Genomic DNA, 144,179 nt, shown 5'->3' with positions numbered 1-144,179 from the left:
CCAGATCTCTTACCCATTGCTGCACTGACTCTACGGTGGGTAGGGTCTGGTCTTTCAGGAGTTTTTTGAATAGCGCTTCACTGATGAAGCGTTCTTCGCTCTTCAAGTCAACTTGGGTGAGGACAGACTCCTTCCCGTCATTTAACTGAATCAGGAGGAAGCGCTGTTCACCCTTTTTCAGAATGCCAGCTAAATTCTGCGCTGGTTTGATGTCAATTTTGGCTATGAACTTGGGATTTTTGGATGGTACATTAGTATAAAATTTCAATGTATCTCACTCCAGGGTGGAATGCCACTTGAGACTGCAATGGAGGCTGATTTGCAGAAATGGAGAAGAGTTCACCTCACCGTTTGGTGGTCCCATAGATATGACGGTGACATGGGGTGTATCATTGTTCTGAAAGTAGAATCTAACTAGGTCCGGTTTTTGCTCAACCATGTGGCATGTGCCATTTAGACTCACATGGTTGATGCTTTGCTTTAATTTAATTGGCCTGTGGGTCTGAGTAGAGAGGACCTTGTTGAGACAATCTATGAGGGGAGATAGCCTGCAGAGGATGTCATTCCCTAATAGACAGGGGTTTCCCTCTGGCACCACAACCAAGAATGGGTGCTTCATTTTGGGTCACCCAATTTTAATATCTAAATCCTCAGTCCCCTCGACAGGAATTTCATTCCCATTGAAGTTCTGAAGTTGTCCAGGAAGAGGGGTGAGAGGGATTTGGTATTTCTCCCCCTTCCCGAATTCAGCTGATCAAAGGCATTTTTTGACAGAAGGGTGGCTTAGGATCCAGTGTCCACCAGTGCCCAAATTGTACATTGCCCTGTATTTGGACCGGGGCATAAAATTGTCCCTCCTTTTCCATAAGGGGGCAAAGATAATGCACATTTATGGCCAATTGGTGGGTTAATTTCTTTGCTTTGGATTCTGACAGAGGGGTGATTAGGGGAGGATTTTGTTTGGGATCCTGGGCATCTGTAATACAAAGGTGGAAAATGGATATTGGGGAAGTTTTGGGCTCCCCTGGTTGTGATTCTGGGCTGCCCCCACCCCTTTTTGGAGGCAGTCACCAGAATTGTTTTGCACAAGGTGAATTTCTTGCTGGTCATTCTGGGGTTTGATGATGGGTGGTTTTAACTCGGTCCCCACATCTACCCAGTCTTGATCAGGATTTCTTGAGACCCATTTTTCTTTGGGAGGAGTTCCCCCATCCCTGAAGATGAAGATCCTTTTCCCAGAATCCTCTGAGGACCCCTCTCCTTCAAATTGGAAGATTTGCACCTCCTCCACAAAATGACCCTTTTTAGGCTCTTTATTTCTACTACCCACCCTATGTTCCTGGGGTTGCAGACTTTCGGGGGCTGGAAATTCTGGTTCCAGTTCCTAGGTTTCCAGGGGCTTTCCACAAGTGGGGAAGGAAGCTTCCTCTAAGGCTTTACACCCCCTTCCCCTTGTGCCTCCTCCGTGGGAACTGGTGGGTTGTCAGGGTTCTTCCCCCGTCATTCTTCTGGAGCACCAGGCCCTTGATTTGAGGAGTTCTGAGTTGCCATGTCCATTGGAGGGTTTTGCTGCACCCTAAACATGTGACCCAGATCCTGTGCTATGTTCTGGACCTGGCAACCGCTCTGGCTGGTACGGGGTCCTCTGGTATACCCATGGTTGATCACGGGAAGGGTAACTATCCCTTCTCCCATAATACCCCTGGTTAGGATAGTTTTGGTACCCCTATACCCTTGGCCTCCCCTCTCCCGGATTGGGCTGTCTGGGCTCAGGAAAGTAGGGAAAGAAAGAAAGGTTGTTTTGGGGGTTTGGCTGGTGCCGGGGAAAGAAATTCAACCTGGCATTTAGGGGATTACTGCCCTCTTGTGTAAAGTGAGGAGGGAAGTTTCCTGGGTTGCCAGCTGCCTGGTTGGATACCCCCCTCTTGGGCTGGAAGAGTCCACACATAGCCCATGATGGGTCTGTTGCCCTTGTAACGGGGGCTGATGTAGTCAGGGGAGTTAGGGGTCCCATTTGTGGGGTTACCTTCCTGACTCCCTGTTTGGGATTTGCCTCAGGGCCTTCTGGGTCCTGGGTTGATAAGATTCTGTGCGGGAATGTTTTAGGCCCCCCCCATCTCCAGATCTAAAATGGGGGCAACCTTCACCTCCGCTACCTTAGCAGCAGCAGGGTTGTTGGTTGGTGTTGGGCTTTTGTTAGTATTTTTACTTTCTAGTGGCTTCTGCACTTCGTAGATGTGAGTTGCTTGTTCAATGACCCAGTCTAGTGATCTTTTCTCATGAAAATCCCTCACTAGCCGGGTCATAATGTATTTAGGGAGGGCATGAAAGAAGGTATTAATAGATTCCCTACTATCAGTGCGCACCCTTCTGGTGATCTGCACAAAGGCGCATTTCAGTTGTTGGACAAATTCTTGTGGGGCCTGGTCTTCCCCACATTGCAGGTTGTAGGCTTCCTTACAGGCCTCTTGAGGGTTTCTATGAATAGAAAAATGCTTTAGGATGGCCGCCCTATAGGAGAACCATCTTGAATGGTTCTCTAGCCCCTCAAAGAAGCTGGAGTATTCAGGTGAAAATGTCCACTTGACATACTGAATACAGCGTTGGCTGTCCTTTGAATATCGCGCACGGAAATGTTTGCTGTGAATTCCCATTTTGAGAAATTTCTACATGTGTGAAATAGCTTCCCTTTGTTTCCGACTTGGACCTTACGATTTCAATTCTTTTCTGCTGACCAAATCATTGCTTGTGCTTGTGTGCAACTATTCAAAGTGGCTCCCATAACAATTTATAACAATTTCAATATTTTTGACTATATTTGGTGTTTTTGCCCAGTCCATTCTAAAGAGAACTTGAAAGCCAGTCTGACAGCTGAAAGTCAATTCTGTTTTTCTCTTGTGTTTGCTGGGGGAAAGTGGGACCGATATTCTGTTTGATTAGTGCTATTCCTGCATACTTGCTCTCACCTCCTATCTCCTTACATTGCCTATTGGTGGGGGTGAGGGGTGTTTCAGGGATAACTGCTACCCACAGTGCTATCTGATCTGAACCAACACAAAAGTAGTATTTTCTGTGCTGCATTGGTGTTGCTCATTACTTACTCCTCATGTATTCAAGATAATATTCAGTGTTCTGTCACCCCATTGGTGATAGTTGTTTATCTATTAAAATATATTGTGATTAAATCTTAAATACATAAATAAATATGTACCTTTGCAAACGAGCCGGATTCCTGGTTCAGTGTGACCGGGGGGGGGGGGGGTTCCAGGAGAAGGGTGTGATATGAGTGGTATATCGTTCAGAATATTGAACTTTTAGACAAAAATAAATAAGGATTTCAGTTGTGCATTACATGCTGAGCTTTGACTTGTGTGTGTGCTGGATTGAAATCACTTACATCCCTCAATTCCAGTCCGGTTCCCGCACCTCCCACTCTACTGAAAGCACCCTTCTCCATTTCTCTAACTCTCTTACTCTTTTCTCTCTGCCAATCAACTTAAACTCTCTTCAATACTCGTTTTCTAAGAACGATCTGTAACTTTTAATCATGTTGATCACTCGTTGCTCAATACTTACCTCTCTAGGACCTTCTGGCTCAGTACTTCACTGGTTTCACGTTGGTCTTGTTGGGAAAAAGTACTCTGAGTAGGGGGCTGGTCACATCTCCTCTGCACATCCTCTTCTATGTGGTGTCCCACCAAGCTTTATACTTGCACCTCTTCTGTTTTCTCTTTATGCTATTCCTCTTTCTTACTTATTTCCTCATGCAATCTTTTCTTTCACTGCTATGCAGATGAGTCCCGGATCTTCTACTTGTCTTATTTATTGACACTCTGCATACTACTGTTTTTAACTCGCCCTCTACTATGCAGACTGATACGCTTTTTCATTTTCTTCACCTCAACAGTACTAAATTAAAACTAAACTTGTTTTCCCCATGTCCTCTCATCCCCCATTAACCTCCATATGTTCCATCCTTCCCTCCCTCTTCCTTTCTTTCTTTAAATTGACTAACATTCTTGGTGTCACTTTCAACACTTTTCATCACATATTCCCAATACCGCTTGAACATTTTTAAATTTACTACATTTGTTTTGCTTGCCCTCCTCTGTCATTACGAGCTACCAAACTTTGTATTATTTTTTTTTAATTTTCACTTGTCTCATCTATTGCTCTGCGCATAAGTTAGGTCTTCCTGCTTCTTACCTTACCCCTCTTTGATCTGTCTATTACTGTCATATCTGTCTCTTTTTATCTCTCCTCTCATGCTCTTTTCTCACTTCTTTGCTCTACTTCTGCTATGTCATTCGTCTCTCATCTTCTGTTTTACTTCCTCTGCATTGTCTATAAGTGTAACCCTGCTCTATCTTTCCTCCTTGATCTTTCTGTAGTCCCATTGTTGTGCCCTTCCTGCTCAAGCTCTATATCGTCTTTCCTTTCCTAAAACACTCTGTCTGGCTTTCGTTTCTTTTTCCTCATGGCTCCTAACTGTTGAAATACCCTTCCTGTACCTACTTGTCCTTCACCTTTTTCTGTTCATCTTCTGTTCCTGTCTCTAATCTCATCTACCTTCATATCTTTCTAACAGATGCCTCTTCATTCATGCCTGCTCCTCTGATTATCATTTGCCATTTACTCCTGTTTGGGATACCACATTTTTGTTGTATTTCACTATACAAACAACCTGTACAGCACTTTGCTGTGTAAATCTCAATAAATACAGATAGAAAAATACAAATAAAGATATACTGTGAAATATGGTGCAAGTTATTTATAGGGAGAGAGAAACAATATGAAGAGAAACTGAGAAATTATAGGTTTGTATTGCAAGAGCCAGCTCAGAGAGAGCATAGCTATGATCAAGTAAGAGAACAATAGACTTTATGAAAAAAAACTTTTTTATCTGTAAATTAAGATTAATAATGTGTGATTAGAATTTAATGACACTAGTGGCATCATAAATTAAGGCCATCCGCCACAGTAGATAACCCCAAGAGCTCAGACCCAGGGCAAGAGGTGTGAAGCCTCTCACGCTCCTGTAGCCAACGTCATAAAGCTTTTAGTAGAGCTCAACACCTTCCAGGATGCCCGCTCTATTGCATGCTTACCAGAAGGAGCCAGAGTTTAGATACAACCCTCATTTAAGAGCGCTAACAGTTTTGCTCAGATTTCCTGCCTCTGGGACCTAGACATTCACAGTCGAGACTAGCGATTAAGACGGAGAGTTTTACTTTTTCTACGCTTTGTGTAGTACAATACCTACACATCAATGACTTCCAGACTTTGCAAAAAACATTAAACCCTGACAACCATTCAGCTACAGATATACACTGATCATACTGTAGACACCAAAAGCTCAGGGATGTAAGGTTGTGAACATCTGTCAGTCTATAAACAACGCTGGCACCTACCACACGCAATCACAAACCATAAGTTCACCCATCACTGTGTTTTTTCCTCGCAAAATCATAACAGTGGCTGAGTGCAACACACTGAACACAGTGAAGTTGTAATTTTGAAGTTGCAAAAAGAACGTACTTCTGATTTAGTAAAGTTTGTTTCTTATTCCTGGTGCGAGCAAGACTTGTTATCAAGCCTGCCTTGCCTGAACCAGAACCCAACCCCTCTGTAAGTCCAAACAGGTTGTTTTTTTGTTTTGCCGTTTGCCAGCAGACTGCTTGATACATGGTTGTGGAACAAAGTTTGAATGCCATGACAGCGTAGGCAGAAAGAGCAAGAAAGTGGCTGAAGAGCAGAGCATAATGTCTCGGCAGGGCGAAGAGCAGGGGACAAGAGGTACTTTTCAAATAACAAAGCAATAAGGAAACACAGGAGCACACAAGTATCGTTTACTAAGGCTGCCAACCCAAAGTTTCACACTTCTCATAATGCAGGATTAGTCTCCACTGAACTCAAAACCACCCATTCCAGACTCCTTTCATCTGAAATCTGTCCCAGTCATAGCAGCTTTTCTGAATCCCACGCTGTCATTTTTTTTTGTTCTTTTTGTTTTGTCTTGGAATGGCAGTCACTTATTGTTTTGCCGCCTTACTCCTATTTTGGAGAAAATGTAAGTGTTTTGCTTAAACGAGGCATTTGCTCTGAGTGGATGCTGATAAGCCGGCAACGAGGCTGCTGTTGGAAAATTAAATTGCCAGGAGATCCCCCCGGCGCTGTTTCCACTCATTTAAGAGGGCTGTTTAATCTGAGCTCTTCGCAATGTTCTTGGAGCCCTGCTACAGTTTAAAGCTGTATGTCAGTATTATTGTTCTTAGAAAATCAAAGGAGGCATTGGGAAACATTTTAAAATCTCTGAAAACTGTAAAGGATCCAGATATGAAGCTCTACAAAAGTATTGGGGGATAATTAGCCTACAGAATGGACAATATCACAGGAAGTGGCATCAGAAGAAGGGAAGTCATAGCAAGGCAATACATACTATCCCAGTGTATTAAACGGGGGTGCATCTGCCTGTCTCGTATCAATTTGCTTCGTTGGCAGCAGAAAGTGCCTTGCCTTCTCCCACACAGTCCTCTACTTGAGAGCAACATTTGTACATAGCGTTTTTTTTATCAGTCGAATCAACCATCTCATTAGCACAACTGAGTCTAATTTGTCTCCGATGCACGCTGGCCACAGCTTTCCAAGACACTGTTAAATCACTTCACAGGCAGGTGGCTACTTTTCAGTTAATGGGCATAGAAAGAGCTGCATTCACATGCCCTGTGAGAGGGAGGAGAGTGTGATGTAGATGTCCGCTCAAGCCTATGGGCATCCAGGTGCTCTTCGTTCCCCGAAATACAGGTGGATGTGAGATCGAGCACCTGCCTGATGTTCTCAGACTAGATTTAGAATTAGGGGTCGAGTCCAGTGAATCCCTCATAACTGTATGAACACCCCAATTGTTTTGGAAACACATTTCCATACGTCCCACCAATTTGTTTTGTATACTTTTAACACTGCTGAACAATTGGGTGTTTTGTTTTATATATTGTATTCTTAATAATGTATGCTATATTTTTTTTTTTAAATCAGCTACAACAATGTAAAGCCATTACTCTATTCAGTACTCTATTTCCCAGTGTCAATCGGAAACTGAAATGTGGGGACATAGGCAAAAAGGCACACACTGTGATCTCCATATTCATCAAAATCAAACCATTCATCAGCCTGCACGGCTTCTGCAGGATGATAGTACCCATTGTGATCGCACACATCGACAGGGGAATCACCCTCCTTACTGGGCTTCAGTCACACACCTGGCCCCCCTATGTCAACCCACCACACTGCGGTCCACCTTATTACAGATGTCTATAAATGGAACTGTATCTCTCCAGTACTGCACACGCTTTCCTGGCTCCGCTCCCTGCCGGGATTCTATTACAAACTGCATGAACAATCAACTTCCTCTGTCCTTTGTGGGATGTATTTGGCTGCAGAAATGAGGTATTTCCCCTTTTGTAATGGCAGGCGAAGAGTGATGGTCAGGAGCATTGCCCAGAGGTTCAGGTTAATTCGAAACCTTCCAGCCATCACCTTTTTTGTTGGGCTGACCTGCACCATGAGATGCAGAAAGGGAGACATTTTTGAGGTGGGGACTGGGTGAGCTTTGTTTAATTTTAAAACTTGTTTTGTTTTTAGCTGACAAATATGCATTTTTGAATTCTTTGTGCGCCAGGCACACAGGCAGTTAATTTGCAAAGTTGTCTTTTCTTCCTCCCTTAAAAGAAACACAAATGTTACAAAAAAAGAAATTTTAAACTTTTCACACATTTGTTTGGTATAATAATTTGGGTGTTGAAGAAAAATCAATTAATTGAGGGTAGACATTTAAAAAGCAATTGTACTACTTCAGTTTTCAGGATGGAATTATTTTGGATAAGCATGGAATCATAAAACACACACTGATACTTTAGATTCTGTATTTTCTTTTTGATAGGGGTTTACCATTCAATTGTCTAGGGAGAGAGCCTGTAAATACGCACAGTTATTGTTAGTCAGGATGCTTGAGAGTCTACCCCGTGGCAACAATGTAGTATGCCTTGCTGAAATTTGGTAATGATGTTTTGTAACAAGTCTCATCTTTCGAAGGTACTCACACTTGACAGTTGTTCATCAAGCAACTCTGTCTAATCATACTCATGTACCTTAAAAGTGACGTAAAATTGTGTGTGTGTGTGCCTTCATCCCTGTGAGGCAGGAGAGATTTAAACATTGAAAGTGTGACTTCAACTCTGTGCGACAGATGAGTAATGACAGTGCACCCTGTGCCCTCACACCGGTGAGACAGGAGAACATTCAAAAGTCAGCCTGTGCTCCCACTCTTGAGAAAAAGGAGAACCATAATAATTGAGTATGTGCCCTCACCCCTGTAAGACAGGAGAGATGTACATTTCAAATTATTCCCTCACCCCTTTGAATCAGGAGACATGTACTATTCAGGTATATGCCCCTCTCCTGTCAAAGAGAACATATATAATAATTGAGGGTATTTCCTCACCCCTAAAAGCCAGGAGAGATGTAAAAAAATGCATACTGTACAGCCACTCCCTAGAGTGGAAGGACTTTAAAAGTGAATGTTTGCCTGCATCTCTAAAAGAGAGGAGAGATTTAAAATGTGAGTGCATGCCCGCACCCATGTGAGACAGGAGATATGTAAAAAATGTATGTGTGTTTACACCCCTGTCAGACAGGAGAGATGCACAAATTCAGTGTGTGCCCTCAACCATTCATGATAGGAGAGACATACAAATTCAGTCTTTCCCCTCACCCCTGCAATACAGGAGGGACATCAAAATGCAGTCTGTGCACTCACCCCTGGAATGCAGATGGGACCTATAATTTCAGTTGTGCTCTCACTTAGGAGAGACAGAAGAAATGTAGAATGCGTTCTCAACCCTGCGAGATAGAAGAGACATAGAAATTGAGTATGTGCAGTCAACCCTGCAAGATGAGAGAGATAATAAATTGAGCGTTTGCATGAACTCGTACAAGACTGAAACAACATAAAAATGTGGGCCTGATTCAGAGAAAAGTGTGAAGAGATCCCGCAAAACCTGCTTGCCCAGAACAACTGTGCATGCTCTGCATATTCATGGAATTGTTTACGCAAAGTAACTATATACGCAAGTCGCGGCCGTAACTCTCCTAGCACGCCCCCATGAAAAGCAAAAACAGCCAGAAATGTCTACCTTTGGGTGCTCCCCAGGGCGCGAATACATGCACCCTTTAAACAGCGCATGGGGTCACCCGCAAGAAGGCCTGCATCTCGGCACCCTGCGCAGGGCCCCACATACCTGTTACTGGCACACTGACAACATGCGTATGATTTATTGTAACTTGGGTAAAACTCAGAAAATCTGCGTGCGAACCCTGTTAACCGTTCCTGCACCCCACTACACTGCATATGCACACACTTTCATTAGATCGGCACTCCAGCTGCCTACACGCACCCATAAATCGACCCCAAAGTTATCTCGGATGGTGAATCCTATGCGCAAGTGCCTGTACAACTTCTTTCGGGTGTCGGATAGTATGAGGGCTTTGCGTGGACATTTCCACGCCAAGAGATTGCGTGATTGGGTCCATGAATACATATCGTTATGCGCAATAGCAGGCGTGCTATGAACTGCCTGCGGGCTGTCCCTCGTAATGCCCACATTTTCCCTTGTTCTTTTGAATTTTTCGTGTTGCGCCCGGTTCTCTGCCCTCTGCACAGGCCACGCCCATGATCTGCGTGGTGGCTTGCACAAGGCACTCGGCCTCTTGCAGTGATGTGCTCAGCCTGCGTGAAGTCCATGCAAAGTACAAAACAGTTTGGTGTGAAAAGACCTGATTTTCTGTGCAGATAATTCCATGAATCGGGCCCTTAGTGTGTGCACTGTCCCTCGTGAGAGAGGACAGATGTACAATATCAGGCTGTGCACACACTCCTGTGACAAAGGAGAGATATACAATTTCAGCTTGTGAATGACTCTGTTCAATCATTTGAATATGTACAGTGAATTGTTCATGCACATTTGTGTTATGCTCTGATAGTAAACACCCAAAATGCAGCATACTTGGTAATTCACTCTCAGGGTAGGTGAGTCTTCAACATTATTGTTCGTCATCGCCTTGGTCACCATTACCCCCATCCTTTGCCATCACCCTGAACTGGTAGTATCAATGTGCCACAGTAGCCACAGACCCTGCTCACAGCACAATCTGCTATGTCATCCTCTGACTCATCTTTGATCTGATGCTGAATTCGAGGATCCTGTGTCTGTGCTGTCTAAAGGCTCTCAAAACTTGGCTTTTCCCTTCCCCCTCCTGAGATCCACCCCACCTACACTCTGAATAGGCACACAGAAACACTGACCTAACTTAACAACTCGCCTATCAACCCACTCCCCACAGATAGCGGCAGCATTAGCAGCGGCACTCCACAGAAATCTCCTCCTTTCCAAGCACAACACTCCTACCAACCAATTCCCCATGGACACTGGCAGTGTTCGCTGAGGCACTCCGCAGTTACTTCCCCGTCATCCCCTGGGTCTTCTGCCACTACTCAGACCTTTGTACCAGAGAAACCACGAATAACGAGAACATCCTATTGAGGGTAGGAAAAATGATGCACTAAAATGGAATTCTGGGGCAGGAAATGTATTGCACTTTGATGGACCTCGAGGGTAGAAAATGGGATTCACTTAGATGGATCTTTGTGAGGGAAGAAAATGAGACACACTTAGATGGAATTCTGGGAGTATGAATCATACTGCACTTTGATAGACCTTGATGGTAGGAAATGTGATGCACTTAGATGGAATTCGGGGGACAGGAAATGTATTGCACTTTGATGGAACTCGAGGGTAGCACATGAGATGCACTAAGATTGATCTTCCAGGGGAAGGAAATGTGATGAACTTAGTTGGACCTTCAGGGGCAGGAACTACGATGCACCGAGATGGTCTCTCAGAGTAGAAAATATGACACACTAAGATGGAGTTCATGGACAGTATGTGGTGATCTCGAAGTCTCAACCTCTACTGCGTTACCTTTAACTAAAAGCTTTCCGTGTTTATGCATTACCCAATCTAATTGTCCACCCATTTTAGCTGTACAACAAACCAAATGACCGCCCATAAACTACAGGCATCACATTGGACTAGCCAGTTCATAGAGCCAAAGCATACCATGCCCCATAAGGTCCTACTTTGCCCAAACCCTGAAACTTGGAAGACAAATAACTTGTGGCTCCAGCTTCTGCACAAAGCTAGACAGTGCCTGCTAGAGTAGCTAGACTTCTCCTCCCTACAAAAGACCAGATGGAGGTTGCAACCTCAAAGAACACCCTGTTTCAAGCTTCAGGTATGGATAAATGCACCACTCAGGTGGACATACATCACAGGCACAGCTCTTCATCCATGTGCTCTAGAATGCAGCTACGGCTATGCCAAATACAGTCTAGCTTGTCACATAACTTTTGCACTGAAACATCAGACCTGCCTCAACATCTCTTCCACTAGTATACAGCAGAAACCCAAAAAAACAATTTGGTCTAGCAGGAACATATCGATTCTCACACACTAACATGTATCTGACCTCCTGGAATGCTAAAAGGAGCCTAACCAGCCAACATAAGTCCTAGCACTTGTCAAAATGCACACACGCATCTTAAACATCCCCTTAGAATATCCTCATTACCTGGGCTTCAGACTTTGGGGGTGTTCCACCCACAAAGCGCTTTGAGGCCATGCAAATGGGGAAATAGTGCTATATAAATAACAATTACAATTGCTTGTCATCCTAGTCCATTTTCCATCCTTCTTGTTTTCACATAGGTATCTTCACATGGAAATGGCAATTTTGATCGCCATTGTAACATAGCCCATTTTCCTTCAAATTGTCCTTTGGTTGTGCATACTGCTAGATGACCAAAGCATTTTGCATCATGTGAAGACATTTCTCTTTCTATATTTCTCGTTCTTGCCGCATTCATGGCATACGGTATTAGGGCACAAACATAACACATTTTGTCTAACAATCTTTCGCCCACCTCTTTCATGTGCTGGTACCATAGGTCATTTTTTAAATTAATCGAATTTTCAAGATATGTATTTATATCTTCATGGTTCTCCACAATATCACTTTAAAATCAAAATAGACTCCTAGTTATATTATAAAACAGGCTATTTATACTCTTAGTGGGGACAATAGTAGATGTTTCATTAAGGCTCTCCATATCAGTGTCATTTTTTGCAACACTTCATAATGCCATAATAATTAGGAGAAAAACACTAATCATAATACCAGCTGATATCACCATCAATATTACATGAAAACCTATCGATTTTCTGGATGGCAGTTCATTTCTGAAATGTTGAAGCCTCTCCATTTTGTATTTTAATCACTTTTATATCAACAACTGGAGTATTACTGCAAATATCACTCTCCAGACAATCCAGTTATTCTTAGCGTTCTCCAAAAACGTGATAATATTTATTCCTCTTTGTACTAGGGCTGGATAAGTCTAATAAATAGGAAAGAAGAACAGATAAGAATGTGCATTCTAGTCTGATATCAGGTATCATAAATGATGGTCTATACTCTTCTTTCTTCTTCAAAGTGCATACTCTTCTCTCATTGCTCCGTTAAGCCTGAATGTTCCAAGGTAACTCTAAGTCTATTTCTCTTTGCCAACTTTAAGAAACAAGAATCTTCAGTTAATTTGAAAAACGTTAAACCCTACTCTATACTGCTTATGTGCACTTCATTCTCCTTGTTCTCGTTTCTGGCTATCTGACGAGTATGAATACACGGAACTACTTCTCGTGCTTCTCTTGGGATGTCTTCTGAAGAGGTTCATGTTTCACCTTTATGAGGTTTGAGGTCATGTAGATGTAACCACACTCTTCGTCTCTTCAATTTAACTGCAGTAAGGCTAGCTTCCTAAACCTCATGGGTGCTTCAAAGCGGGGTGAACTCCAGGTGCGTATACATTTGCGCACTAGCACCTCGTCTCCTGGATATAACCTTGAATGCTTCAGCAAATCATCTGTTTCATGGACTTGATTGTTTTTGTCACTTCTTTTTGATCCTTCCCTTCTGTTCTTGATCTGTTGAGATATGAAGGAAATGCTTGCAATCATAGTTTGAAAAAATTGTACATATCACCACTTAATGCCTTCGCTACACTGTGGGCATCAGATCTTACCCAAGTTGGAGGAGTCAATGGGGTTCTCATACAGCGTCCAGTCACCAACTCATGAGGAGTTAGATGGATATCTGAACAAGACTGCTTTCTAAGGGCATATAAAGCAAGAGGCAGGCAATGTAGCCATCCCTTGTTCAACGTAATCTTTAACTTCCCTATGCACTCCATCAAAAATCCATTCAATCTCTCACAGACGACATTTGCCTTTGGGTGATAAGCAGAGAAGAACTTACATTTTTTACCTAACAGAAGTACTATCTGCTCAAAAAACTCATTTCCAAAATGCGGTCCATTGTCAGCCGCAAAACCTTGCACACCCCCCACTTGGGGAACACCTCGCATAGAAGGAACTTGCCAGAGCACAGGGCATCAAGGTGTGTGCGTGGACATGCCCCTATCTATTTAGTGAAAGGACATACCCTGAACAGCATATTTCTGTAACAGGTGCATATGTGCATATTTTATTTTCTATAGAATTGTGGGCTCATTTGTGACAACATTTTGAATAATTTGCAAAACTGCTTTTTATTTAGTTTCTTTCCTCCAATTATAGTGCAGCACTATCGCACTTCAGGGCAGCTTTTGCCTCACTGTTCCTGCTGCATTGAACATGGATAAGGTGCTTTTAGGGTTTCATCTGCCTACATAACTGTGCACCATGCTGTGCTTTCAACATGGCCGCCCGGGCCTTCTCTCCTTGGGAAGCATTGCTGTTTGAGCCATCTGCCTGCATTCTGCTCACTGATTGGTGGGAGAGTGGGCTTTTCACCACCAACCAGGCACAAGCAGGCTCCTGTCAGCTTCCTGTCCTCTGAGAGGCCGCTACATGTGGCCACTGGACTACCATGTCTTTGCTACTGCATTCTGGTTGGGTTAGTTACATCCTCCTGACTGCCCTGTACCCTCAGCCTCTCCCTGTTATGAATTAACTTAAATTGCCTCTGTAATCTCCTTCACCCTCTTAGTCTCACCTCTTTACCTTAACTACAGTGCCTTGCATTAATATTGAAAGTCAATCTTGGGTGTATTTTGCATTTGAATTAAAAGTCAAACATGGGTATATTTTGCATTTATTTTGAAAGTCAATCTTGGGTGTAATTTGTATTTAACTTTGCCCACTGATTGTAACCTGCTAGCCCAGTGACTGTTCCATACCGCTGTACTTGTATGTCTCCCTCTACCTCCTCTCTCTTCTCACTCATGGCGCTTTCTGTTTCTCCCATCTATTCCAACTGCTTCTCTATCAACTATCCTTCCCTTCTCACTAGGTCTGGAAATAAGAAGTTTAAATAGGATATCTTGGCCTCTAACCCTGGTCTCCCTATCGCTGATACCTATTCCACCCCCTCTTCCAGACAGACCCTCACCGACATCCTCTTTGACGTTCCTTCGCCAGATCTATGGACCCCGCATATGATCTCTGTGCTCTGTCCCATCGCCTCTTCTCCCATTAACGGTGGCACTCGCTGGGAAGTCCTCATGGCTTCTTTCGACTCCTCCAGAGTCATCCTTAATGTCTACCTCAATGGCACTGTCATGGTCCAAGGTCCTCAGGCCAATCTCTTCCTCTTTGATAGGCACTTCCCTCGCCTCATCAACTTCCTCTCATCTCCTTCTGTCCCTTCCACTCATTCCTTGGCTACCTGCCCACTCCTCCCTTCTCCTCTGCCCCACTTCAGGCTACCTCCACCCCTCTGCCCCACTTCAGGCTACCTCCACCCCTCCGGAGAGTGGACCTCTGATCTGTACCCCTTCCCGGGAAGGTCTTTAAGGCTGGCAAACTTCTGCATCTTGGCAATCTCAACTCTCGCTCTGCTGTCAAACACTCCTCTGACATATGCCACCTCCTCGAAGAACAGGTCCTTGTTGTCCTCGGTCTTACTGAGACATGGTTCATGGCCAGCTCTGTCATGAGTATTGACACTTGCCTCCATGAGGGCTACAAGATCCTCTCCGCACCCAGATCCACTCAACCTGGTGGTGGTGTAGCTCTCATCTTTCCTGAGTGGATTCCTGCCACCATCATTCCCACTCAGATCCACCACTCTTTTGAATGCCTTGTCTGCAGGCTCTCAATCTCTCTCCTAGCCACTTTCTTACTGTTGCTATTCTCTATCGGCCCCCTGGTCAAATCTCCTCTTTTCTCTCTGAGTGGGCTGACCTCTCCTACTATCTCCCTGCCTCAACCAGTCAACTCCTCTTCCTTGGGGACCTTAACATCCACCTTGATTCTCCGTGTCCGTCATCTTTGCTCTTTCGCGTCCTATGCAATTCCCTCACTCTCTCTATCCTCCCCTTCGGCATGACACATTCGGCCGGTCACACACTTGATGTCTTCATCCCCTCTGGCCTCCCCCTCTCGATCCCTCTGACCACTCCCCTCTCCTGGAGTGACCATTGCCTCCTCTCATCTCTCACTCTCTTCCCCCCAAGCCAAGTCTACCCCTACACTGCCACCTACCTTCTCGGACATCCAGCCCATAAAGCTCGTGTCAGGTGAGACTTCCGCTGCCACTTTCTCTCCTCCCCCCCCTCCTCCTCTGGCTGACTCACACCCTGACACAGCCCTATCCCTTCTCTATTCCTCTATTTCTGAGACCCTTGAGGCTCTTGTCCCTGTCATGTGGATCAGCTTTCAGTCCGAAGCCAAGTGCAATTCCTGGTATGACTCTGACCTAGCTACACTTAAACATAAGTGTAAGGCGGTTGAGAGGAAATACAGGGCTTCTTGTTGATCCTCTGACAAACTGGACTGTCACCTGCTCCAAAGGCAATACCGACTCCCTGTCCTCGCCAAGAAGAGAGTCCATATTCAAGCCTGTGTCGCTGTGGCATCAAACAACTCAGCCGAATTCTTTAAAATCTGCAAGGAGCTGGCCAACCCTGCTGCAGTCTCTTCCCCTCCTGTTGCCTCCCAGGCCCTTTGCAATGACCTTGCCTCTCGCGTTATCTCAAAAAGCCAGGACATCCTGTTCACCCTCTCCTCCCCTTCACCTTCCTCTCCTCTCCCCTCTTTATCTGTGCTTGCTGACCCACCATCAGCTACCCCAAACCGCTTTCTCCTCCTTCCCTCTTTTCACCCCCGATGAGGTTGCTAGACAAGTCCGATCTATGAAAGCCTCGTCAAAACAGGTCCATCCCTGTTCCTCTAAAACCATCAAGGACCACATTGACACCCTTGCTCGAGCCCTTGCTGATTTTTGCTACCACTCCTTTGCCTCAGGTTCTTTTCCCTCCCCCTCCCTTGTGCACCCTCTTCTTAAGAAATCCACAGCTGATCCTTCCTGTCTGGCTAACTATCGCCCAATCTCAATTACTCCCTTTCTGGGCAAACTCCTGGAAAAGCTGGCCATCTCCCAGTTTAACCTCCATTCTGATTTTGTTGGCTGTTTTCATGATCACCAGTCTGGCTTCAGAGCTGCCAGTGTCGAACGGAAAATGTATCGTGCCTCCTATAGTGTATGAATATATGTATATTGACCTATGCCAAGTCGCTTTGCGAAGAAATCCGCGTTACAAGGTCCTGACCTTATATTTGCGCAAGCCGCCATTTTAGGTCCATCCACCATTTTAGATTCTCTCTCTAAAGTCACCCTGTATTATAAAATGGTGGACAGTGTTATTCCGAATGTAACAGGGCCATTTTGACCTCTGTGTACAAGCTAATATGTAACTTTGCCTGCAGGCCACATGTTGGGGTTATGAACTGAGACCTTGTCCTTCGTTGACCTGTGTATGATATGATATGATATGATATGATATATGATATGATATGATATGATAGGATATGATATGATCGTTTATTTATATAGCGCCTATACACAATGTGTTTCAAAACGCTTCAAGGCAAAGGAGGGAACAAGGGTAAATACAACCACTTTCTTACAGGCCATGAACAGTAAGGATGTGAAATTAACTATTGTACTCGGCCTGACGTCATTTCAGATAGTGCAAGAGCTAAGACATAGATAAGGAAGGGAGGGGGAGAGTGGGAAGGAAATGGAAACAGACAAGCGACTACCGTACTAGGCCTGACAACATTTCTGGTAGAGCCGGAGAAAAACAAAAGGTGAGGGAGAGGGGTGCAGAAAGGAAGAGGAGGAACAAAACAAGCGACCATCATACTAGGCCTGACGACATTTCAGATAGTGCTGGAGGGATGGTGGGGAGGAAAAAAACAGTAATGGGAGGGTGGAGGAAACAGACGAGGTTGCTATCATATTAGGTCCAGGGACAATTCTGATAGAGTAAGTGCATAGAAGAAAGTAAGGGGAGGAGATAGGAAAAGGGAGAAGGGAAAGGAGGAGAGAAAAGAGAGTAAGCAGTCAAACAGAGTGGAGAAGCAAGAATGGAGAGTGAATACAATTGCAGAAGTCAGTAGTAACACATAATGTTGCAAGCCAGGATACAAGATGAAGATGGGAACAGCATGATTCAGGGCCACCATGAGTACAAGATGCAAAGGAAGTCTAGCATGAGAGTTGAGAAAGAGTGACACACCATGAATGAATGAAGTCCATAAAAGTCAAATCCAGCATTGGCCATAAGACAGTGATGGTAAAGGAAGGCACCAGGTGGGCGGGGCTTGCTAAGTGGTGAAAAAGAGCAGCAGGCAGGAAGGTACCAGATGGGCGGGGCTTAGGCCAGGTGACCTAGATCCACTTGCACATGCTCCCCATCTGCAGAGGAAAAGAAGCTGAAGGGCTCCTTAAGTAGGGAAACAGAGCGGCAACCAGGAAGGCATCAGGTGGGCATGGCTTGCTAAGTGGTAAAAAATAGCGGGAAGCCGGAAGGCACCAGGTGGGCGGGGCTTACTAAGTGGTGAAAAAGAGCGGCAAGCAGGAAGGCACCAATTGGGCGGGGCTTGCAAAGTGGTGAAAAAGAGTGGCAGGCAGGAAGGCACCAGGTGGGCGAGGCTTAGGCCAGTTGACCTAGATCCACTTGCACCTGCTCTCCATCTGCTCCCCATCCCCATCTATAGATGATTACCTATGCCAATGAAGCTAATCCGCGAGCACATGTTAAACATAATGTAGTCAAATACCGAAATGTGAACACTTGTTTAACTGCATTGTATAGAAATGTATGAGAAGGCTCAATGAGAAATCCAAAGACATACTGTTGCCATTGTAACTTGTTGGTAAATGAATTAATGGTAAACTCTAAATGTATAGATGTATGAACTCGGCATGAACCCTAGATCCGTGATGTATACACTTGTAGGTGGGCTGGACATCATGTTTTGGACTGTATAAAAGGTGCGACTATTCTAATGTACAGCCCCACTCACTGAGCACACCAAACAGGGCTGGAGTTCGCTGTGTTGTACTGAGGGCCTGATAGCTATCTGTTGCTTTGTCCTTTGAAACTGTTCAGTATAGAATAAAGATTTCTGTATCTTTCATAGTAACCTGCCTTTGGTTTATTTCCTTTTGGGGTACTCAGCCTCGATATCTTCTTTTTGATTTCACAGTTGGTGCCCGAATAGGGACCCTCAAGATTGATGCTAGCTCGTTGAAGGTTGACGCAAGCTATCGGAGCGGGATCGGAGGGTTAAACAAAAAGGGGCCCCTTTCTGAATGAGAAGCGACACGTCAACAGCGCTGCACGGCCCGATCCCTGGATGGTGAGCTCGCGGTCTGAGTCGGCATCTTGTCGAGGGTCCACATATCAAGGCGGGCAGATTTGCTGAAATCACCAAACACGAGGTAATATTCATTAGAAGAACTTTGTAATCCGATCGGGCCTCATTAGGATTGATCCGATTCTTAAGCATGCTGATAATTTGTTTTGGCGCATTGTATCTGCAAATACAATTACTGACCAGGTAACACCAGTATTCAGATATGCCTGGGAAATTATCTACCTGCTTCAGGGTGTTATTCCGCAGTGATAGACAATCTTTGGAATTTAGCCATCCGGCACCACAGGAGGGGTCGCCGGCTTGTACTATGTGCTGTAAGCATGGCATTGGCAGTATAGTGTTTAATGATATTTGGCACAGACAAACTAGAGATGCTTCCGAACTTCAGTGGCCGATCAATGGTAGATTTGAAATCCCTCATATTGAGTATTTAGAGTCAATTTTATTAAAGAAAAAGGCTAGACCTGCAGCATTGGATGTATTACAGAATTGGAAAAAAGAAGCTTTACAGCAGCTTAAAAGTAGCGAAAAACATGCGTGCCATCATAAAACAAACGCAGAAAAAGCGTTGTTATATGACCAAGATAAACAGTTTGAGTCGGCTAGGAATATGGATAGGGCTTTCTCACTTGGCATTCAGAAAATCTATCCTTCCAAAGACTTTCATGGTTCCGACAAACTTAATGACAACTTGTTAAATGAACGAAGGCCTGGTGCCAATGCGCCAGCTCCGTATGTTCCTCTTCCTGCTGGTTTGCCTCTTCCTGCTGTTATTCCTCCCCCTGTTCCTATCATTCCTCCTGTTATTCCTCTTCCTCCAGTCTTTGTTCCTCTTTTTGTTGCTGCTCCTCCACCTGCTCCTCCATTTTTTCCTATTGCACCAGTGGTAGTACCTCCGTTGAACTTGCCTCCTCTCCCTCTTCCAAGTGGTCCTGCACCTCTTGTAGTATATTAGGGAGCAGGATCGAGGGTTGTCACTCGTAAATTTTGTATGGAGAAGGATGATCAAGCTAATGTTTTTGCCACACTTTCTAATATGGACAATCTTACTGAGAAAAATGTTTTTATTGAAAGATTAGGGATTCATTTGTGTGTAATGTGAGACAGATTAAACAATACAGATCTCCCACAAGGATTGAGGGATCTGAACACCTTATCATTCTCTAGAGACACCGTGGAGAAAGTACAAGAGCATGTTGAGAGGGTATTTGAGTATAGAAAAGAGTTGGAGAGATTACGGATGAAGATGAAGAGAGTATGTATGTAGAGAAGCGGTGCCTTCCTTGTCGTAAATTGATATCTGAGGAAATGCAAATTTGTACGAAGGATGCGATTAGATGGATCTCAGACACGTCGATAACTCCAGTTGAAGTATATGACACATATAGTCAGTATACACCAGAAATGCAGAGGAAAGTGATACAGGTAATGGTAGAGTACCTACAGGATTAGTGTGTAAAAAGAAAAATCTGTGTCCAACAGAGTTATTAAGTATTTATAAGAGAGCTTTTTCCCTTGACACTTCTTCGGCTGCTTTAGCGGTCGATTTGGCTCTGTTGCTTAGTAAGCGTTCGGATTTGACTACTTCTCAGTTGCCTATGAGAGAGGTTCCTCCGACATTTGTCCCAAAGGTTAAGATCCCTGCTAATGTTGCAGCGGGTACAGCTGCTGTGGAAATACCTGAACATTATGTGTCACAGTTTGTTCACGTCCCGTTTTCGAGACAGGAGGTGAACACTATTAGACAATCTATTCCGGACATTAGGAAAAATCCGACAGGGTTCTATAAAGAAATAGAGTCTGTTCTGCAATCCCCAGTATTCAGTGGATTTGTGGAAACAGGTTAGGACTATAGACGATTTAGCGGGGCTAGGAGATACATGGGCTAACATAATTAGACTTAATGGAGAAAGACCAGCTGCCAAGAGACCGCCTCAAGTGATATTAACTTTACCTGACAGAATAATTACGAAATTAAAAACTCTAATGCCTGAAAAGAGAATTATTTGGGACGAGCTTACGGCCTGTGTCCAAGGGAAGTCTGAGGGTGCTATCAAGTTCTTTAATCGGTTCAACAGGTATTCTTGGATTTCAGTCATCAAGACTTGGGAACAGAGTTGGGAAAAGGTTATTCGTAGACAAATGTGTGCGTGGATTGTTGCCTGACATCCAGTCGCAAATGATGTCTTCCGGGAGCGCTTGGCAAGCGAAGTCTCAATCAGAAGTAATGCACATGGCTCAGTACTATGAGAATCGTGTCAATAATGAAAAGGAAAGAGTTTAAAAGAGAAAAGGTGATTTGAAGACTAAAGTATTATTACAGCAAATTGTTAGAGGCCCTAGAGGGGATAATTCACAAATTAGAGGTCAGTACGTTCCACAAGGAAATGTGCCCTTGGGTCCTGTAAACATTAACCAGTGTCCTATTGTAGGCAAGAGGGTCCTTGGCGTGCACAATGCCCGGTCCCTCGACAAAGGTCGAATAACACATTTGGGAATATGGGTAGACCACCCAGAGATCACCCAGGTGTAGGGGTCCCTGGTAGAGGTCAGTTTGCACAGGATCACCAGCAACCTTTTTCGCAGGATAATCAGGCACTGAGTGTGGATACTAGAAACATATTTGATCATCCTTCTGCCGCTTACCTCTCTGAAGAACTTCCTTTTGACAATATTCTGTTTCGCTAGGATTGCCCGATGCAGGGTTTGGAACCTACGGCTATTCCCGTTAATCACAAAGGTTCCTACATTGAAATGTTAGTGGGAAATAGGACGTTTGTCCATTCCTTTTGACTTCAAATTGTGGAGAGAATCTTCTGGGGTTGAATCTGTTGAAGGAATTAAATGTGGTAATTCATTGTTCTTCGGATGGAGTGCGTTTGACGATTTCACCACAGCAACTTTCTATCTCTGAATTCTTGACCAGACCTTTGCCGCCAGAATTTAGTGATGTTCCGGAGTGTTTGTGGGCAATTGATGACAATGATGTCAGTGTTTTGCAAATTGAGCCTGTTCAAATTGTCTTGAAACATGGAGTAAAGCTGCCACGTATTCCACACTATAAGATTTCAGTTGAGGGTGAGCAAGCTTTGAAATGCATTGTCTCCGATTTTGTGCATCGAGGGATGATTGAGGAAATTTCAGGTAGTTTGTGCAATTTACAAAAAAGGCGATAATGCAATTCCTTTTCGTATTATAATTGATTTACGTGCCATCAATAAGATTGTCGCTCCGCAATTTCCAATTGTACCTGATGTGACGACAATATTGACTATGATCCCGGCTTAAGCTACTCACTTTAGTGTTGTGGATCTGAAAAATGCTTTCTTTAGTATTCCTATACACAAGGACAGTAGATACCTGTTCGCGTTCACCATAGGGGGACGCGTGTTCACCTTTACCCGTGCACCGCAAGGTTACATGGAAAGTCCTAGCATCTATAGTAGGGCTTTGAAAGAACAGCTTGATACTCTTGAATTGCCCTCTACCTGCACACTGCTTCAATATGTTGATGACCTGCTCTTAGCTGCTGACTCAGAGAGCGCTTGTAAGGAGGGCACTGTGTTGTTGCTTATTCATCTGGCTAACCATGGTCACAAAGCTTTGCTTAAAAAGTTTCAATATTGTTGCCAGGAGTTCGCCTATTTAGGCTATCTCCTGTCAAAGGAGGGAAGAAGATTGACACCTGAACGGATAAAACTAATTTCTAGCATGTTTGTCCCAAATACACAGAAGGAAGTTAGAGCCTTGATAGGTATGGCTCTTACTGTAGGCAGTGGATCCCCAATTTCTCGTTAACGATTAAGCCGATGTTGGCTCTGACGAAGAAGGGCATTTCTTCGCCATTGCCGTGGAACATGGAGCACCAGCGTGCATTTGATTTGCTCAAGACTGCATTGTGCTTGGCACCGGTTTTGGGCACACCAAACTATGAAAAGGCCTTTGTGTTGTTTGTGCATGAATGTGATGGATGTGCTTTGGCTGTATTAACGCAGGAACATGGAGGGAAGACTAGGCCATGCGGTTACTTTTCTTCCGCCCTTGATCCTGTAGCATGCCTTTTGCCAAGATGTTTGCGAGCTGTCACTGCTGCTGATGCTGCGTCTGTAAAACAGAGTGAGGGAATGGTCCTAGGCCATGCTTTAACCCTGATGGTACCTCACTCTTTGGATGTTCTACTGAATAGAACTCAAACGCAATACCTCACTTCCGCACGGTCGACGAGATATGAATTGATCTTATTTGCTCCACACATACAAATTAAGAGGTGTTGTGTTCTTAATCCGGCTAAACTCTTACCTTTTCCGCAAGGTACTGCTTGCAGTGACGAAGAGTCACATGACTGCCTTTACACTACCAAACAAGAGACAAAGGGTAGAATCAATCTAAAAGATACTCCTTTGAACAATCCACAAGGGGAGCTGTTTTGCGATGGCTCCTGCTTCAAACTTCCGGATGGTACATCCACAGCTGCTTATTCAATCACCACATTAAGCACGGTCGTGGATACCAAGAGAATCACGCATAACTCTGCGCAGGCCGCAGAGATTATAACATTGACCCGAGCTTGTGAACTTTCCAAAGGGCTTACTGTGAATATATATACTGACAGCCAGTATGCATGTGGGGTGGTTCATAACTTTGGGAGACTTTGGTCAGAAAGAGGGTTCTTAACTTCACATGGTACAAAGATCCAGCATGGCTCCCTAATAGTACAACTGCTCTCAGTGCTTGCACTGCCTACTCAGTTAGCTGTCGGAAAATGTGCAGCACATCAAAAGATTGTATATGATATAGGAAAAGGGAACGCTTTCGCTGATCAAATAGCTAAACAGAATGCCACTGATATCTCTGTAGACATGTACACTTCAAGGGAGACTGTAAATGCCAATGCAATGGATGAGGGTGTTGATTCTGTAAGGGATATCCAAGCCAATGCCACATTAGAAGAGTCCAAGAAATGGGCCGAGGGCTTGGGGAAACTCGATGTTGATGGGTGTTGGGTGGACATAGTTGAAGGGAAATGGTTACTTCCTGATGCGTACATCATGATGATGGTCGTCATGGCTCATGGCCCTACACATATATGTGCCCGCCCGCAAGATTACAAAAATGCTGGAAAATATATGGGTGAATGACAACATTTCTAAGGTAGCTGATCGTTTTGTCCAAAACTGTATGATCTGTTTACAGCATAATGTGGGAAAGGGAACATCAACCCCTAAGGGAAGTTTCGGTCCACCTTCTGTCCCCTTTCATTTTATCGAAATGGAGCGGTGCAATAATTTGAAATACGTGTTAGTTGTCATCTGTGCTATTAGCAAATGGGTTGAGGCTTTTCCTGTTAAAGACGCTACAGCCATGACTACTGCGAAAATTATGTTAAAGGAATATTTTCCTAGGTTCGGGGTACCAAGAGTCATCTGGTCGGACAATGGTCCACATTTTGTCGCTGCTGTAATTCTGCAATATGCACAGGATTACAGATCGACAAACGGTTCCATTCAGCCAGACACGCTCAAATTGCCGGACTAGTAGAAAGACACAATGGCATTATCAAGAACAAGCTCGCTAAGACGTGTGCCGGCACAGAACTAAAATGGCCAGACGCCTTACCGATCGTGTTGTTATCCATGCGCAAAACCCCTCAAACTAAGACTGGACGCTCTCCCTTTGAGGTGGTAATGGGGGGACCTGCTAATATCTGGAACCTTCCAAAATGTCGTTCTTTGAGAAATGTTGAAAATGTACTTCTTTCAGATTACTGTGCCAGTTGACTAAAAACCTGTATTTGATTTATCACCAGGTGCGAGAGGCTTTACCTGTACGATACGAGGGTCCCAGTCATAGCATTCGGTCCGGTGACTGGGTTTTGACAAGGGCATTTGAGCGAACCTCTTGCCTTGCACCTCGGTGCCAGGGCCCTTTCCAAGTCCTGCTGGTCACACAGACTGCGGTGCGGGTCGCAGGGTGGAAAAACTGGATCCACGCGACGCATGTCAAGAGGATTCCACAACCAGTGGCATATGATACAGAAGAAACAAAACCCCTCACCAGTACTGCAACCAACGATCCTGAAGCAGTAAACAGCATTGAGAGGGCATCAGAGACTCTCTCTGAGCCCGTAAGGCCAGGGGAAGCAACCATTTTGTCTCCACACACCGCAAAAGTTTTGTTTCTGGAAACTGTTGTTCCAGATCTTTCGCCTTCACTTGCTCTTGATACGTCACTTCGAATGGGAAGTGACGACATGCTGTTCTCGGATCAATCAGTACCAGGGACGACGAGGTATAATCTGCGTCCAAGAAAATAGATTTACGGCATGGTTCGGCTGTGCATTTGGAGAAGAAGGGAAAAAATATCATCAAGGGCTTGCTTTCGGCCCAAATAATTGTTTGAAAAAGGGGATTGTGTTGGCTAGGGTTTGTGGAAGGACTAAGAAGTCGCTCGGCCTGGAGGTCACCAGCAAAATAACATTGGCGTGTTCGTTTGAAGATTACAATGCATGCAAACGCTACCGCTCGCACAGGACTGATAAATGGACGTGTGACCAGCTGTGAAAATGGACAAACTGTTTGGGCCCCAAAAACGTACTGCTGTTTTTTTTATAATGTTAATTGGTTTTATAATAGTCATTGTTTTAGGCTTCTGGTATCTAGAAGAAGTGCATCCGTTAGAAAATTTGCTACCGACTGAAAATGTACCCACTGTTTCTACTCCTTTTGTGCATCTGCACATTCTATCTCCTAGGGACTCTCAGCATAGACAGAGATACCACAATAATACACTATTACTCATCATGAATGCTACGCATGCTATCTTTAATAGGTCTGTTCACATTTGCTGCAACACGGGGATAAGGGGCTAGGTTGGTCAATTCGCCCTTTACCTTTGACAACTGCTTGTTATGCCTCTCTTAGAGCACTGTTCTTTGGCCGATGGAACGATAGCATCTCGGGGAATTTTGAGAAGCGTATTTTAACACCCTTGGGATGCTCACTTTTTGCAAATAGGAGCAAGCTTAATGTTCCTTCTATTAGGCCTTCTGATAGACTGTCTCGTCCTTTCCAATCTTTGATTTCGTTTAAGATGGCTCCTATCATAGCCCCGATTCAGTTTCTTTCTGCATACAGAGGAATGCTATTGTGTTATTTGTTATGTTATTTTTCTTATACCGCGCCAAAGCCCGTAGGCATCCAGGTGCCGAGAGACAGAAGTCGGCGGCTACCAGTAAGAGAAATGTACTAATAGAAGAGGTGACTCTTCAAAAGTTTCCGAAACGCAAGCAAGTCCAAGGTTTTACGCAAAGTAGCTGGTAAGGCATTCCAGGCCTTGGCGCCTTGGATATGAAAAGCTCTGCCAAGCCCGCGGGCTTGTTTCAGTCAATGGGAGATTTTAAAGGTTGCACCAACGTTGCGAATTTGACTGGGGAAGACAGACCTTTGTATGTAGGCAACCTGTCTACTTTGTTTGTGGTAATGAAGCATTTCCATGGTTACCCAGGGATATATAGGGATCCTGTTACCTGGGGTATTCATAGCCAGTACTGGAGAGGTTTCAAAGGGTTGTCCACTGCGGGACAAGGATGGTGATACTCCAGCACAAGTTTTTGGAGATGTAGCAAAGTTCTTTGTTCCATTTTGGGGACAAATAATGAACTCTGAAGATATCAGGAGACTAGCGAGAGTACTGGAGAGAACCATCAACCTGACCACGGACATACTCTATAATATGACGTTAGAACAGAAAGCAATAAGATTAGTAGCACTTCAGAACCGGATGGCATTAGATGTCATTCTGGCTGAACGTGGTGGAGTGTGTAAATTACTGGGGTCCCCTTGCTGTGTTTTTGTGCCAGATTCCTCTCCATCTATCTTCAAGACAATACAGAATCTGCACATCCTTAGCTCAGAAGTGCACATTCCCGAGGGAAACTGGGATCTTAGCGCTTGGTTCTGGGACTTCTTGCGATTTTGGGGTTGAAAGGTGCTTCCGGTCTTACTGATCATTTTGGGAATTCTGCTGTTCCTCTGTTGCTGATTACAGTGTCTACCTAGTATATGTTCGATGCTAGGGGGATGTTGCGCACAGGCGCTGGGAATATTAGGACACAAGGTACACGCCCCAGACAAGAACTCCAATGAGTATGTGTTGAAAGAAATGTTGATAACTGATCTAATGGCAGTAGATATTTCCGATAGTGATTCAGGGTGTGTGGACATTGAGACATGGAAATATTCGTAAAATGATTAGAAGTAGTTTAGCGCCTCGGCATAGGCCAAGAGGAGGGTTTGTCGAATGGGAAATCATATCGTGCCTCCTATACTGTATGAATATATGTATATTGACCTACGCCAAGACGCTTTGCGAAGAAATCCACGTTACAAGGTCCTGACCTTAGATTTGCGTAAGCCGCCATTTTAGGTCCATCCGCCATTTTAGAGCCATCTAAAGTCACCCTGTATTATAAAATGGTGGACAGGTCATTCCGAATGTAACATGGCCGTTTTGACCTCTGTGTACAAGCTAATATGTAGCTTTGCCGGCAGGCCACATGTTGGGGTCATGAACTGAGACCTTGTCCTTCGTTGACCTGTGTATAGAGGATTACCTATGCCAATGAAGCTAATCCGTGAGCACATGTTAAACATAATGTAGTCAAATACCGAAATGTGAACACTTGTTTAACTGCATTGTATATAAATGCATGAGAAGGCTCAATGAGAAATCCAACGACATAGGGCCTCATTCCGAGTATGGCGGTAAGGGATAGCGGCCACCGGTAATGAGACCGGTGGCGGTGATCCCTTACCGCCATACTCCGAGTTCCCTTTGCGCCCTCGCCCTTAACGCCTGCTTTGAGCAGGTGTTAAAGTCGAGGGCGCAAAGGGGCCTCCAAGCCAATAACGGTGACCGTAATGAACGGTCATCGTTATTTGCATCTTCCCCATTCCCATTGAGCCCTATGGGGGCTCATTTGGGAATGGGGAAGAGCCTTGGTGAATGGTGAATTACTGCCCCGCCAACCTTATAATGGGGTGGTAATTCCGCCATCCACCAAGGCGCTGCCGGTCCGGGTACGGCGTCAACCAAGGCGTTAATAGCGCCATTGGTTATCGCCGTACTCGGAATGAGGCCCATAATGTTGCCATTGTAACTTGTTGGTAAATGAATTCATGGTAAATTCTAAATGTATAGATGTATGAACTCGGCATGAACCCTAGATCCGTGATGTATTAACTTGTAGGTGGTCGGAACATCATGTGTTGGACTGTTTAAAAGGTGTGACTATTCTAATGTACAGCCCCACTCACTGAGCACACCGAACAGGGCTGGAGTTCACTGTGTTGTACTGAGGGCCTGATAGCTATCTGTTGCTTTGTCCTTTGAAACTGTTCAGTATAGAATAAAGATCTCTGTATCTTTCTTTGTAACCCGCATTTGGTGTATTTAATTTTGGGGAATCAGCCTCTATATCTTCTTTTTGATTTCACACCAGAAGCATGGAAACTGCTCTCCTGAACATCCATGAAGATCTGCTCTCCAACCTTGACTCTAACATTCCCTCTGTCCTCATCCTACTTGATCTCTCCTCTTCCTTTGACACGGTCAACCATACCATCCTGATCCATCGTCTCTGTGATAACCTGGTTATCACTGACCAGGCTCTGGGCTGGCTGACCTCTTTCCTCTCTGATTGACCCTCCCTGGTCATACTCAGGTCCTTCCTATCATCTTTCTCCCTCTCTTCCTGTGGTGTTCCCCTGGGGTCTAGTCTCTCGCCCTGGTTTTTCAACCAGTACCTGGCAACTCTTGCCCACTGCATTGCCATTTTCTGCTCAAATTTCCAGTGCTACGCTGATGACACTCAACTCATTTTCAGGCTGCCCTCGGCCACCTCCTCCCCCTCTCTCATCTCTGAGTGCCTTACTGCCATTTAAGACTGGTGTTCCGCCAATGATCTTTGTCTGAATGCCAGTAAGACTGAATCCTCCTCATTGGCACACCTTCTCCATCCTTTCCCCTCACTCCCTGGCCGGCCTCCCTTGGCCCTCCTCCTACCCCTGCCTGTGAGGCTAAGAACCTCTGGGTCATCTTTAATTCCACACTTTCCTTCTCTGCCCACATCTCTGATGTCTCCAAAAAGTCTAACTTCTGCCTTGGCCCCCCTCTCCTCTGCTGATCTGTGCTCTCAGGGCACTTTGCATCTGGCCACCCTCAGTCCTACGGGCCAAGGTTCCTGCTCACCATGCCACCCTCCCGCACTTCCTCTAGGCTACCCCTTGCACTGGGGTCTGTTTCTGTACCTATACACCCACCCTTTTTTTTCTGCACTTACCTGGCCTACCCCGTCTGCTGTCTTAAACTCAGCACTTACCACCTTCTGGCGGCACCACCGCTTTTGTTGCTTTTTATTATTTATTTTATTTATTATACATTATTCTGTTTTCCTTTTATTCCACACTTGCCATCTCTCCCCCCTCCTGGCACTTTTCCCCTCCACTCCCCCATGCACTTGCACGTTCTCAATGTCACTGGGCCTAGTAAGATTGTTGTTTTGTTCTTCCCTGTTCCTCTCCCTGGCCTTGACGCACTCTGAAACACTTGTGTATGAGCGCAATATAAATAAAACATCAATTCAATTCAATATTTGTAGCATAACAATATAATCTATATGTAAATCCTGAAATGGGCCATTGGGACTAGGTATGTCTCCTCTCACTGTTCACAAAGTATGCCCTGCAGTGAATTTCTGGCGCACTATGCAATTCACAATGAACTTTGCCACATGTTCCAAAAGATTGTTTGAGACCCACTCTTCTGCAATTGTTGCAGCTCGACTATCTAGAGCCATGTGCGCCGGGTAGTGTTGCTGCTGCAGCGCTACTCTCAATGATGCCAGAGGCATTACCTGCTTTCCAGTGCTGTTCTGTCTCCAAATTGCCTCATTGGGAGATAAAGAACACCCAAGCCTGTAGTATGCCAATGGTTTATGTCCATGTCCTAATGTCGATCTGTGTAAAAACTGCTGTCATAACTTATCCATTTAAATGAGAGAATGAGAGAATAAATAAAATTCTTCATTGTGGTCTGGGATCCCTAACACAGGAGCTGTACTAATCACCATTTTCAATTAGTTGAACCCTTCAGTCATCTCATCTGTCCAGGTTATTGTGCTCTTATCTACATGTGCTTCTTTAAGACATTTTAAAAGTGGTCAAATATGCATACGGTAGTTGAAAACCCAGGCACTGCAATAGTTGCATAAGCCTAGAAACTGCTGCATTTCCCTCACTGTTTTGGGTACTATGGTTTTCATGATTGCTTATGTTCATTCAGGTGTCACTTTTCTCACTTTGTGAGAGATCAACTGTCCTATCTACAAGACTTCTTCCTGACAATATTGTAATTTCTCCTTGTCTACCTTATATCCTTTCTCTGAAAGTATGGACATGTGTTTAACTGAGTCTCCTCTACACCTCTCCTCAGTACACACCAAAATGTCATCCACATACTGAATTATTGCATTTCAAGCTGGACATTACCCAAGTCCACCTGGATGACTTTGTTAAAGAAAGAAAGGGACTCACAGTACTCCTAGGGCAAACAAGTATTTTTTAGGCGGATCGTTCCATAGCAAAAGGAAGTAAAATATTGTGAATCGGCATGAAGGGGAATTGAAAAGAATGCATTTGTTAAATCTATAACTGTAAAATATTTAGCATTAGATGGGATAATACACAATAGTGTTGCAAGAGTTGGAACTAAACGAAACTCAGTTTTGACTATATTGTTTAGGGGGCAAAGGTCCCAAATAAATCTCCACAACCCCCCTTTGATTTTTTCACAGGTTCCCGAGCCGTGTTACATGACAAATCTGATGGCACCAATATGCCTTGCTTTATTAAAGCGGAAATGTTATCAAATATACCTTCATCCGCCTCTCTGCACATGGGGTATTGCTTTTCCCATGGAAAAAGAGTTCCTAGTTTAATTTGATTTTAACTGCACCTATCTCTTTTAAGAAACCCACATCATATGGGCTTGTGGTCCATAAAATCTCTGGCACTCTCTCTAAGTCTTCCTGAAAGAATGACAGTCTTCTTTTTACCAACACCATTCTCTGCAGTATTTCTATATTCTTTATTTTAATCCAATAAGTGATACTTATAAAAAACACTAGTTCCTTGTCAGAATAGTCATCTCTAAAGATGTCTTTGTCAAATCTGTCAATAGGCATCCGCTAAGAGCTATCACTGTCCCCCACCCTGTTCCTTCATCATCTGTCCCATGAAGCATCACTCTTTCTTCTCTGACCGCTGGTGCTTTTAATTCTAAGGGAATGACCTTCCCTTCCTCATCGTCCATGGGGAATTCTGGCCTAAACACAAATTCATCAAGTATTCTCAATATTTTACCTGCCAACCTGGGTAACCATGACAATAAAAAAAGTCACTTCATGCAAAAATACTTCTGAATCTAAAGGCAATCCTTGTAATGCTTTATGGCATTTAAAGGATAATATAAACTCGCCCTCATCATTTAATGTATCCCTGGAGTAGAGCACCCTATTCCTTTAGTAAAAGATATTGGGCCTCATTACACGGTAGGCGGTAAGGGAAAAACGATGCCAGTAAAGCATTACCGGCATTGCTAACCGCTCCTGCCAATTACAACCCACCTACCCGCTATTAGCGGCACTGCTAAGAACGGTGCCTCTAATAGCGGCACGGTCGCAGGCGCGCGACCCATCATGGCGGCAATAGCGGCATGGAAGAAATAGGAGTCCATCACAAGACATGCGGACATGCAAATAGCTGCATGGAGCAGGCGCAAAAAGCCCATACCGGCATGGCGGAAATACTGGCATCGTGAACCACCCGTAAAGGGCCATGTGCAGTGTTCCCAACTGCCACAGATGCCCACAATCACCACAGGTGGAGGCAATGGAGACTGGGCAGCACAAAAGGAGCACACCACACCCCTTCCCACACCCATTCACACACCAAAATGATTCTAATACTAGTAGCATTACATGGGCTGGAGGACATGATTGCATTGAAACAGCTACAACAACAGGCAGCACAGAGGAGGAGCAGGAGGAGGAGGAGGGCGAGACAGGCCCCTGAGCTAATACACACACTGTAACGTCTGGTCCGGGATACCATCACCACCATTGTGGACATGATACATAACAACATTGTCAGCCTCATAGACATCCGTAATGCCACCCCCCCTCCACTGAAGGTGGTTACTGTGCTCCACTTCCTGGCCACAGGCACCTACCAGCGTACGGTAGGGCAGATGCATGGCATATCACAACCAGTGTTCTCACACACGCTGAACCAGGTGCTCGATGCCCTCCTGAAGCACACAAGTGAACACATATCCCTGCCACGGACTGCCAGGAAATCTCCAACACCAAAGTTGGCTTCCATTCACTGGCAGGCATCCCAACTGGCATTGGGGCCATCCACTGTACCCATGTGGAATTGGTGGTCCCACATGCCAATGAGGCAGTCTACCGAACAGAAAGCAATACCACTCCATCAATGTCCAAATGGTATGTGACTCTAACAAGATCATCACACATTGTTGTACCAGATATCCCAGATCAACCCATGATTCAATGGTCCTGCGGAACTCAGCGATATCATGCTACATGGAGCGACATGCTGGACAACGTTCTTGGCTACTTGGTGAGTAGCATGACAAGCACATGGCAGTGTGATGTGGGGAGTAGATTTGGGGGGGAGAGATGCATACTCCAACTGGGTGTGATTGGGGGGGGTGAAATGCATACTCCAACTGGGTGTGATTGGGGGTTGAGAAATGCATACTCCAACTGGGTGTGATTGGGGGTGGTGAAATGCATACTCCAGCTGGGTGTGATTGGGGGGGGAGGATGCATACTCCAACTCGGTGTGATTGCGGGGGGGATTGCATACTCCAACTGTTTGAGAATAGTTGACAGGATAAACAATGCTCATACAGAAATACACCACTGTCCCCCAAGGCAGCCCAGACTGGACCTGACATATGTAAACCACATGCAAGTAGTAAGCTGCACAACAATGGAATGAGGCCATTACCCGAACCATGCCAAATCCATCCACATGCACATTGCACATCAGACCATACCCTCTACATCACAATGCAGCAACATGCAGCCAATATGGACAATGGAAATGTACGCTGAACAGCATCACAACGGAAATGTGACCTTGACTGCATACAAAGTCATAACCTGTAGCCATTATACTGATTCACACCCGTACACTACTACAGAAGTGCCGCATGACAGCATGGGGACATCAACTTTGGAATGGCAGTTCACTAGCAGTGTGGTTCAAACGGTGTGAGGAACAAAGGACACGAATGACTGGACCTCACCCAGTACATGGCAATAACTGCCGTAGGCATGCACAGTGCATGTACACTTGCAAGGACTACATCACCTTCCCACATTGCGGTTACTTTGATTACCTCCATGCATGTAGGGATTTGTGGATGTCATTCACAATGCCAAGTTGACTTGTGTGATAGTTACTGGTTCCACTTGATGTAATCACTTACACATACCCATTGTTGCACCCATGCAGGTGATACAGGCTATCCTCTGAAGAGGTGGCTCGTTACCCCTGTACGGAACCCACAGATCAGGCACGAAGAGGAATAAAATCGTGCACATACCCGTACCCGTGTGGTAATTGGGCAGACATTTGGCCTTTTGAAGACACGTTTTCGGTGCCTCAGCAGGTCAGGTGGGGCACTCCTGTATGGCCATGAGAAGGTGGCCAAGATCACCATGGCATGTGTCATGCTGCACAATATGTGCATCAGACGGAATGTGCCACTGCCCCCTGACATTGAACTGCAACCACCTGGTGAGGATGAGGATGAGGAGGGAGAAGATGGGGCTGCACATCATGCAGGTGGCGATGCACGGGAGGGACGTGCTGTGCGCCAGCATCTGATAGACCAATATTTCTAATACACATGGATGAAGAGGGTGCGATGGATGTGGGTATCGGGGCACTGGGTTTTGTGGTGAAATGTACACTGTGCTCTGCCCACCAGTAAATCACACATACACAAAGAAAATTGTCCACTCCTGTGATTCGTCATGTCACCAGTGTGTATTAAGTAACGTAAGTAAATGAAGTGCATGGACCCGACACCACGAACACCCTTTACCCCCTCCCCCCACAACTCTCCTAAAAAACCTTTACCCCTGCCCCCCCACAACTCTCCCTAAAAACCTTTACCCCCTACCCCCACAACTTTCCCAAAAACCCTTTACCCCCTCCCCCCACAACTCTCCCAAAAACCCTTTACCCCCTCCCCCCACGACTCTCCCAAACCCTCCCAAAAAGTCCCAAACATGGCTTGCACATCAGTGCAGCATTGCAGTACATGTGTCACCAACATCAGGCTGGACCTACTTCCCACCCCCTCTGCCACAATTGGGGGGTTGTGAGGTTGTGCGCCGCATAGCCCGCATGGACCTGTGCAAGAGGCTGGTCTGCCTTGAGCTGGCAGAGGAGGAGGTGCTCGGTTGGTCCGGTGCCGGTGGGGGGTTCTATCTGTCCATAGCATCTGCAATGCGTCTGAGGACCTGCCTCACAGCTGATATTTCCTCACATATGCGGTTGGTGCTGGCTTCTATGGCTTGTTTGATGCCCTTGGCATGTTCCCTGCACTCCTCCCTCGCCAGGGCAGCCTCACCCACATGCTGGCCGACCAGCGCAGTGATGTGTTCCTGGCGCTGTCGGATGATGGCTATGTCATGGCCTCTGTGTCTGAGTTGTATGGTACCTGCCGCACCTTGTGGCATATGTCCACCATCAGGTGATGTCACCGTGGGACGCCAGCACCCTGCCACAATTTCATCCCCAGACTGCTCATGCCTGCTGGCATGTGATGTGGGGGCGTGGGCTCTGTTGGTCTGACTGCTGCGGGCTGGGTGTATGGTGTTCACTGGCCGAGATACAAGTATCCTCCACATCGGACATGGGTGACGTGGCAACTGCCTCGCCGATGGAGCTATTAGCGGCAGACAGTGTCCCTTCCGCAGGTGGATCCTGCGTGGTGGGAATTGCTGGAGTGGGTGCTCCAATTACATCTGGCGGACTTTCACGTCTTGGTGACGTGGGTGGCTGTGTGGGTTTGGCCCTCTGCGGGAGTGCAGTCTTTTCAGTGCCCCTCGATGTGCTGGCCATGGTGCCTGCTGCCATTCCCCTGCCCTGTTTCTTAGGAGGTGGGGCATGCATTGCAGTGTCCTGCTCCTCACTGTCAGATTGTAAGCCTGTGGGGGACAAAGAGAGGGATAGCATCGGTGATGGGTCAACGTGCATCATGCAGATGTTGTTGTTCCTGCTGTTGTATGCATTTGGACTTCATGTTTGGCCATACAGGCTGTTTGACAGATGGATGGGTCATATATGCGTGAATCTGGGTCACACGTGTCTGGGGTGCTGCATGCATGTGTTTGTGTGGGAATGTGCACAGCATATGGGCAGGGTTGTGTGCATGCATGTTTGATGGACCCATCCATGAGCTAATTTCAGGGTCACATTTGGGGGATTAGCTCATGTTTCGCAGCGCAGTGTTTTGTGTGGACACTCACCTCCATCTGACGATGACGTCACACCGCGTTACATTTTGCCAACTCCCTCAATAGATTTGACCCCAATGGTGCTGGCACAGGTCTCTTCCCACTCCTGCAGCTTTATTGGGGATCCTCCACCGCTTCCTGTGCCCATGGCCAGGCTCCTGTTAGCTGCTAGGATACTGCGTACACGGAGGCGTAGATCGTCCCACCGCTTGCGTACATCTTTCACAGTGCGGGGGGTGGAGCCCACTGCACTGACTTTATGGGCCACCTCTGCCCAGATCTCTTTCTTCTTAATTAGTGTGGGATGCTGCATGTCATTTGCAAACACAACCTCTGCGTTGGCAGCAAGTGTGTCTGATAGCATTATCAGTTCTTCATTTGAGAAGCGCTCCTTACTCTGCCGCGCTGCTCCTTTTTTTATGGCCATGGGCATTCTCAGTGGTTGTATGGATGATTTTGCCAGGCTGTGGTATAACTGTAGGTCCTGGGGGCAGAGGATGGCAATGGATTGTGTTTTTAAAGATGGCTGATGTGCTCCTTCCCGTTCCTGTGCGATGACGCTACTTCTGGTTCCGCTTATTTATGGTCACCGCTATTAGCGGTTACCGCTAATAGCGGTGACCACTTTTAGCGGTCAACGCTAATGCCGTATTATAGGACGGCGGAAGTGCAATCAGTGCTTTCCTAGGTGCCGCTAAGGGACTTTTTGGGGCCTTTAACGGCATGGCGGTAAGGTCCTTACCGGCATGGCGCAAAGCTCATGGCCGTGTGCTCGTGCAATTAGCGGGCTGCTTCCTACACTGACACATTATTGGCGCCATGCCGGTAAGAACCGTTACTTACTGCCTATCGTGTAATGAGGCCCTTTGTCATATTCAGATTTTTCATTCAGTCACGATCCAATATGTTAACTGGCATCTGCCTATAGTATAACAATGGCCTTGACATATCATGTTCTCCTATAGAAATTGGTAATTTGTCTGCAAAAGGAACTAAACTCATCGCCCCAGAGAACCCTTGTGCATTCATGGCAGTACCTGACATTGGTTATTTCCCCTCACGGACACAGGAACGAGCGGCTCCATTGTCTACTAGAAAATGTCTTGCCCCCTGTCGTCACCTTGTCCCATGGTGGTGTCACTGATAGTACTGAACAAATCAAGTTACTCTGCGGGCTGTCCTATTGTTGATATAAATGAATCCCCGTACTTGTGAAAGGATTTCATCCTATCACAGTCACACTCCCCATTTTGGGTGTGGGTGCCTTGTGGACTCCAGGGGTCATGTTCCATTGTGGTACAATAGCCTGCTTTATCTGTGCTTGCTGTGGTTGTGCCTGTTGTATTTTCTTGGGTGCCTGCTGTGGTTGCTCTTGCAGAAATTGCTTTTGCAGCAGTGCTGGCTGTACTTGTTGGGTTGTGGTGCATATGTCTGAGCGTGCGTGTGATCTTGGGCATAATATTCCTGCAGTTCTGCATTATATTGTGGAACATAACCCATCCCCCCTCTTGGAGCTTGTCCAAGCTGTTGCCTGCCTTCTCTGCTTCTGCATGTCCTAGCTAGGTGTCCCATTCTTCCACAATTCCAACATTGTTGTGGCTGACCACCATTAAATCCTCATCTTCCCTGAGAGATTTGAAATCCACCTCGTCCCAATCCTCTAGACCCATTCTGTCTTCCTCTTGGCCAAAAACTTTACCCACTCTGATCTGCAGGATATTCTGCGTTATTTTGCTCCCCAGAATGTGCCTCCTGTGTCACCCCTCCTTCATTACTTGTCAATGCCGCTCCGTCAATGGCTATTTAGGACAATTTCTTCTGAACCACCTTTACTTCCTCCTGCTTTCTGTTCTCAGCTTTCCTCTTATTTTTCTCCTGTATTAATCAGCAGTGATGCATGATTCTTTCTGTATTGTATTTCTGCCCATGGCTTCACTTCCATTCTCACTTGCTTTTTCAATTGTCTTTGCACTGGCTCAGGCAGCCCCTGACACAAAATACGGTAAAGTAATGCTACCGGTTTATCCCACAGTTTACGAGTCTCCTGCTGCCATATGCCCTGAATGGCTTGAATAAAGACAACAGGATCTTCATCCTCTCCCTTTTTCCTAGTTGTAACGGCACCCATATCCGATTTATAGGAATATTGTACTCTGAGTGCTCACCATATGTTTGCTCTGCAATTAATAAATGGCAACCATCATGTGTTGTGTTTTGCACAGTCACACCTGCAAATCCTGTTCACTTTCAAATGTCGTCAGCTCTCTCCCCTTGGCTAGCTGCTAGAAACCCTTTTATGTCACCTATAGCTAACGTCATTCCTGATGTTATCCTTTCAAACTCATGAATCAATTTTCCCACACCGGAAGTTAAACTCAGCAATTTGCACCTTAAACTGTATCCATCTGTGGCCATGATATATATTGTGGTTGACCTCCCTCTCCTCTAATAATGGGAATTGTCTTCACAGCAGAGCTAGCCTCGCCCATGTGTTTCCTTCCTGATAATGATCTTATCCTGCTTACATATGGTAGGGATATATCCCCTGTATTACGCGGTCATGCTGGTGGTTGCTCAGTGTATGGTGTTGGATCTAGTGTCCTCTCTTTCTCTGCACTTGATTCTTTTGAAAGCCCTCACTGTGCGCCGTCTCATTCTCCTCCCTCTATTCTCTAGGGTTTTGTACCTTCCTCTGTCCGTCATTTCCCTGTGTAGATTCCCAAGCCTTTGCTCTATATCTTCTGTATCAAGCCCACCGGCCCATACTAATCTCAGTATTCCTTGCAGCTTCCTTTGGGTCTGTTGTGACCCTCTCTCTTCCTCCATTTGTTCTTGTGCATCATTTGGCACTATGCTCCTATGGCATAAATATTCTATTGTATTGTATTGTATTGTATTGTATTGAATTGTTTATTTATATAGCACCTATACACAGGAAAGTGTTTCAAAGCGCTCAAGGAGGGTGGGAACATGGGTAAAAAAACTGAACATTCTCTCAGAGCCCTTGACATTCTGAGATGATAATAGCAGAGTAAGGGCATAAAAATAAATTTAACAGTTGAGACATAGCAAATAGGCCTGGCGACGATTCTGCAGTTTTTCCATTGTGATTAAGGGGAGAAGACAAGGGAGAACAGACAGGCGATCTTCAGGCACATTGCATATGGATCGTGCAAATATCTAGACGGTCACAGGGAGGGGGATGTCCAAGTGCACTCAGTCATCGGAGACTGGGGTAAGTGCAGAAAGAGCCACTCTCATTGGTTATTTCTAAGTGCTGTGAAGGTGGGTGGGTGTAGGGACCTGTGGCAAGTGAGAGAGAGGACTGGTGGGCGTGCCCAGGACCGGTCAGACTCTGAGGTACACCAGGTGGCCAGTCAGCAAGTTCTAAGGAAGAGGAGGGAGAGATGGGGAGAGCAGAGCGCTAGATAAGCAGGGTAGAGGGAGGTCTTGAAGAGTTTCTGGAACTTAAAAAGGTCAGGTTCAAAATGGAGGGCGGTAGAGAGGCTATTCCAGAGGGAGACTCCTGCAGAGGATAAGGATCTCCATCCAAATCTCTGCTTGGAGAACTGGCTCACTCGCAGAAGGATGGAGGTAGATGAGCAGAGGGCTCGTGAGGGACAGTTTTTAGGTAGGCAGTGTTGCAGGTAGCTAGGTCCCAGGCTCAAGAAAGGCTTGTGGACAAGGCAGAGGGTCTTGAACTTGATCCTTGCAGCCACAGGGAGCCAGTGAAGGGATTTCAGCACTAGAGAGATGCAGTCCCTGGGTTTGAGGCCAAGGATAAGTCTTGCGTTTCTGTTCTGGATGAGTTGCAGAGGGTGCAGGGCAGAAGAAGGGAGGTGGAGGAACAGGCTTTTGCAATAGTCCAGCCTAGAGAGAACCAAGGCTCTGGATACAGTGAGCCACTGGAGGAAAGTGAGAAAAGGTAGAGTACCCTTGAGGAGGTGTAGCTGATAGTTATATTTTTTAGAGATGTCAGAGATGTGAGAGGAGAAGGAGAGAGTGGAGACAAAGATGGCACTGGGTTTTTTTGCCTTGCAGATGGGTGTGAGCACAGGGTCAAGGGAGGACCGCCAATTAAAAGTGGGAAAGCGGGAGCAGGGGTCCCACGCGAACCATCTCAGTCTTACTGGCATTGAGGCAGATGTCGTTTGCAGCACACCATGACTGAATAGCTGACAGACAGTCAGATATGAGCGAGCAGGAGGAGGTGGCTGAGGGTAGCCTGAAAGATATTTGCGTGTCATCTACGTAACATTGGAAGTTGGAGGTGAAAGTGGCAGTCACACGTGCCAAGCCTGCCATATAGACGTTGAAGAATCAGGGGAAGAGGTTAGATCCCTGAGGAATGCCACTGGTTGTGAGAGCAATAGTCAAGAAAAAGGCTCTGAGTTCCACCTGAGATGGGTGGTCGAGAGAAAGGAGATTAACCATGCCAGAGCCTGTCCTGTGTTTCTCAGGGTGTCATGGAGGCATGTGATCAGGATGTTGTGGTTAATCATGTCAAAGGCAGAGGAGAGGTCAAGGAGAATGAGGACAGAGGGAGTGTTGGTGTCCAGATTTGAGAGCAGGTCTTCACGGGTGTTCAGAAGAGCAGTTGTTGGGCATCTGGTTGCTCTAAAATCAGATTGATGGTCATGGAAGCAGCCAATGGATTCAGTGTGGAGGGTCAGCTGAGTGATTGTCAACTTCTCCAGGAGTTTGCCCAAAAAAGGAGTGCTGGAGATAGGGTGGCGGTTTGCTAGAATGGAGGGGTCAGCAGAGGGTTTTTTGAGCAGAGGGTCCACAAGGGAGTGCTTAAGGGCAGTTGGAAAAACTCCAGTGGAAATGGAGAGATTGCAGAGATCCGCCGAGGCTGGGCGAGGGAGTCAATATTGTCTTTAATGGTTTTAGAGGGGCAGGGGTCCACCTGTTTAGATGAAGCCTTAATAGAGGAGACTTGTCTGGTGACCTCATCAAGTGTGATAGGTGAGAGAGAGGAGAGGGTAGGAGGAGGGGGGCAAAGGGAGGCTCCGGTGTTGGTGTATGCTGTGAAGTGGAATAGAGGGAGGAAAGAATGTCTTGGGCTTTTGTGATGAAGTGTGCAGCCAGGGCCGAGCAAAGTTTGTGGTGGGTGTGACAAAGATGAGGCTGCTGCAGGATTGGCCAGTTCCTTGCAGACTTTGAAAAGTTTGGCCGTGTTGTTTGATGCCACAGAGATGTGGGCTTGCATAAAGACTTTTTTTTGGAGCAGATGCAGAGTTGATATTGCCTTTGCAGGAGGCTGCAGGCCAGTTTGTTAAATGATCGGCCCAATGAGTTCCATTTCCACTCAGCTTCCCTACATTTGCATTTAAGGGCAGCCACATCAGAGTTGTACCAAGAATTGCACTTTTTGGAAGGCTTTAGTCGGACCCTCTTGGCAGGGGCAAGAGGGGCAAGAGTGTTGGAGATAGAGTGTTTGAGGTTAGCGAGGGCTGTGTCATGGTGGGAATCAGCCACAGGAATGGGTGGAGTAGAGTAGGTGGCAGCAAAGGCAGCCACTGTCACTTTTTTCATGGCTCTGCTGATTTTTAAGCCAAGTGTGTTGCTACAAGATGAGAGGAGAGCTTCAGGTGTGCTGAGAGAAGTGATTGGTCAGTCCAAGAGAGAGAGGTAGTGAGAGGGGTAGAAAGAGGGATCTCAGTAGAGATGAGAGCATCCAAGGTGTGGCCCACAATGTGCATGGAGCCAGAAGGTATGACAGATAAGGAGAGAGAGTTGCAATGGTTGCAGAAAGGACCTGAGGAGTCAGGAGAGTGCAGATGGATGTTCAGATCACCCAACAGGAGGAGTTGAGATGCGGAACAGAATACGGAGGAGGCCAGGTCAGCCCATTCTGACAGGAAGAGAGTGTACTGACCTGGTGGCCAATAGAAGGTGGCCATAAGGAGAGAAGATATAGCGGAGAGTGAGAGTCTGCAAACTATGCACTCGAAGGAGGAGTAGGCCTGAGTAGGGATGAGGGACACAGGTATCCCTTCAAGGAAACCTTAGTGCCACTCCACCACTTGTTTTCTTAGTCCTGGGCACAGAGAAGATTGTGTAGCCTTCAGGGAGGAGAGTGTCAATGCTTGTGACATAGCTATCCTTGAACCCTGTTTCTGTGATGGTGAGCATCCAGATCCATGAGTTTGAGCAGGTTGCAGATGTCAGACCAGTGTTTGATGGGTGAATTCTGAGAGTGGAAATGTGGAGCATCTTGAACCACAAAAAGCTGGATGGAATCACCCAGCTAGTTCTGGCGCTCTATCAATTGCTCCAATTGAGCTAATGATTATGTCTTGTGTTATATTCAATCAATTAGATTTCTTTTTATGCAAAATGATTTCAGTAATTATCCGAAAAGTTTGTTTTCCATTTCAAGTATACATCTTCCACAAGATTTCTTGATTGTAGAAATACATAATTTTATTTAACACAGATTATCTCTTTGCAATTCTTTAGCAATATTCATGGAATCACTTCCCAAGTTTAAACATAGCTATATAGCCTATGCATTTTGGGGAGTTTCTCCATCTTCAGGGCTTCATCTCATAGGCTTGTAGTTCTCGTGGATCTTAAGGTTCTGCTTGTCCATGTAAGCGAGCTGCTCCGTGCTTCAGCGTCTGTTGTGAAAATCAGATCTGCACGCTTGAAAGGGAGAACAAACTTTTGGGATAATTACTGGAAACATTTTGCATAAAAAGGAAATCTTATTGATTGCATATAACGCACAAAATAAACATTAGCTCAATCGGAGCAATTGAGAGAGCGCCAGATCTAGCTGGGTGATTACATCCAGCTTTTTGTGGGTTTCTGTATGTTGTGGATCCTAGTGTCAAAGGATCGTCATATGGTTTGGAAGCTCCTCATACTTACAACAGATTTCAATACGAGATTTTGAATAGCAAGTAACTCGAGTGGTTACCACCTCTATCTTTGTTCTTCAATGTGGAGCATCTTGCCATCTTTGAAGGTCTTCCTCGGGGGGCAGAGGGGACAGTGGTCGCCCCCAAGGGTGGCAAGAGGGTACGGGGGATAGTGGAGGATGGTGAAGGAGCCGAAGCCGACAAAGGAGCTAAGACAGTACAGCAAGGTAGGGGCACCTGTACGGAGGAGGATGAAGGCATAGAAGGTAACAGGGCCTGTGCAGAGGGGGAGATAGACACATAAGGCAAGGGAGCCTGGCCGGAGGGAGAGGTGAGGTTAGAGAGGCAACAGAGGAGCCTGTTGAATACAAGAAGGTTGGGTTGAGGACCCTAAACCATTATGGTTCCATTGAGATAAACATGACTCTGGAAATGGCGAAGAGGTCAGTGTCACCATTTATGGGAGAAGAGGCAAAAGGAGAGAGAAAGCCGAACATGTAGCGGGTCCATAGGTAAGGTGCGCATCGAAGAAGAGGATGTCAGTGATAGTGTGTCAGATATAGGTGTCTGCAATAGGAAGGCCTGGGTTAGAGCCCATTATCTCCTTCCTAAGATTCTTCCAGACAGATTTAGTGATGGGAGAAGGATATGAGATAGTGAAGCAGTTGGAGAGGATAGGAGAGATAGATAGTAAAATGGTAGGCTGTAGTGGAGGGTGAGGTATCATCTAGTAATCCCCTACTTGTATCCATTTCTTAACCTCTTCTTATCTCGCCTTTGTTGCAGCCTATGTATTTTCGTTCTCGTTTCTTCTCTTCTAATCACTCCTTTTCTTTCTTTGCCTCATATTGTCTTTTCTCTTCATGCTCTTGTTTCTCCCTTCTCTTTCTGATCCTGCTATTCTCGCTCCTCTTTCTCGAACCCCATCAATACCCTTATCATCTAGGCTAATCAATATGTGTCCCCATCCATTCATTATGTACTATTGTTATTCCCTTAGCTTTATACTTTATTTATTTCTACTTCCCTATTTCTTCCTCTATCTCCATTTGTCTGTCTGGCCTGTCTTTTCTCTCATCAAGCTGTTTACTTTCATTGCATGCTAATATATCCTTGCGTTCTCTGCTCTCGCTCCCTTCTGCATTATCTTCACTGCTATAAGCAGGGGCGCATATGTTGGATTAACATTCTCCGTTACTGCTTTTAATTCTTTTAAAGGGTAAAATCCCTTCTCCTCTGTATCAGCACTATTTCTTTCAGGAGGGGGAAGAGGAGCCAAATACATTTTATGCTCCCCTTTATGCTGATTGAGCATCCACTCCCTATAGGCTGGATCTTACTTCTCACTCTGGTACATTTTCCAGAGTGCTAAAATGGTGTTTTCCACAGCTTTTTTGCCTTATATGTGGCATGCAAGTATGTTATCATATGCCGTAATGCGTCTTTTGACAGCGAACTCTCTGAGACCATGGCATGAGTTTCTTATTAGTCGGGCCTCCAGCCCATTCCGAATAGTATTTTCTCTGTATTTTCTCTGTGTATCCTGGTAATGTCTTATATACAGGTAAAAGAGATGTATCCCCCATGATGACAGATAGATTTTGATTGTCAATACTTACCCATTGTTTTGTTTGGTTCTTTATTTTATTAAATTATTAAATATACCATGCTGATCAATTGGCACAGGCACCATCAATCACTGTTTATAATCCCAATCGGGATATATTTTAACTGCTCACTTTATTATATATATATATATATATATATATATATATATATATATATATATATATATATATATATATATATATATATATATATCTTTGAGAAACGATTCCTTTGCACTTGTACAGAAGAAAAAGTCAGAATGCACCCCCAAAAGCAGCACAGAAATGCTGTGCTCACTTCCGGCAAAGAGGCAGGGACACCATTGGATTTCCTGGCAAGCATTACATGGCCTAGGGTTAAATTGGTAGTCCCATAGGAAGAGCACTTTTTGGGCGGCTTATAACTTCGCTCCCCCTGGATGAATCCTCACCAAACTTTGCAAAAGAAGTATAGGCCCACTTTGAATTTCTTTTGCAAAGTTTTGTGAGGTTTGGTCCGGGGGGGCAAAGTTATAGGGGGGTCACAAAATGTTTTTGTTTTCCCATAGACATAATTGGAAAAACCTTTGCTCACGCCTACAGCTCAACCCACTGGACGGATTTCCACCAAATTGGCGGCAGGAACGACGGCTTAGTCCTGAAAGTGTTAATTTGGTGTAAATCCGTCCAGTCGTTTTTTTTTTTATAAGACCAAAATGTAAAGCGAATAAATGTGTGATATCTCTGTCCGCTCCGTGGACACAGTTCCCTGTTCGCTCCGCAGACAGGACACCAATTCGCTAATAGACTTGCGTTATGTCAGCTGACACACAACGTGTTCGCTGATTGGCTGGAGTGAGGCATGAGGTCCGTCACATTGTATCGATGCACCCGCCATCTTGGATCAGGGGACTTCTGCGGACAGCGCAGTGGTGAACAGAGGCGAAATGCAATTTTGGGGAGTGTGTTGGTGTGCATGAGTGCCTGGCAGGGTTGTTGAGTAAGAGATGGGTCAAACACTGTATTTGTTTAGGTGACAGGTGCCCCTGAAATGTTCTCCATGTCCGCGGTCTTTGCGGCAGTCTGCAGACATTATAAATGCACTACTAGCAATTTTACTTTAGTATGGTGTTGGTTTTGGGTTGTTAGTAGTGCATTGATTGTAATTAATATCCCCTATAAGTAGCCCACATACCACAGTCAAAATGTTTGGTAGAATATGTGTTTTTATGCTACAGTGGTTGTGGCCAGGGCCTAGAGTCTAGGCCCATCTAGGCCCTGGCCACAACCACCGCAGCATAACACACCCATAGAATCAAACAGCCATCAAATATCCACAACCCAAAAGTTTGTGTACTGTTTCATTTGTAGAGTTTGTATGTAGAGTTTTGGCTAGGCTATGCAGTTAAGATTGTAGAGTTTGTAACAAGGACTGCATCATAGGATACCCATGGAAGTAAACATTTTGGATTTGGTGTATGATTAGATGTTTGCTTGAATGGGTGTGTTATGCAGCAGTGTTTGTGAGTCCATTTATTTAATACTCACTGGTTGAGTTTTTTGTGGTTGTATGCAGTTTTTTCATGACATGGGTAATTGGACTAAACATACTTTTTCGATCTCTGTGATAAAAGAAAAGATCATATGTTAGAGTAGATAGTTCATAATGAGTTATTGCATTGCATAATACACATGTCTGTATCTGTTTACCCTCATATTTAGTACTTTACAAGTACTATAGTTCAAATCAGTGTACTGCGCAATTTGCTCAAATTCTGTGTTTGTTTTCTAAATCATTGGGGCTCTGGGAAAAAAAAAACATGCTGGATTAAAATAAAAACCTTCTATGTTGTGGTACAATATATTTTTTTCATTGTTTTACTGTTTATTTCTTGTTTCTTGCTAATCTTCTATCTGTTGGCTTTTTGCAGATTTTTGGGGCAATTAGATACCTGTTGGTGTATTCTAATTGTTTATTTCTACTTTTATGCTATTCATCTATCTGTTGGGTTGTTGCAGATATTTTGGAGCAGTTAGATACCTGTTGGCGTATTCTAACTGTATATTTCGTATTTGATTTTAGTGGTATGTATTTATCTGTTTGCTTGTTGCAGAATCTTGGGGCAGTTAGATACCTGTTGGCATATTCTAACTGTGTATTTCTTGTTACATTTTAGTGGTATTTATTTATCTGTTTGCTTGTTGCAGGATCTTGGGGTATTTAGATACATGCTGGCATATTCTAATTGTGCACAGTTTTCAAGTTGAAGTTTTGCTTATGTTCATACACAGATTCCGTATTAAATTTTGGTTTTAAGAATGATAAGTAAGCGTTTACAAGATTTGCTAGTAAACTCTGCTTTAGAGTATTCGTACTATCATTACATTCAAACCATCCACAATTCTTTTTTATATATGCAGTTTAGTGACCTGCATTGGTTGTGGCTCCTACCGTGGTAGATTATACCTATTGTTGTGAAGGTTTTCTTACCAAGTGGTACTTGACCATGTGTGAATCCAGTCAGCTTACAGTTGTTTTTGGTACCATCTGCATTGTAACATAAAAGCATTACTATTATGTATTTACTAAGGGCCTCATCACGAGTTTGGCTGTAACCCTTAAATCCAGCAGTAGCGCTATTACCGCCGGATTTAAGGGTCCGCCAAATCAGGGCATCGGCAGATTTCTCCATAGCTCTGAGCCGGGGGAAATCCACCGAAAATGTGTGCTCATACCGCCGGTGGGAAATCCACCGGCGGTATGAGCGCGAAAATTCCCCATTGAGAACCAATGGGGAATGGGGCATTACCGAATGGGCTCAGTGGGGAATGGGGACTTCCATTACCGCCAAACTCGTGATCCGGCGCTAATAGCGCTTGGGGTTTGGCGGTAGGGCAGATAGCGCCAGCGCTATTAGCACCAGCGTTACCGCCCAACTCGTGATGAGGCCCTAAGTGTCTGTGGGCCTCATTACACGGTAGGCGGTAAACCATGGCGCTATGAGCACCATGGTTCATGCCGGTAATTTACCGGTACCCCCTTGGAGGAAAGGGGAATTACCACCCTAATCCAAGGTTGGGAAGGCGGTAATTCCTCCTTCCTCCATTGCCCTTCCCCATTCCCATTTTTGCCCCATAGGGCATAATGGGAATGGGGAAGGCGCTAATTACGGTACCGCAAATTGCGGTACCGTAATTAGCACCCCGGTCCCTTCGCGGGTTCGTTTTTTAACGCCTGCTAAAATCAGGTGTTAATGTACCAACCCGCAAAGGGACCTCGTAGTAAGGCAGTAAGGGTTTACCAGTACCGGTAAAATACCGGTACCGGTAAACCCTTACGCCTACCGTGTAATGAGGCCCTGTATTTGTGGAGCGATTATCTAAATTGCAGGCAGTACATAATCTGCCATGGTTTGCATTGTTTAAAAGTTGCTGAAATGGAATGGATTCACAGTTAGGTATGGATACATACATGAAGCGTTCATTAGGGACTTGTTCCTGTGCCACATGGCTGCAGAGAGTGCTTGTATGTTTCCACATGTATGAAATCTGTACGATTTCATTTATAGGTATGTTTTTGTTTTCCAGAACTTGTAGTATGTACATTAGAAATTATTGTGGACCTTCTTGTGAGTTTATAGTGAATTTGACCATTCCAACACAGTAGTACAATTCTTGTCTTATTCCATGAACACTGTAAGTGTTGTCAGGATTGTTGGTTGCATTTCTATGAAGGACTAACATTTGTAAACACAATTGGTCTGTACTGTGTAAGTAAATGGTGTCAATAATTGGTGGCAATTGGAATAGAATATGTATTGCTACATTTGGTTAGCAATTTACACCAATTGTATTTGAAAATTTGAATGGATCTAACAGTTCTGTGTCAACGTCATTTGTCCGGAGTGTGTGTTGCTTATTTGAAGAAGTAGTTGAGTTACTTTGACCAGTAGATTCACCTTTGGTTGGTACTTGATGATGTATTAGTTTCTTTGGAGGAATTTCAGTGGTATCCTGTAGCGTTTCAGTTTGAAGTCATTTTCTTTTACAACGTTTTGCTTTTTGTGGAAAAGGATAGATTTTTAGATGGGGGTGTGTAGAGTGAACGCAGTCTATTGTATTCTAGACTGCAAGGAATATCAGAATTTACTTTATTTGCATCTAAGTTGATTAGAAATAGCCTGTCAAGTGTACATAAGTGTGATAGTGCTACATTTCTCATGCCTTCTTTAAAGACTGTGCTACCAATATCTATCAATGCTTTATCTAGGTTAAGACCTTGTGATTTGTGAATGGTAACTGCGTATGCTAGAGTTAGTGAAAATTGTTCTATGCGTACATACATGTCTTTGAAAAGAAGGAAGTGGGCTGTTGAGTGTCCTATCCTTTTAACTTCTGATAGTTTGTGAAAGAGAATATTGACAAATTGAATGTTGTTGTCACGGGGTATGTTTGAAAGCCAACTACTGTACCAAGTGCTCCATTAACTAGTCCTTGCTCCACGTCAAGGTTACGTTTAAGCATTACTCTACAGTTTAAACATAATGTTAATATTTTCTCCAAACCAGCTGTGTTACAGATAGAGTTTTCTAAGCTATTTAGTCTTGTTGTGGCTTGTTGACACATGGGTAGTGTCATACCATGTACGTCCAGTTTATCTGTGAAGCAAATTTCAGTTATTGGTTGCATTTCTTTTTTCAACATTGTTTCATTGAATTTTGAAGAGCTTGCAAGAGTTAGCATCAAGGACATACAATTGACATTTGTGTGTGCTAATTGTTCCATGACATCAGTAGCAAATGAGTTATGACCATAGAGTACATGGATGTGCCTGGATTTTAATATTGATTGTGCTTCTTGAGATAGTACACCAACTCTAATACTTTTTTAAAATGTTGGCATATTTGTGGTCTGCAGATTGGCACATGGTTTCTGTTAATTCTCTGTATTGGAAATGTTGCCAAAAGTTGACATTTCCTATGCTGCCAAGAGTGTTATGGCACAGTTTGTGCCCTAAGGTTTTAAAAATAGGTTCACCTTTCACTGGTGTGAATTGAAGAAGATTTGTGTGTGCTAATTGTTCCATGACATCAGTAGCACATGGTTTATGGTCATAGAGTGCATGGATGTGCCTAGATTTCAATATTGATTGTGCTTCTTGAGATAGTACACCAACTCTAATACTTTTTAAAATGTTGCTGTATGTGAGGTCTGCAGACTGGCACATGTTTTATGGCACAGTTTGTGCCATAAGGTTTTAAAAATAGGTTCACCTTTCACTGGTGTCAATTGAAGAAGATATCCGAAAACAATAATGTGTACAATAATGTGTTTTCCTACAAATAGCTCTTTGCAGTCTGTTTTGAGGACCTCTTGTAATCTGAGGTAAATCAAAGCCAACATTAGGTTGGAGACCATGCTCACCTCATCTATTAGCAGCATTTTCATTTGATTGAAAACTCTGCGTAGTTCTTCTGTGAAAAAGTTTGTAATAGTCTAATTTGTTTTGGTTTTCTACTGGACAGACTAGTAATCTGTGTAAAGTAGCACCACCTATGTTGTAGGCAGATAAACCTGTGGGGGCAGTTACAACAGCTGACAGTTTGTTGTTTGTCAATTGTTGGACAAACCTGCTGATGATTTTAATTAAGAAAACTTTGCCTGAACCAGCTTGACCTTTCATGTATATCAGTATAGGTTTGTAGTCTTGGCAGGTACAGTTTTTATTTTCATGTTGCACACCATGTTCAATTTGTTTTGTTATTTCTTGGAAAATGCTACGCTGCTCATTGTTCAGTTGTTATTTCAGTACAGCAAAGTCTTCTGTAGCTTGTTCATACTGACATATGGTGTTTTCTAATTCGGTCATGGCTAGTTCTACCTCATTTGCTATTAGTGGCTGTCCAAGTGGTCCTTGGATTCCTATTACAGAAGGTTGACTACTTTCGGGAGTGTAGTTGGGCTTGGAGTTCTTCTTCATGTTGCTATTCATTGTGCAACATTGTTTGGTACTGTGTAAAGTTTATGTCTGTTATAGTGCTTTCATTTGCTTTGAAAGCGTCTTCATAGGAGTCATATGAATCCAGTAACTCTTCTTCTTTTCTCCATGGTTTAAAAAGTTGCAGCAGGGACATGTAATACAGTTCTTTATGTTGAGGAGTTTTTAATGACAATTTGATATGATTAAATAAGCTGTGTTTGGTAAGTTTCACTAAGCTGCCTTCACAATTTACAACTCTGTATCTACCTTTCTTTTCATCTGGTTTAATATTATTTTTGTATGTGAAGTTTTGGGCTATGTGGTAGAGACACATGGCAGGCAATTCATGGATTATTTGTGCCGAAAAAACAGGATTTGTGAGCCATTCTGCCCGCAAATCCCTGTTTAACAAATGGGGATTTGCGAGCAGAATGGCGCACAAATCCCGTTTTTTTCGCCACAAATAATCCATGAATTACCCACTTGGTTTCCAAAGTGGTACTCCTTTTTTGGTAGTATGTGTCTAGTGAATTACTTTTCAAAATGTCTTGGCTGTTGGGATAATGTTTGGCTATTGTTTCTATGTCCTCATATGATTTGAGAACTCTTTTTCTAGATTTAGCAGGACCAAGACTTAGCCATACTATATTGTCAGATTTTCCATATAAGGCAGCACCGGTTAAACAGTCTGCAGCTTCATAGCAGCCACATTCTCTTTGGGAGAGCATTTTTATGCCTAGGCTGTACAATTTCTGAGATAGTGTTTTGTCAGATGATATGTCATCCCACAGTTTCTGAAGTTCTGTTTTCTCTGCTTTGGTTAAGTAGGCTGTGACATATCGTGCAATTGCAGTGGAAATGTCTGCACATGTATGTTTGCATTCCATAGGAGGGCAATGATTGCATTGTTATCATTGATGTATTTTGATTCTTCTGTTCTTTTTAAGTAATATGTGTTCTTAGGTGATTTACCGTTGACACTATGCCTGACTGAAGACATGAAGTTGTTTACTTGGCCTGTTGCTGAAACTGGTCTAGGGAAGCCAAAGCAGCATTTGGTGTAGTATTTCCCTTTTTTTATATATTTGCGACAACAATATTTCCCAAATTTGTGTCTATGAAATTGTACAATTTGTGAATGAAGGTCACTATGTGTTGTTTGTGAAGGGATTTCACAAGTGACATATTTTTGGATGAACTGCAACACAGTGGCATCACTGTCTTGACCAAATTTAGGAGCATATTTAATCCATAATAACATGTGGATGTGTGGTGCTCCTCTGGCTTGGTATTCTTTTCTCCAAAAGAAGTGATGAACTTCTCCGAGGGGAGTAACAGTTGTATTACAAATAAAGTATAGCATAGCAATGAAGCGATGATGGAAATATCTTGATACATTTACAGGATTTAGAGAGCAGAGTTCTCCTGGTGTTTTTATATCTATTTTGTTTTGTTTTTGTTTGCTATGTGTAGGAAATCGTGTAAATCTTCCCATGCATATTCTGCACAACTTAATATAACAAATCAAGTGGGTGGGCCAAGGTTTCTTATCCTACAGCGTACATCTCTGTGACGTAAGAACCAGTATTCTTTTGTACCACGCTTATTTGCTAAAAGATTTGTAATACTTGACTGTAAAACCTCATCTTTTTCTTGCACTTATTGCAATAATTGCGGAGCTGACATATTTTGAAAATGGGTGCCTGATTTCAATGTGAGTGCATCTCCATAGCATAGAGTTGCTAAATCACTTTCAAAGAGAAGGTGGAATATGTATTACACATTTTGTCTGAATCTGGGGTCGTGAGAATACATTCGTAAATAGCGATGTTCTGATGCTGTTATCTGTGTGGGTCTATCATCGTACCTTCCTCCTTTTCCAGTAGGAAAGAGTAGAGGACAGGCCCGTGCTTCTATACTTTTTTCCCATATGCTGATTGGAGATCCTTTGGCTTGTCGCATTTGGTACGTTTCTAGTGCATCATCTATAGTGTCTTTAGAGTGTAAAGGATGACTTATATAATGGTCTAAAATATTGGATTTTGTAGCAGGATTTAGAAGTTGAAATTGACCACTTTCTGGTGACTCTTGAATTATTTCAATGGTTTCTCTCAGGTTTTCTTCAATATTAATGTATTTGTAGTATTCATTGTTGTTTTCTTTTAGTTACTGCAGGGCTTGTCTAACTTTATGTAAGTCCACGAGTTGTTGCCAATTTTATTTTGTCTTTTGTAGGTACACCATTTACTAAGATAATAAGAGATTGGTCTATTGGCTGTTGCACTCCTAGAGTGTGTACATTTTCTTTGAGATCTAATGGTAAATAAACTACTTTTCCACAAATGCCTTTCACTAATACAGAGGGAGGTGATTTTGCTGTTTTTGGTTGAAGGCGTATTATTGCTTGAAACGTGTGCACTGTTTGAATTATGATGCTCTCATTTAAATTTAGTTGTTGCAGGGCTTTTGGTAGTGAGAATAATTCCAAGTTATTTGTGATAGCATGTGAAGGTGTTTGGTTGTTGTCAAGTTTTGCAGTGCAGTAATTGCAAAGTATTATGGGGTCAGTAATTTCGTATTTGTTTTCTGTTCTAAGGTAGACATCTAATTGGAACCATTTTGAATCTTGATTGTCTTCTATTTTGTACGTTTTGTCTGGTTTTTGTGCGACTTTAATAAAAAGTCCTGCGGCATCACACACATGGTTTGGTACTTCAGCGTAGGTACTTTTAAACTTTAGTATTTCTTTTTTGTATGTGTTTAATAGAAGGTTGCTATTTATACAATAGTTGCTAGTTTGTTGTAAAGCTATTGCATTTTGTAAGTTTGTGGGAGTGAGAGGTCATTTGGACCCCCCATCATACATTCAGCACGATGTGGATCACTTGCTCGACCAAGGGTGGGGGATGCCTCCATTGCCCTTATGCTAACAACAGCCCTTATGCTGGGATTGGCATTGATGGGGCTGTTGCAAGAGACACTTGACATCCATTTTGTGTACCCTCAACTCCATCTTTGGACTAGGCCTAACTGCGATAATACGAAAAGGCTTCTCTCCCCTTTTCTCACTGTGCCTGAAAGCTTTTGCAGCTCCATTCTCACGCTCGAGCCAGAGGTAATAGCAACAAAAACAAATGTAACATCTCGCCCTTCCTCTGAGATCACTGTCCCATGTTTGAACCAGCCTGAACCATGCCTTGTACCTCATCCATCTCCACAAACCTGCCTTTGCCCTCTTAGCCCCAATGTTGGAAAATTACTGCCAGTATAACCCTGTGTTCCTGCAAGGTATTCTCTTGATGTACCAGACACACGACCCTGCCATGAAGCCCACCCTAGTGTGCCCCAAACTAAAATCAGATCTCTGTCACAGTATATTGCACCCTAGAACTAACAAATGTCAACATGCCCCCTGGTTTCTTTGATGTGCTCAGACCCACCCCACGATAGATGTTATTACCTTTGCTAAGACCCTTAAGCCCGGTACTCCATATAAGTCCCAACGAGTGATGGTGTGATTATATGTATGCAATTTATAGGCTTATAATGATTGCTCAAAGGAGCTGTAGTGACTATTATTTAGTGCATGTCTAATGGTAGTATCTCATGTTAGTTTAGTTAGTGGCCATTCTGCTTCACAGCGACCTGACCCTCACCCCGCCTGGACACAGGCAGATGGACCTTGTGACGCTCACCCTCCCACCATCTGAACAACCAATCCGGAGGGAGCAGCACCTACAGCTACATATGTTACTTAATTTTTATCCAATCCTGTGTCCATGTAGTCCCTAATATAATGACGTCACCAGTGATGATTTTTGCCTTGATAAGTTCATGTAATTGTTATGTTTGCAGGAGCGCTCTTGGGCAGCAGAGTTAAATTTAAATTTAAATTTTACATAAAAGAAAACAAACTCTCGCAGCCTGTTTTCTTAGTCTCATTTCCCGTTGGGGTGTGTCTTATTTCTTTGGATTGCATGTTTAAGATGGGGATTGGCCTTTACATAAGTGGCTTTCACTTCCAAAATATTTTCTCTGGATATTATCTATTTATTTGAGTAGTTGTTTTGCTGTACCATGCAGAAGATTGTTATTTAAATTGGCCAGTGCTAAATCAGGACTTTTAGCATAGTAGAGTATATGGACCAGATTTCTTATAGTTGAATAATCGGTTGATATCATTTTTATATGATGGAAGGCGCTTTTGCAAATAGGTCCTGAAATGCAGGCTAATGTAGGTCCTTGTAGTCCTGTGTATTTGCGCCATGGACAGGCATCCATATTTTGTAGTAGTTTCATTTTGAATTTGTCTTTGCTTTTTACATACTGATTGAGGAACTGATGTAAAGATTTGAAAGATTGTTTGGCAATGTTACACATTGATGTGCATTGCCATTTGTAAACTGAACGTTTTGGTTCAGTAGAATGGAGAGGTGATACTGAGTTTTCTGGGGATATTTTTGTGAGCAGAGTTTCTTGTTCCATAATGATGTTATTAAGTTTTCATACCCTCGTCTACTGCTATGTATGGCAATTGGGTTTGTTTGCTTTTGTTTATATGCTTCTTCATTAAAATATGGTTCTGTGCTCATGGTGGGACTCCATTCACCTCCACAGATGTTTAAGAAGCTATTTTTCTAGATATTCTGTATATTGAGAAGTCTTTTTTGTAGTTTAGTAGTTAGTTTTTTTAGTGGTTTCATTCTGTTCAAAACTAAAATAAATAACTTCCTTTTGAGAAGGATTGCATTGTCTATGAGAGCTTCAAGGATACATTGTCTACGGTAGGTTTTAAGGGTTGTGCATGATATCTCTCCTGTTTTTATAAGGTTCTGAAGGACTCTGTGGCAGAACATTTTTTGTAAAATATTTTTTGGGTATGGTTACTTGCCACTACCTCAAGGTGTATAGGTACAGCTTTAGCAGTAGTGGTAGCTGAAGTCTTGTTAATCACTTTCAGTTTTATTTTACATTTTGATAGAGGAGGCAAAGTTTCTGTACTGGAAGATTGTTTTGTTTCACTTAATGACTGTATTAGCTGTTTTGTTTGGACTTTTTGTACAAAATCTGCTAGAGATGGATGCTTAGTTTGGACACTTTTATTTTGATTTGCTCTACTTCTGCGGTGCTTTCTACAGAGTTACTTTATTTGGCATTCTTTGGGGTCTGTTGGAGAAAAAAAAAGTGTGGGTTGGGCTGTTGTGCAGTGCATGCGTGCTTTGTGCATGAGTGTCTGAGTATGATGGTAAGGATGATTGTGGAGGTGTGTGATTGTGCAATGGGCAGCTTCATCAAGTTGGGAAGGCTATTCTTGTATTAGTGTGTTACTATACTGGGCTTCAGAGGACAATATAAAGTATAGAGCTGGCAAGGGGAAGCTGTTTTGGAAATAAGGGTTGCTTTGGAGAGCTAATGTGAAGATTTATGGAGGTCAAAAACAAAAAAAACAAAAAAATATACAAAATAAAAAGTGTTTCTGAAGCATCTGCAAAAAAAACAAAAAATACGCTTTTCAGAGCCAACCTCAAAGGGGAAATGGGGCACACTGTTTAAATGTTCATTCCCCACGTTCAGATTTTTTGATTTGTCCATGGACACCGTGGTTGTCTACAGACAACGCGTATTACATACAGGGAATTTGGGGTTGAGAGGCATGCAAATGAGACTGAGCAGAGCAAGGGCTTGGTTAATAAGGTTTACTGGGTGTGTTGTATAAGGAAAGAGTTTGTCATAGGTATTTTTAATGAGAGAAGAGCAGATAGCTATGGCTGTGTGTTTCAGAAAGCAGATTGTTTGGATTTTGGGAGATTCATGGATTAATTGGTTGGAGGTGCACGCAGATCACTGTGAAGTGGCTGCACATCTTGGATTCTCTCATGTGGAAGTTAAATGTTCGGGGGCCCGGACAGTGTCTGCAAATAAGGACACACGCTCAGCGTGGGTGCGGTCACATGATGACATCACGGACACGTTCGCGAATGGGACGGCTATCTGCAGGGCACCAAATGCACAGGGATGGTTGTGCGCATGCGCGCGGGTATTCGACGGACAGTGTTCGGGTGTGTGATGCGCATGTGTGCGGGTGTTCTACGAACAGTGTTGAAGTCCCCGAATAAAATAAATGTGTGTCAAAACTTTGCAGACAGGTGGACAGGATATGTGTTTTACAGATATATTAATTCTGGTTGCGGACATTACGAACAGGTATATTGTCCTTAGGACAGCCCCATTTGGGTTAATTGTGGACAAGCATACATCTAGTGTGTTCTAAGGACACTGCCATTTTAATTACGAACAGTACGAACAGGTATATTGGGCCTCATTACGACCGTGGCGGTCCGGAAATAACGGTGGCGGTAAACCCGCCGCCACCATTGTTTCCGGACCGCCTGATCCCGACCCCTGCAGGCGGGAGGTGATGTTCCCGCCAGGTCTGACCTGGCGGGTTTAACACCGCCCGCCTGCAGGCGGACGAGGAAACACCGGCAGCATTACAAGATGCTGCCGGTGTTTCCATGATCCCGATTCTCGTTGAGTCCCATAGGACTCAATGGGAATGGGGATTTAAACCATTCCGCCTCCGTGATTCCCGGTAAACCGGGGTTGTGATGCCCCGGTAATTCCGGGAATCACGGAGGCGGAATGGTAATACGAGTCCGGCGTTAACCAGGCGGTTTTACCGCCTCGGTTAACGCCGGACTCGTAATGAGGCCCATTGTCTTTAGGACACCCCCATTTTGGTTAATTACGGACAGGTGGACATCTTGAGTGTTCTAAGGACACCCTAACTGCCTTTAAAAACAAAATTTAAGACACAGGCATATACTAAGAACACACTTACAATTTTATTATTGTTTAACAGTATAAACATTACGAAAGAGAGGGGGAATCAGGAACTGAAACAAACACAGGGGAATTAGGGGTTTGGACATGATGTAATGGAGAGGAGGAAGGGATGGAAGTCTCATCGTAATGTTTTTCTTGCTGGGGAGGTTTTGGGGATAGTTGACTGGGACATGGAGAGGGGGAACAGGTACATGTGGGACAGTGATATTTAATGTTTTCTTTAATGTGGTGCTCAATAAACTATTTTATAAGAATTAAGTTTTCATTAACATATCAATTTTTAGTTCCATTCGTTTCAGAAGATCTTCTAATGTCTCTTTTGGTATATCATACTTATTGGCCCTCATTACGACCCTGGCTGTAAGTGAAAAACGATGGCGGTAAATGATTACCGGCATCGTTTTCCGCTAGGTCCGATCATGACCCGTGACCGTTAACTACGATGCCATTTGCGGCATCGTAGTTAATGCTGCCGCTAACTGCAACAAGGTTGCGCGCAGGCGACCCGCCACGCCGTAAATACCAGCATGGCACAAAGCTGCGCGGATCACGACCCAAGCGGACATGCACCTAACGCCATCACTAAGCCCGTTAAGTACCTTAACGCCATGATGCTAATTACGCCATTGCGAACCAACCGTAAATGGCCATGTGCAGTGAATCCAGCTGCCACAGGTGCACAGAATCAGCACAGGTGGAGGCAATACAGACTCAGGAAGTACAAAAAGAGCACACCCCACCCCTTCCCACACCCAGTCACACTCTACAATGATACCAATAGGACTAGCAATGTTGGGGCTGGAGGACCTGATAGCAATGCAAGTGCTACAACAACAACAACAACAACAACAACAAAAACAACAACAACAACAGGCTGCACAGAGGAGACGCAGGAGGAGAAGGAGGGCAAGGCAGGGCCAGCAAGCCCCACCAGCACAGCCAGTGGCACCACACAGGCAGCCCACAATCCCACGCATCAGAGCCAGTCCATTCAACCTCACTGCTGAGCAGATCCACACCCTGTACCGTTTGGACCGGGACACCATCACCGCCATCGTAGACATGACACACAACGACATCATCAGCATGATAGAAACAAAAACCGCCAACCCACCCCTACTGAAGGTAGTGTCTGTACTCCACTTCCTGGCCACAGGCACCTACCAGCACACAGTGGGGCACTTGCATGGCATTTCACAACCATTATTCTCTCGTACACTGATCCAAGTGCTCGATGCCCTCCTCAAGCACACAGACGACCACATCTCATTACCACGGACTGCCCGGGAGATTTCAAACACCAAAGTGGGTTCCCATGCACTAGTTGCATTGGTGCCATCGACTGCACCCATGTGGAATTGGTGGTCCCACATGCCATGGAGGCACCGTACTGCAACCGTAAACTATTTCACTCAATCAACGTGCAAATGATCTGTGACTCCAACAGGATCTTCACACATTGTTGTACCCGATTCCCCGGGGCAACCCATGATTCAAGGGTCCTGAGGAACTCCACAATAGCACGCCACATGGAGCGACATGCAGGCCCACGATCCTGGCTACTCGATGAGTCTAATGTCATGACCATGGAATTGCGAAGTGGATAGGAGAACGACGTACCAATGCATACTCCACCTGGCTGTGAGTAGCAAAGACAACGGAGCCAGATCATACCCTAATGCATCACAAACCTCAGCTGACACCAGTAAACCTAAGGCCTGATGAATGCAGCCCTACCATGTGAATGAAGGTGTGTCCCAACCATAACACAACCATCTGCAAGTGCATTGAACCAATTCAGACCACAATGACTTCAACAAAATGCACCTACATGCACGTCACCAAACACCATCAACTGAAAGGCCTGTCCCCCATAACTGTGCACGAAGGAGGCACATGACTCCCCTGCATACATTGGTTGATGGCATGCACAACAGTCCATAAGAGCCATGAGCATATTCCTGTCACATAGTGTGAATCAATTAGTGCATTTCAAAGTGGTCCGAAGTAACAGTTGGATGCAAGCCATGGTGGCACGTCAAGTTTTGAGTTTGACGTCATGACTGACACATACATTCTCGCCCACATACAGGTGATGCAGGTTATCCCCTGAAGAGGTGGCTACTTACACCAGTCCGGAACCCACAGAACCAGCACGAGGAGGACTTCAAGCGTGCACATACACGTACCCGTGTGGTGATTGAGCAGGCATTTGGCCTATTGAAGGCACGGTTTTGCTGCCTCAGCAGGTCTGGTGGGGCACTCCTGTTCCGCCATGAGAAGGTGGCAAAGATCGTCATGGCATGTGTCATGCCACACAATATGTGCGTCAGACGAAATGTAGCCCTGCCCCCTGATGCTGAACTGCAACCACCTGACGATGAGGATGAGGAGGGTGTGGATGGGGCAGCACCTCATGGAGGCAGCGATGCACAGGAGGGGCATGAAATGCGTCACAATATCATTGACCAATGCTTCTAGCACACACGGCTGGTGTGTGTAACATGGAGACGGCACTTGGGGCACTGTGTGTGTCTGGGACATGCACACTGTGGACTGTACACCAATAAAGCACACATACAAAATGAGCAATGTCCACACATTTGATTTGTGCAAAAGGAAAAAGTGTATTATGAATGTGAATAGGTTTGACAGACCCAATCCACCCTCCCGCCTCCCCCCTGAACTCCCCAACACACCCAATCCCCCCTCCCCCCTGAACTCCCCAACACACCCAATCCCCCCTCCCCCCTGAACTCCCCAACACACCCAATCCCTCCTCCCCCCTCCCCCTGAACTCCCCAACACACCCACCCCACCTCCCCCTCCTCCCTGAACTCCCTGCAAAGGTGTGACGGTGCCCGTGATGAAGTGGGTAATGTTCCATTCATCCACTGGGCGGCCACTATTGGAAGCCCCCTCTCCCGGCCCATGGGGCCCCCCTGCCTGTTTTCCGCAGGTTCCTGGCTGACCTGCAGACGGGGCTGGTTGCGGCAGAACTGGCAGTGGAGGAGGTACTGGGCTGCTCGGTACGCCGCGTGTCCCTTATTGTCTGTACAAGCTCACCGAGCACATTCCGCACCGCGGCTAGTTCCGCACATATGTCTTTGCTTGCGGATTGGATGGCTGCCTTGACAGTCTCAGCACATCTTTCCATGTGTGCACTGGCACCTCCACAATCAGCCACATGCTGCGTGAGTAGTGAGGACAGTTGTTGTTGCCTCGTCATTATTTGGTCCAGTGACTGTAGGAAATCTGGGGCATTTGATGTTGCATTTGCCGGGGTAATTGGGCTACTCCTCTCCTCCCCTCCTCCCACTGGGCTGGGAGTGGCTGGCCATGACTCTTCAGGGGATAGCCCCTGTGTGCCGTCTCCGTGCAGGCTACTTAGGGACAGGTGGGGGGAATGAAGGTGGGCAGTGGGGGGACCTTCTGTGTCATCCTCCTCATTCCCCACGTCGCTGTCTCCCCAATTGTACTGCTCCCCGCAGACACATTCCCCTCAGTGGGCAGCAGTTGTTGTGTGTCTCCTGTGGGTGGTGCCATGCTGCTTGCCTCGGGGATCATTGCTGCCCTGGGCTGTTTTGCGACAGGCAATTTTGGCTGCTGTGGTTGGTCTTTGGGTCCAGCAGAGGTGGAGGGTTGGTGGGCTCTTGCCTCTGGCATGGCCTTCTTGGCAGGTGTGGTGCCACTCTCGTCCATGCCGGTGTCCGATTGGGAGCCTGTGGTGGAGCAGAGGAGGGAAAGTGTTATTGATGGGTCAGCGGACATTGAGCAGGCATTGTGATGACTGCCATGAATTTGATGGATAGATGGTGCACTTTGTAGGCTGTGACATACAGGTTGTCTCCCTTTTGGGTGGGTTGAACATGCAGGAATGTGGGTGCCTGCTGTGGAGTGTGCATGCTGCATGTGTGCAGGGTTTAGGTCTTCTGCTGATGTGTTGCGTTAACCATATAGGGCAACATTGTGATGCACATGTAAGTGGAATTCAGGGGGTTTCGCATGGCTAAATTAGAGGCACCTACCTGTGTCTCCTGATGTCGGGGCTCCTCTCTCCATTCCACCGACCCCCTCGATGCTCTCCATGCCGATCGTCGAGGCACATATCTCCTCCCATGGCTGCATCTTAATTGGGGAGTCTTCTCCTCCGCCAGTTGCCATGGCCATGTTGCGGTTGGCCGACAGTATGCTCCTTACTCGGAGCCGGAGGTCATCCCACCTTTTGCGGCACTGTTTTGAGTTGCGTGGGATGGTTCCTACAGCGCTGACCCATTGTGCTACGAATTCCCATACAGCCTTTTTGTGGGCTATGGCTGGTCTTGTCATTTCTGTGGAGAAGACGATGTCCGCCTTTTCCTGTTGCGTTTCAGCCAACATTGTTAGTTCCTCCCTGCTGAAGCGGTCCTGCCGCTGCCGATCGCAGGCTTTTTTAACAACTTTTGGCATTGTGGGGATGCGTGGATGTGGCTGTAGCTTTCTGCACGGTCTCGGGGTCAGATGTGCAGTGGTAGTGGAGGATTACAATGGATAGTGTTTTTAAAGATGGCCGCCGTGCTCTTTCCCGTTCCGCCGCGATGACGCTACTTCCGGTTCCGCTTACTGGCGGTCACCGCTAATTACGGTGACCGCTAATTATGGTCAGTGCTAAGATCAGTGGCCGGGATGGCGGTAGTGCACCTTACGCGGCATTAGATGCCGGTAGGTGCTGTTTTGGGGGCATTAACGCCATGGCGCTGTTTACATTACCGCCATGGTGCAATGCTCATGCCGATGGGTCGTAATGTCCCGCTTTTTACGGCTTCGACCCAGCACGGAAACGTTAATTACGCCATGGCGGTAATGTACTTTACTTACCACCAGGGTCGTAATGAGGGCTATTGTCTATATGGTCTGTTAAAAAAATATGTTCACTACACATAAAGTAATGGTTATTAATTCACTTATATAGAGAAATGGTGTGTCTACCATTAGTATCACTGCCTTCACTCATTTCATCTCGTGGGAAATTTTCTTCCAGCCCTTCCAAAGTACTGGACATTTATGTGTAAAAAAATAATATATATATTAGTTTTAGTGTACCCAATACAGAAAATGTATTAACATATGAAATAAATATAGTGTACTTACTAGTTTTTTACAAACGTTTGGTGTTACTGCTGTGTAGGTTTGCTCTTGCTTTTTGCTGCACAGTTTCTGTGAGGTAACTCTGTTGGAGGCATATATTCCATTATATTGGAAACGCTATTTCAGTGGATGGTTGGTGTCTTACATATACAGTTTCCACTCCTTATGTATTATTAAATGTAATGTATTTATATGGTGTTTTTTTAACATATTTGGTGTTTTTATTGTATGATACAATAATGTAAGATATCCCCTGATGTTTTGGATAGTGTTGATGGTGACCACATCCGACTGCGGAAATGCGCACGGTCAGCGGACATCAAAATCACTAGCGAGGGCAGGGGGTTCAGTATTTCCTATGTTTTATCTATCTAAGCTAAGGGAGTCTTGGTAAACATTTATCACATTTACATTATCTATATCTATATTCAGTGAAAAAAACTTTGTTAAAGGGACATTATGGTTCAGTTGCGCTACTAAAAACCTATGAAATTCAGTGAAAAAAACTTTGTTAAAGGGACATTATGGTTCAGTTGCGCTACTAAAAACCTATGAAATTCAGTGAAAAAAACTTTGTTAAAGGGACATTATGGTTAAGTTGCGCTACTAAAACCCTTGAAATTCACCATTTATGGTAAGCTAAACAACCATAACTCACACCACCACCGTGCACTGCTAAGACTAACACCGAGGACATCAAAGATGACATCACAAATGTCATTGATGACATCACATGTGCATTTACTTTTCATGAAAAGTATGTACAAGGGATTCTTATAGTAATTTTGTTTAAAAAAGTGTGAATGATTATTGGAATAAATATCATGAGGTATGTAGTGCATTAAGTAATGCATTGATACGAATACCATTCTATTATCAGGTTCTTTCCAGTATATTAAACTACTCATGTAGAAACATAGGCATTGAGCGCAACACACATGATCGATGTACAATATTATTAATCTTACCATATTGAACAGTAAAATGATACATGCTTTTTATTACAGGTTTGTCTACTGTGCATCATTTAATAACTAGCTAATAAAACCCACTTACCACATAATTGCATTATTCAAAACAAAACACAAATAATAACAACACAGTCAAATATGAGCATATACAGGGAAAATGAAGTAAACAACAGTATTACCAGCCAATCTTCATACCCCAACTGATTAACTTTATACACAGAAATTATCGCTCTGCTTCAAAGCTACTACTTCACTGTGTATAACTATCATATAATGTGACTGGAACCTATGGAGAGTAGTGTGCATACAATGTATACAAATATGAGCATATCCGGGAAAGTAAAGTAATAAAAAAAGTCAGATCTATAAGAAAGTGTTGATTACCTTACTGATTATATTTATACACACAAAGCATTTCTGTTTTCCAAATGTTTTTTCCCCTATCTATATGTTTCATATGCTGTGAGTGAACCCCAAGTGATTTATTGTAAGATCATTTTTGAAGTATAACTCTACAAATATAGTACTTGAATATGAATTTTTTGTTCCTGATTGTTACTGGCCTAGATATGTCCGTAAAGGAAAAAAGAGGGAGCCAGACATGTGATGTCATCAGTGATGTCATCAATGACATTTGTGATGTCGTCTTTGATGTCCTGGGTGTTAGTCTCAGCAGTGCACGGTGGTGGTGCGAGTTATGATTGCTTAGCATACCATAACTGGCAAATTTTAAGGGTTTTTCTGTTTTACTTGGAACCATAACGTCCCTTTAACAACATTTATTTCACTGAATTTCATAGGTTTTTAGTAGCGCAACTTAACCATAACGTCCCTTTAACAAAGTTGTTTTCACTGAATATATATATATATACATATATATATATATATATATTCTTTTTCAATCTATGCAATGACAGTTTGTTTCCTCCTTCATTTACACTTTGTATCGATTTTTATTATATCATTCTTGTATTATTTGTATGTTAGGAGTTTTTTCTTTATTTATATAGTACTCTCCTTTGATTTTTCCCTTCATGATTGGCGTCAATCTCTTGGTCTACATTTTTCACCAATCTCTTTAATATTTTACTATTGTTTCATATTCATCAGTCTAGACACAAAAAATATTTATATTGAAGGTTTTATAACCCCACACAGGTGCCCTTTATTTTTTTTTCACTGTGTACAAGTACTTTTACTATCTTAGTAAATGTATCTCTTCTCTGTCTCACTTAATTCTGAAGTATGATACGCACTCTTCTGCGGATCTCGCCTCAGGAATCCTTAATATCCTTTACCTTAGTGCGTACCCTTTGGTCCCCTTAGAATCGAGATATGTATTTCTCATTATAATCCCCCCAAAAAAATCCTGTTTCTTTTTACACTTATTATTTACAACACAATCCCTCTCCCTATTTTGCCACTTTTGTTGTTCTACTTATATCCGTGACTCAGTTCTAGGTCTCCGGCATCGACTCTCCCTCAACCGATCAGTTTGCCTTCCATTCACGGGACACCTGTGGGTACCGGACAGGAATTTCATCATAGGCGACCTGCCAACCAAATCATCTTCACTCGTGACTCTGTGCACCGATCTCCACAGAAAACTCTGTGGTCTTCTGGTTAATGGCAAGAGTAATCGAGCATCCGGAGGTCTGATCTGGCCTAGGTTGACTAGATCGCAATCATCCACACTGCTACCAAATGTGGTATAGAATCTTGAAGTGTCTTTTGTGATAAATGGTATTACAATAATAGATCTTAGACCAAATAATCATACAGACTCAATGAGTATGGCAAAGTACTACTTAATTATCAATTGATTAAAGCTGAATCCACTTGCAAACATTGGACAGATCCTTGCACACTCAAAACCAATTTGATTACATGGAGGTCTTATAACCAAAAATCTGTCATATATGATGTCATTCTACGTGGCAAATTACAAAACCGATCAAGGGAAGGGATTGGTGAAGGCAACATATCTACTTAAAGAACATATAAGAATGAGTGCATCATTGTCTACCCCTTATCTGTAGGACACACTTTGAATTACCTCTAAATATGCATACTACTGTTTATAGTGGACATAACAGTGGATTGGCTCCTGCAACATTATATGTTAGCTTGCCCCCCAGTCCCACTGATTGGTTGGCATATTATTCCAAACATGGACTTTTAGTTCCTTAGCAGCAGATACGTGAAACGAAGCCTAGCTGTTTAAATTCCAACAGACTACTCCCCTTTTTCCCAATTAGTCCATTATCTCTCATATGTAGGCTATCAGCCAAAGTCTTCAGTTTGTAGTTGACCTTGTGCTTGCTCACTGTCATGGAACATTCAAGGGAGGGTGAGCAAACAACTATCTTGGCTTTAGGCTCTAATAAATAGCCTTTGTTTTCGATTTAAGTCACATGTGAAGAGACCACAAAGGTGTCCAGGTCATCCTTCCATTACTACTATTTTATTCAATGTATGCAAGGTGTTGTTGCTCCTCTTGTCCTCTATAGACCTGCCTACTCTATCTCATATGAACTTTATACGCTTTTAATTGGCCAACAGTTTGGCTCTCACAGATGTTTTCGTCTTCTTCCAACTATTGAAGAATGTCCCACATTGAGAGCTCATCCATGTACTCCCTTTCTGCCATGTGCTTTCCTTTGAAAATAGCATTGCTAACTCAAGGCTTACCTTGACTCATCGTCGGCTCTGCATACCAAACTGTTTTCATGCATCTTGGTTCTTACAGCCTTGGCCTGCCTCTGAGGTAGCTTGGTTATGTTCAACGTGTGCCAGCGTACATTTTCCTAACATGGCCGTCCATGCAATGTTATATATTCCTCGATAGCAAGCTTCTATATAAGGGCTTTCTACCTTGCATTACTGCTTATTTACAATTATTGGTCAGTAAGTTACTTTATTTTTATTTTTTTTAGATCCATGATTACCTTCGCTTCAGGTACATGTTACTCTTAGTGTTTCAGTTACATCGTTACCTAGTATGTTCATATCGTTCCAACATGGGTTCAAATATATTCTTTATGACATCACTTTATCCTTTTTAGATTTCATCTTAATGTATGTCCATGATGTCTACAGATTCGTTCTGACATCTTGGCAGGTGACATCCTTCCATGTAGCATTCTTCCATGCGACATCCTTCCACATTTTCAGTGCAAGAATACATTCTCTATGGCTCTCTGAGTGCATAATGTCTCTCATGCACTCAATGCGTTATAGGAACCATGTAGGGGGTCCCATCTGCATCTCTTCTCTGACTGTTCCAAGCAGGTAGTGTGTTGGGTCACACAACCAAGAAACCTTCCACTAATGCCTAGGGCCTGTGATCACCACTATGTCAAACATGTTCACATGTCCCATAACAGTTTCTCTGTTCTCCTAAACCTATTCAAAAGCATGTTTTGGGTGTGAGTGCACATGTTTTCAACAGCTGCCCAGTGCAACTTCTTCCTCCATTCCGTTGCTCACTCAGTGTACTCAAGCAGGTGGTGTTTTGCATCACACAGCCAATCAGCCTGTCACTAATGCCAACCACATGTGATCACAAAACACTTCCAACAATTTCTCAACTGTTTTTTTCTTTTCCCTCAAGTCAACTCAACTGCATGGTATATCTGTGAATGTGCCTGTCCAATCAAGCTGCCTCAGCACAAAGTCTTCCTCCATGCTACTGCTTACTGAGTGTGCTCAAGCATGTTTCATACTGCGTCACACAGACAAAACAACAGCCATTATTACCAACGTCTTGTGATTACCACCACCACACATGATTTCCCAGCACACCCAATGGTTTCTCTGCTCCCCCAAAACAATTCAGCTACTTGTTTTGTGTGTGAGTATGCCGGTTCAAATAAAAAGGCACAGCTCAAATTCTTCATCCATTTTTCTGCTCAATCAGTGCTGTCAAACAGGTGGCGTGTTGCATCATAAAGCTAATCAACCTGCCTCTAAAGCCCACCATATGTGATCAACACCACCTCCAGCATGCAAATATCCAGCAACATGCACAACCTCATGCAATTTTCCCAGCGCCCATTTCTTTTCTGTTCTCTGAAAAACACTCATCTGTTTGCTTTCTGTGTGACTGAGCCCATTCATCAAGCAAACACATGTTGTGTGTTGTGTCTCAGAGCCAATCAACCTGCCACTAAGGCCCACTAAATTTCACAACCTCCAACAGTTTTGACATCATCCTCATTTTCTTTCTGTTCCTTCACAAATTTGTGACATACACATTCAGTTCAACGGCTTATTTTTGAGTTTCTGTCCAATTAAGGTGCCCCAGTGCATACATATAAATTAAAGCATACATATGAATTACATTTCAGTTGAAGTGATATATCCCAAGGATCCCAAAGGCTAGGTTTATTGTATGTGAACTACAGATTGCTTTTCAATGGTGACTGCCCAAGGGGTGTTATGAAAATGGGATTTGGCCTGTATGATTTTTATATTGGGGAAATAATCAGTGACAACCACTAGGGCATGATAAAGATGGAATGTGTATTGTGTTACTGGTCATGATGCCTCATTGCCCTCTGGTGTGATTAAGATGACATGTGCATTATGTGCTGGAGACAAATGATTGATTCCACTAGGGAATGATGAAGATGGCACATGCATTATGTGCTGGGCAGAAATTATTGACTATCATCTCTTTGTGGGACGGGTATGCCTATATGTGGGTCTCTTGTCTGCTAGGTCCAGAGACCCAAGCTATTCCTCACTGATGATGCCCAATGAGGCCGAAACATATCGGGGGATGCTGGAGGTCTTTTGCAAAAAGGAAATGATTTAGCAGTCCAGGCTGGACTGCCCCTTTGGGTGTGGGAGAAAGCCTGATTTTCATATGGTCTTTCCCCTTTCTGTAGAGGCTTGGCAGGCAAAGAACAATGGTCTGGAGGGTTACAGCTGGAAAATTGAGGGAGCATTGAAAAGGTCAAATGGCATCAACTTATATTTGAAATGTCTGAAGGGGGTCTGAACACTGTCATCCATTCATCGCCAGCTTGTATGCGAAGTAGATGATATGGCCCTCTTAAGTCCAATTTAGTAAACAAAGAAGCACCCCAGACTTCTTCAAGTATGTATGAAATAAGGGGAAGGGGATATTTATCCTTAACAGTGAATTTGTTGAGGCCCTTATGATGCAGACATGGCCTGAGGTCCATGGTCTCCTTGCTAGGAAATAAAAAGAGACGCTTCAGCTGGGGATTTAGATTTTAATATAAACCTGTTTTATGGATTAGTCGGTAGGTAGTCCAACAAGGATTTCTTCTTGGGCAAGGATAGGACATACATCCATCCAAATGGCACTTGAGCTCCCGGGATCAGATCTATAGTACAATCTTCAGGATGGTGTGATGGTAGTTCTGATTCCAGAGCATTCGTAAAGAAATCCTGGAAGCCTTGGTTCTGATGAACTTCATAGAATTGACCTTTGTGACCTCCTTTTTATTTTAACATAGTTCTGCTAGAAACCATGGAAGAAGAATGTGGCGAAGTACGTATACATCAAGGTATGCAGTGCTCAGAACCAAGAAACAAGGTCCCTGCAGTCCAATTGATGTACGGGTTGTGTTTCTTTAGCCAAGGTATACCGTGTAAAATTAGGAAATGAGTGGCCTTGATGCGATCAAACATTATTTCTTTTTCTTGAGCAGCGATTTTAAGTCATAGCAGCTGAATGTTTTCGGCAATGGTGCCTGAAAGCAAAGGGCATCCATCCACACCCTCAACTGGTTGGCTGAACTCTTTAGTGATTTGGGAAATGTCATTGCTATCTGACCATAAATAGTCCATAACATTACCCTCAGCCCCACAATTGACTAAAGCTGGAACCTGAATCTTATCTTCATGCATAGTTAAGAAAGCCAGCAGAAGCACCAACTGATTCTCTTCTACATTGGAGTGCACCTGTGAGATGGGACCTTTAGCATCTTTGTCATCCTGGGTTGTCGTCCCTGTCATCACCAGGAGCTTGCATTACCCCAAATGCCTAAGGGGTACCAACGGACAATCCTTCACCAGATGTTCGCGGGAGGCACAGTATATACAAAGATATTGGTTCTGTCTCCTCCAGCATTCTTCATTAGAGAGAGGGCCATGAGCGGTTCTGATTTGCATCGGTTCAGATTCTTCTGTTCTCTTTACAGATAGTTGACTATGTATCAGGGTTCTTGATTGTTGATCTCAGCATTTTCTTTTCTGGATTTGTAACTCCTTGATACGATAGTCCAATTGGAGAACTAATGATATCAGCACAGTCAAATTGTTGAGTAGCTAGATCCGGGCTTACACATTCTTCGGATCATCTTGGAGGCCATGATGAAAGATGGTGATTTTCGCTTATTCTGACCAAGCCGTTTCAGCTGCCATATAGGACAGCACAGCTTTGGCACCTTGCTGTAGGTCCAACAGACATTCCTGGGCAGAGTAGACAAGTTCTACCCTACAAAACATGGATTTTAAGCTTGCAGTTAATCAAGCAAGTTTATCTAGAATGGTGTTTCTGGAATTAACAAATGGTGTAGCCCATGGCAAGGTGTTTCCTGACAGATTTCAAATGAGATATCCCACTTTCGCTCGGTTTGCAGTGAAGTATACTGGATAGTGGTTTAAAAGTATGCTGCACTACATAGGCATCGAGAAATCTCTGTAACTTCTCCATCGGCTGGGAATTGCTATCTGCCACTATTTGTCTGAGAGTGACTTTTCAGCCTTTAGCAATTGCACTTCTGTGGTTAGAGCCTGTACTGCTTTTACCAACTGTTGTATCTGTTCCATGGCTCAGGAATTCTGGCGTTACAAACTCTCACAATGGAACAATTGCAGGCACTGGCTTGTTCTCTTGATGGAGCATGGAACAGGTAATGTCACCTCTGTAAACCATAAAGTGTCCCCAAAAGCACTGGGCAGACACTGTATGGGTTCCAGGAGGATGACAAGGGAAACCCTCAAGGTGAAGAAAACCCTTGGTAAAATGATAAGGTCAGCAGCAGCAGCAATAGGCACAGATGCTCCAGCTTCTAGGAAAGTCCCAGGAGGCAGAGCCAAGAAATGGAAACAGGTAAGATTAGACAAAGCAGGAGCAAAGGAAGTACAATAACGGGGCAATAGAAGGGGTACTTAAGAGTAGGAAACCAGGAATGTAGGCAAGGAAATGGAGCATCCGCTAAGATTAGCATTGTGACACACCTACTTGCAGAAGTGGAAGTCCAGAAGAAGCGCTGGTTCTCTGCGCATTGAATGGCGAAGGCAAAATGATGTCCCACAGAGGCCACCATCTTGGAAGGGGACGAGCAGTACGACAGCAAGTGCGGCCGTTCATGAATGGGAGAAACGCCACGTTTCCAGAGGGATCAAGGAGAGTAGGTCCTGGGCGGCACATGGCATAAGTGGCTTATCATGTTATCCCGGCAGTCTCTACTTAGGAGGGAATTCAAAATGGTCGAATTGGATATACTATGCATTCAAGAGACACATTAGGTAACTGGTAATAACGCATGAATTAAGATGGAGGAAATGACAAGTTGTACTATGCATCCAGTGAGAACAAGAAGAGTGCAGTGGTGATTAATGTGTCTATAAGGTGTCCACTTGAGGTGACTATGATTAGAAGGTATAGTGAAGGTAAATACTTGTTCCTTATAAGGATTTACAGGGGCACCAATTAACAAATAACTCCATCTACTGGCCAAATGTAGGTCAAACAGTTTTTGAAGGAAGACTCCTAAGTAAATATGCTGGAGTCCATTGGTGGTGAGCAGAGATTTCAATATGGTCATAGAACCAGAGGCCTGGGAATTTGAGGCACTTGAATAAGGATTGATTATCTCATGGAGGGAACTTAGAGGGGAGACAAATAAATGTACAATGACCTCCTGAAAGCATGAAGCATTTGCAAGAATTGATCTTGTTCTGGTGGATAAGATAATCATGCCCTAATTAAGAGAGTTGGATATCCACTCAAAACCGTGCTCTGGCCACGACATGATACATTAAACTATAACTGGTTTGGTAGGCATCAAGAGTTAAGGTAGATGGATATGCAATGTTTCCTTATTGAAAGACAAGGTCAATCCATACTATGAAGGGGATGAGATGCAGAAATGGTTTGCACTGAATGAAAGCGGACAGGTTAGTATGTCCACAATATGGTATGGGTTCATGGCAACCATAAGTGGTGTACTGATAAAATTGGGGACAGAGAAGAAGAGGGACAAAAAAGAAAAATGAAATACCCTTACAGAGGATCTTGGGCATACCCAAGAGCCCTTTATATTGGATGGAGGACACAGGGCAATATTGATTAAAGAGATTAAACTGAAAAGGCCAGTGTTAGGAATGTTCTTGGCCCACAAACCTTAATGGGAGTTATGGTTTTTGCAATAGAAATAACATTAAAAGGGGGAAATGACTCATAGGATACTGGTGGTTAGACTGCAGTACTGACAGAAGGAACATGTCGCTGAGAGCATTGTTGGGAGCATAGAGGATGGGCAGCGGAAACGAATGACAAGAACAAGAAGGGGATTTCAATGATTCTATGATACACTGTTCTTGTTGGAGAATCAGGGGATAAAAGGAAATTGAGCATAACTCAGTAGGTAGACTCAATCTGCCACAGCTGAGGGATGATGAAAGGGAAACCATTTAGGGGTGGAAAAACAATTGAGGAAATAGCATGGATTTCAATCAGTAATGTTACCGGAGAAGATGGATACATTGTTTATTTCTATAATGTGTTTCTATTTCTATATGTGGCACCTCATTCTCGCAAGGCTATTCATAGATGTTTTATGTGGCTTGTACATGGCCCTGGCACTGATTTCAGTGCTTCAGCAGAAAGGCACAGATACTATGCGTTGTGGCTCTTTTAGACCAATCTCTCTTCTAAATATACATATATCGATTTTACGGAAGCCACTGGGGAAGGGGTTAAATAAAGTTCTACCTTCAGCTGGGGTTTATTAATGGGAGGCAAAGGTCCTATGATTATAGGAAAACAATTGATCTAGTGCTCTTTGAACAAAGTGAGAGGAGGGATGAGCATTTGGTCTCATTAGATGGATAAATTAGTGGTTGATCATGTGGAATTGCCCTTCTTAGAAAAAATAGGAGTGGGCAGCCATTTTAGAAGGTGATTTGACTCACTATACAAGCACCAGATGGAGAAAGTGTTGGTCAATGGAACTCTGGCCAGAGAATATAATTTTGGCCAAGGGGCTCACCAGGAGTGTCTGTCCCCCTCCCCCGCTGTTTGTATTAAAACTGACTTAAGCGATTCACCATAACCCAGAGGTGTGAGGGATACTATGTGATGGGAATGTGTTCAAATCTCACTATTTGCACATGACATCAGTTTATACTTGTCAAATAGGGGGAGGGAGGTTCAATGGCAACAGTAATGTTCGAGTTAAGGACATGTATGGTAGGAATCTCCTCCAATCTTCACTTAGGGAAAGGTGTTGAAGGGAATGAGGTGAATACTAATACATATGGGATGATAACGGTGGGGCATCAATTAACTACTTGTGCAACTGAATGCCCGCTACACTTTGAATTTTGAGTCTAACTTATATATGTGGAAGGGGGATCTGTCCAGATGGGGAGAGCTCTCTGTCTCTCTTCTGGGAAAGTTGATGATCATTAAAATGCACCTGCTACCAAGGGTGTTGTTCCTCGCTCCAATGCTCCCTTGATAATTCCTCAAACTTTTTTATTTTAGAGAAATTAACTATGAAATAGGAAGATTTAAATGAATGGCAAGGAGGAAAAAATCAGAGCGGTGATTTGCTCTCTCTTCCTAAAGATATGGGGGGTTGGGTTCTTGGATCTGTTTGCTATAAAATCGTTTTGGAAGAATATGAGGGAAGATCTTAGGACGTATTGTACCTTTGGGAAAATTGCGCAACACATACAAAGAAAGTGAGGGAATATTTGTGGTCTCCGAGGAAGTATATCCCCCAGAATATCCAGAGGCACCCAGTTTTTGGGGTCATCTCAGGCATTTAAAGTGAGGTAGTGGCTACTAAATGTTTACCCACATGCCCATCACCATTGTTTTGTGAAAGTTGAAAATACAGGGTTTGCAGGCCTGGTCGAAAAAAGGATTGGCAAGAGTACATCAATTAGTTGAGGTATTTATTTAAATCTTATGAAGAGATTAAAGGAGATGGTAGAAGTGGAAATGTAGGGCTATTTGGGATCAAGGGCATTGTCTTGGACTCTTAGCATTAGTGGTAAGTGGTTCGCAAATTGACCCCTTTTGAGAAGGCTATTTGCACTGAGAAGACTAGGAAGGGAACGACATATCAACTAGGTAGAGCGATCCTGATGAGTGGACAGAATGAGAAACGTACTGTCATATCCTCCTGGTAAAACATTCTAGGGAGCGAACTCAAGAACGAGATGTGGAATAATATATATGATGCAATATTACAAATCTCTCTTCCCATGCTAGGCTCCCTAATTTTAAGGTTCTTTAGAGATGTCACTTAGACCCAATGAGACTCTTGTGGATGTTTCATGGCTCCTCTCCGAAGTGCCTGAGAGGGTGTGGATGATTAGGGATGTATTATCATAGAGAGCCTGGAGATCCAGATCTGTTGGGTGGAACTTCTCGGCAGCATGAAGGACGTAGTAGAAATGCTGCTTGAAACAGAAGAGGCTGAAGAGGGTTTGAGGAGCATTATGGAGAGCAGGGAGACTGCCAGTATTGCAGACACTGCAAGCTTCTCTTCTTCCAGATAAAATGGACTTGCTTCAAAAGGTAGGGAATATTTATATGACGGAGAAGATGACGTTATTGGTTAATGGTGATTTTTGACATCTTGTTGAGGAATGGTGGGCCTACTTAGAGAACCCCTCAAAACACAGAGGGTTGCTTCTGGTGCTGAACAGCCTTACCTCGCTTCTGATATTTTAAAATCAAAATAGGTTGAAGGAACATTGCCAGGTGGGGCTGGAGCCAACTATGGTAGGGAATAGAATAAGGTGTTGAAAAAAACACCACACAGGTGCAAAATGGCGTTTGGTGGTGTGTATACTTTTTCCCCTCTAGGTTGGCTTTTGTTCCTTTCTTTGTCCCTTTCTCAGAGACAATGATAAGGTTGGTGGTGTGATGAAGTTAAGGGGTGGGGAGGGGGCAAAAGGAGGGTGTAAAGATAATCAGAACAAGAAGGGGTAAGGGTGCAGGAGAGGAGGGGAAACCACCACTCTCCCAGAGACTAGGAGAATCATGGCACCAGTTGTTAAGGGAGGGGGAATGAGGTGGGACAAGGGGGTGAAGTATATGGAGGGGCTCAAGAAAAGGTGATGAGTAAACGGCTTAGTTGTTCTGTACCTTGTGGAAATGTTAAAGGAGTCAAAGGGTCATACAGCTTACAGGGCGACACATGTTTAATTGAACTGTTATATGTAGGTTTGGGAGGGTGTGAAGGGAGGCGGAGTCGAGGAGTGGAGGAGGGGAGAAAGAGCAAGAAGAAGGAGCTGCTAGGTTTCTTGCTCATTCAATATTATAACCTGTGATGCAAGGAACAGGGAAGGCAACAATGGCATTGCTATTGGTTTCTTATGCTTCTGTTATATATGGGGATTTTGTTTTCCTTGTCCTTATTGTCTTTTGTAATGGTGTTCATGGTTAAAAAAAAAGATGCTCAAAACAAATTACATTTTTAAAAGAAATCACTGACTGCCACTATGGTATGATGAAGGTGACATATATTTGGAGCCGGAGAGAAATTACTGACTGCCCTAGGGCATAATGGAGATGGCACATGTATTTTGTGCAGGGCATGATGAACATAGACTGTGTACTGTGTGCTGGTTTCGTAACGACTGACTGCCCCTAGGGTAGGATGCAGATGGGGTATATTTTGTGCTGGGAAGTGATGATTTCCTGGCCATAGGACATGATGGAGATTGCAAGTGCATTGTGCGTTGGCTATTAATGAGAGACCTCCGCTGAGGCCTGCTGAAGATGGCTTCATTACTGCGTGCTGAGTATCAATGACTGATTGCCTCTCGGACATGGTGAAGAGGGTACGTGCATCTTGTGCTCGGCAGTAATGATTGACCGTCTCTAGGGCATGATGGAGATGGCACAGAAACATGCACAGTGTACTGGAGAGAAATTACTGGTTTTGGGCGGCCCGCTGGGACAGAATTTGATGAGTACCTCTGTTCTCCACAGCACTCTAAAAATCAAATCAGCGTAGCAAAACTCTCTGCAGCTGGCACGACCGGACATTTTCATCCTTCCCATCTCTCCTGTGAGGGGAGCGCAGACTCGGCAGAACAAACGGGGTTTCATGTGGAATTACAGTCTGCCTCTGCCGTGAGCAGCAGCCGCGAAAGTAATAATCAAAAGCTAATCTCCCGCAGCCCACGCACGGCGCCTGGTACACACCAGGGAACTCCGCCGATGCTTCTCACAACTTCCAAAGAATTCGTCTCCAGCAGTGGCTGTGGCAGTGGCTGAGGGATGAACTGAGAAATGTATTCTTAATATCATATCCGGTTACCACCATTTGTGCCTTGACCTTCCGCCAGATTGAATCAAGGAGCACTTGCTTCCGCTGAGCAATACCTCACGCCTGGCCTTGCACTCCGACCAGACCAAAGTGCAGCGAAGCCCTTTGCAGTGAGTTCAAAATGCAAGCACTTCCCCAGTGACAGGCAGTAGCAAACAGCATCTTTCAGTTGCTCAAAGGGAGATGATTTGACCCCTAGCAAACCATGGGATTTCTATTTGAAATAGTCTGTTTTATTGGAGCTGCCCAATGCTACAAACTTAATCTATTTGCAAGAGGGGAATGTGTTGCGTTATTACTATGAATGGTGAGCTAAAAATCGGCTTTGGATAAAGTCCAACTTTTGGATACATTTTCTATCACTGGGGTGAAGATATTCATCCAGGGACCCATGCATTGTAACAGCACCCCATGAGTCAGAGAGCATAGTGTAAAAACAATGGTGGGTAGCCCTTACAGTCTGCGGATCTTGTCTTCTTCAGCCTCGTTCTGCCCAATGGTTCCACATGTAATAAGGACAATTGGCACCCTTGGTTTGTGTGGTAGACAATCAAGTTGTTCCACACCCATGGCTGAATCTAAGGATCCAAGCCCTGGTTAGGAGCCAGTTGATTGCTTGGCGCACCCGCGCTCCACCCAGCGTCGTATGTAACTCCTCCTCTCCTGCCTCCGACCCCAGCACAAGTCCCTCAACACCCCCACTCCCTCTTCTTACCTTAATGTGGCCTCCACCAGGCTAGCACCACTTGTTTCCTCTTAAGCCATGGAAATGGAAGAGGGGCTCCAAGCAGAGCCCAGCCTTCCATTACCATGATAATCATCTCCCCGGCTACCTCAGGTGTTTGCCTCTGGGTGCTGTAGAATTAAACACCCATTCAGTATGCTTCAGCAGCACGGAAACGAAACCATGTCCCAGCCGGTGAAGACCACTGACCTTATGATTACTGCTATAGTACTGCAAAATGTCTGCCCTTTTGCGAAAAAAGGAACACGTTTATTTAGCACCAATTGTGCTGCTCAAATAGTGTGTATTGGAGCAAATACGTTCAGCCCCAGACCATTTATTCAATTAGGGCAATTAACAAATCTAACTGTTTAATTTACTATGTTTGCTGCGTGTATGGAAACAAATATGTTAAAACATTTATTTTTTATGTTATTCAGCAGACATAATAATACAAAGTCGGATTATTTTTGTGCAAACGTTTTTAGATAATACAGATTCTATTCAAGCATGTTCTCATCTTTTATCAGTGATGCAAATGTTTCATAGGAGCACTTGCTGTAGCAGCGCGTGTCGTAGGAGCATTTATTGTAGGAGTGTGTGCTGCAACAGAATGTCAAAGGACCATGAGTTGTATGAGTGCATGTCTTAGGAGTTTGTTAAGTGGGTGTCGTAGGAGCATGTGTCGAATGAGTACATGTCGTAGCATATGTTGTAAGAGCCTGGGTCATATGAGCTTTTATACTAAGAGCTTGTCGTAAGAGTGTGTCTCATAAGAGTGTGTGGTAGGAGCACGTGTGGTAGCAGTGTGTTTTAAGAGGGTGTGTTGAAGGGCCACATGTTGTAGGAGTGCATAGTGTATGATCTGTAATACTGCCATGCCTCTTTGTACAGTTTGTGCACATTGGTTTAATCTCAAAGCTGACATCAAAGTTAGCCATGACTTTCATGTCAGTTTTTAGAAGATGTAATGGCATAATGTATGAACTGTGAAACTGATATGTTCTGTGAACAGTTTGTGTGAAAGATGCACATTCATTATGGGCATGCACCAAATAAATAAAGAGCATGTCTCCAAAGAGCGTGTCATAGGAGTGCATGTCCTAAGAGCGCATGTCGCAAGAACTCTTGCTGTGGGAATGTGTTGTAGGACCATGTGTCATAGGAGCATATGTCATAGGAGTGTGTGGTGAAAGAGTGTGGTTGGAGCGCATATCATAGAAGCACATATTGTAGCATAGGTCGTAAGGGTGTGGGTCATAGGAGCTTGTGTACCAAGAGCTGGTCATAAGAGTGTGTGTCATAAAAGTGTGTTTGTAGGAGCGCATGTTGTAGTAGTGCATGTTGCAGTAGCACTTGTTATAGGAGGATTTGACATAGGCGTACATGTCATAGGTGCACATTTCCATAGTGCACTTGTTGTACAAGCATGTCTGGTAAGTGTGAGTGTCGTAGAAGGGGATGTCATAGGAGCGTGTGTCATAGAAACACTTTTTGTAGGAACATGTGTTGGAGGTGCACCTGTCGTAGGATTGTGTGCTAAGAGGGTGTGTTGTTGGAGGGTGCATTGTATTCATTTTGAGCACATCTTGCATGAAAGATCAACATTTATTGTGGGCATCCAAGAAATATATATACAGAGGATGTGTCCTAAGAGTGTGTGTTGTAGGAGTGCATGTAATAGGTGCACATGTTATAGCAGTTCCTGTCGTAGGAGCAATTGTTGTGGTAGTTTGTGTTGTAAAAGTGTCAGGCCATATGTCATAGGAGCGCATGTCATAGAAGTGTGTGGTAAGAGGGTGTCATCGGAGCGCATGTCGTATGAGCACATGTCTAAGCATTTGTAGTAGGAGGGTGGATAGTAAGAGCTTGTGTACTAAGAGGCTGTCATACAAGTGTGTGTTGTAAGAGTGTGTTGTAGGAGCACGTGTCATAGGAGTGTGTGGTAAGAGGGTGTGTTGTAGGAGCACATGTTGTCAGCCTAAAGTCTGACTGTGAAACTCATATGTTCTTGGCACAGTTCATATGAAAAATGCATGTTTATTCTAGGCATTTGCGACATGTAGATATATTTAAAATGGGAATATTACAACGATGAAAGTACATTTTCTTATTTTGTTTCAGTTCCCCAATTCTTGATCAAATCTAGGTGCATGCTAACAATTGTAAAATCGGAAGGCTCCAATTTTGAGATTTTTTCTTCTTTAATGAAAACCAAATGTTGAGGGGCTTTTCAAAAACGCAATTAAAGTAAGCATCTTTTAAACAATGAAGTGTTTAATGAAAAATGTGGCTGCCTTGAAATATTACTGACATTATTATTATTATTATTATTATTATTATTATTATTATTATTATTATTATTATTATTATAATATTATTATTCGATTTCTGATTTATTCCAAAAAGTAATCTTTTGAAACTACATAGAGACTTCATCTTAACCTTAACTAAGCCTTGCGCAAGCGCAAAGGTATAATCTATACATATATTGAGGGAAAAAAAACTTTAGTTGTAGGAGTGTTAAGGTGAAACTGTAATGCAAAAAAAAAAAATGAAATCCACCAGACAATTCCGGCAAAGCCAACTAACTTCGTGCCCCCTTTGCGGAGCGTATGACAACAATGGTGACATCACTGATTGCATCAGACATGACAACATATATGATCTAGCTAATAAAATCTTTGATTATATAAATCAAATTGCCTATCCCACATCTCCTCTGACCAAAAAGACCTTGCATGTTGTACAAACATACAAAATGCTGTGCTAGAAAAAATTGACATGCTACAAAATAAAATAGCTGCAAAACAATCCATCCCTAAACTCACACCTCAAAGCAGCCCGACCATTCCAAGTATCAATTGTGATACACTGGACATTCCCGGTTCAAATTCAACAAAAATAACTACCTCAGACACACTTCATATCTTGAAAAGCCTTAAGCCTTTGAGATGTAACAGTGATGTCTGCCCAGCCCCACTTATCAAAGACTCCGCTGATGCACTAGCCCCGTTCATCACAACATTTATCAATGCTTCTTTTACGACAGAAGTCCCATCCCTGCTTAAAGAAGCCTGGGTCCAACACCCTTGATCCTGCCATTCCTAATAATTACCGACCAATCCCCAAAGTACCATTCCTTCTGAAAATTTTAGACAGAGCTGCCTACATCCAGATTCAACACCACCTAGAAACAAATCAAATCCTAGGTGCCCGACAATCAGGGTTCTGCCATGGCCATGGTACTGAACCAACCCTACTCGATCTAAAAAATCAGATGGACGATACAAGGGACAAGTGCAAGCCTGCCCTGTTGCTCCTCTTAGGACTATCCGCAACATTCAACCTATTGGATGACAGCATCCTATGTCACCATCTCACCTCTACAGCATCCTTTTCTCAGAAAGCAGCAGCATGGATCACCTTGTTGCTAGAGGGTCGAGCTATGTAGGTATTGTCAGATCAAGCATGTGCAATGCCCACTCCCATCAATTGCGGAGTACCCCCTGGTTGCTTTATCTCTCCCATGTTGTAAAATATTTTCACTAAGCCACTCTCTGACCTCCTAGACGTTCAGAGCATTATTTAGACCAGCTATGCGGATGACACACAAATCTGCTTCCCATTCTCAGACAACTACAGCCAGGACTTGTTAAACGCCACATACACCACATGCACCACCATCATAGCATGGATGGCGATCCACTGCTTCATCAGACTGAACTACTCCTAGTCGGTCCCCACTCAATCCTAAATAAACTTGATACGGACTACTCTGCCTTCAACAGTGACGGTACTAAAATTACTAAAATTATGGTATGTGAAAACCTTGGAGGGTCTACTTAGATGCCATGCTCTCTCTCTCACTCCAAGTAAATGACATATCCTCACCTGCGGCATATGCCACAAAACTCCTTATCGCAGCCAGACCTTACCTATCTGAAGATAGTTGCTTAACCATTGCACGAGCGGTGGTAGGCTCAAGACTGGACTACTGTAATGTCCTCTTCCCCGGCACATCTTCCCACAACCTACACAAACTCCAGACGATTCAAAATAAAGCCCTATGGGCTGCATTAAACATCCCAGACATGACCATATATCAGAGACCAGGAAAGCAGTTCACTGGCTGCCTATTCGGCAAAAAATACTACTCAATAAACTTACCAAAAAGGCCCCACATTATTTAGCAGCACAGAAAATGGTCATCCACCAAACTGATAGGCCAATTAGAACCCCCTACACCCGCAAACTAGTACAACCAAAATTCAAACGAACCAGAGTGGGAGGCTCAAGCTTTTCTGTCCTCATGGCAAAACAATGGAACGCCCTCCCACAGCCACTGAGAGCAGAAGAATCCTACTGTGCTTTTTTAAATGCTCTGAAAACGTGGCTATTCGCCTAACCTGCTGTAACCCTGCTATCGCTCACATTTGACACTTGTCTGAGTTCTTGGTGCTGCAACTGTTCACATCTGGGTAACCCTGAATGAGCATTGTCATTATTTTACTTGCATGCCTATACTATACTTTCTGTCTAAATACAAATGAATGAGCTCTTCTTCCTACAGGCTACGTGCAACTGGTTTAAGTGCCCTGATGCCCGAGAGGTTTTGTGCTCTATACAAATGTAAAAAATAAAATAAGTAAATAAATAAATAAATAACATTTTCAAATTGTAATAATATTTTGTTCAACATAAAATAAATTTGCACAATATGAATGTACATTTTGTCTGCTCTAATTATAAGTAATTATATTTTGCACTGAATTCAGCTTGAATTTATTTAAATGTAGTATATGGTATACAGTTTGACAGTTTGAAGAACAACCACAAGTTAATATATTAAAAAGATAGGATACTATTTAAAGAATGTTCTCCTTTTCTAGGTTATGTGTTTTAGTTTAATATTAACTTATAAATCATTTAGAGAAGATAATCTGAAAGTAATATAATCTACTTACATATTTACAAGTAAATATTGAATTTCAGAACTTCATTTCTTTTCAAGATATATGTACATTCGTAGTAATAATAAATTCTTCATAGTACCCATGTGTATGACTCTTAAAATATATCCCATTATTTACACATTCTTTGTTTTATAGCACTTCTCATTTCATTTAGAAAACAGAACGTGTACAGAATACTGTTATAATAAGCACGACATACATTTAAATCTGTATATTTAAGATGTATCAAACAATCAGGATTCAACATGTTCCTATTTCTATTTACTTATATGAATATTTTTTGACTACTGTATTTACATATTATATTATGTTACCAATATCTTACATATATTTGCCACAATCAGGCCAAATCTATGCAATGATTGAAACAAGTGGGGTCTTGAGATATCAACCTAAAAAAAATGCCCTGCGCCTATCGGGTTGTCGTCTGCCGTGTGAAGGTATGGAGACTACCCCTTGCTCCGTTTGAATGTTCAATTGGAAGAAAAGGCAAAGATATTTTATATGCCCTTTTGGAAAAAATGCAATGTACACTTTTATTTGATTGCTATGCAATGAAAGTAAAGAAATGTATACAATATTACATATGTTTATTTTAAGTTTTATCTTTTAACAAAAATTACAAATGAAAATTTCACAAACACTGATATCATGCGTGTGTAGACGTTTAATATTTTATACAATGTTCTCATTATTATTAAGTATACTGAAATCACATATGTACCAAGGCAGGGGCGCTATACATATTTTTACATACCTACTGAGAGATCCTATATCTGATTCCATCAGTGATGTAATCAGTGATGTCATATATGATGTAATTAGTGATGTTACCAATGATGTCACTAGTAATGTCATCAGTGATGTAATCTGTGATGTCATGATCAACAGGGAGAGCAAAGTTAAGTGGCTTTGCTGAATTGTTTGACAAATTCAATGTGGATTTGTTGCATTAATTTATCACAATAATGCCCCTGCAACTTAACTTTTTTCTAAGGTTTTGTTACAGTGTATTGCTCACCTTAACATCCCTGCAACTATAGATTTTTCCCTGAATTTCAAAGGTTCTGCTACCATGTATTGCTCACCTTAACGTCCCTGCAACTAAAACATTTTTCAGTGAGTTTCAAGGGTTTTCAAAACCATAGTGTTTTAATTGGCTAATGGGGGTGTGTCCAATATACATGTTGCCACAATATGCTTCTTTTGGACATACTACATGATGAAGGCTGTTGGCCATGACCACTATACATGTCATTCGGGCCCACTAGCCAGGGCCTTTGGCTGTTCTCACTGTACGTTTTAAAACACTACCAGAACAGTGGATAGGGCCAGTGGCCACAACCTTTGGCCGTGTCCACTGTACATGTTCCCCTGATATGATATGATGATATGATATGGCATTTATAACACACCTATACACAGGTGTTTCAAGGTGTGGCGAGGCAAGGGAGGGGAACAGAGGGAAGACAGACAATGATCCTACTAGGCCAGGTATCATTCAGATCTCACAAGTGCATGGGAAGGGGTGGGGCGAGAAGTGTGGGGTAGGAGGGGCTAGAGGACAGTGCAGTACAAGGGATAAGAAAAATAAATAACAATAGGTAAAGTACGGCCAGCATGTGGCAAATGCAAGGGTAAGTGCAGACAACAGGAGTCAAGTGCTTGCAGTGGGACTGTAGGGATACAGAAAACAGTCCCCAAGTGCTGGGTTGCCAGGAGGGCAGTGCAGGAGTGCAACTGCCGGGGGAGGGTTCCTGGGCCCGAGATCGGAGGGCGGCCAGGCAAATAGTGCAAAGACAGTGTCAGCCAGGAAGTCAGCAAGGGAGAGGAGGAGAAAAAGCAGAAGCAAAGAGAAAGGTTTGGAGGTGCTTCCGGTACCGAAGATGATTCTCCTCAAGTTTCAGGGAGGCAGGTAGGCTGTTCCAGAGGGAGGCCCGAGCCGAAGAAAGAGATCTACCACCAACTTGATGCTTTGAGAAGCAAAGGACGGTATTCAGGAAGAGGGAGTGAAAGGTATTGAGGCCCCATGCCCCAGAAGGCCTTGAGGACGATGCAGTCTGCCTGCTTCTACTCTCTGCCCTCTGCAACTTATCCAGAACAGGACTGCGAGCCAGTGCAGAGATTTCAGTCCTGGAGAGATACGATCCCTGGGCTTGAGGCCAAGGACAAGTCTCGCAGTCCTGCTCTGGATAAGTTGCAGAGGGCAGAGAGTAGAAGCAGGCAGATTTAGTAGAAAGTGACTACTATGCAGGTCCTTTAGGCCCACTAGCCAGGGCCTACAGCCCTGGCCATTGAGCATGGTCTTTGGTCATTCCCACTGTATATTTTAAAACACGACCAGGCCACTAGCCTTTGGCCATGTCCACTATAAATGTTCCCCCAATATGTTTCTTTTTGTCCCAGTAAGTGGCTACAGCATTTGGCCGTGACCACTATACATTTGTTTCAGGCCCACTAGCCAGGGACTGCCCCGTGCCCACAGTATATTTGAAAACACTGCCAGGTTACTAGCCATGGCTTTCAGATCTGGCCATATGCCAGGGCCTTTGCTTGTGTACACTCTACATGTTTCCCCAATATATTTCTTTTGGACCCATAAGTGGCACGGCCTTTGGCAATGATCACGATACATGCTTTTCGGGCCCACTAGCTAAGCCCTTCAGACCTGGCCAATGAGCACTTTATATCTTAATACACTGCCATGGCCAGTGGCTACAGTATTAGGGCATGTCCACTGTACATGTTCTACTGATATGTTTCTTCTGGACCCACTGTTCGTGTCTTTCAAGCCCACTAGCCATGACCTATGACCCTGGCCAGTGTTCACAGCCTTCAGACATGCCCACTGTATATTTTAAAACACTACCAGGCCAGTATCCATGGCCTTTGACCTTGGCAAGGGCCAGTAGGCACAACCCTCGGACATGTCTTCTATACATGTTTCCCAATATGTTTCTTTTGGAACCCCTAGGCTGCCATAAACTGCACAACACAGTGACATTGAACTACCCATGCCCTTGGGATTTCCCTGTATTAAAATGCTTGAAAATCTTCCCTATCCTCACTGGCAGTTACCAAGTGCTGCCTTTATCTTTCCATGGTCCCCCCACTCTCCTCAACTGCATATTTCCTTCCTGGCCATTACCCCGTAACACTGCTTGGTTTGTGTAATGCATTTGTTTTTCTGAGGTGGAAGGTCATACATATAAAGGTTGTAAGAAACAGGGGGGCACCCCACGTCTCTCTGCCCAATATTTAAAAAAATACTAAATGGAATTCCCCCAAACCAGCCAAGGACATTGAGTCCATGGTTTGTGCCCGAATATTTTCTTATTTGGTCCAAATCTGTACAGTGGTATTTGTGCAATGGCTGGTCAAAAACTGCACTTTTTCTCTATGGGACAACGTGAGTATGCTGTGATGTCCATTTTAACTGTGATGAAGAAGAGTGAGGTGGGGTAAAGGTACCATTATTATTGGGTACTGGGAAGAGGAAGAAGGATGTGGGGACATATAGGTAAGATTAATATTCCGTACTGGGACGGGAAAGTGGGATGTAGGGATTTAGGCAGGATTACTAATTAAGCACAGTGGTGAAGAAGAGGGTGGTGTGATAATCTAGATATCATCCCTGCTGGCGTCATGAGGGAAATTAGATCTTCTCTGTTAAGTCACGTTAAAAGCGTGCCCAATCTAAACAAAGCATACAATGAACATGCACACTTTTTTGATGCACACTTTTTGTGTAATTAAGCAATTAGAAGCTTTTAAACAAATGTAACACCCTACCCAATCCCCAATATATCCAAGCATTCACAACTTGTGCTTTCTTGCCCCGCCCACTTGTTCCCTGGCCTCAAAACTGAAATACGTGCAAACTGTACATCTTTTTAGGGCAGTTTTCAAAAAATATTCCAGATCTTGAATCTCAAATTGCATAATTTTCTGATTTGAAAAGACTTTGCACCACCAATGCATCAAGAGAAATATAACACACTCTTGGGGTACAGGGACACCCCACTCCACAACAAATGAAATAAAAAACTACTGATCCAACAAAAGATTTCCCTTGTGCGCTTTGTGCCCAACTTGTTTCTTATTTGGTGCAAATCCGTCCAGATGTTTGGGCTGTTTGCCCTGTGGGAAAATTATTTGAAAAGTAAAAAACACAACCTTTCTTTGATCCTTTATATCTCTATCTAATTTCTGGGGTCTTGGGTCTCATCTTACATTTAAAAATGTAGTGCTCATCAGTCTGATGGCTTAAATGTTATCAGACATCGAATATTTGCCTCTCCTATAGATGATATGTTTCACTTTAACTATAGGATGAATAGTGTTGCCCAGTAATACAGATTTATATTATCTATAACAAATCTTGTCATATTTAAATATATTATTATCAATAACAGATGTTTTTTTAAAAAGAGTTAAGGTTACTTTAATGAAACGTAAAGTCTATAAATAGTGGACAGAACACAGTTCAAACACAAATATTACAATCCAATACTATGACTACATACTACTTCCAATGAAATCATCATAAAAGTATACCTTTAAACACTCACTCCATACTAATGCAAATGACTCCATACCACTACAAATTCAACCACAAAAAAGAAACCAGAAGCCCTCACTTCACACCACTACAAATCCAACCTTAACATTCCCTTTAACTATGCTATTGATGTAAACTGCCTAATACTTAAAATGGATGATAAGGGTGCATCATTGTTTTGTCATAGGAGCATGTGTTGTGAGTGTGGCATTAGTGCATGTGTCATACATTAGTGTGTATTAATTGTGTGTGTCATAAGAACTATGCTGTAAGAGTGTGTGTAGAAAGTGTATATTGTGTTAGTGTGTGTTATAAGTGTTTAAGTTGTGTGTGTGTCTTATAAGATCTTATGTCGTGTGTGGCATAAATGCATTTGATGTGCGTGTGCTGTAATTGTGTGTGTCATAATTGTGTGTGTGTCATAAGTGCATGTGTCTTAAGAGTGTGGTGTATAAATTGCATAAGTGTTTGGTGTGTAAGTGTCTGGCCTGTGAGTGAGTGTATGACATATAAAAAGTGTATGAGTTTTTGTATGATGTAATGAAAAACGCTTGCTCTATTGTGAGGAATTTGGCCATCCGCACGGCGGGTGTGTGCTTGCCTGGGCTTTTTTTTTTTTAAGTTTTTCATTAAAAAGAAGGATGGTTGACCGAAGTCAGGAAAATGTGTGGGGCTAATCCAAACACATATTCCCATGTTCAAACAATGAAAAATGAAAATACCTGTGTTCTCTGGGTGGACACAGCCTACAGGCACATTCACCCCTGTCATATTTAGTAAGGATATGACAGCAAGGAGTACACTGTGTCATCTCACTAAGGTGAAGGGCTAATCTTCCCCCCTGACATGGCCAGCCTGATGAACAAACAAAGGTTCCATGGCTCCGCCCTGCTTTTTTTTCCGCCCTGCAGCTGGTGGCAGCGATTAACATATGAATACAATGTACTTCAAACAGGCCCACATGGGCCCTGGCTGCAGAGGGTATCAAAGGATAAAGGAAACCCCAACAACCTTGCATATGCACTATGTAAACCTGAAGCCAACTATTGTCCTCAGTATCGCTGTCTGATCTGGGACTGCATGTTTACAGCAGTCCTCCCACAGGGGGGCCCCATTCATAAGGTACAAGATTTTGATTGGCAGGAGCCAGAATGTGTACGCTCGCCGCAGCTTCAAGTGAGACCTGCCACTTCAATCAGGAACAAAAGACAACTCCATTAATCAGAGACACCCTTTGATCCACAACAGACAGGAAGATGAGTGAGACCTAGGGACTTAGTGTAACATGTTTTCACCCTATTCTGTTGCAAAGCACTCTGGTTATGACCTCACGCATACGGAAGATTGTTGGTGAGGACCTAGGATTGGTTAATTAATGTAGGCTTAGCGTACACCAATCACTGTGGCCCATTGGCTTTAAAAGAGGGCTGTGGCCCTCTTTTGGCAGCTCATCTGAAGATTTTGCAAGGAGTAGCAAGAAGAACTCATCATTGGACCCTGCATCGTCTGCCAGTGAAGGAAGGCCAGGGCCTTTAAGAGGGAAACAAGATCCCTCACCCTAAACATCTCCCAGGGAACAGAGGGTGATACCAAATCCAGAGAATCCTCCAGTAGCTGCAGAACCAGTACCCAGCCAGCACACAGTGTGCCCAGCTAATCTTTGCAGCAAGCTTTCTGTGTGGGAAGTGCCTTTGAGTCTCTGAACCCAAAACCAAGGACAAGACAGCTGCCTGTAACACAGAGCGTTGCATTTAAAAGTCCCTGCATTTGGATGACATGAGCTGAGTGAAGAAACTGTGAGAAGTGCCTAGATGAGCATCTACCAACGTTTACCATTAACCGTTTACCATTAAGGACATTTTTGAGCAAGTCGAGTTCTTTGAGTTGCAACCGACTTTAATGTTGACAGTTGTCAAGCTGCAGTCACTTAAAGACATCTGCGACGTCTTGGCCAGTGCTTCAGAACCACTGACTAACACTGAGACAACAATTCCTGACTCTGAGCTGCCGTGTAGGCGAGCCTGCAGCCGTTCATCCAGTTTTGCTTGCCAAACTGTCTTGCTGCCTGATACTCGCAGCTGACTCCTGTCACAGAAGCTGAAAAGCACCCTGAAGCCGACTCAACCCTGTCGAGCACCAAGAACATCTACAGTGAAAGGTACATTGGCCCTCATTACGACCCTGGCGGAGGACCATGGTGCAATTTGCACCATGGTCCATGGCGCTAAGCTGCCAACTCCGCCATGGTGGTTGGCGGACTTACCGCCCCATTCCGACCTTGGCGGGGCGGTAAGTCCCCAATCCCCATTTACCCTTCCCCATTCCCATTTTTGCCCCATAGGGTATAATGGGAGTGGGGAAGGCGTTAATTACGCCACCGTAAATTACGGTGGCGTAATTAACAACAAGTCCCGTAGCGCCATGGATTTTTCCTCCTGCAAAAAGCAGGCGTAAAAATCACCATGGCGCTACGGGAACTCGTAGTCGGGCGGAAAGGTACGCCATGCTTTACGCCGGCGTAAACCCCTTTCCGCCAGGGTCCTAATGAGGGCCATTGTACTTCTGTCCCCCTGGTCCTTCCCAGAAGGCCCCTAAGGATATATTAAGACCCATTTGTGTCGAAGCCAAGTAACTTTAAACTGTTGTGGTTATTAAGCATACCGACCACCTTCCTGTCAGTATCCAGAGTGCATCCCTTTTCCTTCTTTGAAACTGTGTGTCCTCTGCATTCCTTTATAGGGTGGGTTGCATTTTGTTGTGTTGCTAGAACTGTCTGTTGTGATATACATAAAGTTGATATTTTTGATTCAATCTTGACTGACAGTAACTTTTATCATTGGGTAATAATTGTATTTTCACTGTGCAGCAACTAACCAATGATCCAAAACCTTTTGGAGATAAGCCTGCCGTTCCATCCATGTTACCAAAATTGGATAAGGAGGTTTAGAATGTGCTTGTGTTTCCAATCTGTCCAGATCCCTTCTGGTGTACAAGAGGTGTGGGGCTGATTTATGGTTTAGAAACCGATATTCATCCCTGGATGTTGATTTCTTACACTTAAGAACCTCATTTATGCATAAAAACTCACAATTTAAGTGAGGTCTTTGACTTTGATGTGAGCTTATCTACGCATATGAGGCAAATAGGTGTTGTACAATTTGTACATACATGCAATGTACATCACCTGAAGAATGTACATCGACATGTACATGTACAGTATAAATGTAAGATGTACATTTGTGTAAGATGTACATTCATTCTGTTTATGTCCTACACACCTCCTCTTTGTATAAAAGTTGACATTAAAATGAGGTCTATGTCTTATGTCAATTTTCAATATGAGGCGCAGATGAGTAGTATATTTCGCACATATACGCAATACGAAACCGGTCCTTTAAATTCAAATCCATATTGGACAAGAGTAAGAACTTGATCCTGAATCGCAGAACAATCGTCCAGATCTTGCATAGCATCCCAAACCTGCGATATCTAAGGTCTGAAGATATCAAAATCGTAGAATTCGGCATCAAACATAGAACCGATTCCATTTTCCTGCATATTCCATCACAACTGGTTTGTTCAATGCTGGTCAACGAGACAGAAAACCTGCGAATCCTGCGATTTGATTTAACTTCGATTGAACAACCAAGACCTCCAAATCCCACAAGGGAATGTTTAACAAACAGAGAACGCGTCCAGTCACTACCTACTGAAGAGGAGTCTGGGCTTTCAACCTCGGAAAAAACCGAGCCCTCGATGGTGTCAAAATCACAGACCTACCTCGACCCACTGAACACTTGAAGAAAGCGTTCTGGTCCCCGCCCTGACATTAAGATAACTGTGACTCAAGAGAATCTGCCCTTAGATGGCAAAGTGGAAGGGCGCCAGGTCGAAAAAGACACTTACGAACCTCTAGCTAGCGACTGGTCTTGGATCCAGGACGCACTTTGTAAGGGGAAAGCATAGCCAATCAGCATGTGGCAACCATCCGGTAAAGAAGTCCGGACTAAACCACCGCGGAAACACGAATCCATCTGCAACGCTGAACAAATTAAAGAGAAACCATTAAGGCTGGCATGCTGGTATAAAAGAGGATTGCATCAGTTTACATCTCCTAGTGATGTAAATCGGGGTGATTACGATATACTCTGTCTACAAGAAACTTGGCTGATTAACCATCCACACCTAGACGGCTATGATGTGATTACAGCAGATGCAGCAAAGGGCAACAAGGGACGCCCCTAATCAGGCCTCTGGATAGCTATAAGAACAGGAGTGGGTCGGCATATCACCAAAACCATCTATTCAGACCTGTCCTGCTTGTCGGCCATAATGGAATGGCAAACAACAACCGACTCTAACAAGATTAGCAGTCCTGATAACTTGCTAATAGTAACTCGTTATTGGAATCCGTCAGCAATTTCAGATGGTACATTTTTCGATCTGGTTATGGCAATATTGGACAAAGCCCAGGCAGAAAATGAGATAGACTCTATCATAATCTGTGGGGATTTAACATTGTGCTCGAAACATCAACCAAAGGACCAAAGCTCCAAAAAGCTACCAACATGGCCGTCTCAAGAGGTCTTAAATGGTTACGTTTTGCGAAGGCTAGAGGTCTACTTCAAGTCAAAAAAAATAAAAACAAAAAGGAATGTCTTGATTACTCAAACATCCCTACATGGGAGAGGGATTTCCAATTTGGGGATTTGGACCATGTCTTTGTTTCGCCTGATATCTTTCAACTAATTTCAGGCACTAACATCAGAAGGACACTTAACAGTGACCACAACATTGTAGAATCAATGCTCCCTCAGATTAATACGGCCTGGCTTTCCATCATGATGGGGGGCTTAGAAATGAACAATGCTGGAAATAGACTCCGATTAACTCCCAATGACATAACATCGATTACTAAAAAGTATTATGAAGCACAAAATTTAGATATAGCCCTTCAAAAAGACCCAGATTACAGACCGCTCCTTCTTCCATTCAGCCGTGGCTCTTTAAAGAAGAAGAAAATCATCACGCAACGCCATACTTTTGACCCCAAAGTACATGAGAAAAAAAGGGCCATGAGGCATATCAAACGGCAGGCCACAAAATCTTCCAACCCGGAGTTCAAACTTAATGCGGTTCTCTCTATCAAAGCATATAAATCTTGGGTAACACAACACAAACATATGCTACTACAACAAGATGATGAACAAATGTTAAGAACCCTAAGCAACAAAACAAACCAAGACTTTTGGGCACTGATCAAAGGTGCCTTGAAGACAAATTCAGAGGTTACATCAAACAGTGTAAATGAGAGGGCTTGGAAATCTCGTTTTTCCTCCCTTTTCAATGACCCATACCATCATAGTGGACTTGGAGAACCAACGGAAACATCTTCAACATGGAATTGCGATCATGGTGTGCCTGATATTATGGAAAAAATAAAAAAGCTGAATAGATCAAGGGCACCTGGCCCGGATGGATTGACAAATGCCATCTTAAAAGAACACCCAAAGGAATGGTCGGCCTTCATCCATGCCATTTATTGTGACATCTCGAAAGGAAAATCCATCCTAGCCTCTTGGAAGCTAGCACTGATAGTCCCAATCTTTAAAAAGGGAACAAATCTGACCCGAAGAACTTTAGACCAATGGCGCTATTGGATGTAATAAGCAAAATCTCTGGAACTTTCCTTTTGGAAAAATGTGTGGCCTGGACAACAAACATCAACGCAATCAACCCTTTCCAGACGGGATTTGTTAAAACCATGGGAACCTCTGCAAACATCATGCTCTTAAGCATCTTGAAACACAGGGCGCACTCTAATAAAATCAAACTTTCATAGTGTTTGTGACAGAGTTGATCGTCAACTCCTCTGGACCAAGATGGAAGTCCTGGGATGCCCAGAAAACATATTAGGCCCCCTAAAAGCACTTCACACTGAAACTAAAATTCAGGTCCGGCTGAATCAAGCAGGGCTCTTGACATCCCAAATTCCGACATACCGGGGGTTGAGCAGGGTTGTCCCTTAGCACCGGCATTGTATAACTTTTTTAACTCAGGTATCCACCACTTTGAGCCAAACTTGAGATCATTCCCTCCCTCAATAGGTGGCGAGAAAGTGACCCGTTTGGTCTACGCGGACAACCTTATTCTAATAGACCAAACAAGAATTGGTCTACAAAGGCAGTTGGACAGTCTGCAGAGATACACGGCTTTGAACCATCTTGAAATTAATCAAGCTAATACAAAGATCATGTAATTTAAACAAGGGACCCAGCAGATCAAACGTTTTATATGGCAAGTGGATTTGAATCCGATCGAAAAAGTGGAGACCTTTAAATACCTTACTACTACCACAAACAACAGCCTGGTAGAGACTCCGTTCTTGGAAGACCTGCAAACTAAAGCAAAACAACTGGGGAGCCATGTTAAAATCATGGATGCAAAGTTCGGATGATTTCTTTGACAGCAACCATAACGTACTACAAGGGGAAGCTAGTACTGTCTCTAACATATGGTTCTGATGGAATTTTAGGCATCCCAGCAAAGATCTGGGGGCGTCTAGAATCAATCATCTGGAAAAAAAACATTAAACCTTCCAGACTTAGTCCAGATTGACATTCTGCGCAGAGAACTATCATTGTCATCACTCGAAGCAGCCGTGGAATGGAAACGGCTATCTTTATATCGGAAAATAATGCCATCCAGCTGTCCAAAGGTGTTGGGTCTAATAAAGAGAGAAATTAAGAACAAACCATCTGTAAGTTTGTCTAATTGGCTCTCTCATCTTAAAAAAGTTTTGCCAGACCTGTGCTGCTCGGAAGAAGACCTCATCACAAACCTCATGCGGGTGAAAGAAAAACTCCTCCGTGCCAACTGGATCCGAACCTTGAAGAAAGCGTGCACTTCTAAACTGGTTGGAGAGATACCATACCTTGCCCGGAAGCGAAATGAACTAATGGCGTATTTACTTAAATTCCCTGACCGGAAGTTTCAGAGACACGTTCATGAGAATTCGCCTCAGCTTAATTTTAATTAATGAAATCCAGACTATAAGAAGCACAAACCAATCACTTGGCTGCAGATTCTGCAAGGTCGAGTCCGAAAAAGAATCTATCAATTATTTGATGATTAATTGCCCCGGCCTGACTGCAGAGTGCAATCAATTTCTAACACCTCTTTTTCGTTCTCTACAAACATTGGATGTCCAACAACGATGGACTGCACTGATGAGTGGCACTTCCACGTCATGGGTGAACGCAGTAGTTCATTTTATACGGAAAGTTTATCAGGTAACAACGGCCTGACATCCAAGTAAACATAGACTAGAAATCTGCCTCATGGTTTGGTCTGTTAGAAACTGAATGAAATGGTCACTGGAAAACGTGAAAAAAAAAGAAATTTCAGAAAGAGTATCTTTATCTTAATGTTTGTTTGTCTCTTTGTAAATAATTGCAACACAATTAAATTCAAATAAATAAAAAAATATATATATATATATACGCAATTTACATCTCTTATTGGTGTTGTAGATACATGAAATATGCCATACATTTGGTGACATTATTTTTTCCTACACATAACCCCTATGATTAAAGCAGTCTGGACCATAATTGAAGCAAATTTTGTTTAAATATGAAGCTGTCCAATACAAATTCAACAAATATGCATGTCAGTGCTGATTCCACAGACATTTACTGTATGATTACTTTTGAGAATTGTCTATGCAACCCTCCCCATTTGTTCAGAAACTCCATAGATGGGTTGTCTTAATCTTAACTATGCATGTGCCGAGCTATATATAGGTTACTGAGTGGCAGCTCGAACTCTGTAATTACATTTAAGCTGGTTTATAGTTTATAAACAGTAAGAGGCTCATTAGACACATGTATAACTTAATTGCCTTTAAACGTATCTGCAAGAAGGTTGGCAAAAATGTATGCCTGCAGCTCTGCGTTTTTTTGGAACGGTCTGTGAAGTTCTGTCCAGGGGACCAAAGTTTCAAGCGGAACCCAAAAGTTGCATGCCCCATTCATTGCCCCAACAGACATTTTTGCTCTCACCTACAGATAAAGACAGTGGAAGAGTTTGCAGCAATCCTTCAAGAGCAACCGCTGTCTGGTCCTGAATCCATGTTTATTCAAATTTGGTGCCAATCCAGGTATATTGGCTTTTAAATTACTGGATCCATGTTTTAACTTTTAACACCAAGATAGGTTAAAACAAAAAAAATCTATATGATTGGCTGAGTGAGTGCCCACACATTGCTAGGCATATTCACAGATACCAACATCACAAAACATGAACATTGCGACAGGCTGATTTTTAGAAAACTGCCATATTATATCTGCATGTCCAATGGGACCGGGATGGATCCACAAATGTTTTGAGCTCATGGAGACCTGATCTGGCTGCCTTAGTCGCAAGGTACAGTGGCAATACAGCAGGACCTTTCAAATGAAGTGTAAAGATAAGGAATCCCAGACTTTGGGCACCTCCTCGGGTTTTTCCAGGAACTCTGCCACTTTGGCACTTATTAATAGGCCATGCAAAGAACCACTGGGCTGAGCTTTCAGTCGGCTCACATGGCCATATTAACCTCATAGTTAGCCCACAGGCTTCTGCCCATTGGCATTCTCCAGGCCGTGCCAAGCAGCCCAAAGTTGCTACAGGGACTGGCCTGGCTCTTGCCCAGTGTCCACATTAATGTCATAATGGATCTGTAGGTTATATTATATTTCTGTTTGCATGCACTACACATACATCTATACAACATGTTTGTCATATGTCTTGAAAAAGACCAAGATATTTTTACTCTGATTTTTTTTATACTATGTCCTATTATCTTTGATGTCACCAGTGTGTTCTAGTTTCTAGTCATGTCATTCATGATGTAATAAGTGATGTTTTCTTCTGTGAGTCATCAGTGTGCTCAAAGACAGCACAATAGTGGGTTCAGAAATAAGACAGCATACCTTCCAAAACTTGATGAAATTCCAGGTATTTGTTGTTTTAAACATAGCTTAATGTCACTTCAACGAAAGATCTGTCATGGAATTTTAAAGGATGTGTTGTGTTGCCCTTTTCAATTTAACTCTCTGTTAACTTAAGTTTTTTCATGGAATTTCAATTGATTTTTATGCTATATCTCACACCATCTGTAGCAGTAACAATTTTTCTTTTCATATCCTCAAATATATCTTAGATTACGTCGAAATTGCACCTCATTGATAGATTTTAAACGAGAGAGCAATACAATGAAAAACGGATTACATGCAAGAGGTTACTCCAAAAAATCCCATAAAAGAGCCAGGGTAGTATTCTGAGAGGCTTTATTGGATCAAACCGCAAACAAAGCTTGTAACAAAAGATTGGTTTGCACTACTATGTTTAGTGCCAATACTTGTGCTATCAAACAATTGATCATGAAAAATTGGCACATATTATAGTTAGAAGATTCTAGTCTGCAACACCGTATTTTTGCTGAACAAAAAAAAAAAGTAGAAATCTATGTCAATTACTAGTCCATGCAGAGCTGACAAATCAAAACAAAACACTTTGCAATCCCTATTTGATTTACCCTCTATATAGAGGCATTGGCCATGTGGAAGTTGTGCTGTGTGCACATTTACTCTAAGAACAATTTTCTTTGAGCATTGGCGGCTAGTGCAATATATGAATTGTAGATACAGGTGTGCGATATATGTGATATTATGCCCCTGTGAGAAAATATATGTTGGAAAAACCACACGTCAAGTGAACCCAAGAATGATATACATCGAACATGGATCTAGAGTCCGCATGGGGAGCATCAGTGCACCACTAGTACTGCGCTATTTGGATTATAAACACACAGAGGACGAGATAAAAGGGTACGTTCTATAGAAAGTAATTGGAGATTTATGAGGAGGCACAATTGATTTTCAGTAGGCAAAAAGAGAACATAAAGCATTTCCAATCATTTGTTAATGGTCTTAACAATAAGGAAGAATGGCACAGTTGGGTTTGTGTGTGTGATGATATATTTTGTGCAGTATGACCATGCAACCAACTGTTGACCAAATGCTATATCTAAATACCTAAAATGTAAGTTAGCTGTAAATTAGTGCACTTAGCACATTGAAGAAGGGCGTAAACAAACATTGGTTTGCTGTATAAATAGAACACAATGTTAATATTCAAAGGTTGTCCATCACTAATGGCACGCAAAGAGGAGATGGACACTTGTAGTCCTACTATAATGATAGTGAGGCTGTGCACACTAATGTGAGGTGTAGATCCATAAACAAAAACATGTTCATCTGAATGCCTCAGGCCGTACTGAACCGCACCACTCAGCATGGTTAAACAATACATTATTGATTATGAACGTAGCAAGATGGTTCACATAGAGGCGGTTTATAGTCTCAAGCCTATTTCAATGACAGTGAGGTTGCTGTGCATAAATATGGCAGCCAATCCACACATGGTACATTTGATTTGGCAACACGGCAATTGAAATGCCCCAGTACACTAGAACCACACCATGATACTTGGCAAAATAAGTATTCTTGTTTAAGGAGATCGCTTCCCTGAACATATTATTATGACCAGTGTTGTAGTAAGCGCCATGAGACAGACAATGCGAGAGGCGACTTACTCTATGTTTGTGAGATCTATTTACACGGGGTAAGCTTCTGTGCTGTAATATTGAGGCACAAGTATGGTGCCACACTTTCAGGTTGTTTTCCGTCAGGGATGCACATGGTCTGGGCGCTGCTGCCATGAGCTTCTTTTGTTTTGGAAGGCATTCTAACATGGAGCACTGTGGATTTTTTATCCATTTGGCTGCATGTGTTGTTTGGAGTATTGTATTAAAATTCTACTACAAAAATAGAAATGGTATTGAACATATGGTGTGAGCATGATTACGTTTCTACCTGGTCGTGAAAAGTCTTAGACATCCTATGGCTTTTTGTTTTATAGCGTTCGTTCCCTGAGGAAGACACCCCATGTAAGTTGTGAAGTTGTTATTCGAAACTAGTGATCAAATAGTAGCAGTGGGCAATAAAAACAATAGGCCAGAGTCTTTACTAGAAGGCCCTTCTACAGTATTGATGTCAAGTACAGCAAGAAATTTCGATTGAAACAATGTAGAACAATAGGGACTAAAAACAAATCAGAAATTATAGAGAAATGACAGAGAAACTAAAAGCATTACACATTGCTAGAGATATGTGATGATATTTGTTTGTTCTTATTAATGTATTAACACCGGGTGGAACGGTGTTCCATGTTATTCAAATGCCATTTTAGAAGCAATATGCTGATGTGCTAAAGAAAATCAAAATGTGGTAATTTCAGACAATGGGGGGTCATTATAAGTTTGCCGATCCAGGCGAACTAAGCTTGCCGGTACCGTAGTACCAGTTCGGCTAGTGGGGGCCATTGTGGCCACCAGGTCTGTCCTGTCGGCCGTACCGGCACCCACGAGCAGAGCATGTCGGATGCACCGGCACCATTCTCAATGGCACCAGTGCATCCAAACTCCCCATTCCATTAAGCCCTATGGGGCTCAAATGGGAATGGGGAGTAATGCATTCCAGCTCCCGCGAATGGGCAATTACCAATTTCGGCTGTGCCGTAATGACCCAGTAATTGCCCGTTCGCGGGTGCTGGAAAAAATTGCAAGTTTGGCGGCAGCCTGCCGGTTTTACCAACAAGGCTACCGCCAAACTTGTAATGAGGGCCAATGTAAAGAAATGGAAAAAGCATGTGTTATTTAGTAAAAATATAGCTCTTGTGTACAGCTCATACATATTTTACCAGTTGCATGTTCATATGGGTCTGATGAGTATTGATATTTGCATTTGTGATTGTATTTGTTGATGTAACGTGTGATAACGGCGGCTAGCTTTACTTGCAAGAATCTACTGAAATTAGTACAAACCTTGCACTGAATGTTTTGATGGGTGATTTCAATTTTAGAATTCACCTGAATATTTTTTGCCCTGCATATGTACCAAATCTGAGTTACTGAAATCTAAAAGGCATCAACAGGGACTAAGTTGGGACACACTGGGCCTCATTACGAGTTTGGAGGTAGCCATGCTGTTTTTAGCTGCATGGCTACCCCCAAACCGGGTACCGGGTCCGGGTCCCACAAAAGCCGACTTACCGGGCCGTTGCAACCTTGTAGGGCCTGGTAATTCCCTTTTGCGGGACCCGGACCCGGTACATCCCCATTCCCATTTGAGCCCCCATAGGACTCAATGGAAAAGTGGAGGATGCTAACAACGGGCCCGTTAATGATGGGCCCGTTGTTTGCATCCTGTGTGCTAGAGGGTCCCGCTCTGCACGTCTGGTTTGGTCTGGCCAGGCATCCAGAACGGGACCTGTTGCAGACCTCGTAATGAGGCGGCCCGGAATAAATGGTGCCCGTCCCTTACCGGCATTGTTCATTCCGTGCCCGCCTTCCTCGTAATGAGACCCACTGTTGGGAACTGCTGATCTATGTATGTTGAATAGAAGATGCTAACATGAAACACTGGGTAATTATACCAGAATATCCAGTGATCTGCCTTTACCATTGACTGGCTCATAGGATAGCTGATGAGCAACACGCTCACCTAGGAACCAAGACGACGCAGAGCAACACATGTTCGATTCTCCATGTCTGCACTTAGAAAGCAAGTTATAAATAGCCAATTGTTATTATTATAATAATACATTATAAGTATGTGTTTGGCTCACCCTCATTATTTCACAATGACTTGGATACGTTAGATGTTCCAAGAGTGGAAGGGGATCACTTTCCTCTATTGGTACTGATGGACATTGAATTCGCCTGCCTGAACCTAGACAAGTCTGTAAATAAAAATAGTAACTTTGGTAAGAACAGAATAAGATGGGACCCTGTTAAAGTACAAATAGTCACGTTGGTAAGAACAGAATCAGATGGAACCCTGTTAAATACAAATAGTCAATCAACATCTCAGGTCAATTGAGCTCTATGGCCTCATAGAGTTCAATGGAAACGTCATGGAGGTCTGTCCAACTATGACAAGCATTCACACTTCTCATGTACCTTAAGGGTGTTACGCTTCTAATCGGGCGCGGATGGTTATGTATGTTCTTGAAGTTTATCCCAAGGTGATTTCTGATCTATTTGCAACCCTATCTACTGCTACTCCTAATTGTCCCAAGAAATCACGCAGTGGTCCCCAAAAAAATAGATATGATAATGAAATAATGGAAGCATGAAGGACCTTACAAAAAAGACTTGTGGGTTATTGTTGCCCATAATTGTGAGGGATTTGTTTTGACAGGACTTGTTAGAGCATGGAAAAAGCTCTACTACTCCAGGCTTAAACAACACTAAAATAAAAATAAGAACTAGAGAGAAGGCAAGCTCTCAGTTCTACTATACAAATTAAGAACTGCAGACTCTTTGGACACCTTTTTAAGCCACAATCAAAATCGTCTTTAATGTTGGCCAATGTTAATAGGGAAGACTGGGAGTCATTTAAATGTCTAATCTTTGTAAAAAGCCAGCTTATTTTCTATACCTAAGGCAGGGATTCGCAGTTAATGTTCCTTTTAATTATGTTTTAAAAACTTGCAATGCTAAAGTAAGACATTTTATTATGCAGCTCTGGTTGGAACAATTACCTACTTTTGAACAGCTGGGTGCATGGGGACATATTCCCGAACACGAATGCCTATGTATGTAAAAATGACTTTGAGAAGTCTCGCCATCTCTTGACGGGTTGTCAGAAACTAGTTGAATTGTACAAAAAGGTTTAACCTTTTCCATGATCTAAATAACATACACATGGATCATTGCAGGTTTTACATTTTTTTTATTTTCAGGCGAAATCAGATTTTGAATGTTACTATGCAATACATCTGGAAAGAAGTGGTCAATTAGTCAATGCACAGTATTAGATTTTAAAGTATCGTTATAAATTGGATGAACGGGTGTTTTTACTATTGTTTAATTTGAGATATATTTTTTTATGATATAATATATTGTATTGTATTCTATTACCTATGTGAGGCGAGGTGGGATAGCTCAGGGACAATGTGTTTGTCTTGGAAGCAAGACAGCGCAGCACAACACAGGCTTGAATCCTGATCCCACACTTAGCAACCAATCTCCGGTATTAAGCGCATTATAAATGAACAATTATAATAGTTATAATGTTGCCTCTTGTAATATGTAGTATTTTTGATGATGGTGTGCTATATGAACTGTGTTAACAGTGTTAAAAGGCTATCATTTAATCAAAACAACACTATAATAATAAAGAATGTATAAAAAAGTGTGTTTATTCCTTTGACTACGATCTTACAGAGTTGTCTTGGGATTTCTCCTTGACTTCTCTTGGGTTAGGTGAAACTATTGCCACTCTAAAGAATTCACGAGCTCCATGCCCAGATGGCATCTGCAATGCTCTCATTAAACTTAATCCGGATTCGTAAGGGAAATTGCTATAAAATGTGCAGTTATACTAATATCATCCCACATACATTGCCATTGCAACAGAATAAAGGCTCCGAATATGAGTCTAAACATTACAGACTACTTGCCATGCTGGATGCCCTTGCAAAAGAATTTGCAAGAGTGTGCTTGCTGGAACTAAGCAAATGGGCAGGCGATGCCAATACCATTCCCATATACCAAACTGGTTTCTTAAAGGGGGCTGGCACCCTAACTAACATCTTGATGCTAGTAAACCTGATTGATTATTCTTGGGCCATAAGAGTTCAGTCCACCTATGCTGTATTTTTTGACTTCTGCAGTGCCTTCGACGCAGTCTGTCGTCAGATATCGTGGCAGAGATTATACAAATGGGGTTCCCCCCATGGGTTGCTTAAGATGCACTTCTCCCTTTATACAGATACTAAAGTCAAAATTAGATTAACCAACACCGAGGCCCCAACAGAACCTATCGATATATATGTCAGTCTTAAACAAGGGTGCATGATTGCCCCGTTATTATTTAATTTTAACGTGGGGATTTAACTGAAGCTCTGCACTCGAGCAAATACTTTCTGCCATGACTGGCGAACTCCAGAATTCTGTGGCTTGGGTATGCAGGCGACTTTGTCCTGCTTGATTACACTCCGATTGGCCTACAGTTGTCTCTTGATCTGTTCCATCGCTATGCTGATTTAAATGGTCTTTCAATTAACATATCCAAAACTAACACCAGGGTCATTTGTGCTAGAAACAACAAGGCCCTGTGAATATTTGCTTTGAAGCTTTGTGATAAATCCAGTGAACAGGTAACATCGTATGATTAATGCAAGTTAAGATTTAACTTCGCTAATAAATGCATAGTTATTTACTTAAAGAATACTTTAGGCCTCCAGGTAAAAAACAAACCATGTTTTTTCCTCGATCTGCCTTAGTACAAAACCTCTTTCTCACAAGTAGCCAATCGTGAATTGTAGCCATACTTGGCTTATGTTAACTATCATTACTGCGTTAAAGGTGAATAAAAAGAGTTGCAGAAACACATTCTTTACAAGGCAGAAAGTCTGAGAGATCTAATGAAAAACTAGAAGATATCAAACAATTACAAGAAGAATTTATCAAACTTACTACCAACCAAACAATGAATAAATTAGAAAAAAAGACTTGACTAACTTTATGAAGGAAATAGTTTATCCATATCTGGCAGATGATTATGTGAACAACAGGAGCTTCACGAGAGGCAATAAACAACTATTAGATAATAAAAAGAAGTAGTCCACTTCTTACGATACGAATTTAAGTGATTCTGAAACGGAAATGTTGCTTGCGCAATCATCTAAAAATCATCCTTTTTTTTTTAACGCCTCCAAGACTTAAAAAAAGGAAATAAGGAGAGCTAAAAAAGACAACTTCAACAACCGAATACTGCAGGCTAAATCCAGAACTAAAGAGCTATTCATTATACTAAAGGAACTGGAAAACCCCATTCCTGCCCCGGACAACTGCAACAAAAATAAAATGTGGTGCTCCAACATCCAAAAAGCACTAAACGACAAAATAGCTACACTTCAAACTAAAATTGAGAAAAAGAAACAAAACATCCCTCCCTCAACCACTCAAAGAGGTAAACTACCTACATCTACCAGACCAGAACAAAAACTCAACTTCACTAAAGTGACTATTTTAGAGATTGAAAAGATAATACTTCCGCTCAAACCTTCCAACGGTCGAGGTGACATATGTCCAGCCCAACTGATAAAAGATGTGGCCAGAGACCTATCCCCTTTTATTTCTAAACTCATTAATGCTTCCTTTGCATCAGGCATGATACCAGACAACCTCAAACAATCATGGGTCCTCCCTCTCCTTAAAAAGCAAACCTTGGACCCATCCATCCTGACTAACTATAGGCCAATTACAAGGGTACCATTTCTGTCAAAAATACTAGACAGAGTGTCTTACCTACAGATCCAAAAATACTTGGAGCTGCATCAACTATTAGGTACCGGACAATCAGGTTTCAGGCCTCAGCACGGTACAGAAACCACGCTCATCGATCTCAAAACCCAGCTCGATGAGCTGAGAGACCTTGGAAAAACAGCCTTACTCCTCCTACTGGATCTCTCAGTGGCTTTTGACTTGGTAGATCATGATGTGCTCTGTACCCACCTGGAATCTGTAGCCCACTTCTCCACACATGCCATTGCTGGATCAAGTTGTTCCTAAGTGGCAGAGGGTTTTCTCTGCCTCTGCAATGGCTGACCCTGTACCTATCACATGTGGCATTCCCCAGGCCTCCTGTGTCTCTCCTACCATGAATAGAATTTTCACGGAGCCCCTGTTCGATGATCTGGACTTTCTGGGTGTCACCTACACAAACTACGCAGATGACACTCAGATCCTCATCCCACTTTCGGGGGATTATGAACAGGATTTGTCCTTGGTGAACAAGATACACCTCATCATTCAGGCATGAATGGCCCGTCACGTTCTATGCCTGAATGATGACAAAACGGAACTCATCCTGGGGAATACACAAAATATCACACAACTGAACAATGGCTATTCATCATTTGTTATAGATGGCAATACCATTAAAGTAGCAAAAGAGAAAAAAACATTAGGTTTTTACCTCGACTCTTGCCTCTCTCTAACAAAGCAGGTGAGTGCAATGGCCTCTAGCACTGCTTACACCTGTAAGCTGATTAGAGCAGCAAAACCATTCCTGTCCACTACGAGCTGCCTCACCCTATCAAGAGCTCTGGTATTATCCAAATTGGACTATTGTAACACACTCTATGTAGGGTCTAATAAATACACGTTGCAAAAAATCCAAACCTTGCAAAATAATGCCTTCATAGCCGCCTTAGGATTCCCAAAAAGAGAGCATATCTCAGATGTCAGAAGACAATCTAATTGGCTCTCTACAGCGGACAAAATTAAACTTAAAACAGTATCACTAACATTCAAAAGTATTAATGACTTAGCCCGCAAATACCTAACAGAAAGTTTCAAAAGAAGAACTTCCACTAGACCCACTAGAGAAGCATATACTAACCAGCTAGTTGTGCCACCATTTAAACTGAGCACAGCCGGAGGGAACAGCTTCCCTGTCAAAGCAGCTCAGTTGTGGACCTCCCTCCCTACATCGTTACGGTCTGACCAATCGTATCCACACTTAAGACTTAACTGTATTAAATGGCTCAAAGAAACCGACCTGTAACTGACCGACACCAGGACTACTCCATCTGTTAACCTGCAGTTGAACGTATACTCAAATACTCCTCCCCTAGCCTATTCCTGCTTTTTTGTCTCTCAATGTATACTGTGTATACATCCCTATGTACAAATATCTGTGTATATAATCCTGTATATTACCCTGTGTACAAACTTATTAGGGTAATCCTTTTTCCTGCTGTCAATGTATCCTGTATTTACTTGAAATGTGTAACTGTAACTTGTAAGCTTAAAGTATTCTTGCACTCGCGCCCGTATACCTTCGGGTCTGGCGTGGGCTATACATAAATAAACAAACAAACAAACAAACATCTGGACCTACTTCTCCCACAAATATACCTCTTGGACCTTTAACTGTGATCCTCTGTATTTTAAACTGGGATCCACAATTGCTTGTTCCCCAAATACAAAGCAGATATGAGTGTGCACTCTATGCTTATTTCCTGTGTTCTCAAAACAGAGCTTTGTTTTGTATTTTGTATTTGTATTTCATTTAGAGTTATAGAGTGCTTTACGCCAAAGCGCTCAACAAAAATTTTACTGAGTGGTACAAATCAAGTTGTAAAATAACATGATAATCCAAAGAAGACAGTAGGTGGTACTTTAAGCCAGAGCAAAAGAGAGGATAGGAGAAAAGAGAGTAGAGCGAGAGCAGGAGCGAGTTCCAATGAAGTGGAGCTCAAGAAAGAGAAAGGGGGCAAGCAGGATTGGGCAATAGGTGGTCATAGAAATGACAAAAAGAATTAAGAATGTGAGTGGAGAGAACGAGAGGGAAAATACAATGAGAACAAGGAAGAGAGATAAATGGAGGCAAGATTAAAATGAGGCTTAAAGACAACACAGAGGAAATTGAATTTAAGATGAGAGTGAAATGGTAGAGAGCTAAAGAAATTGAATCACAGGGGGAAAGTAAACAGAGAAGCTGGATAGAAGAGATATAGATGCATTTTAAGGGTTTTAGCCAAGAGACGGGAAGTTCAAAGAGAAGACAAGAGAAATAGAAGAGATGAAAAACGATAGGTGAATGCATAGAAACTTAGAAGCATGAAATGTGAGGAAAGGTTTGGCCTTATGGATATTAAAAAGATGATCCTTGCAAAATGAGAGAGAGTTGAGATGTAGACAGTAAAAGAAAGAGAAGAATCTAGGAGGACAACTAGATTACGGGCAGATAGAGAATTGGAAGTGAGGTAGGATGAAACAAAACAGAAGCAGCAGACAGGGAAGGAGGGTAGGCTGAAGCAGGGAAAACATTACCTTTTGTCTTAGAAGGATTAAGAGCAAGGTGGTGGTCAGCCATCCATGATTGGATGTCCAGGAGGCAGGAGGTTAAGGTACTGTGAATGGAAGAGGAAAGGGAAGAAAGGATAGAAAAAACTGAATGTCATCAGCATAGAGGTGGTGAGATAGATGAAAGGACGGAATTAAAGAGGCAAGATTACATGTGTAGAGGGAGAAAAGAAGCACGTCCAGGACTGAACCTTGGGTGACACCATGATTGAGTGGGAGAGTGGGAGGGGGATTTGCCAGCCCAATAAACAGAGCAAGTACAAATATTACAAGTAATACTGTAACTAGTGCAGAACAGCCACAGAAAACCAGAAGAATAAAGGAAAGAAAGAAGAAGAGAGTGGTTGACAGTATCAAAAGTGACTGTCAAATCAAGAAGGATCAGGAAGGAAGAGTGTTTTGCATAGCGTGCCGAGAGGAGTGAGACACAGACAGAAAGAGAGGTACTCTCAGTGGAGTGGCACACCACAAACCCAGAATGAAATTGTGGGAGGGTAGAGTTGGTGGCAATAACGTAAGTGGCTTGAAAATAGACAAGATGTTCCAGAATTTTAGAAAGATAACTCAGACTTGACATAGGGTTGAAGTTGGAGGAGAGAGACTGGTCAAGTGAAGGTTTTTTAAGGATAGGGTGAAAAGTGGCATGCTTAAACGAGGAAGGAAAAGATGAAGTTAAAAGAGCAAACATTAAACAGAGTCATAAAATAAGGCAACAGAGGAGGGTAGATTTTAAAGATAAGAGAGGAAGGAATTGGATCAGAAGAGACTGAAGCGGGATGGGTGCTAGATAGAATAAGGGCAGTGTGTGAGTGATAAAGTTAATGAAATTAGGACATAAATGAACAATGACGGGGGAGAATAGATAGAAATAGTAGATGAAGGAGTAATATCAGTTCACAGCAGGGCAACCTTGGAGCAGGAATATGATGCCAGGTCAGTGAGATGAGCTTAGATCAGGAGACTGAGGAGAATACGAGTCAATGTTTGAAAGAGGCGGCAGGGGTGGGAGGAATAGGAGTTGAGAAGATCAGAATAATAACAGAATAATAACATTGCTTAACAGATAGAAGAGCAGCATCAATGAATTGTGAAGGGCTGACTGAATATAGGAATCGAAATCAGCGAGGGACTTAAACCAGCAACGCGCAGCGCAGCATAGGGTACGTTGCACAGAGCAAAGCTGGGGCATGAGCCATGGTTGAGGAGGTTTATGAGTGCGAGAAAATGGAGAGATAGGGTAGAGCATGTTAAGGGTAGAGGCTACAGCGAGAAAGAGAAGAAGTGGCATCATCAGCAGAGAAAGATGCAAAGGCAGGATAAGATGGAAGAAGGGAAGAACAGGAAGAAATGAAGGAGGATGTATTGAAAGTTTGTAGAGCATGACACTAGTATGGGTGAGGAGGAAAGGAGGTGGAAGCGACACAGGGGTGATTAGGAAAGGTAATGATCAAAAAGAAGAGAAGGTGGTAGTGTAATTAGATCGGAAGCCGCATTCTGGCCATTCAGAGCTATGGTGAAATCTTGGCTACTAGCCTAAACATCTAATCTCTCAATGACACGCTCGCCCAGCCGCCGCTCGCCACCCTGTAAGTAATGCTCACCCTGTCTAGATCCGATTCAGGACCACCCTGTAACCCGGTCCTCACTCTCCACTGTAAATATCTTGTACTCTGTTCCCTGTATATTCTATTTTTGTATGTAACTACTCAGAGCTTGGACTTATGTATGCTCTGACTGGTGTATTAAGATGTTTGTGTAACGATATATAACGCTGCTGTGCACATGATTATGCGCCCAGCTACCTGAGGGTTCGGACGTGCTTTATAAATAAACAAACTAAACTAAACTAAACTAAGTAATATACATGCAGAGAAGAGACGGAAGAAGGGGATAAAGCAGACAAAAGATAAGATCAATATGAGGAGCAGAGGTGTGGGAAATGGGGTAGGGTTAGGGCAGAGGTAGTAAGAATCCCGCATAGGAAGGAGAGTAATAGATGAATGAGTAGAAGATACAAATTAAAGTTACCAAAGACGATTAAACAGGTAGAGGAAGGGAGAAGAGAGGAGGGCATCAAGGTCATCAGAGAAGGAGGGCAGTAGATCAGAAGAAAAACCAACACATGGCACTTCAGAAAAGAGGTATAGTGATATTCGAATGAAGAAAAAATAGGGAAAGTAGAGAGAGCAGGGGCAGCAGTAAATAAACAGCAAAAAGAGAATACCAACCCCGATACACACGAAAGGGAATGTTGAGGTGGAGACAGCGTGACAGAATTGAGAGGAGGTCTTGGTAATGCAAAGGACATCTAAATGAAGACAGAAAAAGTATCTAGGGCTGAGTGGGCCGTGTTACAGTGGGAACGTTAATTTCACAAAGCACGATTGGCAGGAGGAGGGAGTTTGGAGCAAGGGGAGGGATCAGAGATTAGAGATACTTCGACCCACAGAATGAACTAAAGAGGGGTGATAAGATTAAAATGTGGGAATAGAAGACATTAGTACAGATAAAATAAGGAGAATGGCCGAAAGGTGGTAACACACGCTGGAAAAGCAAGCGCCAGGATGTTAGCAGGGATACGTCCAGTGAATGAAGAGGCAAGTGAAGGGCTGGGGGTAGTGTAGATGGAGATAGAGACCACCGTGCAAAGTGGACGCAGCAGGAGTGAGACAAAAAAGAGAGACATAATGGTGGTTAGAACACCATGACACTAAAAGCTGTAGAAGTAGCTCCTATCTGCAGACAGCTGCAGACAGCATTGCAGGGACTTTGCATGACGTTGCTGGTGCTTCGCCCCATAACCAGTTCTTATGGTTCCTGGCCCTGTGACAGGGGAGGGGCTGGTGATGACGAGGCGGGCCCAGGCACAGCTCCCCTGTTCTGCTTCTAGATGCTGCTGGCAAGCGAGGGAGGGAAGCATGCCTCAGATGTTGGAGGTCCAACATGAGGGGACAGAGAAAGCCGTGAGCAGCAGCAGCAGCAGGCCCTGAATCGCTGCAGGCAGGCACAGGGGTACAAAGCAGCAAATTACACACGGAAGGAGGTCACTCTGCTACTTTGACAGGGATTCATGCCGCAATCAGTTCATATAACTCTGGTCCCTCTGGCGGGGGTGGGGGAGGACTGGTAAGGATTAGACAGTGCTAGGCTGGGGTCCTCTGTTCTGCTCCTAGAAGCTGATAGCAAGCAAGGGAGGTAATGATCCCTCGGGTGTAGGAGACCCAACGCAAGGGGCAAGAGCATTCCTGGAGCGGCCTCAACAGGTGTGTGCAGAGCAGAAGCTCCCAGGCGCCCTGGATCTTGGTCAGCAGACAGCGTTTCGGAGACTTTACCTGACTTATATAATTCCATGCATTGTATACTACTCCTGGGGCTATATAGGGAGCTCCATTGCAGCTCCTGCTCATTTACGGAACCCGGAACTATAGACACTTTGTAAATTAATGAATAAACTAATGGTTTGGTGTAGTGTACAGGCATTGTGACATTTAAGCAAGAAAAGTGTGCATGCGAGCTCCCTTTTTACAGCATTTGGTTAGCTTAGTCCGAGATCAAGAAATGAATCAATTGTGGGGCAGCTGCATTCATGCCCTGCGATTGGCTATGCCCTGTGCCATTGGGAATATATGGAACTGTTTGATCAGTACCCGTGTTATGAATGTGCAGATTGCCTAAGTTGTTAACTTCTTTATAGTTGAGCATTCAATCATAAGCCAATATGAATTAAGCATAGTGTTTCGTTTATTACTAATTTTTTATTGCCGACAAGTGTTTCGCCCCAGTGGGTCATTTTCAAGGCTGATATCCTCAGTGACTACTGTGGTTGGGCTTGATATTCTAACCTATTAGTCCTCGGCACCAATGTTGATAACCTCAAATAATCTCATCAAGTGATAGTTGCTTGGATGCATTTCCTCTAGTATTGCAGACACATTGGTCAGTCCTGGTCGAGATACCTCCAAGCAGCCGTGTTTGGCGTATTTACTTCCCTGTTGAGGTGACAGGGAAGAAGATACGTCAAACATGGTTGCCTTCAAAAAGACCCTCTGTGTTGAAACGCGTATGGGCAATACCAACTGAGGAATAAAATAAACACCAGGTTTAATTCATATTGCTTTATGATTGAATTCTCAACTTGAAAAAAAGTTACCAACTCAGGGAATCTGTGCGTTCATAATACAGGTACTGACCACGCAGTTCCAGGTATTGTAACATGACATAATATAACATAACATAGTTATAACTCCTACATTGCCACGTAAATAGACAATCTGAGAGTGAATGTTTGTGGAAAGATTGTGCATTACAGATAGATTATAAATATTATAAGGGGTGCAGAAGAGTTGAAGAAGACTTCAACGGATATGCAAAGGAGAGGGACTGAAGGCTGGACACAGGTGATCTGATCTCTGCTGGAATAAAACGAGTTGATTCTTTTCAGGATAATGCTTCCACTCATCTAGACTGTTTAGAAGTAGACAATGGTCCACAGTGTTGAACAAGGCTGATGGACCTTTAAAGATCAGGCACGCTCTACACATGTGACATACACCTACAAGTAGTGCTCATTCAAAAAAAGACTTGACCACATCCTTTGTGTTTTCTGAATCCAGCCAGCCTGCCATTAGCTTCTGATATCAGGATTTCTAACAGATGTCTGCAATTGAAGAAAGCACTCACTACAGTAATTCAGTGAGGACAGGAAGTTGTGATATGGGGCGTAGGTTTGCAGGGTTGGTGCGAGAGCCAGTAACCTTATCAAAGTAGGTTGCGAGAGATCAAGGTGAGAGACAATTGGGTGATTAGAAGACAACATGTTCGGGAACTGCGAGGAAGATTGGAACATCATTACAGAAAGGCAGGTGCCAGAGCTTGGGTCAGATGTGATATATCCCAAAAAGATGTGAACGTTTCCGTTTAATATTCAACGTGTGCCTGCATTTGTTTAATTTGGACAATAATTAGGTTGCTAACTCTTTACTCTTTGCATAATAAGCATATGAAAAAAAAACAGCCAATGTAATCGTTTCTGGTTATTGGTATGCATTGTCTGTGGATAGGACTTTGGTTGTTTGTTGATGGTGCCTCTGTGGTCTGGTGATTGGGCCACTCTGGTCTTTTGACTTGTGCTTTATTGCGAGTTGTAACTTTAGATACTCTGATGTGATTAAGGACAACATTCACAGCACACACTATCTTTAACTATCCTGGTTACATTTTCAGTCTTCTCTGTGTATTACAACTTTAAACCGGGCACAATTGGCAGTCACTTAAAGCTGTATTATTTTTATTTGTTTGTTGCTTGATCAAAGTATGTTTTCTAAAACATAGAAAAGCTGAGCGTTGGTATGCCTATATTTGAAATGTCCTCCGTTCATCCTGCAAGGGGATAGTCTTTACAGTTTATAGGGACAAAGTTGTGGTCCCTGCCGTCTACCATTTTCCCACGTCCAAGACTTGAAATGGGTTTAAACTTTGTGAAATTCTTAAGTTCTTTTTTACACATGTACACAAGTGCGTAAAGTAGGGGTTCAGATACCAGGCATTTGAGGTGACCGTTAACTCCAACTTCTCAAAGAAACAAGATAAAAACCTTATGGATGGATTCATCATGTTGAAATGCAAGGCAGTAGCAGGCCTGTAGCTTTCTTTTGAATTAACAACACCGATTCCCGGAAGCTCGCCGTCCAAGGGGCGTCCTTCTGCGCAAAAAAACAATTTGCTGCAGAAAATGGAACAGAAGATAAGGGAAATATATTGCTTGCTGTGTCGGTTCAGCGGCAAGATTTGATTACACGCTACGCTAGTATGGAACCAATGGTTGCCTATGTCAGAGTCCCTATGGTGCAAATATTTCATTCTGTTAAGATGTTAAGGTTTATAGTTACTCTCATGTTTTGCCCACTCTTTTAAATGTAACTGGTAGATAAACACTATGTAGCAACAATGGAATAAATATGTGTCATGATAATATCTTTACAAAGGGGCGACGGAACCCCGCTGCTGAGAAAGAACATGGGTCCAATACCCTGTTCTATGGAATTCCTTCCGCTCAGGAGTGTCTACAACCACGTTTTAGCTCACTGCACCCTTCAAAGAGGAGACATGTCCATTTGCATATCATTCGTTATCCCACCCACAAGGGCAGTACAGAACCGAAAAGCAAGGCAAACCTCCTCTGAACAAGAGTACCATCAGCAACCCCTGACATGTGTTTTGGTCGGTATCCAGTGATATTAACAGATTTAAAATAACAAATAACTTATTTAACAAGCCTAGAAAACCAAAAAATACAGATTGTGTAATAAAAATGTATTTGGGTTGGGGTAAGAGATTAACAAAGGTGGGGGGGTCGGGAGGGGTTATAAACCTAGGGAAACAGAGGGATTTAAGCGGACCCCCAAATTAATATGTTTTTAAAAATCAGTATTTTTTCTGTATTTTAGGTTTGTTAAAAATGTTTTAGTTATTTCCTTTTTTGTTAAGATCACATGGATCCTTTTTTGGCTTAGTCGGGCATCATCAGTGAGGTGAAGCTGAGCCTCTCTATGAAACAGTGAGCAAGGGGTCCAAGTCTGGATTACCCTAGGTTCCTTAGGGTGAAACAAAAAGCTTTACAAATTTACAAAGGAGTGTGGGAGCCCCTCTACTGAGAACAAAAATGGGTCAAGTACCCTGTTCTAGGCAATTTACTCCACTCAGGAGGGTATACAACCATGTTTTAGTTCACTGCACCCTTCACAGAGGAGATATGTATCCAATGTGTATGGATATGTATCCATTTGCATATCAGTCTTTGTCCCACCCACAAGGGCAGTCCAGCACCGAAATGCCTGGCAAACCTCCTCTGAACAAGAGTACCATCAGCAACCACAGACACATATTTTGCCTGACCCCCCCTCCCTGCTGGTCGCCTGTGTCTGCCTGACCCCCGTCCCCCCTCCCCGCTGGTCACCTGTGTCTGCCTGACCCCCTCTCCCCACCTGCTGGTTGCCTGTGTCTGTCTGACTCCCCTACCCCCTTTTCCTCTGGTGCCTGTGTCTGCCTGACCCCCCTCCCCGCTGGTCACCTGTGTCTGCCTGAGCCCCCTCCCCTCTCCCCGCTGGTCACCTGTGTCTGCCTGACCCCCCTGCCCCCTCCCCGCTGGTCGCCTGTGCCTACCTGACCCCCCTACCCCCTCCCCGCTGGTCGCCTGTGTCTGCCTGACCCCCTGCCCCCCCGCTGGTCACCTATGTGTGCATGACCCCCCTCCCCGCTGGTCGCCTCTTGTCCCATGCAACACCTGCTGGTGCCACCCTTTAAGATAGGGCTGGCGCGCATGTTTCATTCCAAACAATGTTGACCACATGCTTTACCTGTTGTTGCCACCCTTAAAATGGGGTTGGCGCTCATGTTTAATGCCACCGATTCTGACCACATGTACTACTTGCTGTTGCCACCCTTCAAGATGGGGTTGGCACTCATGTTTTATACCTCATGCATTACTTTGCTGCTGCCGCTCTTTAAGATGGGGTTGGTGCTCATGTTTTATGCTACCATTTTAATCCTCATGCATTACCTGGCTGTTGCCACCCTTTAAGATGGGGTTGGCGGTCATGTTTTATGCTAACAATTTTGACCACTTGCATTACCTCGTTGTTTCCACCCTTAAGATGGGGTTAGCGCTCATGTTTTATGCCACCACTTTTACCCTCATGCATTACCTGGCTGTTGCCACCCTTTAATATGGGTTGGCACTCATGTTTTCTGCTAACAATTTTGAACAAATGCATTACCTTGTTTCTGCCATCCCTTTAAGATGGGGTTGGTGCTCATGTTCTATACCACTATTTTTATCCTCATGCATTACCTGGCTGTTGCTACCATTAAGATGGGGTTGGCGCTCATGTTTTATGCTTACAATCTTGACCACATGCATTACCTTATTGCTGCCTCCCTTTAAGATGGGGTCGGCGCTCATGTTTTATGCCACTACTTTGATCCACCTGCATTACTTGGGTGGTGCCACCCTTTAAATTGGGGCTGGCCATCATGTTTTTATGCTAACAATTCTGACCAAATGTATTACCTGCTGTTGCCACTTTCTAGTTGGGTTGGATCACAAAGGTATTGCTCCCGATTTGACCACATGCACTTATGTAACCAAGCAAGTATTCTTAACATCGCCATGATGCCCGAGGGCAGCTGTGCGCTTTACAAATGCAAATAAATAAATAAATATTTTGGCCTAGTCAGCCCTCATCAGTGGAGGACACCAAATGGAGGATACTCAGAGTCCCTGCAAAGTCAGCATGTAGCTGCCACCAGCCCATACCCTGCTCTGTGGGCACAGGTGCCTTAAAAACACACATAAGGGTTCACCAAAAGATAAGAAAGAAGAGCTGCACTGCCAGAGGTCCAGGTGGGACTTCAGTGGCAGAACACATGGAGAAAACACACACAGAGAAGTGGTGGACAAAAACAGGAGGCCCTGTCCCTCCATCAGGCGTTTCTAACATCACGACTGCTCCACAATTGACTGTAGTAGATCTTTCATCTGCTTTCTTTTATATCCCAATACACCCATGAAGTCAGTTCGTATTCACATTTTCCAATTGTAGGATTCAGTATATGTGAACAAGGCTTCTTCAGGGTACTCAGAATCAGCTACATGCCTTTAAAATATAAATGTATGAAAGATTTAGAAGACATTAAGGGGCCGATTCATGGAACAAACGTGCGCCGAAAATCTACGCGCAAGCAGGCGCAAGCAGGCGCAAGCAGGCGCAAGCGGAAAAAACAGGCGCAGGCGCACGCGTGCGATTCATGGAAGTCCCTGCGCGTGTTTACCACGGGATGTGCGCCAAACCCGTGCATGGCGCACACGTCACTGCAACATCCCAAAAGACGTGCGCGACGCGCACAGTGAAAGCGCACAACCTCGGCGCATACACCAGAAAGTGGGCGGAACACGGGGCGTAACGCGCGGAATGGGGAACAACTCGCGAAAACAAGGGCGTAACTGGGGATGTACTGCAGGGAAGCAGACGGAACGCCCACACGCACCCGAACCACACGTATTCATGGAATCTAATAGGGCAAAGCCACGCACAGCGAAAGACACGCACAAGCCGATACACGTCCGCCACACGAAGGCAGGCGGTAGCGTCCCTGCGCATTACAAAAGTGGCAACATATAGCAATTGTGCGAGCGGGGCACGTGTATTTCGGGGTTGCGCGGGAAGTTACACAAGCGATTGAGCGGGCTACGTGTATTTCAGGGGTTTGCGTGAAGTTTCTCACGCGATCGGGCCTGGGGGAGCGGGCTACGTGTATTTCAGGGGTTCGCGTGAACTTTCTCACGCGATCTGGCCTGGGGGAGCGGGCTACGTGTATTTCAGGGGTTCGCGTGAACTTTCTCACGCGATCGGGCCTGGGGGAGCGGGCTACGTGTATTTCAGGGGTTCGCGTGAAGTTACTCACGCGATCTGGCCTGGGTGAGCGGGCTACGTGTATTTCAGGGGTTCGCGTGAACTTTCTCACGCGATCTGGCCTGGGGGAGCGGGCTACGTGTATTTCAGGGGTTCGCGTGAAATTTCTCACGCGATCGGGCCTGGGGGAGCGGGCTACGTGTATTTCAGGGGTTCGCGTGAACTTTCTCACGCGATCTGGCCTGGGGGAGCGGGCTACGTGTATTTCAGGGGTTCGCGTGAACTTTCTCACGCGATCTGGCCTGGGGGAGCGGGCTACGTGTATTTCAGGGGTTCGCGTGAAGTTTCTCACGCGATCTGGCCTGGGGGAGCGGGCTACGTGTATTTCAGGGGTTCGCGTGAACTTTCTCACGCGATCTGGCCTGGGGGAGCGGGCTACGTGTATTTCAGGGGTTCGCGTGCAGTTTCTCACGCGATCGGGCCTGGGGGAGCGGGCTACGTGTATTTCAGGGGTTCGCGTGAAGTTTCTCACGCGATCGGGCCTGGGGGAGCGGGCTACGTGTATTTCAGGGGTTCGCGTGAACTTTTTCACGCGATCGGGCCTGGGGGAGCGGGCTACGTGTATTTCAGGGGTTCGCGTGAAGTTTCTCACGCGATCGGGCCTGGGGGAGCGGGCTACGTGTATTTCAGGGGTTCGCGTGAAGTTACTCACGCGATCGGGCCTGGGGGAGCGGGGTACCACTCACCGTCTGCCTTGCGTGTAGAAGAACGCGTAGCCAACACCCGCTGTGAAGTAATAGCGTGTGAACCCCAACAGATGGAAAACACACGCACCGCACGAAAAGCACGTACAGAACATAAATGCACGCGGGATCACCAAGCCCTGCCAAGGCAACGCCCGTGCGCAAAATGTCACAGACGCGCTTACGCTGTAAGGGCCTTTGGTCCAATGAAATCGCGTACGCGTGCTGACGCGCTTACGCGCTAAGGGCCTTTCCTCGATTTTCACGCTGACGTGCAGGATTTTCACGTGCCAAATCACTCCGTATCAAGCTGGCCACGCGAAAACACACGGAAGACCACGCTCCTGCCCAGAAGGCCGAATCACTGCCCCCCAGTGCCCCGAGCAGCCTCCCACGTGCCATCTGCTGCTGCCTGCCTGCCTGCCTGCCTGCCTGCCTGCTTCCACCGTGCCCTGCCATTTGGTGCCTGCACATCAGCCATCTGCAGGGGTCCAGTTGCTGTGTCCACCCCTGCTGGAACAGAAGACTCCAGACTCGAATAACATCGCTCCACAGCCCAGCCCCAGGACCCAGTTGCCCACCCACTCCTGCCCCTGGGGTTGCCATGTCGGGCGCATCCACATCTGACCCCAGTGGCAACCCCCGGCCAGAGGGGCAGAGGGGCACCAGCTTCACTGCCACCGAAGTTGGTGTCCTGGTGGAGCAAGTCCTGGGGCAGTATGATGTCCTCTTCGGATCGTCCCGCGCCAACAGGGAAGGACGGGAGAGGATCTGGGCCGACTGTGTGGTTGCCATCAACGCGGAGGGGGTGGCAACCCGCACCATCCAGAAGGTCAAGAAGCGCTGGGAGGACTTGAGGTCCAGGACCCTCATGAAGGCCCGGCGCCTCGTGGAGGGGGGCCGGGGCCGCATGAGTTCCATCCAGTTGAGGGTCCTGGAATGCGCACAAGGGAGACCCGTCTGGAGTTGAGCGGTAAGTGGCCAAGCATTGCTGTGTGAGACAGGGCATGTTGCAATGTGCTGGTTGTCTGATACTTGCCTGCATGTGTGACATAGGCCATGTACACATGTATGTGTGCAGGGACATCATGGGAATGCATGTGCGACCTGTAATGTGTGAACCGCACGGTTGTTGCATGTGTTTGAATGCGACATGGGGAGCCCTGTGCAGATTGCACACATGAGAGCATGGCAGTCTCTGTTCCTGGACATGGGTGGGGGTGAGGGATGGGTGCTGATGCCAGATACATATGTGGTATCCATGTGTGTGTGCCTGACCTGCGTGTCTGTGACTTGTGAGTGCCATGGATGCATGACACATGTCTGTGACAATGTACAGATTCACTGATGCAGCCTAGTCATCCTTGTATGCACTGTGATTGGGGTGTACGGGGCCAGATGGATGTGACTGAGGTGAAGTGTGTGCATGTGATAGGCATGACCCATGATGCATGTGAGTCCCATTACATTGTATGATTCGAGAGTCCATTGGACATGCATTGAAATGTCCATGGCACGCACCATGACTGTCACTGTGTGTGTTTTGCCTGGACTGACACATGTGTTGTGGTGTGACATGATGGAAGTGTACTTTGACAGTGGCACTCATCTGCTATTGCTTCCTGTCTAGGGGACCATTCTACAGTACCCTGATGCTTGTGTTCTATGTCTCCCTCTACGCAGCGGCTAGTGAAGGAGAGGGCGGAGACGGTGCTGTGGAGCAAGGCGGCGGGGATGCCCCCACGGCTGCAGCGGAAGGGGTGGGTGAGCCCCCACAGGGGCCTGCTACGGCGGTAGACGGCGAGGAGCCATCCAGGTTGGTGGTTTCCACAGAGGAGGAGGAGGCCACCACTGAGGCGCACATGGGGCCTGGTGGGGGCATCCCTGCTGGTGCAAGTGGTGCAGTCCAGGGGCAGGAGGCAGCACAGGTCACCGTGGAGGGGCCTGTGCATGTCGCTGTCCCTGAACCTGTGGGTGCACCACCTTGCACCAGCAGGGATGCCCCGTCCCAGGCCCGTTCGCAGGTAGAGGGGATGTCCATGTCATCTGACTCCCCTCCACCTGCGGACGAGGGGACCCCTGGCCGTGTGGAGAAGGTCCTGATTGGGGTCGCGATGGAGCACGCACGTCATCACAAAGAGCACCGTGCCGACGTGGCCCAATTGGGATCGGCCATGTTCGGGGGTTTCCTGCATGTGTCGGCCAATCTGGCGGCCCTCTCCTCCTCTGTGGAGACTATACGCCAGTCGTTCTCCTTGCCGTCTTCCGGCCCAGATGCCACCAGGGCCCCCTGTGGACCTGCCCTGACCAATGCAGCCAGCTCGGTGGGGATCCCATCCCTGCCACAGTCGGGAGTCAGAGGTCTAGCAGGGGTGGACAACACAGCAACTGGACCCCAGCAGATGGAGGATGTGACGGCATCATCGGGCAGGGCATGTGCACGACGGCGTCGGTGGTTTCCATCATCCTGGATGCCGTCAAGCTGGCAGAGGCAGTGGCGTCGGAGGCAGCAGCAGGCTCGACATGGGAGGCATCATGGCTCGGGGGCCATCAAGATCAGAGGGGCAGGCATCGGCCGGAGGGCAGGAGAACCCTGGGATGGTAGTGTCTTCCGTGTGGGAGCAGTTGGTCCAGCGGATAGGTGCGGAGCGGCAGTGGGCGGAAGAGGAGCGGCTCACCATGGTCAGGGCGGAGTTCTCCATGCGTCGGGCGTTGAGGCGGGCTGAGTGCCTCGAGGAAGCTCGCAGGGAGTTTGAGGTGAACATGGGGTTATCCCTGCGAGACCTCGGGGCCAGGACAGAGTCCCGCCTCCAGGACATCGACATGGAGTTCGATGATGCCCTGGCCGGCAACATCACACAGTGAGCCGCAGGACTTGCCCGCTGCCATTGTATATAGTTATATAGTTAGTGGTAGGTTTCCTTTAAATTATTTTTTTTTTATTTGGTTGCGATTGGACAATGCGCCACTTTTTTGTATATAGTTCAGTTTTTAGTTAGTTGACATAGTTAGGTTTCATTTGGTTGGGCTCATGGACCCGGGATTGTCTTGTAAATAGTTCTTCTATGGATTTTTTGATTTTTTGGATTTTTTTCATGGACATTCATCTTCTTTTTTTTGTTTTGCTTTGTGGTTTTTCTAATTTCATTTCCATTCTAGTTGATTTTCAATACATTTTTATTTTCATCCTTCAATGTGTCGTATCATCTCCTTACTTTCATGCATGTCATGTTGGGTGTTTTAACATTCACTTGCAGCCATTGTGTGTGACAGACATGTGTTCATTTGCATTATTTACAATGGGTGTGTAACATGTAATTGCCTTTGATATGTGGGTGGATGTGATAGTTGGTTGGGCCTTTTGGCAGGGGAGGATGGCCATTACGGACATGATTGGGGATTGTTGGGACCCAGGTGCAGGGGGGCATGGATGGGACATGGGCGAGGGCCTGGTGGAGGGTGCCCCGCAATGCTGGGGGGTGGGGGTGGTGGGGGACATGAGTTGGACATGGGTGGGGGCCTGCTGGCAGGTGCCCCACAGTGCTGGGGGGTGGGGGTGGTGGGGGACATGAGTTGGACATGGGTGGGGGCCTGCTGGCAGGTGCCCCACAGTGCTGGGGGGTGGGGGTGGTGGGGGACATGAGTTGGACATGGGTGGGGGCCTGCTGGCAGGTGCCCCACAGTGCTGGGGGGTGGGGGTGGTGTGGGACATGAGTTGGACATGGGTGGGGGCCTGCTGGCAGGTACCCCACAGTGCTGGGGGGTGGGGGTGGTGGGGGACATGAGTTGGACATGGGTGGGGGCCTGCTGGCAGGTGCCCCACAGTGCTGGGGGGTGGGGGTGGTGGGGGACATGAGTTGGACATGGGTGGGGGCCTGCTGGCAGGTGCCCCACAGTGCTGGGGGGTGGGGGTGGTGGGGGACATGAGTTGGTGTTCATTAGTTCAAGGAGACATGTGCCTTTGCTGGGGGGCATGCCCATGTTGGGTGGGCTGCCTGCGGGACATGACCAGGGATGCAGGGTAGTCCCCTGTGGTGTGGGCTGCCTGCAGGGGCCGTGGAGGGTGTACAGGGAACACCTGGGAGGACCCACACTGTCAAATCACATGTAGGACTCCCCGGCACCCCTGAAATACACGTACCCTGCTGAAATCGCGTGTAAAACTTCCCGCGCACCCCTGAAATACACGCGCCCAGGCTATTCGCGTGTGGAACTTCCTGCGCACCCCTGAAATACACGTACCCTGCTGAAATCGCGTGTAAAACTTCCCGCGCACCCCTGAAATACACATAGCCCGCTCCCCCAGGCCCGATCGCGTGGAAAAGTTCACGCGAACCCCTGAAATACACGTAGCCCGCTCCCCCAGGCTAGATCGCGTGGAAAAGTTCACGCGAACCCCTGAAATACACGTAGCCTGCTCCCCCAGGCCCGATCGCGTGAAAAAGTTCACGCGAACCCCTGAAATACACGTAGCCCGCTCCCCCAGGCCCGATCGCGTGAAAAAGTTCACGCGAACCCCTGAAATACACGTAGCCCGTTCCCCCAGGCCCGATCGCGTGAAAAAGTTCACGCGAACCCCTGAAATACACGTAGCACGCTCCCCCAGGCCCGATCGCGTGAGAAACTTCACGTGAACCCCTGAAATACACATAGCCCGCTTGCCGTGCTGGTACAGGGTTAGCGCAGCCCTTTGCGCTGGATTGGGGATTTTGATGGCTTTTCCCTGCGCGGAAGGCGTTCTTGGGGGCGTAACTGGCGCTGCTGCAAGGTCGCTGCGCCACTGTGCGCCACGGCTGGTTTTGGTGGCTGGAATTCATGAACACGCTGTGCGCGGAAATGGGTTTTGGCGCACGCGGCTGGCGCAGGGATTCGCACGCGCACACTGTGCGCCAGCCGCGTGCGCCACTTGTGCGCTGAATTCTATGAATTACCCCCAAAGTTGCAATTCTGTTGGACATGACATTATTCTAGGATACACATTTAAAGCTACCTCCAGGAAAGAAGTGGTATTGAAGAATCCCAAACCTCAGATCGTTAAACAGATGAGAGAATTTCTGGGCACGGTGGCCTACTGTAGGAAACGGTTATTAGGTTATGCAGAAATAGGTGAACCATTACACTAGATGAAGGTCATCACACCAGAAGAGCTCCAGGTGACACAAGAGGAAGAAGAGGATTTTAGCACCATAAGAAAAGTATTAACTGAAGTGCCCTGATTCCCAAAAGAGATGTACCTTAGATTCTCATGAAAGAAATGGGTTTGACTCAGCAGTGTTAACACAGAAGCCATGCTCAGTATCAGAGATCCGTTTCATAAAATATAGTAAGGAATTAGATCTGGTAGCTGCGGGAATGCTGTCATGTCTCTGCTCAGTAGCTGATGCAGTTACAGCAAAGCATCTTTAAGAAAATATAGTTCTGGGATCCCATTAGAAGTAACAGTTCCCACTTGGTGGCTGACTTATTGATGAAAACTAAAACACAGCACCTGCCCATGTCTAGATCAAACAAATATGAGGTATTTCTTTTGAACACATCCAACATTACCCTAGCCCAATGCCTTGTGCTGGATCTGGCATATTTTTTCTCAATTATCTTAGATGTAGAACAGTGGGCAGTGGGCCATGTAACTGTGTTGCTCTCATTGATTATTTTTTGACACACAGAAGAGATACATCAGATATAAGAATACACACAACTGACTCAGTATTTTTCATGGCTGGTTCTTGTTATAGAGATAGAAATTGATGGCAGGTCATGCAGTATTTTCACTGGGGGATCTTGTTGAAAGTGCAACATTGCCCAACATGACATCAGCGCAAGAAGATGAACTGATTGCAGTGAAACATGGATGTAAACTGGCAGAAAAATAAACAGTAAACATATAAACACATTATCATTATGGATTGGGGGTTGCCCACGATTTTGGTCAATTGAGGAATTGTGTTCCAGCAATAGATACAGGCTTTTGGGCAAGAAAGGTTTATCAACTACATGCGGACTCTTTTTGGTGGGACGAGCATGCTTGCCCCAAACATTATTTTATCTTATTGAATAGAATAGAAGAGTGGTATGATCTCCACCTTGAACAAGGGCTAGCACCATGGTCTAAGCATATTGCAGACATTGTGTGATCTGCCACAGAATAATGTCAGGGAAACAGTGCACATGACACAAGCAGCACATAGAGTTCTGTATTTCACTTTTGTCAATCTCCAGGATGACTTAATCTAGCTGCCGCAAATACATTATCTGCAATATGGACTATATTAGCCTAATTTGGTCCAATAAGATATGGGTTATTTGGCCTTTGGGCCAATTTGGTCGCATATGTTGCTACATACCAACCCTGGAGAGCGTGGGTTGTGGGGGTGTTCCCCCGCTATCCAGGGTTGGAATTTAACAATATTGGGGGAGCGGGGATGTCCCCACTTCCTTAAAATTGGAGGCTTGGGGGACAAACAAATTGGGCACCGACCGAATTGGTTTGCAGTCAGTTTTCCACAACCAGTTTGCATATTTACTGTTTATTTAAAGTGTCATGTCCCTCTCACAAGGACAAACACTGTTATCAGGTAGACACGGACCTGGCAGTTAATTAAACCTTACACATGTTGTGACCACTTCAGAGGTGCAGTCCTGGCCCTAATATAAGCAGAGACAAGTGATGAGCTGGCTCGTTGAAACCTGTTAACTGGGCGGTTCTTTAGACTATGGTGTGGATTTACTTTTAAGATTATTTACAAAACATCTGTCCACCAAGCCAGGCTTTTCTCACAGTTGTACCCTTACCAATTGGCTGTCAGATGCTGGCTTCAAAAAGGCACTGACAGAGAAGGAAAAGCTATTGGTCCTCATTAAGAGTAACCCAATCCTGGAAAAAGTGCCAGTGACAACGGTTACTGGCACATTATTCGGACCGTGTCACTCCGAGTCTGCTATTAGGGGCTGTGAACTTCTGGTAGACCTGACCTGCCAGTAGTTCTGGCCCCTACCGGCAGATAATTCACTGATGCACCAGACCCATTTCTAACAGTGCCAGTGCTTCATTGTTTACATTCACGTGTAGTCCAATAGGACTCCAGGTGAATGGGAACTTATTGTTCCGCCGCCACCTGTATTATCCTGGTATTACTGGGATATCCTGTGGTGGAAACAGTCAGCTGAGGTTGCTGGTAGGCCGCTGGTACTACCGGCAGCCTTCCGGCAACCTCATAATGAGGACCATTAACTGGCCCAAGCCTTCACATCTATCTAACTGTCTTCTCTATTGTTTCTCTAAATTGTATTGTTTAGATCGCAGTGGACACACAGAGAGGGAGCTGTCCTGGTTTGCAACAGTATTATGCAGGTAGATGTGTGGAACATGAATCCACACTATTCAAGTAGATAAGTGATGTACAAGGGAGGATTCCAGAGGGGGTTAACATGGTGGTGGAAATTGGACTGTGGGATACAAGCAAGGAGGAAATGGATACTGGTAACTAAACACATCTCTACTGTGATACATATTGTTTTGTGGTATCTGTATGAATTAACTGAACTTAGCACAAACAAACTGATTGTAAATGAGTTCTATTTATTCTGATATCATCATTTTAGTTTAAAAGATTATACCTGTTCTATCAAATACGCTTCAGTATCTCACATAATAATTGAGTATGAATGTTAGAGTATAGATAGGATAATTACTCAATCTCTCTGGTATGATACAACCAGTGATATAGATAGGGTGGGCTGTATATACACCATTGTCAATGCATTGTCGTGTACTTTTAGATGTTTAGTTAATCTGCCCTCTTTCCAGATAACATTTCAGTTTCCTAATTGCTCAAGGAAAGAAGCACATCAGCAGCAAGTGTTGATGTCCCAGAGGTGTAAAAGGGACGTTTCTGACAACGATTGGGATACAGCTCTTGCGGCCCCGAGTGTGCACAGGAGCCAGTCTCTCAGTGACCACTTAGGTTGTCTTAAATGTGGCACAGAATGAATTACTGTGGAACGGCTCATGAACACTAATGTCAATGTAGGTGAGTTCCATGTTATCTCCATCATCAGCTTAACTACCAGAGAAGTTCAGGTCTGACTCCGTTTATTCAGAACATCACAGAGTGTGGAACAGCACTTTAATGGGATTGTTCCATCAACAACAGAGAAGACGAGAGGTAGCAGACCGAGGGAACCTAGTGAATATTCTGGTATCCCAGAAGATTTTTGTCCTTTCAGGAAGATGAAGAAGTATAGCAGCTGGAGATGTTGAATAGTTCCCTTTCAATTCAAGGACCCTACTGATAGCATGTGGGCCCAGACAAGTCAGGGTATACCTGTTCTTAGGGCCTTATGCAACTGGGGTTGGGTTATACATTGTAAACTATTGGAAGTGAAACCCAGAATCCCAAATGTTCGGCTCATTATCTGACTACTGCCCCGGGAAGAACCCTTAACATGTGGATATGATTAGGTGTGCCTTCGTTATTATGGCCTCTTCAGCCGTCACAGCTGCAATGTTTTAGCTAGAGGTGTGGATCAGTTAATGAAAAATAAAAGATCCCTACTCTCCAAGATATTTACTTTTTACTTAAAACCAATTCCAGTGTACATAATGTAGCCTGGTCAGAAGGTTAGATCTATATTTTCAACAGAATTGGACCAGTTTAATCCCTCACAGGTTTGAGACCCTTATAGAACGTGTGGCACACATAGAGGAAGTTGCAGAGATTAAAGAAGAGTTGCATGTATTGCAAGTCATATTTAGTGAAGAGAAACAAGCAGCATTTCAGATATCACACATTTAATGCCATCTTAGGCACCCCTCAGATGTGATATGTTTACTCACAGAAAGTGCCAGAGAAAAAATGTAACTCACCACCGCCTTGAGTTTGATACTGTTCTCTATGCGTTTGGCAGTTGGGCTGGTATGTTGTTGTAGGCCTAAAGGTAATGGGAACACGATAAACATTACTTCCTCAAGACCCATGCCATTTTTAACAATACAGTCTTCTAATCTCTTACAACATCTAATGAAGTTATTAACTTATCTGATGAAAAAGATAAAGAAATGCTTGTCCTGGTTAATATTGAAAATTAGATTTTAATTTAAGGGATGATTGAAGGGCTGTCTGTGTAGGGCTTGTTCCCATGAAACCTGATTTATAGTAACAGGAACTTAGTTATAATAGGTTGCCCTAAATGTGCAAAAGAAGGTGTGTGAGGGAAAAGAGAAATAAAGAAATACAGGAATGAATACATGAATAACAAAGTGATAATTTAGTAATGCAATGAAATGTAGGCTTCTACACCCTTGTAGCATCATGTAAGTGAAGCCCTTAGCGTATCTATTTCCGCCTAACTGACTGTATGATGTTCTAATGCATTGTCAACTTTGGCTTGGCCATAAAGTGTTTCCCAGCAGACATGTGAGCACACACAAAAGGTAAGACTGAAAAGTGCTGTCTTGCAGAAACCTAGGCTAAGGATTTTCTGCCCACCTGAGCATAGAAACTGTTTAGGTCTGGTATGGATAAAGCATCGCTCTCAGAGCATGGAATACAATATGGTTCTAGGGTTGCAAGCACCCCTTGGAGGGACTCATGTGAAGTGGGTTTGTCATGTGGCACGATCATTGGAATCTGATATCAAGGAAGGGATACATGTGAATGAAAGGATGTAAAATATTGGTGGGAGTTGGCATGTTCCTACAAGACAACCTAATGAAGATTTCCAGAATGTTCTCAGGTTTTGAATCGGTCAGGTTACTGGTGATCTATAGAGGTGAGGGGCCTTGAAGGTGGGTCAGGTTAGTGTGGTCAGTTCCTGCTAGATATAGGTTGCTGTGTTTCTTGTCTTGCAAGACAACAATAAAGCTATTCCTTGCCCGACATGGATGGTGTGAGCTTGGTTTCTCACTTAAACCTATAGAGTTATCCAGGTCAATAACCCACCAATCTTACAGGGTAGCCCAACTACAATCTGAAACCCCCCATTCATCCTTACATTGTGTACCAAATTACAATTATCCAAATCAGTCTTCAGCACACAAAATGCCTTAGTGACATGCAGATGTCTGTAGCATGTATTTCCTGCTTTCTCAACCTCCTATCTCGCCTTTGCTCATTTCCTTCCTCTTTCAGACTAAGGTCTGGACCTCCCCGGCAGGGCTACAGTACGCCACTCCACAGACACGCCTCAATGCTCTGAAACTAGTATGGTGGTGATTTGGCACTGTATAAAAGTGTATTAACATAACTCAAAATTCTCTGAAAAATTGTGTATTCTTTAAATACTGCTTTGAAGAGAAGCATCTAAGAATCTGAGAAAAACAATCATGATGTGATGAAAGCTTCAATAAAACAGGAACAGTTCTTAAGTGTGCACAGGTTACAGGAAACACACAAGATTAGCAGTAGTGAAATTCTCGAATATCTATGAATAATATTTATTGCTGCACAATTTCCACTGTAACCATTTCAACGTGGAGCTGTCCTTAGAGCATTGAGACAGAGAACCAGAGCAGTGTGAAAAAAGGCAGCAGAGAAGGAGGGCAGTGGAGGGAGCCCATCAGGCGCTAATCCAGTTGCCAAAATTCTCTGCTAGTTTTTAGCTTTAAACCATTCATAAATGACTCCACACTACTGTTGTTAATAGACGCTCATGCGAAAGAAGTGTTCTGAGGATTATGAGTTACAGTACTTAGTACATGAAATGTTACTAAAAATATAATGGCTCTTTTGGGCTTTAAATTGGAATTTGATTCTTGTGTCTTTGACAATTGGAAAACAGAAAATAACTTACGCAGATGTGCAGCCCTAGCTGGATGCCCTCTTATGGCACTGGGCCGATTAAGCTGTTTGTGTTTGAGGCCTTTTTTAATGGATTCAGTTGATAGTGTTGGGGCTACTCCCCCCATCTGTTCGAGAGCCTATCATTGGTCTCGTCTTTAAAACTATGTTTTAATATAGGTTATCATGACAAGAGCCTGAGGGCAGGGCAAATAGGCAGTATCTGGAGAGGTTTCATTACGCACATTCTGTGTCCAATGGGGAGCTCTCTTTGGTAGTGAGAGCTGAACTAAGACAGCGCTTGAAGAACCCCATCTTGGTCAGACACTCCTGCTTCTCTTTGTGTGGCAGGTTTGGCTGGATTAAAATAGATTTTGTTGGGATTCACTCCTTTGTGTTTTATTATTTTTCTTCATCGGGAGGGAGCAGCCATCTTTGCTTGGTACAGTTATAACTGTCGCCATTGTCATGTCTTTGGTCTAGACAATGCTCACTTTTGGATAGGGCCATTGATAATCTGCTGGTGAGGCAATAAGGAATCCCATCTCTATGCCCTTTACCAATTCTTGTCCTCCTGATAACAGAGATTAATGGCAGCTTGTACGGGACACTCTAAATCAATCCCGCATGTTCAATGTGCGCGAGTATGTAATTATTTCTAATACATCTACCCAAATTGCAGCGTTATCATTTACAAAACTGGTTACGGTCAATGTCCTTTCCAAGGTCACGGGTGATATGAGAGGCTTTTTTTATGCCTGATGTCCACAAGTTCTCTAACTGCTGATCCGAGATTCGGCACAGAACAGTCCAGAATCCTAGAAGACCTAATTACCTGTTGGCATCACGCATGTCAGGATTCAGTAAATGCCAACAAGAAGACTTCTTTGAAGAAAGGTCTCTGAAGCACACTGTGATGCTGCAAATGCATCAGAGGGACATGGCCTCCGAATCCTTGTCCTTTACTGCATTTTATTTTGTGTTCTGTCATGTTTTCTGTGCAGGAGTTCATGTGGGACTCCTGGCGGTGCAGCTCTCTCTTTTGGTTTGGTGTACAGACCCATGGTATACCCTTTTGGCACCCATGGGTGGGGGTACAACCCTGTATCTCTTCTGTATGTTTTTGGGCACCTCTGTGTGGCCCACAGAGCAGGGTATGGGTTGGTTCCAACTCCATGCTGAATTTGACAGATGCTCTGAGTGTCCTTCATTTTGGGATGCCTAGGCCCTGCCATTGGAATCAGTTGATTCCTGATAGGAAACAAGATGGCCCCTGTGGCCTCTTGCCTTCTATTGCCTGTTACCTTGTTTTCCCAAAGTCCTGGGAAGCCTTGACTCTGTTCCTTCCCCCTGACTGGCTGTTGGGTGGAAGTTCCATATATGGTGTTGTTGTGATGTCCAGACCAGACTGGCTGGAGCCTTCCCAGTGACTGTATGTTGTCGGTACACACTGTGGGTGGGACTTGGGTGAATGGAGTGTGTGACAAATACACATTCTGTGTTGTGGATGTCTAGTATCTGGTGTTTGACACAATGACTGAGACAGCCCTGCCCGAAACTGGTATGAATGCAGTGTGGAGTGTTGAATGGCTGGGTACTTGTCCCAATACACATACATTGTGAGTGTCTGGAGAGAAGTGAATGGCCTGAATACACAATGTACCTGATTGGATGCCTTCCTGCATGAATGCCCTTCTGACCGATCATTTGCCTGAGTGTAACTCAGCAGAATGAATGGGAGATCAACTAGTATATCTGGGAGCCTGTCACTGCTAGAATTTGTGTTCAGAAGCTGAAGAGAAACTAGAGTTGAAACTGAAGCTTAACCTTGAAGCCCTGCTGGAGAAGTCTTGCTTTTGCTCTACTTCATCAATCTGAAAGCTGCTGTGTCTCCAAGGACCGACCCAGAGAGGACCTGGTAAGGCACCCTCTTCCTGAGCTACGAGGGACCATTGTGCACCAGCTGATCTTAGCCAAAGCTCCCTGGTAGACAGACCTACGACAGGTTGCCAACCGGAGACGGGGACTGCCGGGTAATCCCAAAGAGAAGCGCCCGGACTGTTGTCCGCCACCGTCAAAGACTGCCGTCACCGACCGCCATCGCCGACCGGAGCCGCCGTGCTCCCGTTGCCTAAGAACTGTCGATTCACGGATGCGCTCGTCCGCACCACCACCCGCCTTAGCCCGCTGGGTAAGGCCAGGCTGTGGACGTACCGAGGAGCATCCCGCCACCTAAAAACCACAGAGACGCCGAAGACTCGACACCCTTGCTGGGCCACAGTTCTTCAAACTCTTTGCGGTCATTTACACTTCCCCGTTGAGGAGCACCGCTAGGAACGAAGCTGCCAATTCACCGCCATAGTTCACCGTGTTCATCGTGCGACGACCCATGGCTCCTGCCTTACAGGGAGTGCACTCAAGAAGGGCCGTCAATTTAAGGCAATCACAAGGATAATGTAGACTAGATATTGATAGCTATTATATCACAGGAGGCAAATACGTATGAATGAAACAGGGAAAACATCAAACAACACATTTGGGTAAGATAGGGCAAGGTGATATAACCAGTAGCTAAGGCCCAAGACCAGGGTACCCCCAATGCCTGGGAATGTGGCATTTATCACACAAGTTAATAAACTCAGGCTTTTTTTTGGTGTGTATATTCATGTTTGATAATTGTCCAAGAAGTTAGTTCTCCATTAGGAGCATACCATACTCAATATGCTAAACGTATTATTTAAATGAACTACCTTCCTGTTTTCTTCTGTCCCTCTTGCACTGCAAAACAATATTCGTTGTAAGTTGTTGCTACACAAAACACCAATCAAAAAAAAAAAATCTGCAGCCTAAAAGGTGCCAAGCTGGCTTCCCGGCACTGGGCCTTGCAGAAGATTATATCCAGTCATCAGATATAGTAGGCGGCTCGCACATAAAATGCAGCCACTTCTGTTCAGCATCAGGCATCAGACATCCGCATCAGACATCAGGCATCTCAACTGAGGGTTTGAATTCAGCTTTGCAGTCAAATGACTGGTTCAAATTCTTCTTGATGAAAAGTTATTATGTTTATCAACATCAGGTCCTCTACTTAACGTGTCAGACTTGGAAAAGGATGTGAGTCCCAGTTCAGGCTGCATTGAAGAATTAGGATACTCTTGAGCTTCCACCTGCAAGGGAAGGATTCTAAAGTAGTCAATGACAAAACACAGCTGTGGGAACTTGGGTTGGGTATGACTCTTATCTTCCAGCAGGTAACCCCTACTATCAACAAGGAGGAAAGAGGCTCTGCTCTTCTAGAAGGCTGATCTCCAACACTGAGAGGCCCCATTGCACCGGTTCCATTTCAGTAAGATGCCATGTCAAGTTCCACTTACATGTGTTAAAGGAGTTCTTCTTACTCCTTAAATAGATGAAAACTGATAGGGTATTGGTTTGTTTAAATTCCAGTTGTCAGTAGCCAAGCACAATTACATAGCGTGTCATCAATGATCTTCTTTGCTTGGTTGTACCCAGAGTCCTACATCAGCGGGTAGTCAGGGGGCTTAGTAAGATGTGATCTAATTTCTATTTACAAAATGATGGGCCCCGTCCTCTTTGTGTCTCCTGTCTCCTCACTGCTCTGAATGTCCATGTCCTTCTCTACTAGAGATCAAAGAGTCTCTCTGGTGATTGGCTCCCTCAAACAATCCCCCCTTTGTCTTACTAATGCCTTTGAAATTGATAGCTCCCGCCACCACACCACCTGGGCGAGGTGTAAGGATCCCCACAAAATATGTCTTGCGAGCAACAGCCCCACATTTTGTTTATGGTTCAGATTCAAAGGAACGAAGCTTGCAAAAGATGTTCCTTCCATCTGCTCAGCTAAATTAAAAAAGCAAAGTTAGTAGTTAAAATATGTTTTATCATCAAGTGTGTTTAACTATGCCCTTCTTTTGAAAGGATATAATAGATTGATCTTCACGTCAGCTGAGCTGCCACTTTATCATAGCTTTCATCTCTGCCACCAGATAAATGTATGAATTGCTGTTAATGTAATGTTTATCATGAACACGATTTCAATTGTGGTTATAACTTTGTTCCTGTGCATACTAAATGAAAATCATTTGGAACCAAGCTTCTCCGGGTGTCTGAACTATAACGCACCCTCTAATATTCAGACAGCTAGCACACTTAAAGAAAATATGCACAACAGAAAGTGCATGCCATTTGTAAGTTAACAAAATGATTCTAAGCATTTCTGCTAAAAAGGAATCCAGTTTGTCCTACAGTTTGTAAATACACATCATACTTTCTCCTATCATATACTATTTGGTTATTTAGGAATGGGGCATCAGTAGACATCTGCATGGCATTACGATGTATTCCCGTAGCATCAACTGAGATTTTCAAAGGAAACTGTATGTATGTAACTGTTGCACCTGTTTGTGCATATGTGCACATTTGAAGTATCTACGACTTTTGTGTCTGAAAAGTAGCCAATTCTCATTTCAGATGCAGGTGTGTCTGTAGATGGTGGACAGTAGAAGTGTACTTGAATCCACTATAAGAATAGTATTCAATATTTTAAGTACTCAATCACATAGCCTGATAGCCCAGGCATAACCACTAACATTAACGCCCTGTCTAGCTGCTCCTAATGTAGTTACTGTCGCCACTGTTGTATAGGTTTACAGAACATATTTGGAAAGCATGCCTGATTAGCAGAACACCATGTCCTGCAGAGAAACTAACTTTTCTTTACAAAGCAAACACAAATAAATAATAACTCAATACAATACACCCAAGCAGATGGCATTCTGTCACAATCGCCTTTTTGCTTGCTGCCTAAGACGGAACGAGGGTACCTTTTACAGAACATCATTCACAGATTTCGCTAAACTTACTTACCCATAATTTGCAAAGCTCTTCGGTTCAATATTATCATGAGCCTTAACTAACCCACACACTTACTGGTTGCTGACCAAACACTCCAAGGGGCCTCACATGACCTCCCAACAACATGTGGAGCATGACAGAGTTGCAGAAAACTATTGCCCGCAATAGGGAAAGTGGAACCATAGAAAAGGCAGCACACCCGAGCAACATCTTTGGTAAGTTCGAGTAAAATGGACATGGGGCAGCACAAACTGGCAGTGGAAGCATGGCAGACATTAAGAGTGAGATGGGTACTGGGGTCAGATGAAACTGGCAGACGAAGTGGCAAGGGAACTCGAGGAAAGGCAGACTGTATATCACTGATGAGAGAGAACAACTGACATGTGTGCTTGGGGTAAGTACGCTGGGTGTAGTTAGACAGGACATTCATGATGACCTTCTCCAAGTGATGGTCGACCAGGTGGTGAAAAGGTTGCGCTGAAACATGGCTTGAAGAACACAATGCAATGAAATAAATGTAAGGTTTGATGGCACTGTGACAAGACGCATGTTTAAGATTTAGACTGATATGAGTCTTACACATACTGGCACATGTGCAAGGGTTCTTTTGCATTGAACCTTAGGGCGCATGAACATACCATACTAAGGTGCAGGTATTCTGCTGCCAAACAAGAAGACCGTGACTAGGAGTGAGGCTTAATCTCGGTCCTGAAGTGAAATTAATCTCCTTCAGAATCTGTCAAATCTACCTGCAGTGATAATGTTAACTATGTTTGTAGATCCTTGTGCCTCATGTTTATTTTATTTATTTATAGGATATTTGTAAGGCACCTATCCAACAATTGGTGTTTCAAGGCGCCACAGTATAAAAAAAAGTGTAGGCGTGGGGAGATAACAGTCATGGTCCTACTAGGGCTTGTGACATTCGGATCGTGCAAGTGCAGTAACAAGTGGTGCAAGGGTGGGGGCGGGGGGAGTGCCAGTTTGCGAGAAATGCAAGGTGTGAGGATGGTAAGGGAAGTGCAGGTAAAAAGAGGAGAGAGTGACTCTGAAAGGGGGTAAAGAAGGAGCTGGGGGGCAATAGGGGCTAGGTGAGTGCAAGGGGAGGCCATGAGGGCAAGTGTCAGGGTATACATGGGGTACATGGGGTGCAGGGGTCAACTTGTGCCCTATAGAACTCATAGGGAACCAGGCAGCCAGTCACTGAGGCAGACAGAGGCAGACAGGGGTGTTAGCAGGGGAGGGGGAGAGGAAAGGGAGAAGAGAAAAAGCGGGTCTTGATGAGTTTCCAGAATTTAAGATCTGGCTCAAGCCTGAGAGGGGCAAGGGGACCATTCCAGAGGGAGGCTTCTGCAGAGGAAAGAGATCTACTCCCATATCTCTGCTTAGAGTTGGAGCTAGAAGACTCTAGCAGAGAGGTATTTAGGGAGAGAGAGCTGGATGTAGCAGGGCCCCAGGCCCAAGAATGCTTTGTGGATGATGCAGAAAGTCTTGAACCTGATCCTAGCACAACCGGGAGCCAGTGGAGAGATTTTTGATCTGGAGAGATGCAGTCCCTGGGCTGCTCGAGGCCAAGGATAAGCATTGCAGTGCTATTCTGCTTGAGTTGAAAGGGGCAAAGGGAGGATAAAGGACGATTGAGGAAGAGGCTGTACAGTAGTCCAGACTAGACAGTACCAGAGTTCTGGAGACATTGAGTTTCTGGAGGAAGGTGAGGACAGGGAGAATGCCTATAAGGAGGTGCAGCTGATAGTGGACCTTCTTGCCAAGGTCTATGATGTAAGGAGAGAAGGATAGAGAGTAGTCAAAGATGAAACAAAGGTTTTTTTGCCTCACCAGGGGGTGAGGGGACAGGGACCCATAGAGTGTAGCCAGATTGTAGGAGGGAGCTGGGGTGCCAATGAGAAGGATCTCAGTCTTACTGACATTAAGGCAGATATCATTTACAGCACACTATGCCTGAATAGCAATCATACAGTCAGAGATGACAGAGGAGGAAGAGGAGTCAGTAGAGGGAAGTTTGAAGGCCAGCTGCATAGCACTGGAAGTACGGAGAGAAGGAGATCAGTTGGGTTAATGGGGCAAGGAAGATGTTGAAGATAGAGCCTTGAGGGATGCTACAAGTGGTGAGTGTGATAGAGGAGAGAAAAGGGCCAAGTTGAACCTGGGAAAGCCGGTCGGAGAGGAAAGAGGTCAACCAGTTAGTATCAGGCCTGTGATGCCAAGTGTGTCACAGAGCCACTTTGGCAGGGTGGCATGATTTACTGTGTCAAATGCAGATGAAAGACCCAGATGGAGAGTTGGAATCGTGACTGGAGAGCAACTCTTCATGGGTGTTCATTGGAGCAGTTTTCATTCCTCTAGCTTCTTTGACGCCAGACTGGTCGTGGTGCAGACAACCAACAGATTCAGTGTGCTGGGTCAGTAAGGAGATGACCAGCTTCTCCAGGGGTTTGCCCAGAACCGGGTAATGGAGATAGGGCAATAGTTTGCCAGGCAGGAGATGTTGGCAGAGGGATGATTGAGCAGAGGATGATTGAGGGCTAGGGGGAAGAGCCAGTGGCAAATGAGTGATTACAGACATCTGCACACAGGTTGTAAAAGGTCTCATATGTAGAGGGTTTTCTGCAAATGTTGTAAAAGGGTGTGTGCTACTATGAAAAATAATGCACAAAACAAACATTCAGTTCCATTAGAATCTGTAAAATCCACTAAATCATAAGAAGTGAAACATCATGCATCAGTGTTTCCTTTCTCTGAGCACTATACCTACACCGATAAGAGACCAGAAGAGGTCAGCCTTTGAGTATGCTTCTGCAAATCTGGAACTTCATGGACAGAGGCATGGCAAAACTGAATTGTGTTATAAAACTTGGACCTCGTTATGTGTATGGTGGTAATGGTAAAACTAAATGTTATTTTATGAACCTCCTCTTTTTAAAACATCACCCAATTCTGAATTGAGCTCAAATTAGATACTTAAGGCATGTTATAAGTAGAAAGTGTTTGGGGTTGTATTTATTTTGTGTTTTACCCCATGCAGTGTTTTCTATGTATCACATGCCTTAAGTATCTCAGGCAATCCAAAATCAATATCTGCATCCATGCTATCATATGTCAATATTATGTGCTCTCTACTTCTCTCTCTCTCTCTCTCTGTCTCTCTCTCTCTCTCTCTCTCTCTCTATTGTTGTCTCTCATTCTCTCTCTGTCTCTGTCTCGCTCTCTGTTTCTCTCTCTCTCTCTTTTGCTCCCTCTGTCTGTTGTCCTTTCTCTTGATTTCTCTTTCTCACTTCCTGTGCTCTGTTCTTCTCTCTGCCTCTCTGTTTCTCTGAGTCACACTCTTTTTAATTGTCTCTGTCTACCTCTGGGTGACAGAAGTTTTGTCAGGGGTGTGTTTACAAGCATTAGCCAGTCATGGCCCTTTTTTTTATATATCATAGGCCTGCTTCCCTATGCATACAGCTAAAAGGAAAGGTCAGCTACCCAGCATAATCAATCAATTTGCCCACATGGTGGCAAAACTAATATTGTTTAACAACTAATATTGTTTTCAAAATCAAAATCAAAAAGCAATTACGAGTTGAATGGGCTGGTAATTGCCCATTCCCCGGAGGCGGTAATGCTTGGCTCCCGATCCCCATTCTGCCCCATAGGTCACAATGGGGGTCAGGAGCATGGTTGCACCGGCACCATTGATAACGGTGCTGGTGCAATCACGAGTTTCCCTCGTGGGTGCTGCACAGCCCGCCAGGGAAGACCTGGTGGGCTGTCAGGGACCCGCTAGGGAAACTCGGAATAAGGCGGTACCATACTGCCAAGGTTGTAATGAGGCCCAATGTACCCCATTTAGCAAATAACATGCTATTGGCATTGTATTATATTAATAACATGCATGTGATTTTATCATCACCACAAAAATACTATCTGCCCTGAAGAAGGCCCTTTGAAATTCCTTATGGACTGAAACATGTGGAAATATGTTGGTAGTAAAGAAAACACATTACTGATGTGAAGGGATGTGTACGCTGGTTGGTTAGCAACATGGATCTGATTAAATTAGTGTTTGATGTAATGTAATGTTTATTGTAGATGTAGCATAGGTTATGTTATGTTACTTTGCTTTTTCCCTACACCAAATGACCACTGCGATAGTTTCAATGTGCTGATTCTTTTGTTGAAATACACGTTTTGTTTATCAGTTCTTCATTTGTTTAAAAAGCATTTCACTGTACATCACGCATTGTGTTGTTTGTGTTGTGCAATTAATTATAGATTTGACATAAAGTATGGGAAAACAATACAGGAATGGACACTTTATTTGTTTAAACCCCCTTTCTGTTAAAGAATATAAAGCATATCATTTGAACAAAGGTGGCCTTTTTCTTTATCGTCGTGTTTGTTGGCTTGAGCCATTGCTTATAGCAGTTCAACTAGACAACAGCACATATATTTTAAACAGGGGTGCTAAAATTAGAATGTGAAAATCAAAACAAAAGACATCCACTGAGGTTGGTAATCACTTGTTATTTGGAGACATGCACTACCATTGGGTGGGTCCTCCGGAAATTATGCTATAATGCTAAGGGTGCATTGTCTGTATGAGTGGAGGCTGTCCAGTCATTTGGTCGACTACAAACTGGTCGACTGCAATTTGGTCGACGTCATTTGGTCGAAAACCAAATGGTCGAATTATTTTTTTTAAATTTATATATGTGTTTTGTGGGTTTTCGTGTAGAAAAAAAAAAAGAAAGAAAAAAAGGGGGTTGGGGGGGTCCCCCCCAAAAAAAACAAAAAAGGGGGTAAAAATAAAAAAAATACAAAATTCGACCATTTGTTTTTCGACCAAATTGATTCGACCAGTTGTCCAGTCGACCAATTGTTTTCGACCAAATGACTCGCAACCTGAGTGGAGATAAGGGAGATGTAAATAGGGTCTGCACGGGGTGCTTGGATTCTGACAGACATTTTAAGAGACGACCAGGCTGCAAGGGCTACAATAATCTTTGTTATTTACAATTTTGTGTTAGTTATTAGTGTTTGGGCATACTGCAACTAATGCCTGGGTTCAGTGGCTAGCAGGCACATTGAAGATTGCCTTAGTGCCCACAGAACGAGCAGATCATTGGTTTCCATCTGACTGTGGCCCTTTCCAAGAAAGAAAGACACTTTGAGAGACAAAATAGTGTGCATTCTCATCAAAAGTATCTATAAAAAAGGATGTTATTTAATTGTTCTGACACTGCAAACTGTTTTTTTTTTAATTGTGTAATGCTCCTTACTAATGATCAATTGCAGAATGTATAGTAGTCATACTAATAATGGTAAACCTTCCTTTTATCAAAATGTAGAATAACCTATGCATATTATTTTCTAATAGAAGGTTACCATTCCAAGATGGACAGTCTAGTACATTGTACATTCCTGTTGTACTCTTTAGAAATACCGTTTTGCGGAAGAGGAGTCATAGCAACAACGAAGAGCCATGGCTTCCTTACATAACATCAAATAGCATTTTGAGAACATGCAAAGAACTACACATCTTTATATTTGGCAATAAAGTATGTGCCAACTAACTTGCATGATTGAATCACTGAGTACACACTTCACACTGGGCTTATTAAACTACTCTATCAAGAACAACATATATTAATTCGGAAAGCCTCAAGGTTCTTCTGTGAGGATAAATTTATATCATATTTTAGAAATAAGTCGTATTTAAAATACTGCAGGTTTTTAACATCATCACCCCACTTTTAATGAGACTTAGGGGCTGAATTATTTGTGCCGAAAAACGGGGTTTTGTGCGCCATTCTGCCTGCAAATACCTGTTTAACAAATCGGGATTTGCGCACAGAATGGCGCACATATACCCGTTTTTCTGCGCACAAATTCAATGAATCAGCCCCTTTGACTCCTAAAATGAGAACAGCCTCATGGTTTTGTTCCACATACCAATGTCCAATACGTTTTTAGAATTATCGGTTTATACTACCCAGCAACCACAACTAGGGAATTATTCCATATGTTACAAATTAAGATGAAGTTGCAACTTCATTAATTGATACCCAAATCTGTTTAGCGTTACAGCATTCCATGAAAATGTTACAGGATGTTAATTGTAATTGCACTGAGAGCTGTTTTCCAATTAAACCACTGAACGTTTATGTAGTTCGCTTCATCAAATATATTTGCCATTTTGCCATTTTAAAGAGCTGTTCTATGCAAATATCTAAACATGATTATGATAGCTGTTAATGAACGACTGAAACTATATAATCTGTGTTAAATAATACCAAAAAACACAGTCCAGAAATGCAGGATTTCAAATGATTCTCATGTCAGCTAAAATCAAACAATACATCTAATTCTGTGTGTCTTATTGGGGATCCTTCAAGCTTCGAGTTTGGGGTTTTTACTATATGATGCTATGCACACAAACTACCTCTGTGAGTGACCCTTCTTGGAGTTGTCTTACACTCTATATTGCGAGCAAGGCGCTTTAAAGCCCAGAGGGAAACCAAGAATCAGCTCCATGTGATATCATATAACAAAGTTTGATCATTTGATCTCAAACAACCTGTATTCTCCCAACACTGCTCTTTCTGGATGGTCTTGGGTCAAACTGCCTGTCCTGCACTAGCAGGTTGCCTTAGTTCATAAACCTTTGTGACATGTTTTATCTGGCACAGTCCCAGCTCTCTTTCACTAGGATCCAAACATGTATAAAGACCTTAACAGTGTGGGAAACACAATTGATCCTTACAATTGCCCCATACACGATGCCCGTAAACTAAAGTACACATATATATATATATGGATTTAACAAATACTATCATCAACATCATTGCCCTCTCTCTTCAACTGCTCTCTTTCCCCTTCCCCTGTACAGTGTTCTCCCCTTGATTCTGTATGCAGGAGTGAGCAGCAATCTGTATGGCACCTGAGCCAGGATACTTACACCTTACTGCACACATGTGCAAATGAAACCCAGGGGCATAAATTGTGAACTATCTTGTAAAGGCTCACAGTTTTGTGGGATCGCTATTGGATTGCATGCGCTATTTACCACTCTTGAAACCTAAAAGAAAAGTCGGCAGAAAGTGATATCCTTTCCTTAAGCTTCCCACAGAGCTTGTAGCAAGTAAACAAAGAGTATCGTAGTTCGGGAGGATATCTTGCATTCACACCAAACACTTAATCTAAGTTTCACATTTTTAACAAGTCCAACATCATTATTCATAAAGTCACTCCAAGTGGAAAATTCACGCCATAATCAAGAAATTAAATCCATGTTCAAAGAAAAAAATATTTTTGTTGATCAAATTTTTGTTGATCAAATAGTTTTTGATTGAGACAATAATTTGTGGTTTCAATTTATGTTTTTTATTTGAACATGGATTTAATTTCTTGATTATGGCGTGAATTTTCCATCATCCTGACCTGACATGACATGTGACACTATATGGTATGGTTTTTGAAAAATGTATATACTGAATGAATGTGTAATCTTGTACAGCCTTGAGAACGACCGGTGGTCGAAACACGTGTCAGCTGTGTTTTTTTCTTGAAGAATTAAAAACATTAATCTTTGAGAAACACTATGCAAATGGATTTTTTGGATTGACTTGGAGTGACTTTATGAATAATGATGTTGGACTTGTTAAAAATTTGAAACTTAGATTTAGTGGTCGATTCATGGAATTAATGTGTGCCGAAAATTCCCGCGCAGAGGTGCCAAAACGTGTGAATCGCAGGAAAAGTGCGAAAATCGTAGTGCGAGTGCGAAAATCGCAGGAAAACCAGCACACAGCGATTCATGGAAGTCCGTGCGTGAGAAAAACATTGGATGTGCGCTAAAAATGTGCGCCGCGCACGCCGGCGCACAGGTCATCCAACAGCATGCACCACGGCCACTGCGAAATCGCACATAGCGCGGCGCAGATCACAAAAGTAGGCGGAACGCGGGGCGTAACACTCGGAATGGGGAACAACGCGTGAAAATATGGGCGTCACAGGGGAAGTACAGGAGGCAAGTGCGCGGAACGCCCACACGCTCGCCTACAACCCGTATTCATGGAATTGAATAGGGCAAACCAGCGCACGGTCAAAGACGCGCACAGGGCCAAACAAGTACGCCACAAGAAAGCAGGCGGTAGCGCTCCTGCGACTGAAAAAAATGTGCGCCAAAATGTGCGCTAACAAAAAGCACCCATATACAGCCATGATGAATGGGCCATACAGTGGCCCTCTAGGACAAATGAGGTGCAAAGGGGCACCGACAAACACGGACACCCGCTGTGTTAAAAATAGCGTGTGCGCGTGTTCCTGGGTGCGCGGGAAGTTCCACATGCGATTAGCCTGGGTACGTGTACTTCGGGGTGCGCGGGAAGTTCCACACGCGATTAGCCTGGGTACGTGTACTATGGGGTGCACGGGAAGTTCCACACGCGATTGGCCTGGGTAGGTGGGGTGCACGGGAAGTTCCACACGTGATTGGCCTGGGTACGTGTACTACGGGGTGCGCGGGAAGTTCCACACGCGATTGGCCTGGGTAGGTGGGGGTGTGCGGGAAGTTCCACAGGCGATCACCTGGGTACGTGTACTTCGGGGTGCGCGGGAAGTTCCACACGCGATTGGCCTGGGTTCGTGTATTCCGAGGTGTGCGGAAGATTCACACGGGATTTCTGCAGGGTACGTGTATTTCGGTGGTGCTGGGGAATGCTACATGTGATTTGGCCATGTGGGTCCTCCCAGGTGTTCCCTCTACACCCTTCACAGCCCCTGCAGGCAGCCCACACCACAGGGTACTACCTTGCACCCCTGCTTATGTCCCACAGGCAACCCATCCACCATGGCCATGCCCACCAGCCAACCCACATGTCACCTTGCACTACTGATCACCAACACATGTCTCCCACCACCCCCACCCCCTAGACACCAGGGGCAGCCTCCACCAGGCCCCCACTCATGTCTCCCTGCACCCTCACCCCCCAGCAGTGCAGGAGCAGCCTCCACCAGGCCCCCACCCATGTCTACCACCACCCCCACCCCCCAGCAGTGCAGGGGCAGCCTCCACCAGGTCCCCACTCATGTCTCCCATCAACCCACCCCCCAGCCACCAGGGGCAGCCTCCACCAGGCCCCCACTCATATCCCCTATTACCCCCAGCCCCCAGCAGTGCAGGGGCAGCCTCCACCAGGCCCCCACTCATGTCCAACTCATGTCTCCCACCACCCCCACCCCCCAGCCACCAGGGGCAGCCTCCACCAGGCCCCCACCCATGTCTCCCACCACCCCCACCCCCCAGCCACCAGGGGCATCCTCCACCAGACCCCCACTCATGTCTCCCACCACCCCCACCCCCCAGCCACCAGGGGCAGCCTCCACCAGGCCCCCACTCATGTCTCCCACCACCCCCACCCCCCAGCCACCAGGGGCAGCCTCCACCAGGCCCCCACTCATGTCTCCCACCACCCCCACCCCCCAGCCACCAGGGGCAGCCTCCACCAGGCCCCCACCCATGTCTCCCACCACCCCCACCCCCCAGCCACCAGGGGCAGCCACCACCAGGCCCCCACCCATGTCTCCCACCACCCCCATCCCCCAGCCACCGGGGGCATCATCCACGAGGCCCCCACTCATGTCTCCCACCACCCCCACCCCCCAGCCACCAGGGGCAGCCTCCACCAGGCCCCCACTCAAGTCGCCCACCACCCCCACCCCCCAGCCACCAGGGGCAGCCTCCACCAGGCCCCCACTCATGTCTCCCACCATCCCCACCCCACAGCCACCAGGGGCAGCCTCCACCAGGCCCCCACCCATGTCTCCCATCACCCCCACCCCCCAGCCACCAGGGGCAGCCTCCACCAGACCCCACTCATGTCCCCATGCACCCCCACCCCCAGCAGTGCAGGGGCAGCCTCCACCAGGCCCCCACCATGTCTCCCATCACCCCCACCCCCCAGCCACCAGGGGCAGCCTCCACCAGGCCCCCACTCATGTCCCCTATTACCCCCACCCCCCAGCAGTGCAGGGCCAGCCTCCACCAGGCCCCCACTCATGTCCAACTCATGTCTCCCACCACCCCCACCCCCCTGCCACCAGGGGCAGACTGCACCAGGCCCCCCCATGTCTCCCACCACCCCCCAGCAGTGCAGGGGCAGCCTCCACCAGGCCCCCACTCATGTCTCCCATCACCCCCACCCCCCAGACACCAGGGGCAGCCTCCACCAGGCCCCCACTCATGTCTCCCTGCACCCCCACCCCCCAGCAGTGCAGGGGCAGCCTCCAACAGGCCCCCACTCATGTCTCCCATCACCCCCACCCCCCAGCCACCAGGGGCAGCCTCCACCAGGCCCCCACTCATGTCCCCATGCACCCCCACTCCCCAGCAGTGCAGGGGCAGCCTCCACCAGGCTCCCACTCATGTCCCCCTGCACCCCCACCCCCCAGCCGTGCGATTTGCATGGGTACGTGTACTTTGGGGTGCGTGGGAATTTCCACACGCGATTGGCCTGGGTACGTGTACTTTGGGGTGCGCGGGAAGTTCCACACCCGATTAGCCTGGGTACGTGTACTATGGGGTGTGCGGGAAGTTCCAGACGCGATTGGCCTGGGTACGTGTACTTCGGGGTGCGCGGGAAGTTCCACACGCGATTAGCCTGGGTACGTGTACTTCGGGGTGCGCGGGAAGTCCCACACGCCATTGGCCTGGGTACGTGTACTTCGGGGTGCGCGGGAAGTTCCACACGCGATTGGCCTGGGTACGTGTACTTCGGGGTGCGTGGGAAGTTCCACACGCGATTGGCCTGGGTACGTGTACTTCGGGGTGCGCGGGAAGTTCCACACACGATTAGCCTGGGTACGTGTACTTCGGGGTGCGTGGGAAGTCCCACACGATATTGGCCTGGGTACGTGTACTTCCAGGTGCGCGTGAACTTCCACACGCGATTGGCCTGGGTATGTGTACTACGGGGTACGCGTGAACTTCCACACGCGACTGGGCCTGTGAGAGTGGGGTACATGTATTCCAGGGGTGGGCAGGAATATTTACCTGCGACTGGGCCTGGGAGAGCGTGCTACGTGTATTCCTGGGGTGGGCGGGAAGATTCACACGTTCGCCTATGACGTGCCGAAAAATAAATGGTCCAATTCTGAGACACGTACGCCAGCATGAAGCAGGCGTACGTCGACCCGCGCAGCATAAAAGTGCGCGCAAACAACAAACAAGCTCATACGCCAGGATGAATATACCATTCCTAGCAGCAGTGGCCGTGGGTTACCAAAGGAGGAGGAGGAGGATAGTGAGGGCCCGAATTTTCACTCCCAGAACCAGCCTTTTTGGGATGCCTGATGACCAGGTGTATGGGAGGTACAGGTTTCCCCCACACATAATACTGGACCTGGTCAGTGAGTGGGAGGATGACCTCACATCACACACCCTGTGCTCCCAAGCACTCAGCCCCCTGGAGAAGGTCCTCAATGTACTGCACTTCTTGGCCACAGGATCATTTCAGCAGACAAGTGCCATAGTGGGTGGGGTGTCACAGGCCACACAGTCACGCTGCCTACACCAGGTCTTGAACATCATCACTGCACGCCCATCAGTCCGTAGGCACATATACCTGCCCAGGACACCTGCAGAAAGGCAGGCTGCCACCCTCGATTTCTACGGTGTGGCACAATTCCCAAAAGTGCTGGGTGCCATTGACTGCACCCATGTGGCACTACTGAGCACATCTATAGGAACCGCAAGCACTGGCATTCCATCAACGTGCAGGTGGTATGTATTGCTAAGGGAATCATCACCTCAGTATATGCCAACTATCCAGGGTCCACCCACGACAGCTTCATTTACCGAATGTCTACCCTAAGACGGGGCCTAGAAGCTGGGCGGCATGGCGATACATGGCTGCTTGGTGAGTATTAATGCCACTGCACATGCATGCATGTCAGATGCAGAGTTATGTTACTACCCCACTAATGATACCCATCACCTCCTCACCAGGGGACAGTGCCTACCCTCTGAGCACCCACATGATGACGCCAATTCGGAACCCCATCACGCCTCCAGAGGTAAGATACAACACAGCCCATATTGGAACCCGGGGCATAGTGGAGCGCACATTCGGAGTGCTCAAGTCACGCTTTCGCTCCCTTGACCGTTCTGGCGGGCAGCTGTTATATGCGCCCCCAGTAGTGTGCAGGATCATAGTGGCAGCATGTGTCCTACACAATGTTGCAACACACCGGGGCCTGGCTGTGGACATGGTGGTGCCCCCACATCCCCAACCACATGCACGGCCGCTGCGCATGGGAGGGGAGAGGGCACGGGGTGAGGCAGCCCGTACGCAGCTGGTGGCTAATTACTTCACATAGAAATCACACCCCAGTGGAGTGCACACAGGCCTGGCACATACCATCTGATAAGCAATGATGACTCAACCTGACAATTAAGACGAACAAAGGGACTGTCAACTGTCAGAACCATAGCAGCCTGAGATTGTTCATGTGGAAGTGTCACAATGTGTGCATCCCTACCTACACAAACACCACCAATGCAGTGTCATGAAAAGACACTTCCATGCTGCAGAAATGAATACCCACTTGCAAAATACTACATGAAAACAGTGCCATGTCACCCACCCCCTCCCCGGCACAGCCACACAACACACCATGGCATGTCATGCAATGTGAGAGGAAAGAAATTAATCCCCACAACATGCCCCAAGTGTCAGCAGCTACAGTGTCCCTAATGGAAACATGTCCACACATGAAATGCTCACAGTAATGCAGGACCTACAACCCACATTACCAAATACTTACCAAGAATACCAATCACCTACACAACCTCCAACTTACCTTAAACATGACATTACAGACTTAAAAATTAGCTAGCCTCACCACCTGATGATGGCATCCCTCCGAACACTTCCAAGTATACAATGTTAGCGCCACTCAAGAGTGTAGGTGCACTGTTTACAACATGGACTCCTGTTCCAAGGTGGACCGCATTGTGAAGACATGAGGAATGGACCTGCAAATATGGAGGATGAGATGGATGCAGAGGCACATATCAATACACCATGCAGTGTACAATACAACAACAATATGCACTATGAATGTATACACAGTATTGACTACTGACTGCCCACAAAGCTCATGGGAGTCCAATGTCACCATGTACGTCAATGTCACTTGGGCACACCCTTTGCAAGCCCATGGAACCGGGAAGCAGGAGGGGTGTGTGTGACAAAAACCCAAGCATCTGAACCAAATCCATGACAAGCCTGCATGTGCCCAGCCACAATGCAGCGTATGACCACGGGAGCCACACAAGGCAACACACTGTCCCCCAAAAAAGAACAAAAAAAATCAAAAATGGCCATTAATGGGCCAGGGGGGGAGGGGAAGGCCACCCAGGAGGTCCGAGGACAGGGTGCACACCAAAACCCACCTGTGTGGATCTTGCGGAAAAAAAACACCTCCATGGGCTCATGGCCTACACGGCTACCCTATTGTGGGAGTATCACTGCTGTCGCTATCCTCACCCTCTGCAGCTGCATCAGGAGGTGGTGGCACTATGGGAGGCAGCCCACGCAAAGCCCTAGTCTGTTCCTCCATGGCTGCAAGCATGCGGGTGTGGTAGGTCTCGTTCTGGAGGATAAGTGTGCGTAGGTCCCCATGCAACAACTCACGGGCTGCCCGGACCTCCGCCCTAGTTGCCTG

Source organism: Ambystoma mexicanum, chromosome 2p (assembly GCF_040938575.1).
Source record: "Ambystoma mexicanum isolate Mex_15411 chromosome 2p, UKY_AmexF1_1, whole genome shotgun sequence".
NCBI classification, from domain to species: Eukaryota; Metazoa; Chordata; class Amphibia; order Caudata; family Ambystomatidae; genus Ambystoma; species Ambystoma mexicanum.
This window is presented reverse-complemented; position numbering follows the sequence as displayed.